The 144179-nt window shown below is 39.9% G+C and overlaps 3 protein-coding genes across 6 annotated transcripts in view; 2 read left to right on the top strand and 1 right to left on the bottom strand.

Moving 5' to 3' along the window:
- The window catches only part of LOC124270792, a 23472-nt gene extending 4977 nt beyond the window's left edge, over window positions 1-18495 (top strand). Inside the window, exons 2-4 of the mRNA XM_046705832.1 lie at window positions 8273-8420; window positions 9685-9744; window positions 16773-18495. Coding sequence (XP_046561788.1) covers window positions 8273-8420; window positions 9685-9744; window positions 16773-17215 — 651 coding nt within the window. The 3' untranslated portion in view covers window positions 17216-18495. The remainder of the gene's footprint in view (window positions 1-8272; window positions 8421-9684; window positions 9745-16772) is intronic.
- Window positions 18496-36016: 17521 nt separating this feature from the next.
- Window positions 36017-125480, bottom strand: LOC124270825 (protein diaphanous homolog 2-like). The gene is given in 26 exon segments (XM_046705887.1): window positions 36017-39350; window positions 46221-46337; window positions 46792-46927; window positions 47162-47326; window positions 47566-47690; window positions 49000-49129; window positions 50463-50615; window positions 51690-51776; window positions 53676-53872; window positions 54244-54336; window positions 54502-54616; window positions 56597-56873; window positions 56875-56975; window positions 57711-57880; window positions 58765-58883; window positions 59483-59599; window positions 60180-60298; window positions 60609-60719; window positions 61348-61456; window positions 63068-63201; window positions 64659-64722; window positions 67197-67265; window positions 68576-68703; window positions 70375-70476; window positions 95734-95913; window positions 125144-125480. Coding segments are annotated over 26 exon segments (3534 nt in total). The 5' UTR covers window positions 125186-125480; the 3' UTR covers window positions 36017-38976.
- Window positions 125481-125785: 305 nt separating this feature from the next.
- Window positions 125786-143833, top strand: LOC124270823 (tudor domain-containing protein 3-like). Of its 4 annotated transcripts, none has more exons than XM_046705885.1 (14): window positions 125786-125830; window positions 127980-128061; window positions 128850-128897; window positions 128949-128964; window positions 132687-132849; window positions 133817-133958; window positions 135842-135950; window positions 137116-137261; window positions 137891-138089; window positions 138439-138558; window positions 139614-140248; window positions 141665-141766; window positions 142101-142226; window positions 143042-143833. In XM_046705885.1, exons 5-14 carry the CDS (start codon window positions 132716-132718, stop codon window positions 143315-143317), a joined length of 1989 nt encoding a protein of 662 aa, XP_046561841.1. In that variant the 5' UTR covers window positions 125786-125830; window positions 127980-128061; window positions 128850-128897; window positions 128949-128964; window positions 132687-132715; the 3' UTR covers window positions 143318-143833. The 4 variants fall into 4 exon arrangements, with proteins under 4 accessions (XP_046561841.1, XP_046561840.1, XP_046561842.1 ...); XM_046705884.1 differs by having other exon boundaries at window positions 137113-137261; XM_046705886.1 differs by having other exon boundaries at window positions 137110-137261; window positions 141671-141766.
- The last annotated feature ends 346 nt before the right edge of the window (window positions 143834-144179 follow it).

Below are 144179 nucleotides of genomic sequence, written 5' to 3'. Positions count from 1 at the left end.
GATGTGAGCTTTATGTAAGCATCTATTTGTTTGTTTGTTTGTTGACACCATTCATTAAAGATGCTAGGAAGTTCAGGTTGAACAGGCCTCTGGCATACGTTAGAGCCGTCTTTAATAAGGATCAGGTTATTAGTATTTTTTACTCTTCATGATCACTGACAAGCGACTTGGCTGTGAGGGGAAAGATGGGGTGGCCATTAGCAGAAGGATGTATGGGTTAAGACTTCTAGTCGGTGGGCAAAATACACATAACCCCGTCTTGAGATCGACCCAAAAGTGTTTCTAAATCTTATTTTATATAATAAATTAGCTTCTTTCGGTGATACTACTGAGGCAGAAAACAGACGTGATGCAAGTCGTAGACGTTTACGCCTTAAGTTTAACCCACGAGTAGATAATAGTGCAAATAAATACAGAAATATAGTCAGCGCGAACTTGACATTCGAAATGATTGGTTCCTGACATGCCAAGGGGAGGTAACCCGGTAAAGTGAATTGTCACGTGTTTTGTGAAACTCGACACAACCTGTACACAAAGTTAACTGTTGAACAATGCAAGACAATGAAATTTGTGGTACAGCAAACAGCATTGAACGTCTTTAATACCAATGCTATATAATTTCCTTATAGTTCGAGTTCCAGTCCAGATTCGACGTGTCCCATGCTCCGTAAATGGTAAATGCTATCAAAAACAGTGTTACAACGTCGCTGTGAACTTTTACATTTACATTTAGACCTAACGTTTACTGTAAACCTGTCCTTGTTTTATCAAGAAAGCTCTTCTTTAAGTCTGTATACTGCGGCGTAAAACACTACTCAGTCACCATGTTGTTATACATGACTCAGGCGATGCTGCAGTAGATCGTCAACTCACGTCGACTTGTGTTCCTTGATCAAATCTATATATTGCGTTCACGCGACAACATGTACTACTACATACAATAGAAAATTCTCGTATGTCAGCGTGAAATCTCGCACAGTCTCGTTCAATCAATGTTAAGGCGATGAGCTAGACAAGGATGTAGTGAGAAAGATTTGAAGTGTGCGCCATGTCTGTGAATATTCCTTGTTTGTTTTGCTCAATTATGGGAAGGTCCAACTTCATTTCAATTTTTTTCTTTCATGTACGCTTTATACTCTTTGTCAAGTTCATATGTTTACTGAAAAAGCTTGTCCATACGCAAGTCAGTCACACAATACAGAACTTTTATTATATATTTGAAATGTTATATATACATTTCCTTGGTCGGTATTACAGATTTTATCTTGATTCGACATCAGGAACCCTACACGTGAAGACCCGGGTTAGAATTGGTCTTCAGCAACCCATGCTTAGTCGGAATCGGGTGGTCAGGCTCACTGGCTTGGTTGACACATGTCATCGTATCCCAACTACATAGATCTATACTTATGCTGTTTATCACAGGATTGTCTGGTCCAGACTCGATTATGTACAAGCCGCCGCCATGTAGCTGGAATATTGCTGAGTGCGTCGTTAAACAAAAAACAAACAGACATCTGGGCCTAGATTTTCGAAGCTCTCTTAGCGCTAAGATAGTCGTAAGTTAATGTTAATGTATGGCACTTACGACTATCTTAGCGCTAAAAGAGCTTCGAAAAATTTAGGCACAGGGAAGTAACTATCAACAAATTGTAGCATTAATCGCTCTGCACATTTTAGACCCACTTTTACTTTTACTAACGTCCAAAGACCAAATCATGCAAGTGTAAAAAGTAAGAGAGCCTAATCATCTTTCATAAGAACACATCTGGTTCATATTCATCGAACCACCTCCGCGGTGTTGTGGTTAGAGCGTCCGACCGGAAAGCGGAAGGTCGCGTGTTCGATCCCCGACCGCGTCATACCAAAAGACCTTAAAATATGGTACTTGTTGGACCCTGACTGGCGCTCGGCATTAATGGGTACAACAAGGACTGGTCGGCTCGGAGTCAGTATAATGTGTCTGAGTGGGGTATTCATGCTTCACTGCGGCATGGTATCTCAGTGAGCTAGCACTATAAAACCAGCTGAAGTCTGGGCTAGTACAAGCAGCCGCACATACACATACATACGCATGCACGTCGTCATATAAGCGAAATATTCTCAGCACGACGTTAAACCCAATTTCACCTCACCTCACCTCACCTCACCTCACCTCACCTCACATTCATCGATAGGGTTTTATTGATTTCTGAAGATTTTGCAGTTTGTCTTAAATTATGAAAACCATTCGGGTCAAAAAGGGCAAATATACGCGTGTAATTTTTTTTTCTCATGTAGAGATATGATGTTTCGATTATACCCTTTGAGAACGGTAAATGGCTGCAAAAGTTACATAGAGGGATCAGAGTACGTTAGAGATGACACCAGGTGGTAGCTAAATGTGAGCATGACTTGTCCCCCTCGGGCCCCTCATCAGCACAGTTTGAATACATACAGAACAACCTAGGCCTGTGAAGATCCGGGTTAGAATTGGTCTCAGTAACTCATGCTTGTCGTAAATGTCGATTAACGGGATAGGGTGGTCAGGCTCGCTGACTTGGTTGGCACATGTCATTGTATCCCAATTGCGTATATCGATGCTCATGCTGTTGCTCACTGGAATGTCTGGTCCAGACTCGATTATTTGCAGACCGCCACCAAATAGCCAGAATATTGCTATGCGCGGGGTAAAACTAAACTCACATACCCACTCACATACAGAACACGTGCTCACATTCGCGACAGTGTCCACTGATTCGTTCATGATCTAACTCGAGACTTCCTTGCCTTGTGTTCTATGTCCTTTCCATCCTCAGTAGAACAAACACCTGAAGTCCTAGCCATATGCCTGATACATGAGAAATGACAATCAGCGAGATGAAATATGACCCTGTTCGGTCGTAGTTCTATATGACACCACCGACGACAATTACAGTGCACTGAAAAGGTTGTGACGTCGTTTGTTTCATCCATTACTGAAGTTGAGTCATTTCATTAATGAAAATCAATCCAAGAATACATTTCCATCATTGTGGTTGCTCAATACCAAGTCTATTTAAGCCCTACGTGTCTAAACATAGATCTAAATTAATCATATTTCTGCTTGTATTAGAAAATGAATGCTGTGTACATGATATATTGTTTTCATTTTGTCGACATAAGAAGTTGGTGCTGTCTCTTTCATTGTTTCCGTTTTAGTTGTTTTGTTTTAAACATATATATTGTATTCACTGAGAAAAGGATTAGGAACAAGTTCTCCAACTTAGAATACCCTCTGCTTGGTATGTACATAGGTAATTTAGATTTCCGCAAATAAAGATGACAGATAGTGGACAAGAAAGTAGAATAAGTAAAAAGAGATAGAGCTAAAACAGAATAATATCAATATGCTATACAAATCGTTTTGTCTCACTAATGAATGATTGCACTAACTTGAATACTTTTCCATTTTAACATGATGATAGGTCTGCACTTCTAACAAAAGTTTAAGGTCGACTGAAATACCTGCTGCTGAACAAATGCGCTTAACTGATAACATGAAGTTAAGTCTTTGTTGTTTGTACAATGGACATTCAAACAGATAATGATACGAGTTCTCAATAAAATCACCACATATTCAAATAGGATCAGTTTTCATTCCAGCTCTGTACAAATCAAAGTTCAAACAACTAACTGAATAACGCAACTTGGTATGAATAATATTTGATTTTCTTTTACCACACGAATAATACTGAGGTGCATATGCATGGTTATCAGTTATGCATGATTTAAGTTGATGGACTGTGCAGTCACTTGTTTAATATCTGTCAAGATCCTGGTTAGAATTGGTCATTAGCAGCTCATGCTTGTAAGATGAATCTAACGGGATCGGGTGGTCAGGCTCGCTGACTTGGTTGACACATGTCATCGTATCCCAATTGCATTGATAGATGCTCATGATGTTGATCACTGGATTGCCTGCTTATGTTTTAACGATGGAGTATGTGTATACAATGTATTTCGGATTCTGATGTGATCATTCTTATTCCAGTTATCATCTCGAGATAAGATAAGCTCTTAGTCTTTAAAGCTTTTTACTACAGTTATATACATGTTTCCATTAACTCCATGCTTGATTTTACTGCAAAATTACCATTTCAACACAAGACGCTAACCGCGAGTGAAATGTGAATGAAAATAAGTGAAACATGAGTGAAATATATGTGAAGCATAAGTGAAACACGAATGGACATAAGTGAAACAAGTGAGATATGAATGAGCATACGTGAAACATGAGTGAAATACAGTGAAGCACGAGTGAAATACATGTGAAGCATAAGTGAAACACGAATGAACATAAATGAAACAAGTGAGATATGAATGAACATAAGTGAAACATGTACAGTGAAGCATATATGTGAAACATAAGAAACACGAATGATAAAAATGAACAAGTGAGATATGAATGAACATAAGTGAAACATGAGTGAAATACAGTGAAGCACGAGTGAAATATATGTGAAGCATAAGTGAAACACGAATGAACATAAATGGAAAAAGTGAGATATGAATGAACATAAGTGAAACATGAGTGAAATACAGTGAAGCACGAGTGAAATATATGTGAAGCATAAGTGAAACACGAATGAACATAAATGGAACAAGTGAGATATGAATGAACATAAGTGAAACATGGGTGAAATACAGTGAAGCACGAGTGAAATATATGTGAAGCATAAGTGAAACACGAATGAACATAAATGGAAAAAGTGAGATATGAATGAACATGAGTGAAACATGGGTGAAATACAGTGAAGCACGAGTGAAATATATGTGAAGCATAAGTGAAACGCGATTGAACATAAATGGAAAAAGTGAGATATGAATGAACATAAGTGAAACATTGGTGAAGTAGATGTGAATCATGACTGAAATATAAGTGTAGCATAAATGAACATAAGTGAAACATAAGTGTTGATGACACATTCACTCATGAGTCAAGGATACACGTAGCAACTATCACAGATGCTTACATGTAGCTAGACTAACGTTTAGTCTCTGAAAAATATTTTGATGAAAACGAAAAACTCCATTAATCTAATTTGATGAGCCAGAGTGAGGAAGGAAATTCATATGAACCTGGGGAAAATCTAGACTTGCTTCATTTAGGACTGTCACATAACGGAAAGGACTGGATGAAAGGTCAAATGATATGGTTCAGGGACTGTGTGACAGACTGGGGTGTCAAGAGACACCGTTTCAAACATTCCCTTTCGACGATCCGGTGACACACTGCATTTGAATGGGTGATCTTTCTATTTCTTGGTCGTGACCGATCGACCTTATTCTGCCTGTTCATCAGCCTCCAGGGGATCTCATATCGTTAAAACGTCTTTCTTTTCCTCTGTACTGAACAAAAAGGGGCTAGAATTTGATTTTAAGTACCCTTGAAAGGTAACGCGGTGTAAAATACAATTTGTAAATCACTGAGTGATGTTGTTTATTTCATTAACATTTCTGAGAGTTTGATCTAAATTTAGCCATCTTGGAACATAAAAATGGAACCAGATGCTCGTTTGGATAACACGGTGAAAGTAATGAACACGATTGTTTTACTTTCGATGCTTAAGCAAGGTGATGACGTGGAATGATTGCCCAAGCCTACCACATATCTTCTCCCACGTTTTGCCTTATATTTCTTTGGTTACCTTATTTTCAGAACATCGTTATACTCCTACACATATACATACGTATATATCTGTATAACCTTTTGACATTGGAAGCACTGTAATGTCAGACTCTGTCCAAGATCGGTTACATCGTCTCTAAGTACCCCAAGCACCAAGCTAAAACCACGATTCATCATGAAACAGCCAGATGATGATACAACTACACCATGATACACAATGAACCAACTAAAAACGATTCAGCAACACGATATTCCAACCGCATAATGATACTCCGTCCTAATGCTACTACCACACCATGACACGACAACGAAATATTACTAGATCACAATACCACTAATCATGATACCAGAATATAATGGCATCATCACCATAATAGCATGTAGTAATACCACCCCGCCATGAAACCACCACAATATTAGACCTCCGTGGCATGAAACCACCACATATCATTGCCACCTCTCCATGAAACCACCATATAATATTGCCTCCTCTCCATGAAACCTCCATATGATGTTTCCATCGCCAGATGAAACCACCATATGATATTACCCCCAATCCATGAAACCACCATAAATATTGCCACTGCTCTATGAAACCACCATATATTATTGTCATCGATCCATGAAACCACCATATAATATTGTCATCGATCCATGAAACCACATATAATATTGTCATCGCTCCATGAAACCCCATATAATATTGCCTCCACTCCATGAAACCACCATATAATATTGCCTCCACGTGATGAAACCACCATATAATATTGCCATCGCCAGATGAAACCATCATATGATATTACCCCCAATCCACGAAACCACCATACAATATTGTCACCACTCCATGAAACCACCATATAATATTGCCACCGCTCCATGAAACCACCATATAATATTGCCACCATGCCATGAAACCATCATATAATATTGCCATCGCTCCATGAAACCACCATTTAGTAATTACCACCTCGCTATGATACCACAGCACTATCATTTCAACACATCATAGGTGACGAATGAACGCTTCAAGCCTCCATAGTCCGCTATACCATTATTGAAACTCTTTGATCAATTTCAGTATGGTGGCTCAGGGGAGTCATGACACACACGCCATACACGCAAGCAATACAGATAGCATAGACCATTAATTTTTCTTTTAAGCCCAAATCAATTACATCTTCACATGTTACTTCACAATTCGCCAAAGCCTTCTGTCTTATCAGGACAACCAGCATCAACAACGTTAGCCTACGTGCCTCTTCCTCTCCCTCTTCCTCTGTAATCACCGAACGTTATATAGGAAAGGAACGTCCTTCACGCTCTTCAACACGTCACACAACTACCCGGATGTAACTTCTATAAGTCGTCTGCCATTGTGTTGGTCACAAATCTCAGGGACGTTCACATGGAACGCAGTCCATCAAATCAAATTATAGAAATACAGTTATAGTTTTGGACATAGGGCACGGCCTCGAGCTGCAGGAAGGAAAGGTCTGGTTGGGTTTATTTCCTCAAAGTCCCTGGATATTTGAAGAAAGTAGAGTAGGTATTGACCCTCTCTCGCCTGTCTATTTGTATCAATAAAATGTCCTAGACGGCGTGATTCTTCAGATTGGCACCGACTCGCCGCAGCTTGTTAAGCTATTATTTATGGTTTCTTTGACTAGATTGTTTGGAGAACAGAGGTTTTCTTGTCATTATTTAAAGATTGAGACAATGAGTCGAACCATTAAGCGCTATGATCAGAGAACCGTTGTTAGGGCCCCGGGTAAGTTCACAGGCGAATATTATTTTCCTATGGTGTTTTCATTCGATTCCGATAGGCGTCCTTTCTGACATCAAATCAATCAATAACAGAATGAATAAATGGGTTTTCATTAACAGAATTGGTACTATATTAGGCTTTCTGCAGTACGCCATAAATATGCTTTGTGGAGTTGGTAAGAGTGTGAGTGAGTCCAACGTACAGTATGTTGTATGATGGTGTGTCAGTTCAAAAGAAGAGATGCAGGTTTTCTATGGACCAGTTGAAACCAGTTGGGACTAGTATAATGCTGACAGACCGATGCTCGTCTGCGTAAGCAGACCCTGGGGACAGACAAGGGGCGTAACTCTGCATTGCAAGTTGTGGCGTCCTTGACAACTGGGTAGACAGTATCCCATGGCAATAACATAGACTCAACAAGTTCGAACTTCAATGATATATCTTTTTGTCTTTTTTATCTCGAAAGCCGGATAGGTTCACATTGGAACCTTCGTTCGTTTTCGTGCGTATCTAAGGGGCGGCGGGGTAGCCCCGGGTTCGATTCCCCACATGGGTGCAATTAGACTAGTAACAACTAGTCTCTGAAATGAACATATTTTACAGAAAAAAAAACAGTTACAATACAATGAAAAGGAGCCCGGAAAATTTCTTCATTTTCAGAAACTATGGAAATCTAAACTTGGCACATAATGGGCTTTCATGGGCTTTCTTGGATGTATTTGTTTCAGGATCTGCATGGCAGACTAGCGTACAATATGTGAAGCCCATTTCTGGTGTCCCTGGCGTGATATTGCATGGATATTGCTAAAAGCGGAGTAAAACAATACTCACTCACACAATTAGTCTTTGTTTTGCAGTCTTTCAACGATGACCGACAGCTGTACGAGACCAATCTCGAGTGGGACGCCGCTCTTTCCAGCGCCCACTCCAGCCATGACGTCTGTCTACAACTACAGGAGGCTAACAAAGAGGCTGACGGGGCGTGCGACTTCGACTGCAGGGGCTGTTCGGTTATATGTAAAAGTAGTAAGTACAACCTTCTGATACTGTGAGTACCTTCGCTAACACGAGTGCCCTTGTTGTTCAGTGGAGTTGCTCTGAAAGGCCTGGCTGATTGTGCATTTTCTGTTGGGTAGCCTTGTGGTTTAAGGGTTCGCTCGTCACTATGAAAACCATGGTTTAATGCTCAATGCCTGTTTCTGGTCCCCCCCACTGGTATATACGCATATATGTCTCATATACGTAAAAAGACATTCTTCATATCCGTTAATCGTTCTCTAATAGGGGAAATACATGAAGTGTCGACCGGTGTGCTATTGTTGTACTTGAATGAATACTTCATAAGCTGTTAATGTTGTAGGGGCGGTGGGATAGCCTAGTGGTTAAAGCGTTGGCTCGTCACGCCGAAGACCCGGGTTCGATTCCCCACATGGGCACAATGTGTTAAGCCCATTTCTGGTGTCCCCCGCCGTGATATTGCTGGAATATTGCTAAAAGCGGCGTAAAACCAAACTCAGTCAGTCAGTTAATGTTGTAGAAGAAAAGTAGAAGAAAAGGTCGCACATATATGTCATACGTCGTAAGGTTCCGTTAGTGTCAAATAGAGAAAATGCATAGATCGCATCCTTCATAAGTTGTTGCTGCTGCTAATGATGATGATGGTGTTGATGATGATGATGATGATGATGATGATGATGATGATGACGATGATGAAATACTTAAATGGTTGAGATAATGTCGAGAATCATGTTGTTGTTTCTGCTGTTATTGCCGCTGCTGCTGTCGAGGATGATGTTTCAAAAACATTAAATATTATATGTCCCGTTTGTTTCTGTTCATGTTGTTGTCGTTGTTCTAATACAGAGAAAATACATAGTTTACATGAATACACAATGCCATTTAGAAAGTGTTCAGATATAACATATGTTATATTTAGGATTACACTTTCTCAGTAAAGTACAGATTCTAGTACTTTTGTTGGGTGGAAGCTTGTAGAAGTTGCGGTGGCTGAGCGGGTTAGGCGAGGGAATTTGTGTGCCGGCGATTAGGTGCCTGACTCTGAGGGTATGGGTTCGAATCCCGGATGGGACTCAACCCAACAGTACTAGAATCTGTGCTTTTCTGAGAATAATATATGATAAATACATACATGTCACAAACAACGGAATCGATTTATAATTATTCTTCAATATGCATGAATCATGAATGCAATCCCACCATTGTGCCAACAGGATTCATATACTACAGCTGTAACTTAATTACATTTCAGCTCTTGTGACCGGTATATTGGCGCTGTCTATGGTACTTCCTATTGTGATGTTATCAATGGGTAAGTTCACGACACTAAACATAAAGACCATTTATTGCTCTAAATTACTAGTATGCAACAACTACGTGAAACATGAGTGGCCCTGTTACTGCGTCGTCACAGTTTCCTGCAGAGAGTCGCGATTATTATTCGTACCAAGATCATTTGTATAATTTGTTTTCCCTTATGTAATATCCTGGGTCCCGATCTACAAAGCGTACGTAGCGCTACATCAGTCGTAAGCATATGGTAAAATGTAGAGTTACGACAGGTCGTAACAAGATCATTTGAATAATTTGTTTTCCCTTATGTAATATCCTGGGTCCCGATCTACAAAGCGTACGTAGCGCTACATCAGTCGTAAGCATATGGTAAAATGTAGAGTTACGACAGGTCGTAACAAGATCATTTGAATAATTTGTTTTCCTTTATGTAATATCCTGGGTCCCGATCTACAAAGCGTACGTAGCGCTACATCAGTCGTACACATATGGTAAAATGTAGAGTTACGACAGGTCGTAACGTTACGAATGCTTTGTGGATCGGGGCACTGATTTTGATTCTCGTTCGCCAGCAGCACATCTTGTTCGCTGGAGTCATCGAAGTTAGTGAGTGAGTGAGTTTAGTTTTACCTCCCTTGTACCAATATCCCAGCAACATCACGGCGGGGAACACTAGAAATGGGCTTCACACATTGTACCCACGTGGGGAATCGAACCCGGGTCTTCGGCGTGACGAGCGAACGCTTTAACCACTCGGCTACCCCACTGCTCCAATTCATCGAAGATCTACAGCTTCGGAGTTTCCTACGATGTTAAGCTAAAATACTGAAATACTGTCTTAAGCGGCGTAAAACGCAACTCACTTATCAAGCATGCAATGTGTTTCAAACAAGTTATTTCGGAGACGCACTGGACCCGGTACTCCCGGTAGTTAAAGTGACGCTTAGTCTACTGCTAGACCCATCAACGGATCTGTTTGTCTAACGTTAGGTGTCACGAGACATCGTGGCCCCACTCCACGCCTGGCGGTCACGACTGATTGTAATCGCTAGATTAGCAATGGATACGGAAAGCGAACGAAAACTCCTATTACACCGAGGTTCCGTTTCTCTGATCGGGAACTATCTGATACTGGATGACCACACGTCCGAACCAGACCTTCCTAAAGCTGTTGTGTGAATCGCTCTCAGGATAACGGCGAGTGGTTTCAACGGACCGGAAGTCTGGTAACATTTCAGCTGGCGAAGCCATATCCTTCACGAGACAATTTCCTGCCTCGAATGGTAATCCTATCCTTTGCCCCCCGTCACTCCCATGCAGTCGATATCTCCCCTGACCCCCCACTCACCTTCCTGTCTGTCACAGTGGGGACAAGGTGTTGGCCCCCCAGGTGCGGAGACAGCATCGAATCAAGCGGATAACGGTAAGATGCGTCAATCAGAAGTCTGGCACACCAGCTTGATGAGCAATACCAATGTGTTACGCCCGTCAAGCTGACATTTTCAAGCTGATCAAGGGGCGGTGGGGAAGCCTAATGGTTAAAGTGTCCGCTCGTCACGCTGAAGACCTCGGTTCGATTCCCCAATTGGGTACTATGTGTGAAGCCCATTTCTGGTGTCCTCCGCTGTGATATTGCTGGAATATTGCTAAAAGTGGCGTAAAACCAAACTCACTCACTCTATCAAGCTGATCATAATCAAGTTAAAACAGTTGCATAGACTATACCAATTAGACATCAATGCCTACAAATTCAAATAACCAAGTTTACTAAAAGTACTGTTTATTAATATTAAAGCTTTTGTTGAGATAGACTTCTGAATGTGTTAGACGTCTTTAAATTAAATTCTGTTGGAGTTTATTTTTCCTTATTTTAAACAAAATAGATTAGGATTGCTATTTGCAAAATCTCCAACGACCTTTTGACTTTTGGAATGTGAACAATCTACCAGTGAAATGGTCAGACGGCTTCTAGGCCAACAAACGTAAGCAGGGTAGTTTTATGACTGGGTCTCAACAGGACTGTATGACAAGAGACAAATGCAGACATGCAATCGAATATCCTGTTACAACGGAGAGTTCAAAGATCGTCATACAACTCCTGCTCAAAATTACTTTGATCAGGATTATAACATTGAAGGTCCCATTAGAGCTTTCAAAACGTATAATTGCTGACACATGGAGGACATTTCCAAATCTGGCGCAGCAGTGTTAACATTATGTCAGATACAATTCCCTATTTTGACTTGTACGCGTCTTTTGAAGGCGAACAATTGACTTGCCTTTGCATGTGTTAGTGACTTGTGAAACGATGGGGTAGGATAAGTCCACCTTCTCGCGAAGAACTGGTATCATAACTGTATTTGATAGTTGATTCATAGGCACATGCATGTGATATATTTACTGTTTTAATTGGAGTGCAAAAGAAATCGACTAAGGGTTGGCAAGAATACAGCGTTGGGTTGGAAGTGCAGCGATTGGGGTCTTAAAATATGTACCAGGTTAACAGTAACTGTGACGTCAGCACATCTTCTTTTGTTCAAGTGAGTGAGTGGTTTTAGCAACAATCCAGCAATATCACGGCGCGGGACACCAGAAATAGGCTTCAAACATTGTACCCATGTGGGAAATCGAACCCGTGACGAGCGAACGCTTTAACCACTAGACTACTCCACCGCTTTTGTTCAACATGCCAGCTACTGTATAATGAATAGTTCTGACTGCGGCCTTAAACAACTCTTCACGTTGTGTGACTGTTTTCAACTGTCCAAAATGGCCAATCGATTACAAAATGACCGCCATGCCTTGCCCGACAGTCTGAATCCAGTGAATTGTGCACCAATCTGTTCGCGAACCGTAATCACATATTCCTAGATCTTTCCGTTCCCGATCTGAGTGGCATTGACCTTTCTAGCCTGTAATCCAGTACAGGGGATTAGATGAAACACAAGAAACATTATAGCTCCCCTATCTGCTTTTAGTTTATTACCTTTGAAATTTCATATTGAACCGGTCTCTGGCCGTGGGAAAGGAACCACTTTGGCATTTGCCGAGAAATAATCAGCGAAGTTGGTAGCACAAAGTTGTCCAAGCGTTATATCATAACAAAGCCGAATGTACAAAATGAGTTCTAATACGTAGTGAGGTAAAACGAATTAATTGCTTGTTCGTTGGCATTTTGGACCTAAGTGAAAATCGTGTGAGCTAATGGATATTAAATGACAACATATTCTTCAGAAAGGGTTTTACTTGGCAGTGAATATTGATGACCATGAACAGTCGTTAGCATTCTCAGTGTAAAGGTCATTGGTTTTTTAATGTTTTCTGAACAATTTGGTAACTAAATTAAATGAAAGTTTTCTAAATAATAAATAAATGTTAAAAAATATTTTAAAGAACGGGTATTGTGTAGCCATTACGTATTTCATAATCAACCGATGGAACGTGTAATGTGCTCTCACCCGGGATAGAGTTAGTGGATAAATCTATTAGATTATTAATTATATTAACGATTTAACCGTGTCAGTAATGTCACTGCTATTTGTGGTGACAGTAACGTAGGATTCCTGTAATGGGTCTTATCACGGTGCCATAATTGTTCAAACTAAAGCAGCACTCAAGCTATTTGTTTGTACAATATAGACAAAATGTATGGATAACAACTTCATTTATTCGTGAGTGCGGCGTTTCGATACAGATCCTTCTACCAATGTCAAGCAGGAAAAGAAGTTGTCATCCATAAAGTTTGTCTATATTGTATTTCCCAACTTCTAAAATGCTACTGAAAGAAATAATGAATTATTTAAGTACAATAAATACATGAAATCTGCAACAACAAGAAACCACAATGACGTTTCAATGTGTTTGACGGTTGGATGTAAATGCTTACTGAAGTTATACCACGTGTAACTGATTGACACACATGTAGATACCAACTGAAGTTACTGAATCTATAACGCAATAATTATATTTGTTTGTTGTTTGCCGCTATGTACAGTCAGTAATATCCTTGCCATACTGTGGCGGTCTGTAAATAATCGCGTCCAGACCAGACCATCCAGTGACTGGCGTCACGTGCATCGATCCACTGAATTCGTTCTTATTTAACGCCACATTCTGCAGTATTCTAACCATGGCGGCTGTCTGTAAAAAATACGTCTAAAGCAAACAATCCAGTGAGTGATATCATGAGCATAGATCCACGGAACTGGGATACAATACCATACAATCAGCCACGTCATTAGACAACCGGATCTCTTCATGAATACTTTACCGAAATTCCCAACAGGGAACATTTATACAACAAGCATGGGTTCCAGGGGAAATTATGTACTCTGAGAAGGCTCCTTCCTGTTTTGTTTTTAAAATCCTAACTTCCTCCATCCGCCATGAAGTCACGACAACCAATGTAACACTCCGTTATCGTCACTCAGGGCTGTTGCCCTTTGTGCAGTGTTTCCTTCAGCGGGGATAGAACTGTTTGCTTTGCAAAGAGCAATATTTGATATCATAATACGTTAAGAGTCACGGACGCTAGCCATACAGGAAGTGCTTCATTTTCATCAAAAACCTGGCTTCTTTAAACAACAGAAAGCATTAGCTGGGAAAAGACTAATAGCGTTAAATAGGAGTGCATATTTGATGTTTCGAACAGTATCAGGCGGCCGAGCTGCACGATCTGATTGTGTCCTATCAAAAGACTTGCAGTGTGTACCGACGAAGTAATCGATTGAACATTTTTCTGAAAAGTGCATTGACATTTGCATCTTTTAGGTGCAGCTGTATGACATTGCATTCGTTCAAATGTCGTGTAGATTTGTAAAGGTATAAAGGACGTTTCGGTGGAGTATTTGCATTGTTACATATATAGATCATTAACAAGCGTGTAATCCGGCGATATGTGTGAAGAGCATGTGGTTAATGCTTCGATTCCATTACCTGAGACACATAGTTCATTATATTCCTAAGATTTTGACATGTTTACATAATTTCTAACCAAATGTCATGACTCATTAGAGTGTCTGCCTACCGGGAACTTGTATAATATTGATTGATTTCATTTTGATTTTGCAATATATTTTGGTACAGAACTTCTGGAACGATTTGAAGGGTTTCAGCTTTGCAATTTCATATTATTATGATGTTATGATTATTGGGATACATAATAGCCTTTTACATCTAGACCGTATGGCTTCCGTTGATGAGGACGGGGCTATAGCAGTAGGTGACCTGAATGGCGGTGCTTCATCTGTTAGCATGCTGTCAATCCTGTCTGCCCGGTCCATCAATGTTATAGATCGATATAGATGTGATAGTGTTATGGCGTTAGGCAGTACTTACTCGTTGACCAACTCACTCGTGCCATTACTTAAGATACACATGAAGACCCGGGTTAGAATTGGTCTTAGCACCCATGCTTGCCATAAGAGGCGACTAACGGAATCGGGTGGTCAGACTCTCTGACTTGGTTTACATATGTCATCGTGTATATAATTGGAATATTGTTGAGTGCGGCGTTCAACAACAAACTGAGATTAATTTCATTACTTCTGTATGACCGTATGGCTTCCGTTGATGAGGACGGGGCGATAGCAGTAGGTGACCTGAATGGCGGTGCCTCATCTTTTAGCATGCTGTCAATCCTGTCTGCCCGGTCCATCAATGTTATAGATCGATATAGATGTGATAGTGTTATGGCGTTAGGCAGTACTTACTCGTTGACCCACTCACTCGTGCCATTACTTAAGATACACATGAAGACCCGGGTTAGAATTGGTCTTAGCACCCATGCTTGCCATAAGAGGCGACTAACGGGATCGGGTGGTCAGACTCACCGACTTTGTTGACACACGTCATCGTATCCCAATTGAGTAGATCGATGCTCAATATGTTGATGACTGGATGGTCAGGTCCAGACTCGATTATCAACTCTAGCGCTGCCATATAGCTGGAATATTGCTGAATGCAGTGCTAAACAACAAACTAACAACACAAAAAGTTAACTTATTGTGTTGTTGTTTTTGTGTTGTTTGTTACCGCAACAGAAACATTACAGCTTCATGGCAAGCCTGGACCCGACAAACCAATGGTTGATATTATGCAGATTGCCCATCGATATAAGGAACTTTGGCATTTAACCAACCTTGGTCATCGAACGTGACTATCCGATTCAATATAGTCGCCTTGAATCATCTGCTCTGAACCCGTTCTTACCCCTATCTCATGGGGTATTGTACTGTGAAATTGATGTCGGGTTTAACGCAACATTGACTATTATCCCTGGATGTTGACTGTCATCTGGTCACGTAATACATTACCACTAACTGGAGCAATGAGGTGAGGTGAAATTGGGTTTAACGTCGTGCTTGAGAATATTTCGCTCATATGACGACGTGCATGCGTGTGTATGGGTATGTGCGGCTGCTTGTACTAGCCCAGACTGAAGCTGGTTTTATAGTGCTAGCCCACTGAGATACCATGCCGCAGTGAAGCATGAATAGTATTTTACCCCACTCAGACACATTATACTGACGCCGAGCCGACCAGTCCTTGTTGTACCCATTAATGTCGAGCGCCAGGCAGGGACCCAATAGTACCATATTTTAACGCATTTTGGTATGACGCGGTCAGGGATCGAACCCGCGACCTTCCACTCTCCGCGTGGAAGCTCTAACCATGACACCACGGAGGCGGTCCACTGGACCAATGAGGTAGCCTGTAGGTTAATTTGAGTGACATCATGAGCTTCGATCTACGCAACTGGGATACGATGACATGTGTCAACCAAGTCAGCGAGCCTGACCACACGATCCCGTTAGTCGCCTCTTACGACAAGCATGGATTGCTGAAGACCAGTTCTAACCCGGATCTTCACGGGACTTAATGAGTAAAATTGGGGTACAATTCACCACATGGCACAAGATGTGAAGCTCATTTACGGTGTCCACCGCCGTGATATTGTTGGAATATTGCTAAGAGCGGCATACATGTAGAACCGAACTCACAGACGCACTCACTCACTTATCACTAACTATTTTTGGTCTTCTTCAGGTGTGAAGTATCTTAACGACTGTCCATTGGAACCTCGGATTCCGGTCTACCTGTTAGTGGGCGGGTGTTTCGGCATGCTCAAGCTGACCATCAACCTATGGCGAGCGATTCAGTCTCGGAAAGCCGACAGTGCTGACACGTTCTATGACGTAGGTGACAGCGCCGCTCTGACGTCACGCACGTACCGCGTGATGAACTATCTGTTGAACACATTCCTCCTGGTGTGGCAAGTCCTCGGATCCTACTGGGTGTTCATGTTATGGGAGCCTAAATACTCGCCGCAGCTCCACCGCCCTAGCAACTGGTGCGACCGGACAGTGTACATGTTCACAGTTATACAAATCATTGGTCTCTACACATACCTGTGCCTTTGGATTCTGGGGGTGTGTTTCCTGACTTTTATCTATCGGTCTTCGTGTGTAGGACAGATAGACAATGTATAAATAACTATCTTAGATGCTCAATCACTGGTCAGATCAGCTTGGTCCTCGAGTGTGGAACAGACACACAGTGTATAAACGACACACAAAGTTGCTCAATCATTTGTCAGATCAGCTTGGTCTTCGTGTGTGGAACAGACACACAGTGTATAAACGACACCCAAAGGTGCTCATTAACTGGTTAGATCAGCTTGGTCCTCGTCTGAAAAGCAGGCAGACGACGTGTAGACGACACCAAAATATGATCAATCAATTGTCAGATCAGCTTGGTCCTCGAGTGTGGAACAGACACACAATGTATAAACGACACCCAAAGATGCTCAATCACAGGTCAGATCTGCTTGGTCCTCTTGTGAGGAGCAGACATAGGATGTGCAGACGACATCCTATGATGCTCAGTGACTGGTCATGACATCGGTTCTAGTGATTGAACTGACAATAATTTACAAATATTTAAGATGCTCATTTCCTTGTCATTTCAACTGGATTCCTCTTGTATGTAAGACGTACAATGTTCAATGTCAAAAGTAAATGCACAATTCATTTTCACTGGGTCCTTCTCTACTGGTGGCGTATGCTTATCAGACGGACAATGTATAAAAGGTTTCACTTCCTTGTAAGATCTGCTCGGTTTTGGTGTCTCGGTATTCCCGAGACTGCGGCAGAGCAGACGACATTAACAATCTAAAGCGGTGTGAAAATTAACTAATGCACAGATGATATCATTACGGTTTCGTTTAGTCTCGGTGCTAATGTGTGAAGTGCGACTACACTGGTAATGGACAGACAGCTTGCAAGTGTAATTAGAACATCTAAAGCGGTCCGCGTTGAGCTTTCTATAAAATACACGTACGTTTGTCTAACGCCATCAGACGATGCTTGAACGACTCGCTTGGTATCTGCTACTGGTGGATGTGAAACATCAAACATCACTATTACACCATCACCCGACGACCACCACAGCACCCCCTATGTCATCGACGACAGAAGCGACCTTGAGACAATGTTCAACAGGATGACTGCAACAGCAAGGATATAATATGAAAGTATTTTTGCGTGCAATATTCGGAAACAATTATGTTGCCTCAGGTTTTCCATTAAAAGTAAATTGTTTGCAGGTGATGCAGAATGTCGACGATATTGTTTTTGTTGGAAAAATGTTCGACTTCTGTTTCCTGAGCAAAAAGTGTTTGTCCTGAAGCAGTGATAGAAAGCATACTCTGTCATTGACGTGTAGCTAACAATGGCATTCCCTGCTGAAGCTTCAAACCACACTGCTAAACCTTTTTTTCTACACATCTATGAAAGGAACTAGCAACCTTCAAATAGGTTCGGTTTATACTTTTCGTTAGTTCTGATTGTGTTTGAGGGAATTCTTTGAATACTAATCAACAAACACATTATTTATATCTATTTTGTGTCAGGATCAAGTTGGTTTTTTGTGTCAATGTTGTTTCATGTGCCACGGACGTGGTGAATACAAAATAACCAGGACAAGGTGGTTTATTAGCCACGCAAGCACAAGGTCAATACCATATACCTGTGTCAAGGATAAAATGTGAAGCATGCGTCCAGGAAAATGTGATTACTTAGTGTCGGCTGTCAAACACAAAATGTGAAGCATGTGTCAAGGGCAAAGTGAATTAATACGTATCGGATATCAAGGGCAAGATGTGAAGCATGTGTCAAGGAAAATGTCATTACCTAGTATCGGACGTCTTGGACAATATGTGGAACATGTGCCAAGAATAATACGAGTGTCAACGATCAGCTCAATATTGCCATTTTTGTGTCTCTCCATTGAGTACAAGCAGATGATTCCATTTACATCTTGTGTATAATGAACTACCATGTACCGTCTGTCATCCGTCTTTCTGATACCAAAGGCAAGCTTGAACTAGCGCACCTTCCACCAAGGTAAGATGTGATTACTCTGTCTCAAGTATGGTCTGACGTAACTTTAAACTGACTACTAACCATATCTCAAGGATAAGTTTACAACTACGCAGCTGTTAACAAGGCTTAAATGTGGTTTATTCATCAAAGGAGATGTGGATTATATTTCAAGGCGAGATCTGGACTATGTATCAAGGATAATCTGGTGTAAAATACAATCTGACTATTATCAATCTAGTGTCAAGGACACGTTTGCTAAAAACGATCAAGGACAAGCTGATTATAACAATATGGTATCAATGACAAGCAAGAATATTAACAATCTGATATTAAGGACAAGATGACTTTTGGCAATGATGTCAATGAAAAGCTAACAATCAACAATGCAGTATCGATGACAGTCTGACTATTAACAATGTTATATAAAGGACAAGATGCCTATTAATAATCGGGTATCAAGGACAAGCTATATTTTGACAATCTGGTGTCAAGGACAAGCTATATTTTCACAATCTGGTGTCAAGGACAAGCTGATTCATTTCCAAAAGCTGGTGTCAAGGAAAATCTAAATTTTCACAATCTGGTATCAAGGACAAGCTATATTTTCACAATCTGGTGTCAAGGACAAGCTGATTATTAAACAATTGGGTATCAAGGACAAGCTATAATATTTTAACAGTCTGGTATCAAGGACAAGCTGATTCATTTCCAAAAGCTGGTGTCAAGGAAAATCTAAATTTTCACAATCTGGTATCAAGGACAAGCTATATTTTCACAATCTTGTGTCAAGGACAAGCTGAATGTTAACAATCTCACGTCAAGAACAAGCTGAATTTTCATTATATGGTATCAAGGACAAGCTAAATTTTCACATTCTGGTATCAAGGACACTCTATATTTTCACAATCTTGAGTCAAGGACAAGCTAAATGTTAACAATCTTGTTTCAAGGACAAGCCGATTCGTTTTCACAATCTTGTGTCAAGGACAAGCTGAATTTTCAAAATCTGGTATTATGCAAAGACAAGCTGAATTTTCCCAACCTTGTGTCAAGGATAAGCTGAATATTAAAAATCTTGTGTCAAGGACAAGCTGATTCATTTTCAAAAGCTTGTGTCAAGGACAATCTGAATTTTCGCAATCTGGTATCAGGGACAAGCTGAATATTAACAATCTTGTGTTAGGGACAAGCTGATTCATTTTCAAAAGCTGGTGTCAAGGACAATCTGACTATGAAATATCTGGTGTCAATCTGTGCATCTATTGTCAAGTGCAAGATGCGCCAAGGACAAACCAATTTACCAGGAAAGCAAATAGGAACTTCAACAATGTGAGCAAGGACTATAACACAAGAGAGTGTGTTTGAGAAAAGGACATTTTGAATGTGTGCAGTGTGATAGTGTGATCGAAAGAAATGGACCATCGTTCTTAAAGCAAGCTGTGTGGTGATGAACTGAGGACAGTGTGGCTGTAAGAAGACACTCAGGGTAAGAAAACATACATGTGTAACCGTGATCAGAACAGACAGCAACCATTACTCCCCAATCATCCTAGAAACCTTTGGAAGTCAGTTTTAGGATATCCCTGAAGTCAAGCACGGCGCCACTCTCAACGACTATACCATAGAATCTTTTTACTCCTGTCCAGATGATATCTTGACAATCTACATTTTAGGCATTAAAAAGAGCAGCGTGTCAATCATGTTCAAATAATTTCAGCTTCACGTATTTTTTTAATTTCGGTACAAAAATGGACCAGACCAAGCAACGATGAGTTGGGAACTGGCTCTTCTGGAAATATGGTATGCCAAAGTGTACAACTCAAGTTACAGTCCGTACAAAGTTCGACTCCGAGAAGAAACTACGCATGTGATCTAATCCTAAAATGTTCACACAAGTTGCCAAAGAACAATTTTGTTCATATGTACCTCCATGTAATTGTGCTCATATGTAAGGTTGTCGCGTGGTGGTATATCACAACCCTCGCTTCTGTGGCAAACTCTGTTGTTGTTTGATGTGCTTTCATGGGACTTAAAGCATTCTGTTTGATGCAACACCCTGTAGAATTCAGCACAACAGCCGGCCATCGTTATAGATCAAATTACATTAATCGTATTGCAGCATCCCATTGTCATTAGATAAAGGCCTCAGATTCTTGCCAAACAATGGTATTTAAATTCAAATCTAGGTAGAGGCTACAGAAAGATATAGCTTGTTGTGGCCTTACTGAACGAGTGACTCCAACCTTTTTCACGAAGTCTATTTTGATGTGGATTTCTTTATATGCCATTCTTGTATTTTTCCTGTTTGGAAAGCACCTATCAAAATACATAAGATGTTATTTTTTTGCCTATTTCTACATAAAGTTGGTTGTGACCTCACGAAACATCATTATCACAATCATCATCATCATCATCATCATCATCATCATCATCATCATCTATATCATCATCACCTTCCCAATGTATAATTTGAGTTGTGTGTTGTAACACATTGTGTCCATTAACCCAACATTGTGTTTCCAGGTTTCCAAGCTTAATGTGGACTCTCTTCGACTTCTCAGATGTACAATATCTTTTACAAACTGTCCTTGTTTGATATGTATGTTACTTGTGAAACATTGTCGCTTCACTAGAAATAAACTAGCCCCATTCTAAGGGTCGGTACTTTATCTTCATCTAAGGTAGATGGTAACTGATGGATTTCGCGGGTAGGGGTGGGCTTAATTGCAAAAGTTGACAAAAACAAACAAAACTCACCTTCCGTATTTTGGACTGACTGGAGAAACACAAACTCTTCATGATACTTGTAAACTAATGATTATGAGAAATATCTCCCAACATACTAAACAGTTAACCGTTAACATCTTTCTTATGCTAAATATAGCTATTGGAATGCATTAATGCTATAAGGTGGAAAAGCTAGTACGTCTTTCTTCCGGCCTACCTTTAGAATACAGCACCACAAACTTTAAAAATACGTCATAATACCCTTTTACGTAATGTAATGTGATTTTGTTCGAAAGCACGTTCTCGAAACAATGCCTTATGACGCCTGCATGGCAACACGGTTGTCTGGCTCAGCGAGTGCGTATAAGCTCCGCTCACTGGTGTTTCATCTCTACGAGCTATGTCATTGCATGTCTTAATGACACGTGACCTACGGCAGAGATCGTCCTCACGAGAAGTTGTGGTGCTGTATTCTAAAGGTGCTCCAGCCTCGATCTCCTACTTGTCTATTTTCCTGTTTAACACCACACTCAGCAATATTCCAGATATATGGCGGCGGTCTGTAAATACTCGACTCTGGACAAGACAATCCAGTGATCAACATTATGCCTTAAAATTTAGATTCAGCAATATTCTGCGATACCGGATCAACGGCATGAGCTTCGATCTACGCAATTGGGATACGATGACATGTGTCAACCAAGTCAGCGAACCTCATCATCCGATCCCGTTAGTCGCCTCTTACGACAAGCTGAAGTTGGTTGCTGAAGACCAATTCTAACCCGGATGTTCACGTGTCCGAATGACCTAATTCACTTCCCAAGTAGGGGCGGTGGGGTAGCCTAGTGGTTAAAGGGTTCGGGTATGGGTACAATGTGTGAAGCCCATTTCTGGTGTCCTCCGCCGTGATATTGCTGGAATATTGCGAGGGCGGCGTAAATTACACTCGCTCACTCAGCGAAGCTCTCACGCGAGCATACCTAATATCTGTATTGCGTGGACGAATTAAACCAACAACTTCAGAAAGTACATCTATAACATGGCGCCATTATACTGTTGTGAATAACACCCTGCACCATTAAACGTGCCTGTATTCGTATCTGTATCTCTTATCATTCCATTATCAAGAACATCCATGTGTTTAACGATAATATTTCAACATTATATGTTTACATCCGCGTTGCCAAGGTTACAGTTGCCAAAAACAAACACATGCGCCACAGCGCATGCCAACAATGGTGCATCAAGAGGACTGGTTCAGTTTAAAAGCAATAACATGCTTTTTGAAAATGTTTCAGTCTGTTTTGCTTCTTGTTACTTTAAACACGGTCGTATTTTACATAGCTCTTGATTATCTACCCGCACAATTAAATCCACTTGTTTTTCTAGTGTTAATGTTATTTTGCCACCTCAACCTAAATACAATTAGTCTTTTACTGTTTGTCTAACACACATATTATGAAACTTCGTCTCAGTATCGTCTTAACTGAAGTATCAGAATGCGCAAATGGTGTATGGATTGTGTCTTTGAATTTGTATTTTTTTACCCAAAAATATATTCCGGATGACTTAATTTCCAGATTAACAGGATCCCCAGGTTGTACTGCAATCCTCTGAGGAAATGCAGTCAAACACTCCCGTGTCGAATTTTGTTGTTACTTTTGTCTAGAGTGAGTGAGTGAGTTTAGTTTTACGCCGCTTTCAGCAATATTCCAGCAACATCACGGCGGGGGACACCAGAAATGGGCTTCACACATTGTGCCCATGTGGGGATCGAACCCGGCGTGACGAGCCAACGCCTTAACCACTGGGCTACCCTACCGCCCACTTTTGTCTACAAGTACAAACTTGGTCCCTATGTATTCATTTTAGTCATCATTTTGCGTTCCTGTCGAATCTCGGATAACTCGAAGTTTCAACGTAGGTCCCATCAACTTCGACACAGTGCTGTTTGACTGTATTGGTTCACACAAAACTAGTTTCCCTGTGTGAAGCATATATAATGCTGCTAATTGTAGTGCAGAGTTGCCTCCCTTAGGCATGTCATGATCCTGTTACCGAGTGTTCGAATCCCGGAATCATTCTGATTGTTATTCAAGATTGTTAGTCTAATATCAGGGCCCGTCGGTTTCACCAAAGAAGTAAGGACTGATCGCTGACATCAGCCTCTGACACGCAGTGATATTGCAATATTACTATTTGAAACAGCGGTAAACTCAACTCAATCACTCAGGGGCGGTGGGTAGCCTAGTGGTTAAAGCGTTCGCTCGTCACGGCCGAAGACCCGGGTTCGATTCCCGACATGGGTACAATGTGTAACGCCCATTTCTGGTGTCCCCCGCCGTGATATTGCTGGAATATTGCTAAAAGCGGCGTAAAACCATACTCACTCACTCACTCTTGGATTTCATCATCTTGTAACATGTATGCCTTGTATTACTTCGGGATTTTATCCCACTTTAAGCTTACAAGAAGTTAACTAACTTATGTACTTACTGTTCCAAGCGGCGATAGCCCAAAGTCACTCACTCACTCGACACAAATACCTGTTTACTAATACTTGTCTATGTCTGTTATAAGAAATATTTAATTCTTGCTGCAATTGTATGTCGACTGATGGATGTATTTAGTTCCGTATATTTAGATATTACATTTTGTGAAACATTTACTTATCAAACACCCAAGCCTCGCCCATTTTTATACCACCATATGGCTACAACAGCAGTGTATTTCTTGAATAAAGATAGATAACAAAACTAAAGTATTTTCTGTTTTCGTGTATTTAAGAGTGTCATTTATTTTAGAATCATACAACAGTTTCACCGACTCTCCATATCCAGGATTATCCATGCAACGGGGGCCGTAGTGTCAGCGGGGGCCGTGACACCAAAACTGACTCCTAACGTGCTGTACAACACAATTTAATATATTTCCCAAACGTTTTTCTTTTTACTATAAACCGTCAATGGTGGATAATTATTATGTAGATGATCATTTAATGAAGCTACATAACAATAACTGAAGCACGAGTAAAATCAATTTAATGACAGTAACTATAAATAGATAATTCAACCCTACGTCTTCGTCGGCTCGGTGGCCGTGAGGTAGAGCGCCCGCTTATTAACTGACTGACTGACTGAGTTTAGTTTTACGCCGCTTTTAGCAATATTCCAGCAACATCACGGCGGGGGACACCAGAAATGGGCTTCACACATTGTAGCCATGTGGGCATTCGAACCCGGGTCTTCAGCGTGACGAGCCAACGCTTTAACCATTAGGCTACCCCACCGCCCCCCATGGAGAATGGGTGGTCAAGTAGGGTGGTACAGTTGACCAAAGTGTCGCTGTATTGAACTGTCAATATTACAAGGACACATTTGGGCGGCGTAAAATCATACTCACTCACTCACCCACAAGGACAAATTTCAACAGTTTACAACGAGTCGGTACTACACATAAAAGAAAAATGGAAAGAAAACACACAGATAATCAACGCCTTTAAACGTAAAAGGTTTTGTCATTCATTTTTATCCAAAACACACTACGTATGTAAAGACGTTATATTGGATTGTAGTGAAATGTCTTTCTTCCAGAATAGTGTACCGTGCCCAAGTAAATTGTCAGGGAAAACAGGTGTCTGGATTAACGAGTCTTGGAAATGGAGTCGTTTGGGGCAACCATTGGCTTTCTCAATTACATCGACACGAAAGAAGGGTTCCTGGATTATTGAAATTTCACTGAATTATTTAACAGCCTGGTATCCAAGGGGAGGACCAGGTGCAATAGAGAACTGTTGGTCGCAGAGAACAGATGGATCGGTGACTGTGTCCGTCAGTTTGATTTTTTAAGTGTTTCGCGTTAACCAATGATTGATCTAGCATGCCATTGTACAGACAGTGTTAATGGTGTTGTCAGATTGTCGAACACTCCTTTACGTATTCATTACACAGCTCTTATTACATTCCTGCAAACCCGTGAAAATCTGGGTTAGAATTGGTCTTCAGCAGTCCATGAGCGTCTCCCCCGAGAGGATGCAGTTTAGAATTGGTCTTCAGCAGTCCATGAGCGTCTCCCCCGAGAGGATGCAGTTTAGAATTGGTCTTCAGCAGCCCATGATTGTCTCCCCCGAGAGGATGCAGTTTAGAATTGGTCTTCAGCAGTCCATGAGCGTCTCCCCCGAGAGGATGCAGTTTAGAATTGGTCTTCAGCAGCCCATGATTGTCTCCCCCGAGAGGATCCAGTTTAGAATTGGTCTTCAGCAGCCCATGATTGTCTCCCCCGAGAGGATGCAGTTTAGAATTGGTCTTCAGCAGTCCATGAGCGTCTTCCCCGAGAGGATCCAGTTTAGAATTGGTCTTCAGCAGTCCATGAGCGTCTTCCCCGAGAGGATGCAGTTTAGAATTGGTCTTCAGCAGCCCATGATTGTCTCCCCCGAGAGGATGCAGTTTAGAATTGGTCTTCAGCAGCCCATGATTGTCTCCCCCGAGAGGATCCAGTTTAGAATTGGTCTTCAGCAGTCCATGAGCGTCTCCCCCGAGAGGATCCAGTTTAGAATTGGTCTTCAGCAGTCCATGATTGTCTTCCCCGAGAGGATCCAGTTTAGAATTGGTCTTCAGCAGTCCATGAGTGTCTCCCCCGAGGGGATGCAGTTTAGAATTGGTCTTCAGCAGCCCATGAGCGTCTCCCCCGAGAGGATGCAGTTTAGAATTGGTCTTCAGCAGTCCATGATTGTCTCCCCGAGAGGATCCAGTTTAGAATTGGTCTTCAGCAGTCCATGATTGTCTCCCCCGAGAGGATCCAGTTTAGAATTGGTCTTCAGCAGTCCATGAGCGTCTCCCCGAGAGGATCCAGTTTAGAATTGGTCTTCAGCAGTCCATGATTGTCTTCCCCGAGAGGATCCAGTTTAGAATTGGTCTTCAGCAGTCCATGAGCGTCTCCCCCGAGAGGATGCAGTTTAGAATTGGTCTTCAGCAGCCCATGATTGTCTCCCCCGAGAGGATGCAGTTTAGAATTGGTCTTCAGCAGTCCATGATTGTCTTCCCCGAGAGGATCCAGTTTAGAATTGGTCTTCAGCAGTCCATGAGCGTCTGCCCCGAGAGGATGCAGTTTAGAATTGGTCTTCAGCAGCCCATGATTGTCTCCCCCGAGAGGATCCAGTTTAGAATTGGTCTTCAGCAGTCCATGATTGTCTTCCCCGAGAGGATCCAGTTTAGAATTGGTCTTCAGCAGCCCATGATTGTCTCCCCCGAGAGGATGCAGTTTAGAATTGGTCTTCAGCAGTCCATGATTGTCTTCCCCGAGAGGATCCAGTTTAGAATTGGTCTTCAGCAGTCCATGAGCGTCTCCCCCGAGAGGATGCAGTTTAGAATTGGTCTTCAGCAGCCCATGATTGTCTCCCCCGAGAGGATGCAGTTTAGAATTGGTCTTCAGCAGCCCATGATTGTCTCCCCCGAGAGGATGCAGTTTAGAATTGGTCTTCAGCAGCCCATGATTGTCTCCCCCGAGAGGATCCAGTTTAGAATTGGTCTTCAGCAGTCCATGATTGTCTTCCCCGAGAGGATCCAGTTTAGAATTGGTCTTCAGCAGCCCATGATTGTCTCCCCCGAGAGGATGCAGTTTAGAATTGGTCTTCAGCAACCCATGCTTGTCTCCCCCGTGAAGATCCACCTTAGAATTGGTCTTCAGCAACCCATGCTTGCCGTAAGAGGCGACTAATGGGATCAGGTGGTCAGGCTCGCTGACTTGGTTGATATGTCATCGTATCCCAGTTCGGTAGATTGATGATCATGCTATTGGGTCACCCGAGAGTCGGGAATAGACTCCATTATTTACAGACCGCCGCCATATACCGGTAGCTGGAATATTGCGGAGTGCGGCGTAAAACTAAACTCACTCACTTAACACCCTGCTGTCAGACAGCACGATTCGAAAAATAGCCGTCGAAATCAAATCACTCTCGGAAACATGCACCGATTAAAGTGACCTCGCTTCCAAATCTAAGGGCATTGGGTAGTCTAGTGGTGAAAGCGTTCGCTCGTCACGCCGAAGACACGGGTTCGATTCCCCACATGGGTACAATGTTTCAAGCCCATACAATGTTTCAGCCGTAATATTGCTGAAATATGCTAAAAGCTACATAAAACCATACTCACTCACTCCAAATCTAAGCTGAGGAAGCGACTAGGTCCAGGATCGTTATAATGCAACGGAGACATAAAACCCCACATCATCGAGGATGTGTCCAGCAGGAATCTATTGAATTATATCCATTAATCATGCGTCGGTGACTTCGTCTGAAGGCATTTATTCCTTAATTCTAAATAGACCAATAGGCCTATGCGTATAAACATTGTCTCAAAGTGTATACAGACAGTAGCCCAGTCCCACGTCACACTCAGTTGCGCCGGCAAATCGGCATGCAGCTAATGAGACCGAGGTGGCAGTCTTAGATTGTCGGGTTTAAGCCAGAGAGCAGTGCCCCTTTAACACCACTCTGAGATAATCACAACTGCTTGTCACTTAACGTTGAAATGAAGACGCTTGAAACGATTTCTCGTCAGGCGTGACTTCTTAACGCTCATCCTCATTCCAAATTCAATATTTTCACTTTTAAAAAATACTCTTACAATAGAAATCCACGTTACGGATTACATTTACAGAATAAAAGAACAACTTTGTTTGTGACGACTGTCGTGACATTGATGTGCCCAGAGTAACGACCACCAGATGGCGCTGACAGCAAGTGGCACGTGCTTGTCGAGGTTAACGTAGGTCATCTCCAAAGAGACAGCTTTCCATCAATCATACCGCTCTGTTGTAATTGATTTCGTAATACCCTTGTCTCTCAACGACAAGGAATATGCATGTTTTTTCTTACGTAAAAGTCTGGTTGTTAATAAGTGTCAACTTGGGCGTTTCTTTACTGTCCATTGGGATTTCAATATTAAATGTACACACCAAAAGCATGGCTTCGAGCAGCAAAAGGATGCTACATAAAAGACGGATTTGAAGTTCTCCTGTTGTAAGACAGAGGCGTCGCAGTCTATTTTCAAGCACGTTGCTTTCAGCCAGAGGGGGACATGAAAGGCAGATTTTACATTTCAATCGGACAGCGTCTAAATCTCTTCTTCAAGGGGGCCCGTTGACTGAGGGAAATTTAGATTTGTCTCATTTAGTACCAGAATCCGCTAACGTTGAGTTCGAACCCTTGATTTACTCTGACAATGAGTATGATTATTATTGTAATTATATATTTTGGAGGAAGGGGTTAGGAGCCTTCCCTGATGTCACTAGGGGCGATGGGGTAGCCTAGCTATAGTAGTTAACACGATCGCTCGTCACGCCGAAGGCCTGGGTTCGATTCCCATGGGTACAATGGGTACAATGTGTGAAGTCCATTTCTGGTGCCCCCCGCCGTGATATTGCTGGAATATTGCTAAAAGCGGCGTAAACCCTCACTCACACTCGCTCACTCTGTGCTCGCTGGTTTTGAGCATCTTAGACTTGCATTACTTTGGGATATCCTCTGTCACGCCGGTATGTCACTTTCAAAGCGGCGTGGGCGGTGGGGTAGCCTAGTGGTTAAAGCGTTGGCTCGTCACGCCGAAAAGCCGAGTTCGAATCCCCACATAGGTACAATGTGTGAAGCCCATTTCTGGTGCCCCCCGCAGTGATATTGCTGGAATATTGCTAAAAGCTGCGTAAAACCAAACTCAGTCAGTCAGTCAAAGCGGCGTTAAACCAAACTCACTCACACTAAATTTTAGAGTTAACCAGGAGCAGTACTGCAGTAAATAGGGTTTTACGAAATTGTGGACTGTTTATCCCAGTTCTGGTCGTATCCCAGTTCTGGTCGCTACAGGCGTCTCGTACCCCTCTCGTGGCCATGTTTACGACTGGGCCCAGTTTAAGCGCAAACGGCCATGGAGATGAAAATAGTCTTGTACTATTACCAAGGAAAGATAACTCTGAATTTCCAAACGCGGCTACTCCTTGAATATCCTATATCCCGTGGGCAATATAGGCAAACAGCAACCCAGTCATTCCCTTTGTATATATGTTGGAAGTTGCTGATCCTTTAGCTCAAAGTTTATGTTTAAATTGTGCTTTGCATAGTTTAGCGAAGTTTCAAAGTTTGACAGTGCCGCCATTTCTATGCTTCGAAATGCGTTTTACTACGCACGATTTGATATGTTTGCCACGACTCTTGGCAATAATGGCGTACGATAGGGGTACGATGTCTTCTTGTAGGTCACGGAAAGAGGCGAGTAGTTACGAATGTCACTCACACGTGTCCTCACATCCCGCGTTGTGTTAATTTGGACTTATTTCATGGATTGTACTCTGTAATGATCATAGTAAATGAGACCGCCTCCGTGGTGTAGTGGTTAGAGCGTCCGCCCGGAGAGCGGAAGGTAGCGGGTTCGATCCCCGACCAAGTCATACCAAAAGACGTTAAAATATGGTACTTGTTGGTCCCTGCCTGGCGCTCGGCATTAATGGGTACAACAAGGACTGGTCGGCTCGGAGTCAGTATAATGTGTCTGAGTGGGATATTCATGCTTCACTGCGGCATGGTATCTCAGTGGGCTAGCACTATAAAACCAGCTTCAGTCTGGGCTAGTACAAGCAGCCGCACATACCCATACACACGCATGCACGTCGCCATATGAGCGAAATATTCTCAAGCACGACGTTAAACCCAATTTCACCTCACCTCATAGTAAATGATGCGATATGGCAAAAGGTAGACTTTACCTACACCATCAACGTCACCATGTAGTTTGTGTAACGTCGCTTAAAAGCAGGGTCTCTTTATCCTTGTTCTATTTTCGATAAACTGTAAAAGAGCTATATTGAAACGTTTTCATTCTTACATACATAAGTGGACTCATGAGTGTTCAGGAAAACGGTGGAGCGAAGAACCATTGGATTATCCACTTGTCATATATGACAGCAGGGCACACGTGGCCGTCTTCTGTAAACACTCCTCCGGCTTCAACGAGACCTTTAAAGAGACACTGTGTACAGATACGGGTTTTTCAGGGCCACTCGTGTTTAAGAGGAGAGTGAAATTTATAGAGAGTCAAAAGTACATGAAAGTCAAAAGTAATATCAATATCTAATTAATCCAAACTAAACCTTAAAAGGGTGTTCCACTTATCCTTTACTTGTTGCATAACCACAGTTCATACCATAATGGATGAAGGGGTACAAGAAAAAAGTTAAAGGTACACATGACTATTGAGGTAACATTGTCTGCAATAGGACTGGAATGGCGCAAGAAAGACACACGCTCTAGGATCATCTGTGCAAATTTTCGCTTATGTTTGCAAAGAAGATGAACCAACGGACGGAGAGAAAGACATGCTTTCACTATATGTTAAGGTAAGCTATTGAATTCTTGTGATGGTTGTTTGACAAATATTTTCGGGATAAAAATCTTAAAATAAGCTTCAAAACAATGATACTTTTAAACAATTCAATACTATATTTTCATTTCGATTGAGTAAGAAGAGAAAATGACTACGAACAGAAGCAAACAATTCAGCAATATCACGACGAGAGATAATAGAAATAGGCTTCAAACATTGTACCATTGTGGAGAATCGAACCATGACCCTCGACGCAATGAAAGAACGCTTTAACCACTAGACTACCCCATCGCCCCAAACTGGTGTAATACTAAACAGGAACCGATCCGCGGCCACAGATTTCCTAAAACCCGTGAAGATACAGGTTAGAATTGATCTCCAGCAACCCATGCTAGTCGTAAGAGGCGACTAACGGGATCGGGTGGTCAGGCTCGATGACTTGGTTGACACATTTTGTTGTATAGCAGTTACGTAGATTGATATCATGTTGATCACTGGATTGTCTGGTCCAGGCTCGATTATTTACAGACTGCTGCCACACAACTGGAATATTGCTGAGTGCGGCGTTAAACAACCAACAAACAAGTACTTCCTAAGTTCTATCAGCAAGGTGACTGTGGACTCTGGATGTATTACATGGCTGGTCCACTGAAAGCTTTTGTTCCAACCATCAAAGACAAGTTGTCGGTGTTTATGATTTGTTTCATTCTCAATATCAAAGACAGCTCAGTAAAATAATGTTTACATTCAAACGATCACTCTGTCAAAGTTCCTTTTTATATAGTTTCCTTTGAAAAATACATTTTGCGAACTTTGCATTTTCTTTGAGAAACATGCTGTGTCAACTAACTTCCGAACAAAGCATGTTAAGTAAGGCAGCTGACGTCAGAGGACTGCTAACTGATGAAGAAAGATCCTAGACAGACATCTTAACGTACGGGAAGCCACATGAGCTTCAATGACAAAAACAACGTCTGATGACATGGAGTGGAGTAAAACCTTTTTAGCTTTTCGATATTTTACGGATTCGCACTACCAAAGCCAAAAACCCATAATAAAAAAAAGTAATCAAAAATTGATTGAAGAACCAGGAACCAGTTCCACAAAGCGTTTTAGCGTTAAGGTAACCGTGCCTCCAATAGGTTGACATAGACTTACGACTGGCGTAGCGATACGGTTGCTTTGTGGAACGGCACCCTGGGACCCGTTCCTCAAAGCAATCTTGGCGTTAAGGTAATCGTAACTCCAGTACGTTAACATGGACTTACGATCATCGTAGAGCTAAAATCGCTTTGTGGAACGGGGCCCAGGTAGGACGAGGGAGTTCTTTGGCCAATTTGATTTAGCAAATATCAAAGTTACTTGAAACTTTAATATTATTGTAAATAATTATTTTTTGACAAACGACTAATAACTTGTCCTTTTTTTCACTTACATTAGTTTTCCACGTTTTGGACGACTCACTGCAGAAAGGTGGCTAAAAAAGCGAATGTTTTTCAAATAAAAATCTAAGTACAAGTAAAACCTTGAGCCGCAATATATTTTGCTATAGTACTGTCGGAAATAGAAAAAAACTGTATTTTCTCATTTATCTCTACAATTTATGTAGTTGATATGTGAAAGTGTGAAATATCTGTTAAACTAAGTTCGGCCTAACTACAGTCTCAGTGGTAGAGAGATAGGAAACGGAGAAAAAGGACTTTACTGAGGGGAAATTAGTGCAGAAATGAGCAATGCGGGTTTTTTCTAAGTCCAAAAAGACTTATTTGGAACAGACCATGGCTTTATGCAAATTAGTGTGCGACGATATTGTATTACAAAGGACACTTTTTAAATGCCCAATTTGAAATTAGACGTAGATTCATTATAAACGATAGCTGACGTAAAAAATAATAACTTTTATGCCGAAACTATTAAGGATGTAGCTACCATGCAGTCTCACTGTCACTATAAAAAGAAACAGATAGGAGGGGTCGCCTCAAAAGCAAAACCTGGGGTCGGGCTTGGGGATAGAGATATCAGCTAAGATAAGATAATCCTTTAGGGCAATTATACTGGGGAGGTACACGGCACGTCATAACAATTTACAAATAATATCCAGTCCTGTCGATCTTCGGGTGGTCATGCCACCTATATACTACGATGCGTTTCTATGGTTTTCGGGTATCATACTCTCTTACATATCTCAACATAAACTTTATGAAAGAAAGACACGTAAGATGTTAATCAGTAGATGAGACATAGTCAACACACATGAAAAAGCACAAAATATCTTTGAGATGACCCCTTGTGCCTGTAGGCAGCACGTGCATTTCATGCCAGGTGAGTCGACGGTCCGTCGTCATACCTGGCTGAGCGACCTAATTGCCATCTATAGTCTGATCTATTGTTTTCAGCAGCTATTCGTATTTTTTCTAAGTTTTGCCCGATTTTACGAGTAAACATGCTTTTCTGGATATCGTATTACGCATCCCACTGAACGCCCAGTTAGGCCGAAGTGGGTTATTTCGACATATGCTATTTGCAATTGTGTCAATTTTAGGGATACAGAGTAACAGCCTAAAAACAGTTTTTTTCTATTTCCGACAGTACTATAATATGGAACGAACAGGCTGAATAGAACAAAATTCAACTAAGTTTAAACATCTGTAAAAGTGACAAAATTTAGAAATTGCATAAAAAATTATGAAATGCACACCTTTAGAGTCCCAACGAAAGACATAAGGCATGTACAAGTTCATTCAATTCTGTTGAGCAGTTTTTGTGGAGAAGTGGATAGACTTCATCCCCTATTACACTATCATCATAGAGAAATTCAGCAAAATGTACTTAAGTTCAAATGTCTCTACACTTACAAAAAAACAACAACAATAAAATACATAAACAAAATATGAGATGCACACCATTAGAGTCCCAAGAAAGCCCATGTACAATTACATTGAATTCCACAGAGCTTTTTTGTGGAAAAGTGGATAGAGTACATTCCCTGTTTCGTACGGACGGACGCACGTACGGACGGACACGGAGGGTAACCCTATATACCCCAGCCATATATGGCCGGGGCATAAAAATCCGACTCCGGAACACTTTGTTGTCCATATTCCAACAGCGCATTAGTATATACAATCTAGAGGTTACGAAAACGAAATGAATAAAGTCGAACACCATGAGTGAGTGAGTTAGTTATAAGCCGCTTTTAGCAATAATCCAGCAATATCACGGCGGGGGACACCAGATGGGCTTCACACATTGTGCCCATGTGGGGAATCGAACCCGGGTCTTCAGCGCGAAGAACTAACGCCTTAACCACTAGGCTACCCCACCGCCCCTCAAACACCATGGAATTATAAACAAAATGATAATGCATGCAATGCAGCAAACATTTCTTCAGCTTTAAATTAAATCCAAACAGAAGTAAGGTTTACCACAGAGCAATATTTATACAAAAACGGTTTGAAAAGTTTGAAGAGTTTTCTAAAGGAAAAACTAAACATATCACAAACAGTCGTAAATGTCAATCACATTGAGTTAACTTCAATTATTATTTTTTAAAAGATGCAATACTGGAATAAACAGGGACATAACTTTTGAAATATTTCTGCAAGGACCTCTCATCTGCACGTCCACTTTGCAGTAAAACTGCAAACATTCCATCCACAGAATGATAGTCATAATGTTATGCTTTTTATTAATCTCCCATGGCAAACATTTGCCTTTGTGTTCACTGCCAATGGGCAATTTAAACAAATACTCAGAAATACATAATGTCAAGTTTTCGGGCATCGCGTTCATCAGATACTTTTTTGAATTAACCAAAAGCATGATATTTCGAGTGTACAGTATTCAAGTACACTGATCATTAAAGAGCTCTCAACTCTCGTTTCCAATAAGCCGCATCCATGGTCGTTTCCAACACACCGCATCACTGGTCTTGTGAATCTGCCCGGCGTCTACTCACTCTTCAAACGTCCTAGTTGCGTACAAAGAATGGGTGTTTTTATTCTCGCAGTACACCTATGTAGGGTAGGGCGAACAGTCTGACAGAGTCCGACAGAGACTAGCGGGGGAAGGCGGCGAAGTCGGATCGACACTTGGGCAGTAGATGAGCTGGATTGGTTGGTCAGTGTTCGTTCCTCCTTGTTCCTGGCTTGCTGGTCTACCCGTGCTCTTCCCGCTGTCTGCCGGCTCTCACTGCCTTGCCTGGCCTATCTGCTTTTAGATGAACGACACAGCCTGCTCAGGTACGCAATTTCTCAAGGCACCTAATCTGCATAGATGATGGAATTTTCACGAGCTTGACAAATAACCCTGACAAGTGTACACGACAAATTGTGTTACTCCGGAGGGAAGGTCAATCTCCGACAGGACTAGTAGAACCAGTCACATTGCATGTATTTTGCTATATAAACTTGTACAATCTTCAGAATAACCTTGACCTTCATTTAACCTCACTGTCAATTCTAGGAATCTATTATTATTAAGTACCGCCTGCGCAACATCCGCACCCTTTGAACCTGGCCTGTCTGCAGACCCATAGTAAACGTTGAGCACGATGAAATTGCGTCAGAAAAGGTCCTGTGTATGGGCCACCAGCTTGGAAATGTTTCTTTAGCTATATTTCCTAAATACAATACACAGTATTTGATTTTCATCTTCAATCTCAACAAAGCTAATTTCATAAACAAATACCATTTTTCTTCCCACCATGAAATGTCTAACTGGACTGAAAAACATCCAAACCTAATTAGGAAGAGAACTAACACCAGAAGTCAGCTCTGAATTTCTTTACCATAATCTACCATCTTTTCAATAATTGTTTCCTGAGCAAAAGCAGAAACCATTTCTTTCTCCTTGTTATGCTCCGTGTAGATCAGAATATGATTGGGTTCTGGCAAAGTATCCTGACAGTCTGAGACGGCAATTATACCTTCTCAACAATCAATGATTTCGTGTCAAATAATAAAGAACAAAAACTTAACAGAACATAATGCTGCATGCTACAAAACAAGGGAGATAACTGAGGGGGTGAGAACATAATGTAACACAGGGGAGATAACCTGGGTCCTGTGTTTTTGGCCTGGTTCTACACAGACAACAGGAGAATAATGATCTGCAAACTGTAAACGCTTGAAGTCATGCAACTGATTTTTTCACATAATTTCATTCTGTCATTAATCAAATTGAACAGTCTATTACAATGAATTATTTAACAGAATTGAACCAGTGTTTCAGATACTAACCTAAATTTTGGTCTAAATAAATTGTGGATTAAAAGGGTCCAATTATTTTTAAGAACACAGAAAGCTATGGCACAAAGTGGCACAAGTAACTAATTAGCATAATCTGAGGAATGAACTTAATGTCTTCTTTTGTAAAAATAAATAATGTCCAATAAACATCAGATCAACAAATAGACGAACAGCTCAACCCTTATTTGAATTTGTCTGTGTAGCGACCAATGAACAACAGGCCTCAGTTAACAGATGAACATGTGGCTATAGTCACATACATGCTGTATGAGATGAAACAAGCGACTACTTGCGATGAAGGGTGATAGAAATATACACATTTACAGTCTCTCCGCCAGCCAATATTCTATATGTACATTATCATACGGCTGGGGAGGTTATATGCATTTTAAAGCCATAACTCAAGCAAAATGTACAGATATTTAGAGATTATCTACAAATTCGTTTAAATAAGCCTTCAGGAAAGTATAATATACAGATGCCAAGAAAATACAAGAGAATAATCTTGTTCCTTGAACCGAATCGCTGTGTCATGAAGAGTACCAATAATGCACCATGATTTTCATGAGTATTCTCTTAACAGCTAACATCTTGCTGAGAACAGGGTGGATACATGTATAGATATTAGGATCTTGAACTGGGTTTAATACTCTAGATAATGTCCTTATTTCCAGTAAGCTGGATGGCTGTCAAATAAACTGAGTCAAAATGTAAATGCATCTGTAAGTCCATGGAATCTTATCAACAGGTGTCACTTTTTCGCTAGACTAGTGGAACTTCCTTTACTGTCAAGGAAACTGATAAGATTTATACCTCTTGGGCACAGTTCCAGCGATCTTAGCGTAACTTCTGTATATGTTAAGGTATGGAGTTACGATTACTTTAGATCTAAGATTACCTGTACAACAACAGTTCCAGTGACGTTACCATTACAGCTGTCGTAAGTCTATGTTGAAGTATCTGAAATGGGTCATAGCACTGAGATCTTTTTGTTAAATGGGCCCCAGATGACAGTGGGTTCAAAAACAGAACTTCCAATAATGGCTTTGTGATTGTCTGGAATAAGGCAAGGAGACACTGTCTGTTGCTTCTTTTCTTTGACCAGCCCAAACTTCCTGTTAACACCCAGACTCTTGACATCCATAAACCAGTGTACAGATCAAACCGTTTTGTACATTTCTAAATCAGTCACCTCCAGTTTCCAAGGCAGTGGTCACTCATACCTAGTGATCTCAACCATAGCAATCTTCTTGAAGTTCACCTGCGGACCAATCCACTCTGACAGAAGTCCTCCTAAATACAATCCTAAACTTCAAGAATCAAACTGTTCATTAGGAGAAACTTACCTGCAAAAAGTATTTAAGTGCTAGTGGAATGTAAGGTAAAGTAGCCACACAGGTCTTTAAGTCGAGAAGAAAACCAGCATTCACCTGAGTTTTAGAAGGAGTGTCTTCAGTTCTTTCAAGTCCTTCGTGATTCACCACAGAATATTTCATGATTACATTTCAAAATCAGCATATAAACTTACCTCCCCTTAACGAAAGACAATTTTCAACTGTGTGTGCGAGCTGGCATATCTCCCATTGTACTCAAATATTATTCCAAGAGTTCCAGGAACATTTCGGTCAGTGACATGTCTAATATCTTTGTCTTAGCATCAGCATACTGCCTTGCGCACTGCTTCCTGTTACTTGGATGCAATTAGATGGACAAGCGTAACATCAGAATCAAGCATAATGATTGGATGGTAGAAGACATGGTCAACAACAAAGGCAAGGCGTCAGCTGCCAATTGAAACATTATCAATAGAATCAAAACAACTCCCGTCTGTTGTTTCACATGGTCCCAATTACAACAACATTAACAACATTAGCTGATGGTATGATGAAAATGATTTCTGTCATAAACTAGAAAGCAACCTAGAGACAGAAGAGAGTGTTTCAGCTCCTGGCCACAAGCTCAGATTCAAACCTCACTTGACTGCAACATGCAGTCTGCGCCTTTCACCACAAGCCCAAAGACTGTGTCTACAAACACTTCAGTGTACAATTGCAATACAACTTACATGTCTTAAACTGAACAATATTCAAGCTGAAAAATATGTCCAGGTTATTCAGAAACTTTCTCAGGCACAGACTGAATATTGAATCTGAAGACTCAAACAATTACAAAATTACAAATGTGAGCAATGATGTGAAAGATCTGTAACAGAGCACACCTGGAACAAATTCGTTAAAATATGTCACAGCTACAGAACAGGTATAAAAGCTACGTCTGCCCTGGCTTGTGAGATTCTCACGTCTGCTGTAACTTCCAGCACTACTCTACCCACAGCAACTGCTCAAACTGAATGAATTGTATCACAGTTGCCCAATTTCCGAAGAAAGGCATATATCCGAGAACACTTTCTATTTCTTGACAATGTGAGGTGTCTAGAATGACACTAATAGGCCCTTGCAAGACACAGCAGAATATCCTACGTTTTGAATACTCAATGACATATCCCAGCATGCACTTGTTAAGTGTAGTACGACCAGTGACAGCAAGCATCTTCAATCCATAGGAAGCTATCATTACATGATGTAACATATCCCAGCATGCACTTGGTTAGGTCACATGACAAGAACAGCAACCATTTTGAATCCAGAATGAGGCTATCATAATTCTTTAAGTCGAGCCAGCAACTTTTCCGCCTCGGATTCCTCTTTTGTTTTCTCGCGTCTCCTATGCTGTCTCCTCTCCTCCTTTCAGGTTCTTGCGTCTGCTCGGGTGGTTGATTCTGAATCTCATTAGCGTGTGATTCGTCAAAGTTTATTTCTTTCACCGTGGAACTGTCTAACTGTAGGAGGTTCTGTCGAGACCGTGATCGCTCAAGTTGAGCTCTCCTTTCCGCTGTTGAGAAAAAGGAAAAGTATTAGTGTGACCAAAATTTGGCTGGTATCTAAGATCATTTGACGACAGGCATTAAAACAAATCATAAAGGTGGCTTAACAAGGAAACATCACAATAGAATAATACCAAGAGACATACTCCCCACTCAAAGTCATACATATGGTAGAAAATGTCATATGTTTATTTTCAATGCATAACGAAGTATGTTTGAAGTCTTGATTCCATACTTCTGAAGAATTTATTCATCATCCTATGATAGTATCCTTCTCATACAAATCCTATAACTGCAACTTTTCCGCCTTTCAAAATATATTTGTAACATGTGGAAGTGATTTTCGCTTCTTTGTTATACAGACAGCATCCTCTCATTTTCAGGACAGTTACACTTTTGTGGAATTTTGGATTTCAGAACAGTAAACTGGAACAAATATACCAAAAAGAGTCCAAAAGAAATAAACATATTTCACATCACTGGTGAGGGGTGATACTTGGATCACCATCAAAGACTGTCCTGAACACATTTTAGAAGCAAAATTTGACTAAAGATATAATGTCTGTGAATTTAGTGTGTAAATGAAAACTTTAATTCATATTGATAACTGTCGATAATTCTCCCCACTGACGATATTTCCAATTATTTTCAGTTTAGCAACCCTACCTCTCAGTAGCATTCTTTTAAGAGCAGATATCAAACCCAACTACTCACACAATTTAAAATTCATTCATATACTCTGATAAACATATTCTGCTATAAATTATAATCTTATCAAAAACTTGTAAACAGCACTATGAAGCAACTGACGAAACACTGAAAAGGTAAAACATCATGTAACATTCTAAAAATCAAATCACACAAAACATCCTGAAGAAGCAATGAAAGTAAATCCCAATAGCAAAAGGTTTCTAACAATCTGAAAAGATCTACAGAATAGAAATCATGCAGATGTCACAATCAGCTGTACATGCAAGAATTGGATCAAACGGTTTCAATAAACAAGACCCAAACAGTAGACAATCCAAACTCAAAGGAGTTCTAAACAAGACACTGGAACAAGTGTCTGTGAGGTTCCAGCAGGGAAACAAACCAAGCATCTGGTCAAGTCTTCCCAAGGGCAGGTTCCACGATATATCTGCTTCTAGAAAGAAGTCAAAGCCTAAAATATGTATGGTTCCACAAAAGGAGGACCAAAATCACCACATATCTGTTTCTACAATGAGTCATGTCCCAAATATACTGAGGGAAACAAATATGGGAACACATGAAATAATATGTGCACTTGTTACGAGTTTCTTCGCCAACTTTGTATTGAACTTTGGTTGAAAATCTGACACTAAATAAGGGAACACTGTGATAAATTGTGTTCCCCTATTTGTTTCCCTCAGTATATATCTGTGCTGTGAAACACCAAGGATTTTCAAAGCCCCAAATATTTATGGTTGTAAAAAAGAGTTTCAAATCCAAATAAAAACTGGTTCCATAATAAAAATCAAAGCCAAAGATATGTCTGGTTCAAAAAAGTATAAACACCAACATATTTTTGTTTCTACTGTGATGGGTTGAGAATGAAGTGAAAATGAAATCACTAGACACTTACCTGCAGATGCAAACCAACAACAGCATGTCCTTAGTCTATCTTGTCTTTTTTCATTAATTTTTATCCCCGTTTTTTCAACTGACAGTCTTTAATTGACTGATTATTCTCCTAATTAAAACTGCCGATAAGATTTTGCAGGTGTCATGTGAGTTATGAACAACTGATTTATACAGTTGTTTATCCTTTGACTGACTGAGTTTGGTTTTGCGCCGCTTTTAGCAATATTCCAGCAACATCACGGTGGGGACACCAGAAATGGGCTTCACATATTGTGCCAATGTGGGGATTCGAACTCGGGTCTTCGGCGTGACGAGCCAACGCTTAAACCACTAGGCTACCCCACCGCCCCGTTCATCCTTCGAATGAAGGATAAATAATAAACATACTACTCACACTTTATCAAATGATCCTACTAAACTACAATAGCTGCAGATAAGTCCAACAACCCTGAAAGACAGTGAAGAACCTACAAAGACATCTATAGGAGAATCCAGCCACCACAGTTATCTGCCCATTGCAAGGTGAAGGTCAAGGTCAAATCAGACAAAAAGTCAAAACCTGTTTAAGTCTTAGTCCTGCCAATCCTGAGCAGCAGAAGAGAAGGAAGTGACAAATTCAATCTAAACTGTTCTGTTAAAAATTGTATATTAATTGTAAAATTATTTTTCTCTCGAAAAATCCGCACCAAGTGAACATAATATGCTCAATGCCACTGGCTGCCGTGGCCTAATAGAAAATATAAGAATCATGCCATTAGGTATAAAAGTGTTATTAATACAGGTCCATGCATATCATGTTAGAATACAGCAGAACGTAGTTATTTTATAAGTACAGAGCAATAGTAGACATTTCCAATAAACCCAAGAGTATTAAGTTGGGTTAACAATACACGTTTATTAAAATCCTTGGAGTATTATGACTGGTTATCACAGTGGTACAGGCTCCTATCAAATAATGGTTTGCTTCAAGTATAAAAGTGTGTTGAAAGCCTATGCTTTGGCAAATTAAGAAGAACCCTGCGAAATACAACTGTAAAATACACTTGTACATTTCTTATCAGTTTTACCGTAAAAATACTTAAAGAGTAACAAACCAACTTTTCAGGAAGACTCAACAGATGTGATAGCCCTCTGTTACCATGGCAACAGTAGTTTAGCAACAACCCTGAAATGTCAGGCCATGGGGATGACAACTGCCCCAAAATGGTTCAGTTGACCGGCTAAAGTTTTGGAAACATAGGTCAAATCTGCGACCAAGGTGTCAAGGTCAAGTCTGTGGCAGACTGTCATCCCTGGATTCACGTAATGAGTACAACATACACTATAGGCCCTCTCAAAACAACACACATTATACAAAAACAACAACAAAAATCTTTCAAAACAAAATGAATTCCCCCTCAATCACATTTTTTTCAATTGTGAAAGATCATGGTGATTCCATAATGATAAGCTATAAGCACATGTTCCTTTTCCCTTTACGACAGTCATCAAACAATGGATTGTGACTGAAGTGATGTCAAAAATATACATTTTGTGTGTTCTTCCGAGAGGCTAATAAATATCGATGAGGACAGCAACATAAAATAATGATGACAAAACTCAAAGTAAAACAGCAGATGATCATCACATGCAAAGCTCGATGAGTCACAATAATCAAGTTGAGGTTACAATCCAAGGATCTAACTGGTCATGCACAGGTCACATGATTGCACCACATGATCATGCTAAGATATGATATGTCACCTCAGGTTTAATAGGACTATCTTTCCATACCCGCGACCTTGACAGGTTCGATATACGGTCTGTGGGAGAAGACATTCAACATAAACACACATTCAGCAAGATATATGGGAGTATGATTGACGGGGGAGAGAAAGGGAAGCAACAGCTACAGGCTTATCACGGGTCATACAGGAGTTCTGAGGAGTCTGTGGACTATCTGGGAGGGTCAGGGAAGTCTGTGGTGGATCAAGCGAGTCCACAGAGGGTTCAGGGGAAACCCTGGGTAGTTGAAAGGAGCCTGTACTTTTTGGTTCAGGGTTCCATGAAAAATCCTGGGGTTTCAGGAGTCCATGGAGATGTTCAGGAGAATCCATGGGATGTTCACTGGAGGCCATGGGTTTAGGTGATTCCATGGAAGGTAATGCACAGGGAAATCTAGGGAGGTTTGGGGGAATCTGAAGAGGGATGCAGAGGAATCCATGGAAAATCTTGGGAGGATTGGGAAATCCATGGAACTGTTCAGGGGAATCCATGGAAAACCTAGGATCAGAGGAGTCCATAGGGGATTAGGACTCTAACGATTCAGTTTGATTCATCGTTTCGGTTTGACACCTTAGTTTTGATTTTCGATAACCATTATCACTATTTCGATTTGATATTTGAATACCTATTTAAATTATTTCCACATAGCCAGAACGTAACTTTGACTCCAACTCGAGCAGTTTGGAGTGCTGAAATAAGGCGAAACATGATGGGTTGACGCCGGGCTAATTATCCAATGAGAATTGTTATTAGTAGACATCGCCAAGTTGAAGATGGATTTCACACTAAAAAAGCAGACTGAGAGTTAAACGAAATCTGATGTTTTTACTTGTATGGCAAATCGAATCGAAAATGATCGAATCGGGGGTCCAATATCGAAAATCGAACTGAATCGAGGTCTAGGTGAATCGTATAGCCCTATTGGAGATACATGGGAGTCTATGTGAAGTACAGGGACAGTCCATGGAGAGTTCACAGATGTCCAAGTTTATTTATCAAATTTTTGGCATAAAGTTCTTTGGGCATAACTTTTATTACATGGCTGATAATGTACAAACATTATCTCATGCAGACACCAGTCCAGCAGCAAAAGCACCAAGCAAGATATGTAACTAAAAACACTTTTGTACCGTTGAATTTGTCCCTCCCAACAAATGCTTGTAGCCTCTCACATCTACTACTTCATAACATGAGAACATTCTTTTCTCACAATGACATGTTCTGACTGTAAAATGGATTTCTTATCAAATAACTGTTTTCAAACTTGTCCTGTTTTCAAAGACAAAAAATCATTCTATTAAGTTTCTATTTCCAGCATTCATCACATCTATCCTCTAGTATCATTATTTTATTGATTAATGTTGACAAAAAAGTGAAAAAGTGTCCTAGCATGTTCTCAGATACACTTGAGTAACAGAATTTTCAGGCAAGGGGTTATTCTATTTGGTACCAAATAAATGTAAAGAAAATTAGAAAATTTTCCCAAACCCATCAACCAATAAATGAATCTGCACAAAAATGTAAAAAAATAGACAGAGTAATTATCAAAGTTAGATTAACACCCAGTGTGTTAAGTACCAAAATTGATTATTTAATTCTTATCGAAAGTAAATTTAGCACGCAATATATTTTTCTTGTTAGGAAGTTAGAATTGGAGTACGATATCCTGTAGTATGCGGAGAGAGCTGCCGGAGGTTCCAATAAGTGCTGTCAATCACCACTGGAAGCAATATTTTGGGGAATCGCAAAGGGATGTAAATTATTCAGTCTTTAATACTTAATACTTCACAAAGCAATATTCCAGTTTGTGATGGAGGTCTAGAAATCAGGGAGTCAACGAAAACAACCAAGTCCCTTGGTCATCTGATCCGCTGTTGCTTCTTACAAACAGCATTGGTTGATGGGGTCTATATTTCCCCCCCCCACCACCCCCAAATCCACATGGACCAGGAAAATCAGTGACAGACATCATGAACATCCACCTGACGAAATGGAATAAAATTCCATGCAATCAACCCCAGTCACCTGATCATCTGATCCACTGTTGCCTCTTGTGACAAGCATAGATTCAACATGGACCAAGCAATCCAGCAATCCAGATGGATTCTGGACAAGAACTTCAGGAGCTGCTTGAGCACTGTTCAACAGCATCAGGTTGTGAATCAGACAGCTCTGACATTGTGACCACCCAATACTCAGTGTAGTCAGCTCCAAGGACCAACATTGGTTACTCACTCTGAAAGTCTATTGGGATCATCATAGTTGGTGCTGGAGATCTCATCAATTTTCCTCATGATCTTATGAGTATTCACTGGACTCTACAGGGTATAATCCTGAACACCTGGTGTTAGTAGGGTGTCATAGTGAGAAAGCTGAAGGGGAGGGTGTATATGTGGGAGGGGCTACCTAAGGGTGATTGTGGCTATTGAGGGTGGGTGAGGAGACTATTGAGGGTGGGTGAGGTGAGGTGTAATGATAATGTACTTCACATCAAGGCAGTATTGGACTACACTCATCAGATGCAATGTCCATATACAAATACTGAGCAATCATAATAATAATATGGAGATCTAGCATAGACTGCTTGGTATTAGTTCATTCATAACAACTGCATACATTGCATCAGTCTTGCTAACTACGATAGTGACAGTCTAGCATACTATAATAGTGTTAAATAGACTAAGATTTATTCTACACAGAAGTAAATTGCAAAATTTTGATAGTGACTTGTGCTTGCCCCAGCACTGTTTCAGTCATAACTATGACAATATCCCCATCAGTCTGTACAAAACAGAACATGGACCACAAAAACTATTAGTTGACAGTATCAACATCCATAAGAATGGTTAGGGTAAGAATGGTTACCTCCCCCTGGTCTTCTCAATACTCAGTAACCATGGTGTTTATCTGTTCTTTACTGATAGTACCAAAGTAGTTTCCAACCTAACTGAGGCCAGCAAACACTTAGGTCTGGACCAGGTGATCCAGTGATTGATATAATGAGCAACGATCCACATCTTTGTTCCGCTTATGACTGGCATAAGCAAAGAAGTTAACTTTAAAATATTACTTTGAAGCAAAATTGACATACATCATCTGTGTTCGAAATTAAGGAAGTATTGGGCGTTTGCTAGTACGGTAACCCAGCATTGTGGGGTTTTCGGACGCATATCAACATCTGATTTTCAATTGTAAAACATATCACTGACTTGTCAAGGACAACTTTATCATAAGAAAAAGAGCCAAAATCCAAATATTTAAAATGTCTGTGTGTACCACCATGTTATAGTGAGAATAAATACTGAAATTCGAAAATATATGACATCTGGAAACATATAATCCGACGATAAGTAACTCTGGGGACCATCTAAATGTTTAACTTTTACCACTAGGGTTAAGATAGGGACCCATTCAGATTCATGCTACTTTTGAACACCGAGTCATCATCTTGGCCAATGTACACAACAATGTTTTACATCCATGTTTATGAAGTCTGTAGGAAGTCTACGTACCCCCTGCTGCCCGAGGTGTCCTGCGCTTGCCATCTCGCTTCTCCCGGTTGACGCTGAAGGCCGACCCTGTCTTGAGCGCCTCCAGCAGGTTGTCCATAACACCCTCTTGGTCATCATCTGAAGCAGCACAATACACCCCAACTGTTGACTACAACACCATTCTCTGCCTCTCAATCATCAACTCTACTTTTGTTATTTTGTTATTAATGAACTCTTTGCTCAATTAGTATCAACACTCGGAACATATCCAATTCTGGTATCTACTTAGCATGGAAATTAAGTATATAGGATTTACCTAAGTTTGTTCAGTTTACTGCTCGTCTGCAGTTTTGTCATCTGCCTACCTGTGGTAATATCTATTACACATACTGCTTGAGATCATTTTGCATCTCACACACAGTTATGCAATGTAAATAACTGCTGAAAATATGTATCATCATTTTTTGATGTTATAACTATGATAAATTACTGATTATGTCCGTGTCACTATCTGCCTAACTGTGGTCAAGTACTGATCACACAAAGTCTCGCAATTTGCCTGTGTTCACATTCAGTTTGGTTGTGTACAAACCTGTGGTCATGTCCAGTATTGCAATCTGCCTGGCTTTCTTCTCCTTCTTCTCCCTCTCTGCCTTCTCCTTGGCTTCCTTGGCACGTCGTATCTTCTCCTGTGTCTCGCGCATTTTTGCATTCTCTTTCATTGCTTTCTATAACAACAAAACAAAAACACATAAAAAAAGGACCAAATATCATACATCTCTGTTCAGCCTCACACCAGTGTTCTCCCTAACAAAACCCTGTTCCCACTGAAGGAGGCGAGATGAAATGGAAACCATGAAGGAAATCTTCAAAAAAGTAACAGAGACATCTCAGAGTTAATATTCTAAAACCTCTTCAAAATTTAAACTCCCTTGCAGTTCCAAAATCAAAAGCCTACTTACATTAAATGCTTCTTTGAAATTTTTTAAGTCTCCAAAGAAATCTTCAATTGAGTATTTCTTGGTGTCGAAGCACAGATACTTGGCCAGGTCCTTAAACAGGGAGTCCAACTTCTTGTACATCGTACTTAGGACATCATGCTGCTCACTGGCACTTTTGAGGAACACGTGAAGGAGTCAAGGAAAAAGAACATCAGCCACATACATACATATTTCTTCTGTGAAAGTCTAATTTGTTGTTAAACCAAAATAAACTCTACTTATGTGAAAAACAGGAAATAGGGAAAACATGGGTAAACAAGGCATCACTTTAACACTAAAACATATCTTGAAATGTTTGTAGATCTGGAACAAACATCCCTGGCCGAACTCAATCAGCAGATTCAGCTGTAGTATGGAAAGGATATCTCCATGACCTCTGCGAACCGGTCACCCTCGTTGCTGGCCTTGCTGATGTTCTTGATGTCGATTTCCAGCTGCTTCAGCTGCTTCTCCATCTGTTTCAGGTTCTTCTGCAACGTCTCGTCCGACACTGAAACAATAGACCAGAGTCATGGAGTTATATGAGTTATACCAGTCTTTCTCTGACTTTCGCCACTAGTACATAACCCTTGTCTAGTAACACTTCTGTCGGTCTTGACTTTTACCAAATAAATATAGAAATCGACTTTGATAGACAGGTTTATGTAGACTCAGAAATTCACAGCAAACGTTGAGCTTTATGTGTCAATAGCAGGGTGTAGCCCCATGTACCTACTCCAAGCTGCCTTCTCTGTGTAAGGTTGCTCCTACAGAAAGCTGGCCAGTTACTCTCTAGCCCCATGTACCTACCTCGAGCTGCCTTCTGTGTACGTCTGCTCCCAAAAGAAGCTAACCAGTTACTCTCTAGCCCCATGTACCTACCTCAAGCTGCCTTCTGTGTACGTCTGCTCCTACAGGAAGCTAACTAGATACTCTCTAGCCCCATGTACCTATCTCAAGCTGCCTTCTGTGTACGTCTGCTTCTACAGGAAGCTAACTAGATACTCTCTAGCCCCATGTACCTACCTCAAGCTGCCTTCTGTGTACGTCTGCTCCTACAGGAAGCTAACCAGTTACTCTCTAGCCCCATGTACCTACCACGAGCTGCCTTCTGTGTACCTCTGCTCCTACAGGAAGCTAACCAGTTGCTCTCTAGCCCCATGTACCTATCTCAAGCTGCCTTCTGTGTATGTCTGCTTCTACAGGAAGCTAACCAGTTACTCTCTAGCCCCATGTACCTACCTCAAGCTGCCTTCTGTGTATGTCTGCTTCTACAGGAAGCTAACTAGATACTCTCTAGCCCCATGTACCTACCTCAAGGTGCCTTCTGTGTATGTCTGCTCCTACAGGAAGCTGACCAGTTACTCTCTAGCCCCATGTACCTACCTCTAGCTGCCTTCTGTGTACGTCTGCTCCTACAGGAAGCTAACCAGTTACTCTCTAGCCCCATGTACCTACCTCAAGCTGCCTTCTGTGTACCTCTGCTCCTACAGGAAGCTAACCAGTTACTCTCTAGCCCCATGTACCTACCTCAAGGTGCCTTCTGTGTATGTCTGCTCCTACAGGAAGCTAACCAGTTACTCTCTAGCCCCATGTACCTACCTCAAGCTGCCTTCTGTGTACGTCTGCTCCTACAGGAAGCTAACTAGATACTCTCTAGCCCCATGTACCTACCTCGAGCTGCCTTCTCTGTGTGTGTCAGCTCCCAAAAGAAGCTAACCAGTTACTCTCTAGCCCCATGTACCAACCTCAAGCTGCCTTCTGTGTACGTCTGCTCCTACAGGAAGCTAACTAGATACTCTCTAGCCCCATGTACCTACCTCGAGCTGCCTTCTCTGTGTGTGTCAGCTCCTCTATGTAGCCAATTAGGTCTGGGTGTTTCTCTTCAACTGTCTGTGCCATGAAGTGCATCAAAGTTGTCTTCCCATCCTGAGACTTGGTGTTTTCCAACTAGGGGAACGTGTGACAGTCAGTGGCAGATATTTTGTACATTTGAGAAGTTTCCAGCAATTTAGAACTACCCTCTTTTCACTTTCAAGAATTTTTCATCTATGCTAAAAAACCTAGAAACATTGGGGGCAACTTGGTACAGTAAATCATGGTGCCTTAGACAACTTGGTCACACCTGAGATAAACAGTGAATGAATTTTGTGTAAAAACATTCTGAAGTGTGTCACCTTAATTTCACCCCAGACGCAACATTTACCACTTTTCTTACACCCATCAGCACAAGTTTGGTGGTGGTGCGATCAAAGATTTATGGCAGGCCTAAGGAACGTTTTAGCAATTGCAGCATCTCAGACATCAAAGACATAACATGATAGAATATCACATTAAATCCAAGCGATCCAATATTTCAGCTACATCAGCAATCTGCACTACCCATTTCTTGTTTCAGTAAATCTATACAGGGATAGAAATGAATTTTTTTGAGTGAGTGAGTGAGTTTAGTTTTACGCCGCACTCAGCAATATTCCAGCTACTTGGCGGTAGTCTGTAAATAATCGAGTCTGGATCAGACAATCCAGTGATCGACAGCATGAGCATCGATCTGCGCAATTGGGAACCGATGACATGTGTCAACCAAGTCAGCGAGCCTGACCACCCGATCCTGTTAGTCGCCTCTTACGACAAGCATAGTCACCTTTTGTGGAAAGCATGGGTTGCTGAAGACCTATTCTACCCCGGATCTTCACGGGTCAATTTTTTCAGCATGCCATAGGGCACCAGATAAATAATTTAGGTGTGCCTTTGAAAAATAAGTGATATATCTTCTGATGTTCCAATTAAGCTCAAAAGATCACAACAATTATGTCATTCCAATTTATTGTAATAATCTGTAAACAACATGCAAACTTAAAAGCTGGATTTTCTAAACACTATCAAGGATGCAAGAATTTGTGCTGGACCCATAATCTAGTCTACAAACTTTGTTATCATTCAAAATTTCCTATTATGTGAAATCGCATTCAAAATGGCCATGCCCATGTTAAGCTACTAATAAACAGTTCTACACGGTGCAAAAACAGATTTCGAATCATTTGATTTTGTCAAATTTATTTCTTTTAATATTAAGTGAATCTTGGTAATTTTTCTATAATTTTAGTTGTGTCGCCAGGGCATATTGAAAATATTTCATGGACGCCATTTATATATTTAATGTCAAGAAAGCTATTTCTCACACGTTGCAGCCACCCAATCTTCCATTTCACTTCATGCTAACGAGCACGAAATACTGTTAAACAACTCTGCTCTGTGAATATAAACCATTTAAGCTACATACCTTGCTGAGGAAACTGATCTCGAAGCCAAGTGACTGTGCATTCCGAGAGCCAGCATTGAGGTAGTTGCCTATAACGAGGATGAACTCCATCAGACGGGCGAACTTCTTGCTGTTCTTCACTTCTTCACATGCCTCTGTTGCTGCCACTAAGTCCTGGAACCAGGGACAGATTTGCATGAGTCTAACGCCATTTGTAGTAGTAGCTTGTCAACATACCAGAGGTGAGGTGAAATTGGGTTTAACGTCGTGCTTGAGAATATTTCGCTCATATGACGACGTGCATGCATGTGTATGTGTATGTACGGCTGATGGTACTAGCCCAGACTTAAGCTGGTTTTATAGTGCTAGCCCACTGAGATACCATGCCGCAGTGAAGCATGAATACTCCACTCAGACACATTATACTGACTCCGAGCCGACCAGTCCTTGTTGTACCCATTAATGCCGAACGCCAGGTAGGGACCAACAAGTACCATATTTTAAGGTCTTTTGGTATGACGCGGTCAGGGATCGAACCTGCGACCTTCCGCTCTCCGGGCGGACGCTCTAACCACTACACCACGGAGGCAGTCTCAACATACCAGAAGGATAATATTAACCTATTTCCTAAGACAGCAACATACTTTCTTCATTAATGTTTGGCAAAGCTATCATAAATGGCGGCAAGAAAGAAGGAAACAAAATGGTTCCAAAGAGATTAAATTCAGTAAAGCAAGGATTTACGTGGAGTCCTGTATTTGAGTGTCCCTGTGACTCATACTCTTAATTTTCAGGGGTCCTGGACAACAAAATGGGGGTCCCAGACACCTAAATATTATTACTAATACTGAAATTGTATTGTGTATCATGATCATCACATTAATTTTTACAGTAATCAAATTGCAAAAGATACCAGCTAGTAGCAAACTCAGTGATAACTTATTGTTACTTAACTGGAAATTTTACAAAAAGGATTTGGACTTTTTTCTGCGTCCCTCTGGATGCGCTAATAAATTTTGTTGCGTCCATTATTGTCAATTTTTATGCGTAGAGGACGCAGGAATTTGTGTCCTGTAAATCCCTGGTAAAGCTTCAAGAATTTTAGAACATTTTCATAACTAAGAGAATACAAAATGTGATACCCTCAGCATTATCAATGCACAGCCAATACATGTTAATATTTGACTAATTTGAAGCACTAGTAAATATTGGAGTGCTGATTGTAGAACATCTTTGAAGTCAACTCACAGGCTTAATGTCTGCCACATTCTCAGAAAATCTCATCTTGAACAGCATGGAGTTGAGACGAGGAGTGATTCGCTTGATGGACGACATCTGTGAAAAAGATTAATGATGGTTAATGATTTTGTTTGCTCAATGTTTAATGCTGCACTCAACAGTCTTACTGCAATGTGAGGGGCTCTTCACACCGGAGATCCGGGTTCGATTCCCCAACTGGGTACAATGTGTGAAGCCCATTACTGGTGCTCCCCACTGTGATGTTGCTGGAATATTGCCAAAAGCGGCATAAAACCAAACACACTTACTCACTCCTGCAACATGACAGTAGCATATTAATAATCAGACTGGGACCAGACAATCTGGTGATTGATACTAAATCAGTCTCCAACAGCAACTGTCTAAGATGACATTCAATCACCAAAGTCATCAAAACCCAGTCACCCGGGAATCTTCTCTAACATCGCAGTGGGGAGCCTAGTGGTTAAAGCGTTCGCTCATCATGCCTGGGTTTGATTCCCCACTTGGGTACAATGTGTTAAGTCCATTTTATCTGCTGTGATATTGCTGGAATAAAAGCAGCGTAAAACCAAATTCATTCACCCACTCACTCTTATCTAACACTGGGATCTCCATGGGAGTGACACTAATTTGGTCCTGTATGCTGCTTCAGTCTATGCTAGTTGCAACACTGTCCCCATCGCAGGGGTACGGCTACAGGACTGTCACCACCAGAGATGTCACAATTGTACATTCCCCAAAATGATCAATGACAACTTAAAAATATCATCCATTACACTGTCAATAGTATTACTTCTTTAAGTGGCATTTACATGCTGGCGTGATGAAGAGGAACAATATTTATGAATAAAATAAAGAAGTTGTCTATCCAGAAAAATTGTTCCTCTTTAGAAATAGTATTGATAGACCAAACAAAACTTCTAAAATGGTCTCCTTAAATTTTCCATTTGTTTGTATTTAAGAAACATCTTGTGAACATGTTCCAGATGAACAAAGCCCAGACATTGAGTCTCATGAAGAACAGGCAAATTGTAGCGCAAATAGGCTTGCGCAACAAAGATAACATGACCAGTCTCCCCATATGCGGCGAAGCGAAAGGTTAATAACGTGCTTCCCTCGCTTCGGTTTGAAAAATATTTTTAATATCAAAATAAAATATCGCCATCATCAAAGGTAGACACCCATTTCCTCACAGAGTTGTGCTCTCAGATTTCCAACCTCATATTTAATAATTACTCAGGGACAATATATTTAATTCAACATTTTAAGCGCAACTTGTGGCATGTCAAATCGTTCTTCGCCTCCATTACCCCTGCCATTTTTCGAACTAAAGCGAGGGAAGCACGTTGCCAACCTTTGCTCGCATATGGGAAGACTGGTCATTTTCTCTTTGTTGCGCAACCCTATTTGCGCTACAATTTGCCTGTGCTTGAAGCAATGTTTCAGATAACCACAATCTGGACAAGCATGGCAGTAGATGGAAAACATGCATCAATCACAGGGCAGTGGTTGGTTGGTTTGTTGCTTAACGCCACACTCAGACATATTCCAGCTATATCGCATTGGTCTTTAAATAAATAAGTCCGGACCAGACAATCCAGTGATCAACATCATGAGCACTGATACAATGACATGTGTCAACCAAGTCAGCGAGTCTGATCACACTATCCAGTTACTGAACTCGTACAAGCATGGTTTGCTGAAAACCAATTCTAACATGTCTACACAGGTTATCTCAAAGTTTCTGTATTGTCTAAACAGTGCATAGTATTCCTGTAGTATTGCTGATCCACAACCAGCAATAACTGAGTCAAGGAACACCACTCTTAATGTACGTCTATATTTATATCAAAGGTATCTTCCACTGTCAGAAACAAACTGAATGTATCATGACACCTTGGTATGATTCAACAAAACACATGACACATGATACGTGATATCACTCGGATAAAGGACAGTGAAACTGCCACCTACCTCCACTGCAAACTGTTCTGGTTCTGCGAGATCATTATACTGGTCCTTCAAGCTAGCGATCTGGTTCATCTGCTCCGGTGTTGGCATATACTTCAGCAGTTGTTCCAACATGGCCTCCGACAAGTTCTCATCATCTATCGCCAGGATGCGTCGCTTTATTTCCTTATATGGCACCTTGATCGACCCCAGGAGGATAGCTGTAACACAAATAACAATGTACAGGGGTCCTCAGCCTTGGCAAGGAGAGCTAGAATTATACCTACATGTCCATGAACTTCACTTGTAAATAATAATTCAGACTGGAAGCACTCCGTTATTACTACAGTGAACAATAGATCAGGGTTTATGGAACTCGATTTTCTATTCTCAGTTGTTAGAGTGAGTGATTATTTTTTTACATCGCTTTCAGCAATATTCCAGCAATATCACTGCAGGGGACACCAGAAATGGGCTTCACACATTGTACCCATGTCAGGAATCGAACATGGGTCTTCGAGCCAACGCTTGAACCACTAGGCTACCTCACCACCCATTACAAATATGAGTAAGAGCAATAAAGTGAACTTACACAGATTCTGTCCTGCTTTTGGATCTAGCACCCGTAATTCTTTCGACTTCTTCTTTGGCTTGATGTCCATATTTTCACTTGTCTCTTTCTTTGCTGCAAGAAAAGTAATAATCTAACTGTCAAACAAAGAAAGAACTGAACAAAGGGTGACATAAATGAAAGCTGATAAGGTTTCACCACTTAGGTCACCTGGTATCTGACATATGGATGACTTAGAGATACGATAGCTTTTGTGGTATAAAAGACAAGCATATTTACCTGGAGCTTTCACAGCAAAGCATTCCTCTAGACCCTTGAACAAGACATCGCTTTCAAATGTTTCTGACGATGCCTTCACCCAGAGAGAATCTTTGTCCAAAACACGTGCATTCACCTTTGCAAGAAAATAGAGAAATAGCATAATTCTCAGAATACCTTCAAGTCATTTCCTGTACATCATCAAGGATGTTGGTTCCCCAGCAACAACTGTAGCAACAACATCGCTTTGTGGAAAACACAGGTCTAGTCAGTTGTTCAAGTGAGTGTGTGAGTGAGTATCGTTTTACGCCACTTTTAGCAATATTCCAGCAATATCACGGCGAGGGACACCAGAAATTGGCTTCACACTCTGCACCCAAGTGGGGAATTGAACCCGGGTCTTCGGCGTGACGAGCGGACGCTTTAACCACTAGGCTACCACAGTTGGTCAAGAGTATCCGGAGCAGGACAAGCCAAACATGTGGTTGATGTCATGAGCAATAATAACGGCATGTGGGTATGACACATCAAGACTAACAACACAAAAGATGGCCACCCAAAAACTACCAATACCTCATTAGCAATGAGTGAGCGAGTTGGGGTTTATGCCACTTTCAGCAATATTCCAGCAATATCACGACAAGGGACACCAGGAATGGGCTTCACACATAGTACCCATGTGGGGAATCGAACCCTGGTCTTCGGGCGTGACGAGCTAACGCTTTAACCACTAGGCTACCCTTGGTTCCCAGCAACAACTGGAGCAACAACATCGCTTGTGGAAAAACACAGGTCTAGTCAGTTGTTCAAGTGAGTGAGTGAGTGAGTATGGTTTGACGCCACTTTAGCAATATTCCAGCAATATCACGGGCGAGGGACACCAGAAATGGCTTCACACACTGCACCCATGTGGGGAATTGAACCCGGTCTTCGGCGCGGACGAAATGGACGCTTTAACCACTAGGCTACTCCAATCACTCTGTAGTTGTTCAAGAGTATCCGAGCAGGACAAGCCAAACATGTGGTTGATGTCATGAGCAATAATAACGGCATGTGGGTATGACACATCAAGACTAACAACACAAAAGATGGCCACCCAAAAACTACCAATACCTCATTAGCAATGAGTGAGCGAGTTGGGGTTTATGCCACTTTCAGCAATATTCCAGCAATATCACGACAAGGGACACCAGGAATGGGCTTCACACATAGTACCCATGTGGGGAATCGTGACGAGCTAACGCTTTAACCACTAGGCTACCCCAGCACGCCCATTAGCAATGAGAAACCTTTGTGAATATTGTTTGTTGGGCTATGCTGCTTTCAGAAATATTCCAGCTATATCACATTCAACACAGCCAGACAAACCAGGGGTTAATGTTATGAGCACCCACAAGGTATGACAAAATGCTCTCAATGAAGACACTGTGCCTAACCAGTGGATAAACATACGACAGTTATGAAACATAATTATAAGAAATTAATAATATCAAATACAATTCCTCAAAACTATGCCAGCCCTATGACTATTCTGTAACAGTAAGACAGCTGAGATAGCTTCATAAACAGGGGACACTTGCACAAACCAATGGTAACTTAACCTAGACTTATGACAGTTATAGCGATAAGTTCAGTTTGTGCAGGTGGGCCCTTGTCCCTAGTTACACCGTGTAACTTTCAAATGAATAACTGAATCACACTAGTCTGTTATTGTAACTGGACACCGGTAGGACACGGGTAGCGCGTGAAGAGCACGTGCATTGGGCGTCCAAGGCAAGGTGTTGGCTGCCATTCGCATCCCAGTTGATTTCAACAGTAAATACCAAATATCAAAATTACATCTAAAATATATCTTCGGTTGGTTCATAAGTTGGATCAAAACCTCCTCCTCAGTTTTGTTTGAAAAAGTAGGCCCTTGGCCTCGGGAAATCGGGTCGGGCCTGTCGTCCCTCCCCATTTTCCCTCTGCCATGGGCTTACTGTTTCAAACAAAACCTCGGAGTTGGTTTTGATCCTTTACAAGAAACATCTTCTCGGGACCAAATCTACTTTAAGAGCTCCAGACAAATACAGATTTTACAAGAAGTTTGGGTCATAAACTTTCAAGTTTGACTCACCTTGTTCCAGTTTAACCTCTTGGTCTGTGTATTTGTCGTGTATTTTTTCTTGGGCTGCATACCAAATGGAAGTACATTTGTTGGGGGAGAGGGGGCACCTGGGGGACTCCAAAGCTCCTGGGGGTCGGGGTGCCCCAGGAGGGGGTGGGGAGGAGGAGGCCCCACCTGGAGAGGAGGAGGTGGTGGAGGTGGACCACCTCCTGGTGGTGGAGGAGGAGGAGGTGGTGGTGGTGCACCTCCACCAGGTGGTGGAGGGGGTGGTGGTGGTGGCGGCGGGGCCTCCACCTGGGGGCGGGGGAGGTGGAGGAGGAGGTGGAGGGCCACCACCAGGCCCCTTATTCAGTGCACTGCTCACAACTGTCCCTATTCCCTGAGATATCTGTGAAACAGAAATTAAAATATACAATCACATTGTCAGTGTCACTTTAATTTTTTCGAAATATTTACAGTTGTGTTTTGTTTTGTTTGTTTTGTTTAATGCCGCACTCAGCAATATTCCAGCTATATGATGGCAGTCTGTAAATAATCGAGCCTCGACCGGACAATCCAGTGATCATGAGACTTGATCTATGCAATTCAGACATGATGAGATGACATGAGTCAACCAAGTGTGACCCTCCAATACTGTTAGTGGTCTCTTCCGACAAGAATGAATTACTGAAGACCAATTCTAACCCAGATCTTCACGGGTAGGTCTGTTAAGTAAATGAAGTTCAAGGAATGATAAGTCTTTGACCCTCCAATACTGTTAGTGGTCTCTTACGACAAGAATGAATTACTGAAGACCAATTCTAACCCAGATCTTCACGGGTAGATCTGTTAAGTAAATGAAGTTCAAGGAATGACAAGTCTCTATAGATGATCACTTCTTTACACCGTTTTTCAAGCAGGAAGGGGTGAATGGATACAGCAGTATATCCATTCACCACCCCAAGCTTGAAAACGGTAATAAGCATCTGTACAGCAACGTCGCCATTGTACAATAAAGAAGTGATCGTCGTTAAAGACTTGTGATTCCCATTAATTACAACTTCTAGAATGCCTCTCAAACAGTTCAATGAAGTTCAAGTTTCTCAAGGAAATTGCAACGTTCACAATAAGATAACACTGGTACCTTTTCCTTCAGTTGTGTTAGCTCCTGCTCATATGCTTTGATCTTCTCATCCATACTTGTGGCCTTGGCTTCAGACTCCTGCTTGGCTGTCAGTGCTGCCTCTAGCTTTGTATTCATCTCACCGATATTCACATTCGAGTCCTCAAACTTAGACTTTTCTGATAAACTACCTGCAAATTAAAGCACCAGTGTTGAAGTTCAAAAAGATCAAAGTCTCTTTGTAACTGTGATGAATGGTGTATGAGATTATGACATCATTACATGTCCTTGACCTTTCTTCAACTTTAAAGTGTTTATGATGAGTTGTACGCCGGCTTGTCATCAAGTTGGGCCGCAAATATAATTATCTTACCTTCATCTAAAATACCTTAATTTCATTGGTCAAAGACACTTTAACAAGTTTCCGTGTCACCCCTCCGCCGAGAAGATGTATCGCTAGTAATCATATGATGTCATATTATGACGCAGGTGCCCGGAGTTTGAAAACCGTTTGATTAGCTGTTTTTTACTTCACTATGTACAGATTTAGACTTTCACTGCTTTATTTAAACTATTTTATACATTGAATCGTTTGCACAGTCAACTTAAGCATAATTAACCATTTTTATAGCGGCTCAGGTCACACTGCTACAAAGAGGCGTACATCAGACCGTATATCCATCGAGAGAAGCATACAACAATATTACCACATTTCTGAATGTTGGCAAATGTTCCATTTTCACAAAAAATATTAAAAAAATAACTAATGCAGCCATATAAATATGTTTATGCTGGTATACTTGTATTTGAATCTGTACGAGTGTTCTACAGACCCAGCTGATTTGACAAGTACAAAACCTGTCTTTAATCGTGTGTCTTCTTATCAATAAGCTCAGTCTTAGCACTACGGTCACTTTCAGATTCATCACAAAATGTTTTCAACCTTTTGCTTCCTCATAAATATGATCCATTAAGTTTCCCCTTATGAAAAACAAAGGTACTTGGGACAGAACCTAACCCTGACCCTTTGTGTTAGGGATTTGCAGAAAGAACATTCCTATATTTGACAACTTACTAAGCAGAGGCTCCACATCTATCTCAAATCTCTTGGTGTGCCGGAAGTCGGGATCCACGCCACTCTTATGCAGCACGATCTGGGTGACACACTCTTCTATGAGTTTGTAATACTGGGGTCTGTCACAAGGAAAACAAAATGACTGAGGAACAAACCATTTTGGCAATCATGATACAAAGATGTCTATATTGTCTAGCCAAATAACACATACATTTAATCTAGTTACCTGACAAAGCGTCTGTCTTCATTGAGAGAATAGAAATGAGTGAAAAGCCACATTAGGTAAGTCAAGCGATAAGATACAGATCATTTCACACGAAAAGACAATCCATCCACTCACCCACCCATCCATCCACTCACCCACCCATCCACTCACTCACCCATCCATCCACTCACCCACAAACCCACCCATCCACACATACATCTACCCATCCATCCATCCACCCACCCACCATCCAAATCCACACCCACCCACCCATCCATCCATACACCCACCCACCCACCATCCAAACCACCCACCCACCCATATATCTACCCATCCATCCATCACACCCACCCATCCATCCATACACCCACCCACCCACCATCCAAATCACCCACCCATCCACACATACATCCATCACCCATCCATCCATCTATCTATCCATCCATCCAACAAACAATATGCATGACATCTCCATAAATATATACTTCCTGTCCTCAATGTTGCGCAACTCACCTCGAGTACAAGTCATCTCTGATCGTTAGCAGATGCTGCAAGATTGACAGGAAGTAGGGTTCCGACACAGTGTCCTTGATGGAAGCAGAAATCAGCTCGAAGCACTGGGCGGAATCGGTAAGACGGTTAAGGAACACAGTAAGAAAGTGAGTGGCTGTATGCATGTGTAGCAGTCACCTAATCTTAAGATAACAGGCACTGTCCTCACTTATCAAATGGTGTGTAACCAAGAACATCAACTGTGGATTCCAATCCATCATTCAAGAAACAGTCATTTAAGAAATATATTAGAGTGACTGGGGCGGTATTATGCAGCCTTGTGCACCATATACGTAATGAACATGTTTGAATTATCTCCCCTTGATCAGTACCTCATGCAGCATGGTCTTTTGTTCATACTCATTGGTTTACTTTGGGATTTTTGGACAGAGGAAGAAGAGGTGACATTGAGAAGAATTTGAGACAGAGACTAATAATAGGAAACGTTATACAAAATTGTCATTGTTTTCTTCAAAGAATCATTCCAAGTATGGGACCGCAATGTGTCACCCTAACACAGCCCTGTATCTTCCAGTAACATTTTTGGTAACATTTTTCACTTCACATTTATTTCTATCAGCAAAGTTCACTGGACCCAAATCAGAATAAGCTTGGGTTCAGTGACTAGTGCTTCAAGTTGCTAACTGATCAAGGATATTCTATCTCCATATGGACGTTGTCGTATCTGTGAGAGAACTCTTCAGCATCTTCATCTTTGTGTTCATGGAAGATCTGAACCTGTGTTTTCACCTCATCGTCCGTCTGGCCATCTAGCGTCTGAAACATACAAACAGTGAGTGATGAAGATGGAGGCTGATCCAACCTGATCAACATGGCAATGATACAAGCAATGTGACTGATTGACTGATTCCATCAATGATTTATTCCTTAAATAATTGATTGAAACAATAATAAAACACGAATATATTCATACTGGCATTATAGGAATGGTGACTGTCTATCTCCTCTGAGCTCTGTTCCACAATAACTAAGACAATCGTAGTTCCCTTACCTTAACATAAGACTAATAAATCACAGAGATTAGATCACTTTGGAATGGAATGGAGCCCTAGACAAGAACACTTACCGGCATCAGGTCGATCATGCCCGTCCTCATGATCTCATTCCGTAAGTGTAATCGGAAATCCAGATCGTCCGGTGTACTCACAAGCGCATTCACCAGCTGTATGCAGGCAAGCTGGAAGTACAGATGAAAACAGTGAGACATCAACGCTGATGAAGAGTGTGACTTGTATAATGCCACATGAACAGTGAACGTCAGTCCCATCAGTTGCTTCTTACAATTCTTATCAGGATCTTTATGGGATTTGAACCTTGGGACTCACTTTCACCTAACGTTTTAAGAACAGTGTTGCTGCACTAAGCCTGTATTTTTTGTTCTGAGTTTCAAAGACTGCCACGTCACTCTATCATTATGACCACCTAGGTGAGGTGAAGGTGGTAAAATGGGGTTTAATGTTGTGCTTAAGAATATTTTTCTCATATGACGACGTGCATGCAAGTTTATGTGTGGCTGCTTGTACTAAGCTGGTTTTATAGTGCTAGTTCACTGAGATTCAATGCCGCAGTGAAGCATGCATACCCAACTCAGACACATTATACTGACTCTGAGCAAATCAGTCCTTGTTGTATTCATTAATGCCGAGCGCCAGACAGGGACCAACAAGTTAGTAGCATATTATAACGTCTCTTGGTATAATGCGGACGGGGATCAAACCCGTGACCTTACGCTCTCCAGGCGGACGCTCTAACCACTACACCATGGAGGCAGCCTACTACCTAGGTAAGAGTGACGTATTGCTCACCTGCATGGGGAGGTTGTCCCTCATCCCCATCCCCATGATGATCGGGATGAAGCGCTCCTGACTCCGGATCTCCCCGCACACTGTGATGCCCTCTAGAGCCTTCTCGTGTCTGTACAACAATAGTCAGTTATACATCATTGGAAGAATCCTTTCGTAATTATTACAAATTAGGCATGTAATTGTTGGTATCTGATGCTAAGTACAAACTATAAGGGTAATAACGAGGTGACCTGAACCTGAAGGGCTGTGAGGCTGAATACTGTTTGGTTTAATGCCACTTTGAGGAATATTTCAGATATATCGCAGCATATCAGCTACATGTCTCCAGTGATGCAGATCTTAAACATTTACCACGTTGGTGATGACCACAAGCATGGGTATGCTGCTAACAAACCAACGATTAGAAGATTATGGAACTCCAAAGGGGTACAACTCTGCATTGTAGCTCCTTGGATTCAACCATGCTCTCTGCCGTCTCCTGAATGATTATTGCCCAACTTTGTATGCATTTCATCTCTCAGGACCCTAATTATATCGTCCTCGTGGCTTGGTAGACTGTCAGTTTTACCTGAAGTCAAGCTGATCCATACTATAGAAATGATCCTTAAAAGTAATAGTGAGTGAGTGAGTAAAATTTTACGCTGCTTTTAGCAATATTCTAGCAATATCACCAGGGACACCAGAAATGGGCTTCACACATTGTACCAATGTGGGGAAATGAACCCAAGTCTTCAGAGTGATGTGTGAACGCTTTAACCACTAGGCTACCCCATGATCTACACATAGAGACATATATGATAGTACACATTTGTCTGGGATGAGCAAAAGCATAAAATGCAAAATCTACCCTAATAATGAAAGAATGTTGGTGGTATCTCATCCACTCACTGAGTCTCGGACTAGTTTTTATAAGTTTGACACAGGCAAAAACAAGTCATGCACTGGGCAGCTGGTCAACACAGCCCATAACTGACACTGATGTCTAACTAACTGACAAGTGCTGTGTATTATAACAAACATTTCTATCTTGTTAGTAAAGTGAAAGAGCACCAAAGATGTTCAATTTCCAGAAACGTTCATTTGGCATATCAGTTCTTCTGCCCTGTTATTGCTACAAATCACACATGGTGTAGGGAGTGGCTTTTTCAGATATATTCCTGTAAAATCATGTCAAGGAACCAGAAATGCACTTCTAACATTGTGCCCATGTCTGAAAATTTTTATCTTGAGCTTTGGCATGAGAAGTAAATGCTTCGTGCAATTCCATTCACTAAGTCATTGTACTACACTGTACTACTTCGTGGTGTTTTTGGATTAGTGTGCATTCAAATCTCATTCTGAGCTTCCTGGGAAGTATGAAACCTAACCTATTGTATGAGGTGCTAGAAGGTTTAGGGTCACATTACCATCCACCAGGTACCCATTTACTACTGAGTGACCAGAACATTATTCAAAACACATCCCTTAAAATACCACATAGTGGGCAGGACATGATCTATGAATTAATTACACAACAACATCAAACTCTCCTTCAGTCAAAACACATACATGACTCCAACACTGATGATCAGCTTACTGATTTATACCACTGAAATAAACGTTCAAAAAGTCTTACCAAGTCACATAACTGAAATACATCTCCTGATTGGTTAACTATGTCACATGACTGAAATAAATCTCCTGATTGGTTAACTATGTCACATGACTGAAGTAAACCTACCCATTGGGTGGAACAAGACATATGGCAGCAAGGAGACGAACAGCTTCAAGCATGGTTTGTGGGTCGGATGGGTCGACTGTCCGAGAAAGGATGGTTAAAGCTTCCTCATGATTTAATATTTCCATCAAACCAAACTGAAATCAAGTACAACATGCATGGCGGTCACTGGTTAGACATAGAAAGCAGGTGTGTCTGAGGGTTGGTCAGAAGCCTGTACAACACAACATAAATTGTTTACACAGCTTTATAACAAACGATGGAATACTGCTTCAAGCATCGTCCTCTGGGTCTGTAAACAAAATCTCTCGAAGACAAACCAGTGGTCGATAGCATGAGCTACTACGAATACTGATCTTGTATATTGAGACACTACCCTGGCTTAGGTGACAGTGAGTGAATGGACTTTTATGCCAAAACAAGAAATATTAGTTTTCATCCTTTAAATAATCACAAATGTAGGGATCGAAAGAAGAGCAACTATCCACATTTTTATTTTATGATTTACAGTTCGCTTTCAGATTTAGTATGGAGATGTTGGAGTGCAAAATCTTCATCGATTTGAGCATAAAATTGTTAGAGTCTGTCAGTTCATTAGGAAAAAATATAATCTATTTGATTCGATGATTAACATGTTGGATGTTTACTATTGCTGTCAAGCTTACAGCAACAGATACAATATAAACCTCCACCACCGGTATACCTCTCTAGGATGTTTGTACCTCAGACTTCAGTAGGATGTTTGTAGAAGCCTCAGACTTCAGAGCTAAGATCGCATGGGCATAGATCGCTTTATGCAAATAGGCCCAGGTATCTACTTCCCCAGAATCAGTACAGCAAGATGGATGGGATGTGTGTGCTTAAATTGTGGTCTTTCAAATATCAGGACATTCGACCACTTGTGTAACTCAATATATAAATTCAACATAATTTGTGCAATTTTTCCAATTTGGTAATTTGAAATAGGTGACCTCCCCTCGTAGCTGTGGTGGGAAGTGAAGCTTCTGGTATCTAGCTACCTGAGACAAGGCAGTGCTGTGCGAGTTGCAAGATATGTGACGTCTTGGACAGGAACTAGGTGCCACAATATGCCATGTTAGTCTGTGTTGAAACATATCAGTCTACAAGCCACTTTCAGTACATCTGGTACTCAGTCCTCGCCACATCAGCTCCAAAAGGCTTAATTTCCCAACCAAATGTTGTACAGCCCCAAAATGACATATTTTTTCAAGAAAATTCCAGTTTTAGTCCAAGCATATATTACAGATTATGAAAGAATCCAAGTGTTACAATCAAGTACTGAATATTTCTGTAACACCATGATGGAATTATACTTGTTACTCCCACAAGTTAGTCACACCACCAACAATAACACACTGTCTGTCCCTTAACAGTAAAACCACAAATATCAAAATTAGTACTTAAGTAAGGTACCTAATTTGGACTGCAAACTTTCAAAGCATTCTAAAATCTTATTAATAAGCAAATAACAGGTATGAACATTCAAAAATTCAAAAGATTAAAAAAATAATTAAATTCTAACGAGATGTAATCCAGGTAAATGTTAGACGTGTGCAGGCATGCTATCTCTTACCTTGTTGTTCATGTATGCCTTCAGGCATCGCACACACTCGTAGGTGCTTCTCCTTTCAGACTTCCTGGAAGAAATATTTCACACAGTGAGAAAACAGTTGTTTTTCTTGAATGTAAATGTCATTTTTCATAAATACACGACCTATATCAATGCAGAATGTCAAACTGTATCTAGGCCTGACAAATCCATATCTGGCCAACAGCCAATGAAATCGAGTTATGACATGCAATCAACAAATATCACAGGTTTTGACCAACCAATCCACTTGAGTGACATCTTATGATAAGCTCTTGGGTTCTGTTCTGACCTAAGTTTCCATGGTAGGTGAGCAGTTACTCAATGAATTCAAATAGTCATCAATCTTATGCTAATAATTAAACTAGATTTTTGGCACCCATGAAGATACGGGTTAGAATTGGTCTTCAGCAACCCATACTTATGGTAAGAGGTGACAAACAGGATAGGGAGCTTAACACAATGTCATCGTATCCCAATTGCGTAGATCGATGCTCATGCAGTTGATCACTGGATTGTCTGGTCCAAACTTGACTTAATTACAGACCGCTGCCATAAAGCTTGAATATTGCTGAGTGCAGCGAAAACACAAAAAACAAAATATTAGATTTCTTGCAGATTTCTCTTCCAGATCTGTCCAGATTAATGTATGTAAATGATTATTAGATATATTCACTTTTTAAACTGACTTGAGCTACAAATAGTACAATATGCATGCAAGTGAGTGAATTGGGTTAAGGTTGCTTTTGAATGGTATTCAAGTTGTCAGCTTGTTGTAATAATAATAATAATCATAATAATAATAATGCATATTTATGTGTGCGCCCAATCCGACTCGACAGACATGCTCAAGGCGCTAAAGAGTCAAGAATGTACATATGTACATAAGTAATACTAGAGCACATTAAGGGAGATACTGCTGGAAGAAGTAGGTTTTAAGTTTGGACTTGAACAAGTCAAAATTGTAAATAGTTTTGAGGTCATAAGGAAGTGAGTTCCAGAGAGTAGGGGCTGCATAGGTGAAAGAGCGCTGTCCAAAAGTTTTTTTTCAGTCTGAAGTTGGGCACAGTGAGCACATCCTGGCTGTTGGAACGAAGATTGCGTTAACTGGAGTATGATGACAACATGTTAGACAAGTACTGGGGAGCAAGACCATGCTTGGCTTTGTAGGTCAGACACAGTATCTTATGCTCGATGCTGGCTTTGATGGGCAACCAGGGAAGCTCCTTCAGTACTGGCTTGATATGGCAGCGTTAGGGAGACGATAAATGATGCGGGCAGAAGTGTTTTGGACTTTTGTGTAGGAAGAAATTCTGAAGTAATGCAAGTCTCATCCTCGATAATATCCAGGGTGTATGTTCTGATAAATCCTCACTATACCCTGGATGCATCTACGGCACAGCCCCATGATTTTATTATCCCCTTGGCTGGCTTTTTATCCAATCAGGTGTCTATGCTGGGAAGTTGAGCATACCTCACTTTTGCTTCTTTTATCTAACCGATTAAACTTTGTAACATAATTGTTGCAGAGGTACTCTGAAAGAGGTAGGAGGAGTTCTCGCACATATTTTTTTAAGGTTTCAGACCTGTCATTTTAAGGTTTCAGACCTGTCAATTTGTCTGTATGATTTTCCCCCTAAATCTGAGTCGCACTGTGAACAAACCTTCGTGTCTGTGACCGCTATCTTTATTGACACTGGCAAGCTCGGTTGTAACAGCTTTTCTGACTGGCTACTGTGAGATGGTGGAGCCAGCAAAGGGAAGTAATAAAAGCATCGGGCCGAGCCGTAGATGCATCCAGGGTACTTGCGGAGGTTTATCGGAACGTATACCCAGGAGATTATTGAGGATGTGCAAGTCTCAGACATTGACCTCTTTGGTGAAACCCACAAGGACATGGTGCTGACAAACCTGGCAACATCGGGGCGGACCATGATTTGAACCCACAATCACAGGTTTCATTACCAAGGAACACAACCCTGTACAGAGAATTGAGGCACCTTAAACAACTGGGTCATCATGCCTTAATAGAGACAGGGAATGTTGCAGCCAGCTCCATCACGATAAACAAGTTTTCCCAGAAACACCAATGACTGTCAGAATTACTGGACCAAGAATCACACACCAAGAGGAACAATTAGTACGGCTTTACAACTTCTTTACTGCATTAAATGTGACGTTTAGATGTATGATAACACCATAGAATCTATTGCAATAAAGACTGACTGACTGAGTGAGTTTGGTTTTACGCCACTTTTAGCAATATTCCAGCAATATCATGGCAGGGGACACCAGAAATGGGCTTCACTCATTGTAACCATGTGGGGATTCGAACCCGGATCTTCGGCGTGACGAGCCAACGCTTTAACCACTAGACTACCCCACCGCCCCTGCAATAAAGAAGTTGTCCATCCATAAACATTGTTTCTCTTCATCATACCATCTCCTAAAGAAGTAATCACAAACCGGATTTTTTAAATACCAATGTCTGAAAATATTTTGTTCCAATACACCAAAACTTACGAATCACAGCAGTATGTCAAATTACGCAGGACAGCATTGAGTCCTTGTTCTCCAAAGCCCTGGACCCAACTGGAACGAAATGGTGAAACACATATTCATTATCCTGCTACTGAAGTTACTGAAAACAAAATATTATCTTTTGATAATATTTGTACATCATAAAATTACATAACTGTCAATCCAATAAACATGAAATGAGGTGATCTTGCATGAACCACTTTGATTAAACACTCGGGTAGTTACACTGATTTAAAAAAAATATAACCTGAAAAAGTAAACAAACTTAAATTCATTGTGAATCCCCCGGGGGGTTCACTCACATATTGTATTCCTACACTATTTCCAAAGCTGGTATCATTCATGAAATGTCTTTCACTTTATATTTTTAGAATTATTATAAGGATAAAGAGACTATTTCTCTCATATTTTGATATAGCCAAAAGGCTCAACAATACAATTCAAATACCTCATATATATATTTGAAACTTGGCTAATAACCACTTTATCTGTACACCCTATACCCTAATATGGTAGGAATAGACTAATCGGTATATTCCCCCAGGCTAGACAATAAATAAGTGTGCCAAGTATCCCGTTGCTAGGCAACTACAGATTATGATGCATATGATGCCACCATTTAGCCTTGTCCCAGATGATTGCGATTGTTGTAGATTCACTGTATCCTGATGGAGAGAGTTTAGGTTATGAGTTGTGGTCTCAAGTTGCACATACAGAGATGCATCGCCTCAAAAAATGAGCTTTTCCTCACAACTATCAGATATGTGAGCAATGTTGGAAACTGACATAATTTTACTGAGATTTTCTGCTTTCTGCCAAAACAGGAATTTAAGTCAATGACCTGATAGAGCAAGTGAGTATGGTTTTACGTCGCTTTTAGCAATATTCCAGCAATATCAGCGGGGGACACCAGAAATGGGCTTCACACATTGTACCCATGTGGGTAATCAAACCCGGGTCTCCAGTGTGACGATGTGATATAGGTAAGGTACATGAAGGAAGAAGTAATTAGCCGTGGACATGTCTCAGGTAAGGCAGATGATGTGATGTCCCATCTGGCCTACCAACCCGTATTATTGGATCACACTCTCGGTACATCCCATCATACACCTCCAGGGACCGCATAACAAAAACTTCATCAAACCAGCAGAATTTTTGCCTAGCTGTGTAAAATGTCTGGTTCCGTATGGCAATAATTACGAGTTGGCTTAAATATGGGAAATCCCAGTATATAATCCTTCCAATATCATTGTGATATATTTTTGCAACCCAACCTCCCTCCTTTTTTCCTGTCAATTATTATGATATAAATATTGAGAAGCTTGATTCTAAAAGATATCAATCTTTGATCAGTCATATACCTGACAGGGTTACTAGTCAGCGACACTCGTAGAGACTCCAACACACTGAGCCGCTTTGCTCCTTTGAGATCTGCATTCTTTAACTGAATGATGAAATCTTGTGCCCCATCCGGCTCTCCTTTCCGAGGCTGAAACAAGGCAGTGGGTTTGATAATAAAGTCAGTGTGCATGATAAATTGAACTGATCTGTAATCTCAAATGTTCCATTTGTAGACTTATTGTTTATTGTTTAAGTTTGAAATGGTTGGTTGGTTTGTTGTTCAACACCCCACTAAACAATATTATGGCTATATGGCGGCGGTCGGTAAATAATCGAGTATAGAACAGACAATCCAGTGATCAACAGCATGAGCATCGATCTACGCAACTGTGATACGATGACATGTATCAAACAAGTCAGCGAGCCTGACCACCCGATCCCGTTAGTCGCCTCTCACAGCAAGCATGGGTTGATAAACACAAATCCTAAATCTGCACGTGTAAATTTGAAAAGGAAATAGAAGACTTGACTTATCATAACAAGTAAGTCATGAGTAAGTCAGTATGGTTTAACACCGTTTTTAGCAATATCCCAGCAAGGGGGACACCAGAAATGGGCTTTCACACATTGTACCCATGCAGGAATCGAACCTGGGTCTTGTATGTGACGTATAAATGCTTCAACCACTTAGCAACCCCACCGCCCCTTGTTAAAGTCATGAAAAATTCTGATGACAAAACCTTGGTATGCATATTCGCAGTTTGGACGTAACTATTTGCACGTGAGGCAGACAAAATCCCTCTGGTTACTGCCCAGAAGATTTGAACAGATTTATCCTTCTTGAATTTATTTGTAGAAGAGGAAGGCAATGTTCAGGCTATTTTCTTGATAGGTCATGTAAGGAAGGTGTTTTCAAGGCACATTGTCCATTTTCAATACCTTCATCAGAACAGTATCTACATGCAAGGCACTTCCAGGAAGACCTGAAGATGGGACCATTAGGCTCTGAAGCTCATATGCAATACTGTGAGCACTTTTCAGAGTGACAGAGCGAGGATCACATAAAGTTACATAGTAAATTCAAATCAAATTCCATCATGCTTCAAGTCGAATGGCCAAAAATGACATTTTCAACATAGACACCATTGTGGTGATGCTCTTTATCAGATCCGCACTGAGAGTCTTTCTTGAGATCCGCACTGAGAGTCTTTCTTGAGATCCGCACTGAGTGTCTTTATTGAGACCCGATGGTTCTGAATATTCATGCAAATGTTCAGCTCCATAGGCCTTGTAGTTTAAGGGACCTGGCTCCGATTTCTCATAAGTCTGAGTTTTGACTTATGTTACAGTTTTATTCAAATTTGAGAAAATTCATTTCCCAGAATGAACTAAAATCAATAATAAACTCAAACATAGTGGACAATTTGAGTTTGGTGGATAGATTACTTAAGATGTTTGGGCTCTTTTATTTAAAAAATGCAGTTGAGTTCAAAATTCAGCTGTTTCAAATTGTCAAACTCAGTTTGAAATTTGAGTAAAAACTTAAGTTTGTTTCGAGAAATCGGGGCCTGATGGCAGGACAACTGGACAGCCCATACCACCAGCTGAACTCAAGTCCTTTCCAAGCACGTGGAAACCCCAGAATAATCACAGAGAAAAAAGACAAAGACTAAAGCTCTTCTGCCAAGTACGCCAAATAAGAACACTTTCAGTAAACCTAATAGTAAGTGAGTGAGTGAGTTTAAGCTTTGACGCCACTGTTTATAACTGAACATTTGTCTTTGTTGTCTGACTGTGACTCTGGCTGTTGATTGGTTACCTTAGCCTTGCCCTTGTAATGCATGATTAGCATAGACCTCTTGAAGTTCTCATCGCGGGATCGTAATGGAGCCTTCTTCTCTTCGGTCAGGTTCATGTCATCCTGGAACAAATGAGGTCAAGGTCAAAATGTGTGAAGGTGAAGGTCAGAAAAATACCCTTATTTTTTTAGTGCAATGATACAGTAATACAGATTCACATGATAAATTGTAACAATGACTTTCATTGCCGATACAATGGCGTTGTGAAGGAACTTCTCAATCTAAAATGGAGACAATTGTAGGCACATAACATGAACTTGAACAAGTGGACTCCAAATACAGGTCACATAACAAATCTGAGTATGAGCTAAAATAATCAATCATAACACTGGTAGAACTGATGTTGCTACAAGTTGCAGGACATATTCTGTGTCATCAGGGATTCCCTGATGCTGCAGATGAGGAAAAGACAATCTTCTGTAAAACAGTCTCAACACTTTACATCGGAAAAGAACTGACCTTCAAAACAAAACATCACCAACCTACTTGACTAAACATCCATGAATAGATTCATCAGACCTAATTCGTTTGCATGAGTATACACCATCGAAGGTCAAGGTCTAGGCCAAGGTCAAGGTCGACCACTATTATTCTTGCAGTGACTATAGGAATCACCCTACTCTGGTTATAAGGGAACCACAATGTTTGGGATAGTCAGGCTCTTTTGTGACGTCGATGGCAACCCGGCATCCTACTCTGAAGGCATTAATAATGCTGATGTCAGTCTATTAATAATCAACTCTGGCTCAGAAAACACAGTTATGGTAGGAAGAGACACAATGAACTCAAAAGAAGTTAAAAAAGCACATTCATTCTATGACATACTGACGACAGTGAATAGTACACATTAACTGGGAATATTACAGTTTTTTAAGAGTTATCAGCAGATTTGTTTCTGTATTTTATCACAAAATAAGTAGAGGTGTGACGATACAGAAATTTCACGATACGATACGTATCGCGATATCTTGGAACGATACGATTCGATTCGATGCATATCACGATATGCTTTCTTTAGTTATTTTCCTTAAAAAATCCTATTTTAATAGCAAGAAATTTTGACTTAACCATCGATATCTAATGAAAATTAACAATGTCAAAGTCAACGATACATATCACGATACGAAAAAATGTATCAATATATTTATCGTCAGATAAAGTATCACGATTATCGATACTAAGATATATCGTCACAGCTCTAAAAATAAGTCACTAATTCAAAAACAAAGCCTACAGTAATACAACATGAACTCATGTTGTGGCAGAACAATTTTACATTTTGTTTGAAAATTTAACCCATATAACTGAATAAAATATTCAATTTGTAGGTCATGTCAACCTGCTAAATTCAGAAACAATACCTTAAAAAAGAAAATGCAAAACAATAATGGACCTGATGTTTCGTACTGAGACATCTTGATAAAACATATTTACATTTAAAATTTCAAAACCCAGTCGAGTCTATAATGTATGCCCAACTGACATAAGCCAGTATTAACCATATTTACACATTAAAAGAAATTCATCCAGAAGCACTTTAAAAAAGATGGTTCTATAAATGTCCCTATATAACTTTCATTTCAGACTTTACAGAAAAAGGGTCAATTCAGTGCAATTATGTTTGAACTTCTCAAATATGCAGCACTTAAAATATTTACCCTGTCTTGACATTAGAGTGATAATTACTTTAGCTAAGACACAAATAATCAAATATTTCTCCTCAAATATTCTTTTCAAGGGCAAACCTTCTCACAAATATTGAGCCATTACATTAGGAGATATTTATTAACTGTAACTTTTTAATTTATAAAATCGGGGGTTTATTTTTACATTTTCTTTTTTTAGACTGACTGACTGATTGAGTTTTAGTTTTACGCCGCTTTTAGCAATATTCCAGCAATATCACGTCGGGGGGACACCAGAAATGGGCTTAACACATTGTGCCCATGTGGGGAATCAAACCCGGGTCTTCGGCGTGACGAGCCAACGCTTTAACCACTAGGCTACCCCACCGCCCCTCTCTTTTTTTTAGAAGTAGAGTACGAACTAATAACACATTTATCAATGTGTAATTGTTTATTCAATCAAGCTTGTGGCCATCATGTCGACTTTCTTTATCAGAATGACCAATGTCCGTTGGTGCCAGGAAAAAAAACAATGGTATCTGAAAGCTTATTTTATTCATACCTGTAAAAAACTAGGTTCGGCACCAGAATTCAAGGGTCGGCCGGTTAATCGGAACCACAACATTTATTTTTTTTTAGGCCTAAAATAAAATGCAAGTTACTAACAGCAGCCATTACTGATGGCCATCTATCACACACATGACACAAATGTAACGTTCTTGTAAAATAGTGAAATTAGAGTGTGACAGTGAAATCGACACCCATCAACAGTTGACATTTACCATTGTTACCATTAGTAGTTTCATCATCTGGCAAAAACAACTGAAACAGACAAGTGTCCTGTGTCATTCCTACACACTCGACACTGATATACACGGGAGATTTACACTGGGAGTCCTACACAGAGGTAATCAATGCCACTTTCCTTGAAAACAATGCAGTGTCATGTGATCTAGACTACCAGTCGTCAGACTTCCATTTTGTGGAAGCCGCAGTGCTTGAGTGGGTTATAGTACTGACTTTGTGTGCTGGTGAATAGGTGTCTGACTCTCAGTGTGGGTTCGAATCCCAGATGGGACTCAACCAAATTAAGTACTAGAATCTGTACCTTACTGAGAAAGTGTAATCCAAATATAACACATTTTATATTCAACCTGATCTGTTCACAGTTATGGATTCCAGGTAAATACAGATGTTCCGCGCAACCTGAACTAGATCAGTGGAACAAGCAAAGGCTGACTTGGTTGACTGCATGTCACTTACAGAGTGAGTGAGTGAGTGAGTGAGTGAGTGAGTGAGTGAGTGAGTGAGTGAGTGAGTGAGTGAGTGAGTGAGTGAGTAGAGAGTGAGTGAGTGAGTGAGTGAGTGAGTGAGTGAGTGAGTGAGTGAGTGAGTGAGTGAGTGAGTGAGTGTACTTTTACACCGCACTCAGCAATATCCCAGCTATATCCACTAACACAGATCAAGGCCAAATTGTCTGGTCCAGACTCGATTATTTACAGACTGCCATTATATACAGGTGGAATAGGATGATAAAACTTGAGTGAGTGAGTTTAGTTTTACGCTGCAGAAAGCAATATTCCAGCTATATGGCGGCTGTCTGTAAATAATCGAGTCTGGACCACACAAACCAGTGATCAACAGCATGAACATCGATCTACGCAACTGGAAACAGATGACATGTGTCAACCCAGTCAGCGAGCCTGACCACCCGATCCCATTAGTCACCTCTTACGACATGCAAGGGTTACTGAAGATCAATTCTAACCCGGATCTTCACGGGTTGATGAAACTTGACGATAAGAGAGGTTGAGGGCAAAAACTTAGGAGAAGTTTATCAACTTGTGATGCATCGCATGAAGAAACTGGTTGCAATGGTTACAATGGTAAATGTCAATGATACATTGTAGGGGAGAAACATATAAGATTAGCTAAATCGGAAAAATTCAAGAGAATCTGCATAAACTTGTTCTTGAGCAGTTTCTGTCATTATTCATTATTTTACATCAGTAGAAACTACAATGAATGCCGTACTGCAACTGATGTACTGTATGGTGAGCATCGTATCAGAGTACAACACTGTATAATAAATACATGAATTATTATAATAATTATATAATTACAACACTACAACACACAGTTTTATGAGAGTTGATCCAACAAACAACACACCCACTCAGGGCCTTTAGATTCAATACCTGATTTCCAATGGGAAATCTAAGCTATTCCACTCAATCTGATTTGCATCTGCACAGCCGAATCAGCAAAAAGCAAGGACAACACTTTCAAAACTGTCGAAAAGTCATCAGGCTGTGTATAGGAGTGGCACAGATGATGCTGTTGATTGGATTCATGGTGCTATCAGGTGATTCCACCTGATTCCCTAGTCGCCTCCTACGACAAACATGGGTTTGCTGAAAACCAGTTCCCAGATCCAGGATTCCCTAACCCAGATCTTCTTGGGTATCAACTGGTTTGAAAAGAGAACTGATCACGCTTGGTATTGAAACAATCATACAATGAGATCGTTCATCATCAGTTCCCTTTGTGAGTGAGCAAGTCAGCGAGTTTAGTTTTAAGCCGCTTTTAGCAATATTCCAGCAATATCAGGGCAGGGGACACCAGAAATGGGCTTCACACATTGTACCCATGTGGCGAATCGAACCCAGGCCTTCGACATGACGAGCATACTCTTTAACCAAGATGCAACCCTACTGCCCCAGTTTCCTTTGTGAACATGATAAACATGTTATCATGGTTTTGAAATGATTGAGTCAGGTTTTACGCTGCTTTTACCAATATTCCAGCAATATCAGGGTGGGGAACACCAGAAATGGGCTTCACACATTGTACCCATGTGGCGAATCGAACCCGGGCCTTCGACATGAAGATGCTAACTGCTGACATGAAAGGTTTTACGCTGCTTTACCAATATTCCAGCAATATTCCAGCAAAGAAAATATTCCAGCAAAGAAACAGCACAGAACAGCAGAAAAGGGCTTCACACATTGTTATTTATCACAATTATCATAAAATAATCTGTAACAGATGTTTTGAAATGCCATGAAAGATCAACTGTAATTTTTTTTAAGTTGTAATCTTGAAATCCTAGACAAATCATTTTTGACAGATTAACTATAGTATCAATAGAGGATCAGCTGTTCTTAGTTCTTCTGAGTGGTATACATTCAGCATTTGCTCACAAAGTATTTAATCCTCACAATCTAACAAAACAAAGATGCAATCAACAGAAATACAGAATGGGGACAGGGAGCTGTAAAGATTTAATAAGAAAGGTAGACAAAATACTTCTAAATCAGCAATTTTGATCTACTTAAAACCCATGTCAACATGTTGGGTCAAGTAAGTGATTAAACCCACACCTTTGACCTGCTAATCATGTGCTAATCCCATTACCATGGACAGAGGTATTACAGTCCTCTAACGTGAGGCCCCAGCGTCCTTAAGTTTTGACCTACATGGCCCTAAATACTGTAACACGACAGAAATACCCCCTGGAAGTGGTTACATGACATTACTGAACGACACAGGTGATTCTTTAATCACCATCTAACCCAGAAAGCCATCATGTGAAATCACCATCCACTGCTTAAGATCATTAGGCAAGAAAACAATTTACTTAGTCTTTAACGAAATCAAGTCAAATTTCAAGTCCTTATAAAACCATGTGAGCGAATTTTTAACCCAGAATGAGCATCGAAAGTCCAGCCATAGAATGGTGCACTGTACATATTCAAGTCTCAGCCAGAACCAGTGGATGATATTATGAGCAACATGGTATACAGTCAGGGTAGAACAGGGTCTACTGGACATAAAATATTGCATACTTATTCATAAAATCTAAGAGTGGAGTGAGTGAGTTTAGTTTTACACCACTTTTAGCAATATTCCAGCAATATCACCATGAGGGACACTAGAAATGGGCTTCACACACTGCACCTACATGGGGAATCAAACCCAGGTCTTCGGCATGACGAGCGAATGCTGTAACCACTAGGCTACCCCACTGCCCCTCTAAGAATGGAGCCTGATTAAGGTGATATTTGTTCAGATAAGAAATACAATTGATTATTTGACAATCTTTTAAGATTTTCCTCACCCAGTTGCTAACTTTCAATTCAAGGAAGGAAATCACTTTCTAAAGTTAAGATAAGGCACCATACAAATTCAGTGGTCCACTGGCTATTGGAACAGTTGTCATCTCAGAACCCCCATTTGAAAGCTAAGTACCCCCAAAATTCATTAGAGTGTCCTGCACTCACAACACAACTCAACGCGATCTTGATCCATGAAGATCCGGGTTAGAATTTGTCTTCAGTAACCCATGCTTGTCGTAAGAGGCGACTAACAGTATCTGGGGGTCAGACTCGCTGACTAGGTTGACACATGTCATCGTATCCCAATTGTGTAGATTGATGCTAATACTGTTGATCACTGGATTGCCTGGTCCAGACTCAATTATTTACAGACTACTGCCATTAGCTGGAATATTGCTGAGTGCGGCGTTAAACATCCAACCAACCCATCAAAGCAATCTTGGTAATTCCTGACACACTGACCATCCATTTGTTGCCTTCCACATACATAGGTTATTGATGACCAGAGTGGCCTGTAGACCTGACAATGTGGCCTATATCAAATCCTAGAACAAATCAAGAACAAAGATCCAGGTGGTCCTAATGGCTTTGTTACACTGAGGATGGATCGATCATGACTGCAATAACTAACCACTGACAGTCACAACACACAGTTAGCAGTAATTGATGGCAGTCAATGTATTCAATGGGATAGACAAATGCTTAGTCTCTGAATACATATAATTTTGATAGACTGACTGACTGAGTTTGGTTTTATACTGCTTTTAGCAATATTCCAGCAACATCACGGCGGGGAACACCAGAAATGGGCTTCACACATTGTACCCTTGTGGGGATTCGAACCCGGGTCTTTGACGGAGCCAAAGCTTTAACCACTTTTAGGCTACCCCACTACCCCAATTTTTCCAGAAATACAATTTCTTTTCAAATTGAAAAGGAGACCCATTGAGAACCACTAGACCAGATTCAGAACCTGAGGAAATCTAAATTTGCCTCATTTAGGGTTTTAGCATTATAAAAAGGGCTGGGTTGATGGGAAAATAATATGGTTCAGGGACTGTGCGATACACTATCAATGTGAGTGTGTGGTTTTATGCCCTTTAAAGCAATAATCCAGCAATATCATGATGGCGGACACGAGAAATGGGTGTCACACATTGTACCCATGTGGGGAACTGAACCCAGGTCTTCAGCATAACAAATAACACTTTCACCACTTGGCTTCCCCTTATCCATCATTATCCCAATGTCATCAGTTTACCTGTGTTGTGTGTCATGATTAGAAATGAGCATTTATTCCATTTTTTCCCAAATGTAAAAGCTCAGTCACAAATACAAAAATTCCTGCCCTTTGACTCCATGTGACCTCATTGACCTGGTCGACTATTATCAGGGAAGCCCAAGATAGTCACAGCCATCAGTAATGACCTGACACGAGGACAGTGTTCATGTTTACATTGGGTGAACTTCACCTGGAGGCCAGCTGATGATGAGACAGATCTGTGTCACATTCCATCCCACAGGTGTGGCAGGTAGATTGTCTGTGTAGATAGTTAGACATCGGTGTATATATATATAGATGATGTGGACACAGGATGGCCTATATACACATCCTAGCCCAGCCTCTGTACATACTCATACCGCCTTCATACTCATCAATGACTTGAATAAAGAACTCCAATCTGGTCCAGTAATAAATGATGACCCACACAAGGAAGCTGTGATTAACATATCAAACACTCATGTTCACCTAATAAACGACTTGATGTAGAATTTGGGCTGAAGTTTGCATTTTCAACATTTTTACTGGATCTGGTCATTGCCAGGGTATGAAACTCCCAAACATTTCAGCCAGACCACAGGGCTGGTAAGATGTAAAACTTGCCAGTCCTGACCAAAACTTACCTGCCCACAAAAATTACTGACATACAGGTCTAAATTTTAAACCGACCGTCGGGCAGGGGAATTTGAGAATCTGGCAGTCCGTGTTGAAAATACCCTGTCCCTGGCGGTCGGGCAGGCAGGTATTTCGAACGCTGACATTGCCCTTAATCCTGAGCATCTAGTTTTCAAATAATCCGAAGAATACACTGTCCATTAAATAAAATGGTTGACATCTGACATTTTAAAGGGATGAATTCAATGGAAGCTTTTGAGCATATCCCTGTGACGTGGAAAGGCCCTATATAAATGGCCTATTATTATTATTTATTATAATGTGTGTCCAGTTGCATTTGTTTGTATACTTGGTGTGGAAAAAAAGACAAAAGATTCTTCTTGCATCACTTTTAATGCAAAAAAACAATAACAAAAAGAAAGCCCTAAGACAGTACTTTCTTTCAACAAGAATCCTACTGAGAGACATCTAAAAAATGATGCACCTTAACATGTAAGTACAATTATTTGAAAAAATCCCAAGGGATGCAGTCATCAACACTTACTACTCTGGTTTACCCATGATGATTATTATTTGTGGTATATATGGTAAGAACTTAGAAATATATGTCCTGGTATAAAAACTGATGCAAGACAACAATGCTGAAGACATGTAACCTAAACAACCTTGCCCAAACTCAGTGTTCTATACATGACCAGTGTGGGTGTACAATGTTCCCTGTAATATACATGTTCGGTGTGTTTATGTGCAGTGTTTTGTGTAATGCCTTATGTCACAGGGAGCAGGTGTTCGGCTAGTAGAGGCTTAATTTCCACCACTGAGCACCCACACACGTTACACCCACGGCACATGTGCTTCAGACTTTCACTGCTGAACCTGGAAGCACCGATTGTGAAGAAAGAACTACTTCATGGCTTGGCGGTCTTCGTCTTTAAGTGTTATCTTCTATGAAAATTAAATACACTTTGCAATTTCAATTTGAGATACTATAATATAATTTAGTGATTTTAAATTAATTCAATTTAATCAAATTAATTTGAATTAATTAAATCAATATCTAATCAGCACTCATGTGATTGATTTCTTAAACTCAGTGTAGACGTTAACCAATACATAAGTCAGTAGGTACAAATGGTTGATGAAATTAACAACAATGTGGTCAAAAACACCCTTCCAGCAAATTACTATGATTTCACTTATCCCTGACTACAGATTTTGTGCCATATCTAAGTTCTAACTCTGAAGAGCAGTTTTGCTTGGGAAAAAAAATACAACAAAAATAAGAAATGTGCATTCCAATAAATGTTTTGCAACAACAATCAAAGCAGTCATTTGACTGTTTCACCATTAGATAAGTGTAATTTTCCACTGATTAGTGTTCAGGATGAAGGAGTGACATTTGACATAATAATCTCAGAACTATCCTTGGGAAAACTGCCCTAGCTCTGATAGATCATGTATCTATTTAGTTACTAGTTTATCATTAAACTTCCTTTCTTGTTACAAGAAAGACGAATAATCCTTCATCTATTCACAACATTTGTCTGCAGTTCAATGCCCCAGTCAACATATTTATACCATATTACAGTGGCTAAACTGTGAGGTAAGAGGACTGTCACAGATTGACTGTCACAGATTGACACATTTCTTATGCACCTGCATTCTGAATTTCAATCTCAACACAGGAAAACCACACAGAAAACAACATACCCTTAATTGTTATAACTTTTTGGTGCAGATACAATGGCACTCAGAAATGACAGGAGGTATAAAATATCAACAGCAACATAAAAGCATGAATAATTTTGCAAATGCTTTGTATGAATGCTCTGTTCCCTCACATAGAGATCGATTAGCTGATCAAAAAAGTTCATCTGACATGACATCCTGTTGACCGATACTGAGGCCTTCTGGCATAGAGGGTCAGTGGGGTAGTCTAGTGGATAAAGCGTTCACTTGTCAACCCAAACACTAGGGTTCAAAAATTCCCCAAATGGGTACAAGGTGTTGAACTGATTTCTGCTGTCCACGCCATGATATTGCTGGAGTATTGCTAAAAAACGGCGCAAAACCATACTCACTCACTGACCTCTGCATTATTCTATCACATCAGAGTGAAAAATCTCATCTTCATCAAATTTCCTCATAATGGCCGCTTAAATTGGGCAAGGAAAGATAACTCCCCACTATAGGTTCAACAAACATGACTGATGTTTAAGGAATTAATAATAAATCAGGGCTTAACCTAACAGACAAAATTATTAAATTACAGGTGACCTTGAAATAAATGTTATTTAAAATCACAAATACTCAGAACAACAATCAGTAACCTTTTAGTAACAAGTGATGGCTTCATCAATACCATGAAACCTGAACCACGCCTGTCTAAAACTTCAAAATGAATGTCCAATTCCTGTCAGTATCCTTTCCTAAAAGCCACTCCCCTTATCAGCTTGTTACAAACACAATACAGGCACTGCTATCTCCTCATCAACAAGTTTATGTGTACGCGAGATCACACAGTGATAAGCATTCCAACCAGTTAACAAACAAATCAGGTAATACCCGCCATAAACAACCTCCACTGTGTTATTGTGTGTTTGTCGCATGTAATGGATCATGTGTCATTGTAATGCATGGTATTGCTTTTCTCCCTAAAGAAATCAGGTCAGCTCATTTAACACACTAGGTGTAGGCAGGTTGCCTACAGACATGTGGGCCTATCTGTTGTGACGGAACCTGGGGTGCATACAATCGTATTGCCGTGTGGTTACGAGGGCGAGGGAGGAAGTGTTCACTTAGAGAAGGAAGTACATGGCCTCCTTATGACAATGTATTGCCACTCAATTGTTTGACACAGCCTGCGTAACACTGGCGTACTACTCTCACAATGTGAATCATAACCTGTCGATACTATATACATGTACATTGTAAGTCTAACAGCCCCATTGACCTTGTCTGCACCATTGTAAAGATACTATATCACTAGTCAATGCTATGTACCATTCATTACAAGTCTACAAGCCCCATTAAGCATGTTTAATGTGTCTGCAGGCTGATAGTATCACTAGTCTTTCAGTTTCTTCAACTAGCATGACCAGGGTCATCATGGGGACACAGGGGGATGAAGGCATGGAGATGATACAGGGAAGTCTCATTGGAGACTAGGGCCCACTTGCACAAAGTGTTTTAAGCCGCTTTAGAGTCACGAGTATGGTTTTACGAACCACTTTTAGCAATATTCCAGCAATATCACAGCAGGGGACACCAGAAATGGGTGTTACACATTGTACCCATGTGGTGAACTGAACCCGGGTCTTCTGCTTGATGAGCAGACACTTTAACCATTAGGCTACCCCACTGCTCCAGTGATCTTAAAGCTGCAGATGGTTGTGACTTCTACACCCTAACATATACTTGAGGTAGTCATAGCGCCAAGATATATTTGTGGAAGTAGGACTAGAGTGAGTGAGTGAGCTTAGTTTTACGCCGCACTCAGCAATATTCCAGCTATATGGCGGTAGTCTGTAAATAATCGAGTCTGGACCAGACAATCCAGTGATCAACAGCATGAGCATCGATCTGAGCAATTGGGAACCGATGACATGTGTCAACCAAGTCAGCGAGCCTGACCACCCGATCCTGTTAGTTGCCTCTTAGTCTTACGACAAGAATAGTCGCAAGTGGGACTAGTAGTGAAAGGATGGGGAAATTATACATGTCAATGAATTCCATTCAAACATTGAAATCATATCTGAATTTGTCTTTGAAAATATTCATTATTGACAGCTGTCTTTTTATCTTGAATGATAACCCAAAAATTCATGGTTTAAAATTGGTTAAATGAGGTACTGGTGTAATATCAAAGATATTGTTCCTGGCAAAATCTTCTCAGTTAAATGAGGTTTTGAACCCCTACTCGAGACTTCTTAAAAGTTTATCTTCTTCAAGTTCTCTAATGAATTCAAGTAGCAGCACTTATTTACACATTCTGTGATTTTAAAACAAGAACTACTTTCTCTTGGAGTCAGCGACACTGACACCTGACACAGACAGATATCGCAGACGACAACACAAGGAGACCACTGTCACCCCTAGTTATTTACAGACAACATCTGGTATTACCCGAAGTCCAAACCCTCTACAAGAATAAACCCATGTTTATAAACACAGCCTGATATATTCATTTAGAAAGTCACATTATGGTAAGGGTTTTACTCAACACCATTTTTCGTCCAAACTGAGGGTGGATGAAAATAGTGTCATAGTGTAAGGTAAAACACAAATATTATGGATGACAACTTCTTCTTTATTGTATATCACAATGTTTCTGGGCTATTCCTTGCCCCTTCGTCAGATGAATTGTAACAAACAAGATACATCAATGAGTATATATACTAAGTGTATATACAATAAATTGGATAAGGTATTTCACAGTTGATAATATAATATGATAACCTTCCCATTCCAAATTCCATTCAAGTATTCCAATCCAAACTCCAGTCTAAAATCCATTCCATACCTACACTTTGCCCAAAATAGTTAACATTATGAGGCACTTCAGATGCAGAAAACATGGCTGTCAAAATCACAAATGATCACAACATTGTGCTCTGCATTTTACTCCACTGATGTTACTATTCTGAAAGAATGAACTTAGATTAACAGTGACTGTTTTTCATTAATTAACATTGAAATCCCCATCTGATACATCAGCAAAATTCTTTGCAATCATGTCTTGGGTCACATGTTGCCAACACAGGAATCCATGGTTATTTCTTGCATCCCAAAACATTATGTCTGAGAGTCTTCAGGTCAAGATCCAGGTCAATCCATGTGTGGTAGCTCCAGCTAGTGAGAAATGGGACAGGGTGAAGTCTCTACTTGATCAAGTTTGAAAACAAACTGTAGCTGTTTACAGAAGTCCTGGGGAAGTCACACACAAGCAGACGGACTGGGAGCTTCATCTTGTCTCAGCATCCTTCTTGCAATTATCAGCTGCAGATGGCATTTGTGGTGGAATGCCACCATTTGTTGACTGACACCGTTTGGTTTTATGTTGTGTGGGTCTAAAACTCACCTTATGGTAAGCTGGTGAGTCGAGGTATAATGATGCATGAGTGAATGAGTGAGTGAGTGAGTGAGTGAGTGAGTGAGTGAGTGAGTGAGTGAGTGAGTGAGTGAGTGAGTGATTCCAGCAATGAGTGAGTGAGCAATAGCGGGGACACCAGTGATGACGTGAGAAATGAGTTTTAACAATGCTGCATGAGACCACGATACAAGATGTATCTTGATAGTATGGATGTGATACAATTTGTATCAGGATACAGTACTTTTGTTTCACATGTTCATATTCCCGCCCTTTTTGTAGGTGAATCACAACACTGAATCATTGTTTTCAAATTTCACATAACAAAGATGGGATATTGTAGGGCAGGAGAAATACGTAAACTTTCAAGGCAATATGCAGAATCTGGTATTCATAGCCAACCAGGAAGTGAATGTGTTTAGTGTTACGTCACATTCAGCAATATTCCAGCTATATGGCAGCATTGAACCAGACAATCCAGTGATCAACAGCATATAGTTGGAATATCGCTGAGTGCAGCATTAAACAACAAACAAAACTCACAGACAGACTTGAGCAACCACTTGGCGATTCGATATTAGGTGTATTATTTATAAAACTTCAAGGAACATCCACTTCTTTCTATATCTATACTAGTTCTATAGTTATTGTCATTCGTTTTGACCTGCATATCATGGAGGGGTGGATATACAAGAATGGGCAATAACCTGGAGCTAAAAGCGGTAAAAAACTTCCAGCTCAAATAATGATAACACACTGAAACATCCCCAAAAATCACTCTCACTCACTCATTCAAATTGTTCCACTAGCCAATAGGTTGCCTTAAACATAATTTTGTGAAACTGAGTCTAAGCTAAATTTTTCTCCTCAATTAATATTTAAAAGTAATAACTTTCTCCGTCAGAATAATTTGCAGGGTTATTTGTTGGGCTACGTTGTACAGAACAACTTTTGTTGTATGTCAATGATTAAAGGTATGGGTGTAACAATGCCCTTATCGCTGAGATCACTTTGAACACAAGTAGCCAGGTAGGTCACATACAGGAATGCTGTAGCCTGATCTACCGGTGATCCCTATGAACTTTCAGCTGGAGGGTATGTCTTACGATAACACTCTTACCTTCTTGTATTCATAACTCACATAATCTCACGAGGAGAGCTTATCTCAAGAAACATACATTTACCCTTCAATCAACAAGGAATACAATAAAATATGTTTAGTATCAGGGTTTTACCTCGACTTACAAACATGGACTCCTAATTATTAGTTTTTAGGGTCCTTGCAGGCATTACGAAGATAGTCTGTAAGTAATGGTGTAGAGAACTGAAGGTTTTGATGATTTCTTCAGAGCCTGTAATGAATCATTGATCATGTGGCCTGATAGGTGAAATGATGCATGTAACTGCTCTGAAAGAAACCAAACACTTGGCAGAGTCATAGATGTGTTGTGGGAACAGTGAATGATATTGTGCATCCGTCTGGATGCAGTGAATTTTTTCTGCGTCCATTCTCTACATTTGTGCATACTGGACGCACATTTGCGGGTCGCGTAAAACCCTGACACATGGAGACTTTGTTACATCACATCTATTAGTTTAGGGGTGGTAGGGTAGTCTTGTGGTTTAAGCGTTCACTCATCACACGAGGGCCCAGGTTGGATTCCCCATATGGATACAATGTGTGAAGCCCATTTCTGGTGCCCTCTACCATGATAATGCTGAAATATTTGCCTAACAGCTGCGTAAAACTAAACTCACTCACTCACTCTATTAGTTTTTATTCAATTCAACTGAAACATAAAATCTGCTAGGATTACCAAATGAAGCAGGTTCAAGTAGGGAATATATATTATTATGTCCCGTGTATCATTAATCACATGATGCAACAACAAGGTGAAAGATAATAACACTGGCCAGATGCACTGTCATTTAGGTGACGGTATAATTGCTACATAAACCAGAGCTTCACACTAGCTTCAACATCAGAGAGTCAAGTGACACTGAACCTGACAAAATTATGTGTCTGGCTTCATAAATCTGGAACCAGAGAATTATTATTACTCAAATGGCAGTTACATTTTCAGGGATCAACGACTGACCCCATCTGCTGACAACAGATATGTACTATTAAAATCTGAGGCATAAGGACCCCGTTCAACAAATGATAGTAGTAGTTCACCTATTCTGTCTCACAGTCTCTGAAGCACATTATTTTCACTACAACCTAGACCTCCCTGCAATGCTAAAGCCCTAAATGAAGCAAGTCTAGATTTCCCCAGGTTCTGAATCTCCCATCTCAGTAGGTCTCCCTTTCAATTTTGATGGGTTTTTTGTTACTATCAAAATTATTTATATTCAGAGACTAAGCGTTAGTTTACATTTCGACCATCATAAGTCTTTGTTAATGAATAGAAGTTTTGATCACCACTGAGCTACAATCCCTTTGAGGAACAGATGCCTGAACTATTTCCACCAATTCAAGGTTGTGTACTGTGGTAAAAGATCATCTGTATCGTGATAATACAGGATAATTTACCAAGCTCCTCTTGAACATAATCAGAACAGATGCTTATTATGACGTTTATTTTCTGATTTCAAAATTAAGCAACAATAGTTAACAAAATCGGTATCATAATAATCCAGACACTTGTAGGCCTGAACAGTTGGGGGGTATTTCTAACATTACCTAGTCTATCGTACAGACCCTGAAGAAAAAAGCAACAATAGTTAACAAAATCGGTATCATAATATCCAAGAAAACAGCCCATTACCTAGTCTCGTACAGTCTAGAAACCCATGCAAGTCTAGATTTCCACAGCTTCAGGATGAAGAAAGTCCCTGGGCTCCTTTTAATTGTATTTACAATTTTAATTTAAAAACTTTTATTTTCTGTATTATATGTTCATTTGAGAGACGAGCTGTTAGTCTAAACTTTACCTAACATACCCCAAATTACGGCTATATCAGCAGTATTTCAGACACATTTTTGCCCAGGAAATTACTCATTTCTACTTACTACCACTATAACACAAACACAGCAGTAAAAAATATATTACTCGAAATAAATAAGAGAAAGTAACAAATACCATCCAGTCTTTTACTGCCTGAAAACTCATCAGTTTGTGTAACTCATTTCGTATTCTACACATTCGAGTGGAAAAACAAACGACCTCAACAGCTAAATAAACAATCTGGAATGTATTACTGCCGGACATCAACCCGTAGTTTTCAGCATCAGAGGACAATTCATTCACTCTTTCAGGTCCGATTACTAAGTGAATGTCTGATGTTAAATGCAAGTCAGCAATATTCCATCTACACCACACCTGTCTGTAAGATATCACAAATTTCCAGTAAATATTCATGCCTACCGTATTTTCCATATTAAGCATCCTGCTTCAATAATTTCCCCTAAAACTTCTTGACCTATATAGGTTATCTTTACAAATCTGAAAATGTAGAGATTGTTTCACAAAATATAGCAGAGCTGAATTTCATATAGTTGCCTAGTAACTATTGCAGGAAATGTTACTTCCATTACTGTGACTACGGTAACACAAAAAGAGAACAATAACAATGCCCGGAATGCCCATGTAAACAAATTGATAAATCAGTGAATGTCCTCTACTGCAGGCTTCACTGAGGTCTGTCAAGAAGATCAGTCACGGCCAATCTACTTTAGTCATATCTGTGATGCCTGGAGACTCATGGTCATAAATATTTGGGGTTCTTGGTATGATGATTTGTGAGCCAGCTTGACCACTGTACTGCAGTAAATAAAGTACAAAGTATGTGTCCTGCCTACTGCTGACAACAGATGGGGATGGCCTTCAGTGAATCTGGACTTAAGACTTAGAATCTGATTAGACAAATTATTCTGTCCAAACATTTGCTGTATTTCAGAACAGAATATCATAAAAATCATGTGCCTCTATCAAATTAGTTTTAAACAGTCCACCATCCATAGTGGGACCAACAGCGGATATTATCCGCAACCATTTCATTATAATTAGTTTTCATGAAAATAGGAACAAACATTTTGCATCCAGTAAGACCCTGCTTCAGCTGAAACACCACAGAGATTCGTGCTGTAACGCACACAATCCACTTCTCTCTGATAGCGTACCAGACAATCAATTATTGATAAGAGTGATGTAATTAATTGTGTCCTCATCACGGCTAAGCCTGATAAAGCCAGCTCCGTACTTAGTACATACACACAGCTGTCACGTAATATACTGCCAGCAGAAGCGGGTACGATTCAATGTTCTGTGTGACTGTGTCAAGGACAAATAGACCGAGTACTGCTCTTGAATGTATAAATCAATATACTCCACCTACTATACAAGCACAGGCTATATGAGAATGTTACTTTAACAGATAACATTCCAAGACCCTCCAATAATCCCATAATGTACCATAATCCAATCAAACATAGTCTGGGAGGGAGAGTTGGTGCTTCAAGATGAACGTGTTTTCAGGACATCCAGCCTGTGGTGATGAAGAAGAGGTAGGAGTAGAGGTTTTGGCAATGTATCCATGTCACAGTGAGTGAGTTTATTTTTATGCCGCTTTTAGCAATATTCCAGCAATATCACGGTGGGGACACCAGAAATGGGCTTCACGCATTGTGCCCATGTCGGGAATCGAACCCGGGACTTCGCTGTAAGAGCAAACACTCTAACCACTATTCTACCCCATCGCCCTCCATGTCACAGTATGTAAACCAACAAGAGGCATGTCTGAGAATGGCAACAGACATACTCAGATACATACATGCACAGAAGTTGGTCTAGACATATAGTGGCCAACACAGATGGAGCTGGATGACCAAAGTCAACCTTCAAAGGAAAACAGAAACAAGGAGAGAAAGAGATAGGAAGAAGATAGGCCCCTGTCTACAGAGGAAGACAGATGGAAGAAGACAGATCTTCAATGGATGACATAAATGGGACATGGACCCCAAGTTGATTGACAGGAGACCCTTTGCAATGTACTCAAGTAGACATACCATCAAAAGAAGATACAAATGAGACCCTTAGCCATATACTCAAGTAGACAGATGGAAGACACAAAGGAAACTGATAGAAAGTAGACAACTCATTGAGAGACAGGAGTCCCTGAAAGAGAAGAAGTCACAAAGTCTCAGATCTGTCTGATGGAGACCACGAGAGAGACCCAGGCTGGAAGAAGTCACATGACAACAATGCAGGGACAGGACGGATGTAGAATCAGGATGTCTTCATCTTGTCAAAGGTCAAGTTTATGAAGAATGATGACACTAGATTAGAGCTGTGAGGAAGACAAGTCTTACACCCAGACAACAAACCATAAGCTTGACAACAGATGTCAAGCTGATATAAATCACTTCATACAAAGCAAATCTTTAAATGATTGAAAGGTGCACACATCAGATCCTGTTTGCTACCAGAGTTGAACTAGAGTCTAGAATTCAGTGTAATTCAAAGACTGATCCTGGGTTTAAAAAGAGATCAACTGCATGTACTTCTTGTTATTATAAACACAACAAGAAACTCTGGACAGCCAGCTTCCTTATGGTATATTACGACATTGCATCCACAAAAGATGTTTGTGACCTTGAAACCTAAATATACTTCCTTTCACACCATATAAGTAACACAATTCTGTAATTCTATGCGTCGTCGATGCACTGCTGTTCTCAATGCCGATGGTGGATATACCTGTTATTGAGCTTGTGACATGGTCGTTTGACCCTTGTCCCGCTTGTGGACTCGTGACGTCATTGTGATTGACTTTTCAATTGAAATTCTCCCGACTTGTTATGGTCTCATGATCCCTCCATTAAAGTTTATATGTACCTTTGACATTGTTATCATACTTATCAACTGGGATAATATTTTGACAATGCACAGTTTCTTTATATGGCTAGTATACATTAGTGGATATCTCGGCAAATATGGTAATATTTCTTATAAGAATAGACAAACAGTCAAACAACACTGTCCAACTTTGATGTGTCAAACGGATGTTTCAAAGAAAAAGGTCAGTCCCCAAATATAACTACAATATTCCCTGTTGTGTGGTGGTATGAATAACTCTCAGTATTTACATAAATTCGTTCAACCTAGACACATTATTTGTATGATTCTTTTTTTCCTTATGCATATCGGATACAATACTTTGCATAAAGAAATCCATCCAATTCTCCATCCCACTTATTTCATTTACATCTTGCATATCATCTGCTCGACTCAGGTCAACCAACAGTTTCGGTGATAATGAGTTAATAATAACATATTATTTCTCTATTAGCAATCGTCAGCCTATTTATGTTGTACAGTTCCCAGTGAGATATTGCTTACACAAGTATTCGTTTCTTCAATAGCAAACAATGCTTCAACTGTTTATCTAGTGTAACTGCAGCATTATATATCCATTCTATCTGTCATCTACAAACAGAGGGTTGTGTTTCCAGTGATCCAAGTACTTTATAAACAAAGCAACAAGATAAGCATGTTTAGACAGATATATATATAAATATTGTATACAATGGCAAGACCAGATTGTTTTTCTCGTTTACAGTCAAGCCATCCATAATTCATTCATATCTTTTAATACAAATAAAACTGTCTTTCCTTGAAAATGTATTTTATTTATATATCTTTTTTAATTGGTGCAGAAAACATAAGTTTATATGAAGTGTTTGATATATTTCTTCTTGCATTTATATGTGTTTACTTCTTGCTTCTTCGCACATGGACTACAAAAATACCATAAAGTTAAAAAATAACTTCCAATGGCTTATTGACAAAATGTCATGGTGTCTTTACAAAGAAGATTAGTGAGTGAGTGAGTAAGTTTAGTTTAGGCCATACTCAGAAACATTCCAGCTCTATGGCAGTGGTCTGTAAATAATCAAGTCTGGACCAGACAATCCAGGGATCAACAGCATGAGCATCGATCTACGGGATTGGGATATGATGACATACATGTCATCAACACATGTGTCAACCCAGTCAGAGAGCCTGACCACCCGAACCCGTTAGTCGCCTCTTGCGACAAGCATGAGTTAACTGAAAATCAGTTCAAACACGGACCTTCACGATCACAAAGGAGATTACTGTAGTATGATATATTGAAGATATACTGAACATATACAATGTGCTGACACATGACGTAATCATCCAACACTTGCAGATATCCAGGGACAGTCACTCCAGCATCATCAAAGCGCCATGCCAGCTCAAAGTTCCATTGATCAATAGCAACCATATACAGTAGTACTACAGCAGGTAATTCCACTATGACGTCAACAGTGGCAACTCTAGGAGCAAAGCTATAAATCACTGGTAGGAAGATATCACAAAACACTGAACCTAGAAATAATGATACCCTGAATTCTATTACAGTTGACCATTGATTTGGTGTTACTTTTCCTATCTGCGTAATCAGGTTCATTTACACAGTTTTTAAATACGTTGTCATTAAAACCTTTCATATATGATGTGTACACAGGGTTTCAGTTTCTGTTGAGGTATACCTGAGCTTGTAGAATTTCATTCTATTTATGGTCTGGGTAGCATGTCCTTGTAACACTGCTTGGGATGGAGAAGTTGAGGCTGATTTTACACTGATAAATATCATGTTTAAGATTTTCATTCAACAAGAAATATGCGTGATCAATTGCGTTTGAAAATGAGCAATTTCACCCCAAAATCTAAAACACCAATACAGTGACTGTTTCGATAAAAATATATGAACCCTGCATATTTTATCAACCAACTCGCTCCTCATGATGAGATGAAAGAAGCCTTTATTATTTGAATGTTAATTGTAAACATTTGTAAAATATTTCACTTAATTACATCGGTGAAATCTGGCTTTTGAAAGGCATTTAGAAGTTGGACGAACATGTATACATGAAACATTTGTGTGGATAACACCTGGAACACCTGATGAAGGAGCAAGAATTAGCTCTGAAACACCTGATGAAGGAGCAAGAATTAGCTCTGAAACACCTGATGAAGGAGCAAGAATTAGCTCTGAAACACCTGATGAAGGAGCAAGAATTAGCTCTGAAACACCTGATGAAGGAGCAAGAATTAGCTCTGAAACACCTGATGAAGGAGCAAGAATTAGCTCTGAAACACCTGATGAAGGAGCAAGAATTAGCTCTGAAACACCTGATGAAGGAGCAAGAATTAGCTCTGAAATGTTGTGCAAAGAATAAAATGAAGTTGCTATCCATAAAACCGTGTCATGTATTCATGGTGAAATCTGGATCAAACGATCGCAATTTCGCCAAAATCCTTACAGTTGGGACGTGTGTATCTTATACAGGTGATTGTTGGACCATGCAGAGCCTATATTCGAACACCAGGGCAGCACAATGTCAACATGGAGGTTAGTGTGACACGAGGAACAGATAGTACAGGTATGCTGGTGACAGGAGATCAGGTGTTACATCTCACACCCAACTCAGCCTCAAGGCTCTGTAATAGTCCCTCTACATTACTGTTTATTTAGCCCGGTGTTGATCCAGGTAAGGGAATTATCAGGGAAATACATCTAGAGTTATGATCAACCTGGGATCTTCACTCGGGGGGAAATATTGGGGTAAGTGTTAGGCCACAAGGGATCTTTAGTTTAGTTTGTCTGTATCATACAATATAACATTCAGGAGAATATGTATAGTAACTTGTGAACTTTGTACGTGTGGATGTAAGAGTGATTGAGTTTGGTTTTACGTCGCTTTAAGCAATATTCCAGCAACATGACGGCAGGAGATACCAGAAATGGGCTTTACACATTATACCCATGTGGGGAATCGAACCCAGGTCTCTGGCCTCGCGAGCAAACGCGTTAATGTGGATATAAGACGTACATGATGATAAATAACAAATTATTACATCATTCAAACAGTGTAAAAGTGAATCCAGCTCCTAGATTACTGCGCTTGTTCCACAAAAGGTCTTTGTGGTAAGATGATTGTAATTCCTATACTTCAATATAAGCCAACACGGCTCCAAGGCGGCTTGATAAAAGAAGCCCTTTACACTCAGTGCTGATACATGTAAGTCATACGCCCAACCCACCTCAACCCTGCACAACACGTGCCCACAGGAGCAACAGAACATCCAGCATCATGCAGAACAACTTGTAAATCAAACAGACTGCTAATCACAAAAATTCAGAGCCTAATGAGGCATTCGGCAAAAGCTGCATAACTTTAAGGAAACAAGCATTGTCACTAAGGTGACATAATCCCCCGCCACAAATTATCAAATCAAACTTAAAAAGTAATGAAAGTTTAAGATGAAGTTAAATGTCAACAAAAACATGACCAGTCAACCTCTCTTGATATCTGGCTCTTTAGTTGTTCAAACACACATATTTTCAAGACTGACTTTGACCTTGACATGAATGTCATAGTGTATGAAATATGCAAAACTAGTACTCAAGCAATTGCTTATTGAAAAACATTCAAGGGAAGTCTTGAAAGTCTATGAAGAAAATCAAGTGAACTGTTCTTAAAATATCTTGCTGACAATTCAGGTTAACATGCAATCTTAAAAGTGTCGTCGTGACCCTAAACATTATGTGAAGGTCACCAAAATTGACTGGGCCCTGCGCCTTCCCTAGATGAAGCTTGGAGTCAAATATGAAGAAAATCCACTGAATATGTTTTGCGATATCTTGCTGACTATCTTAACATGCAATTTAACATGCTGAAATCTTCAAAGTGTCTCTGTGACCTTGAAAATTAAGTGAAGGTCACCAAAATCGACTGGGCCCTGCGCCTTTCCCTGGATGAAGCTTGGTGTCAAATATGAAGAAACTCCAGTGAATGGTTCTTGAGGTATCTCGCTGACAAGCATAACATGTAGGTTAATATGCTGAAATCTTCAAAGTGTCTCTGTGACCTTGAAAATTAAGTGAAGGTCACCAAAATTGACTGGGCCCTGCGCCTTCCCTAAATAAAACTTGGTGTTAAATATGAAGAAAATCCAGTCAACGGTTCTTGAGATAGCTTAACATGCAGGTTTACATGCTGAAATCTTCAAAGTGTCGCCATGACCTTGAAAATTATGTGAAGGTCACCAAAATCGACTGGGCCCTGTGCTTTCCCTAGATAAAGCTTGGTATTGAATATGAAGAAAATCCAGAGAACGGTTCTTGAGATAGCTTAACATGCAGGTAAACCGTTAATGTCCCCTTGTGACATTGAAATGAAGGTCAAGGTCACCAAACTTGACTTGGGCCTTTCTTATACTATGATGAACCTAGGTACCAAATATGAAAAGAATCTAGAGAACGGTTCTTAAGATATTCCAATTCGTACGTATGGACGGAGCCTAATATTACTAAATGCGCGGCGGGGGATAATAAGCCCTTTACACTCACTGCTGATACGTGTCAAACATCCCCCACTTATACCCTGCACAGGGGCGTTGGGGTAGCCTAGTGGTTAAAGCGTTCGTCACGCCGAAGACCCAGGTTCGATTCCCCACATGGGTACAACGTATGAAGCTCATTTCTGGTGTCCCCTGCCATGATATTGCTGGAATATTGATAAAAGCTGCGTAAAACCTAACTCACTCACTCACACCCTAACCTGCACAACACAAGAACACAGGAGCATCAAAACATCTATCGTCCATGCACAACAACTTGTAAATCAAACAAACTGCTAATCACAACGATTCAGAGTCTAATGAGCCATTCGGCAACAGCTGCAAGACTCTGGTGAAAGAAGCCCTATACACTAACCCACGGAAGCCATACACCCAACCCACCTCTAACCTGCACAACACAAGCACACACGAGCATCAGAGCATCCATCGTCCATGCACAACAACATGTAAATCAAACAAACTGCTAATCACAACGATTCAGAGCCTAATGAGGCTTTCTGCACAAGCTGCATCCTCATCAAATACAAGTTACCAGCCTTGTTTATTGAGAAAGGTCAGGTGCATTATTGTGACATATCCCTGAGTATAGAAGCGACATGTACTCCACACAGTTGTAACCACACTAACAACCGACTGGTGAACCATCCCCAAACACCGCTACAGAAAGGCCAAAGTGTCAACGGCCTGATATCCATGGCAGAATTTTCTGCTCTGGTAATCTTTTTGTCCAGGGGGGCATTATCGGAAGTTCACGACAATAAATACCTTCTGGCTGAGCTACTTGAGATTTCCCTGTGGTTTACCCAAAGAAATATTGCTTATTCACTAAGGCAAAGGTTGAGAACTCAGTCGTGTTTGTGATACAGTATATACAACTATGTATACAGTAGAAAGTGATTCCTTAAGAGTGCAAGATAAGAGTGTATGAGAGAGTTTAGTTTTACGCTGCTTTTAGCAATATTCCAGCAACATCACGGCGGGGGGCATAAGAAATGGGCTTCACACATTGTACCCATGTGGGGAATCGAACCCAGGTCTTCGGCATGACAAGCAAACACTTTAACCATGAGGCTACCCCATCGCCACCATGCCGTTATAAATGTAGGACTGTTTTAGCAGTGTTCAGTGGTTGTTAATGAAAGTCAACTAAAATTGCGCCTTTTCCCATATTATGTTTCTTTTCAAGAAGATCTTCGTTGAAAACTCGCAATGAAAGAACCGTCTCAGTCCATTTGATGCTAACAGTGTAAAACAATGCGTAAAAACATTTCACTATTGGTGAGTAGTATTTGATTGGATTAGTGATACATACGTCAGATGAGACATTGTGAATGTGGGGTAGCCTAGTGGTTAAAGCGTTCGCTCGTCACGCTGAAGACCCGGGTTCGATTCCCCACATGGGTACAATGTGTGAAGCCCATTTCTGGTGTCCCCCCTCGTGATATTGCTGGAATATTGCTAAAAGCGGTGTAAAACCATACTCACTCACTCATTGTGAATGCTGGTTTGCACAGTATTCGGGTCATATCAGCATGTCAGTTTAATGTGACAGAAAATCCCAAACTCAACTCAGCCGTTTACTACTTTGATAACCTACCAGTTTGGGTATGGTGCTGACATAGTCAGGGTGAACCAGAATTTGAACCAATAATCAGTTTCACTACACGGTCCCAAATCTCGGAAAACCATGGGTATTTAGAAAGTTGATAAGAGACGGCACTTACCAAAACCCTGAACAATCAAACCTTGTTGCACATAGAGTACTAGTGACCACAAAATAGATCAGAAGTTGAAATAAAATGGCGTTTTTTATAAGAGTTACATTGCAAGTATTTTAACTCTGGTGCTATTTTTTGTAAAAGAAATCTGTAATATACAAAAGCAGATTCTTACTTGGGGTCACTTGTAAATATTACCTACAAACTGTTCTAGAAGTTGGTCAGAGGCCATTTTTGGAACAGGTTGCTCAATACAGCGAATACACACCAAGGAGAGGACGATTGATCAATACATCAACACATCAAGACACATCATTACGATATGACTGATATTAATGTGTGACTTGCTACTAATCCAAACGATATGTTGCATATTCCTCAGTACACTGCCCATGTGGCTGTGAAGTCCTGATTGTTATTTTTCTCAAATTCCTTTACATTCAATAGCAATTCAAAACAAAGGGAGACAACTCACCAAAATGACTTCCAACCTAGCGTTGACCTCGTCAGTGGAGTATCCTTTGACTGTGGTCTCCCACGACGGCTCAGCTTGACTGCCATTCTGATCCTCAATGTACTGTTTGGGATAGCTGGATACACTCTTCTGTTTGTTCCGATCCTTTCCCAGACGAAAAGTTCCACCAACCTTGTCCAGCTGTAAAAGAACAAAAAAGGTCAGTTTTAGACACTTGCTTAAGAGAATAATATTCATCCAAATCAAATCCTTCAACTACTGTGACACACCGCTGACCTTATTCCTGGGACCACACGAACTGACATTACTGTGGAAAGATTTACACCATATTCATTAGCAAAGAAGTCATTCAACAGAAACCAAATCAGGTCTCATGATTTTCTGTACGGACTTGAGCTAAAAATAGAATTGGGATTCCCCAAACTGAACCAATGTCCAATGTCTCAGATCTATGAAACTCTACCATCATTGTACATAACATAGATCAACATGGTTAATATGCTTTTGTCTCTTATTGCATATTAAAACAATTATACACTTAAAATTAGGTAAACATGGACGATACAAGGTTTATGAAAGGATTACAAGTAATTAATGTCACCATTCATTTACTCTTTCAGGTTTCTATTGTACGAATCAATGATACAGAACCAAATTTAGCAAAAAACTGAATGATCTGCTGCTGTTTTGTTTAATGTTTACCATCACACTGTGCAGTGTTCCACCTAGTTGACATCAGGGCCTCCTTGCACACAGCACTAAGATCTTAAGTCACTAAGGTAACCTTAGTGCAAAGTTAAAGAATGGGAGTTAAGGTTAACCTTAGTAAAGGTTGCCTCGAGAAAGTAGGCTGATGTGATTTCATTCTGACAAAACAAACCAATGATTGATATTATGAGCAAATTCTCCACCATTGGGCTACAGTGACATGCAACAGGCCTGACCAGTCAATCCACTCACTTTTTTTAATACTGGCCCTGTTATGATTCCCTTGCTTATTCAGTAAATCGAACCGTATTCCGTCATAATTTCCATTCACTGTTAGTGGTCACTAGAATCTTTTTAAAGGAAGTGTTTATACACGGAACTAGTCTGTTGTTTATCTGAGTGAGATACACAAAATGGAATATATCCACGCAATGCAGTAGCATAACCTGTGGTTGTCTGCAAAATTACTGATGATAATAACATAAGGTATTACTTAAGCAAATACACACTGAAAAACAGTTCTAAAGATCACATATACTCTAGGGGGGTACAAATACATAAATCACTAATTGGCATCATTATAAATGAAACCCCGTAATTAAAACTGCTCATTTCGATCTTTAATTAACTTAAATCGACCTTTTTGACAACAGTGCACAATTCTCTCCCGCAACGAAATTTCAACCAATCAGAGCGACGCATCTCTGTGACGTCATATGAGGAATAGATATGAGGGCCGATGCAGAATTCATGTACATTTCAGGGGGTAAATTATCTTGTTTACAGGTTTTTATAAACCTGAAATCGTGACAACTGTTGTGAAAAATGAAAGCTATATGCTCTCACAATCTACTGTCTTTTAATTTTGTCTCCTGCTTTGCCTAGTTTCCGAGTTACAACTTGTTTTCATAGATGATTCTATCAAAATCGCTTGGTGTCGCTAGGCCTTATTTGTTCGAGCCAGGCGCTAGTGATAGCGAAAACGATGATCAGACTGGCTCATCACGATTACGGTTAATTTCTTCAACCTCAACAGTGCAACATTAAGAAGGGTGGATGCCCATCAGATGCAGTTATTTGAAAATATCCCCTGTAGTTCTTTTCTGATTGTAATAAAGTATCAAAGCAGTGTGGGATTTTTCAGGTTTTCTAATGCCTGGATGGTATAATGACTGATCCAAATTGATCCCATTTCTGTGTTTTTTTACCTCGATATTTAATCATGTCATGTAAAAATATGACGTCTATTATGTATGGCATTAAAAATTGACATTTGATTTATTTGAATCCGTAAACTAAACAACCCTACTTTGCCATTGCTAGAGGAATCTGAAAATTTACCTAGGAGCAATAGACGACAACGCAACGATTTGGCATGCCTTCGTTGATGTCGAGAAATCATCATAAAGACAAGCCTGCTACACACTTTATATACAACTAACTGAAAATCCTTCCTCATATGACGTCAATGCAGTGCTCTGGCCACAGAGTTACGTAACCTGTCTGTGGTTTCGTTGGCGGTCGAGAGTGAAGCAGGTGACTTTTTGGCAACTTTTAATCGCTCGGTATTAATTAACCACAAGTTTTTTAAGAATGAATTTGGTGTTCCACATAAGACTAACCACAAATCTTTCATATGTAATAGTTAAAAGAGTACAAAAAAGAAGTTTATTTGTTCTTTAAGACTGTATTCAATCCAAGTGCTACTGTTATTGACAAATGATGATGTGCTACGTCAAACAAACAGATGATACACAATTAACAGATCTATGCAGTTCTTGTAATGTAGCAAAAATAACTTGTGCATTAAAAGCCATAATCATGGTCACAATAACCATGGTAACCAAATACCATGTCTCCAATATAAGATCTGATCGAGATTGATTACCGTTTCAAGCATTATTCCTGTTAAATAAACCAAACCTGAAGAAAAATATTTTATGAGAAAATTGGAAATCAAAGAGAATATTCTGAAATTTCTCCCCAAAGGTCTTTACAGGTAAAATTACACTTCAAAAGTCTAAATTTAAACACATATGACAATTTCATGAAAAGAACTGACTCAATGGCTTAACCATATCATTTTGGAATCAAATTATGAATACAGCTGATCAAGTGACCCATTTTGAAAACTGATGTATTAGATTCTGTATGTATACTATATATAACCTTGTCCTTTTCAATACATACGACTTTAAAAATAAATGTCAAAGAGGATCAGATGTTCCTGGCAACTAATTCTTGACAAATCAGACAGCATGTGGCTGACTAAACTTTCACTAATCCATGCTGTGTAAGTCCCAGCCACAAGTATTACATGTAAAGAGCGGACTATGTAACGTTGCTGGTGCAGTTCACATGTATATATCCATGGAGGGGTGATGAAGAACAATGGACATTCCTAATACAACTGCAGCGCCCTCTATGTCCAGCTGGAGGTCATTACTACAGTCGCGATGGTGTAAACCAGACCTTTGGCAAACACTCCCAATTGAGAGGCGTTCCCCACCTACACTCAGGAGCATTCCGTAACCTGAGGCTAGATCATCATGAACCTGTCATGAGGATGAGAGGACACAAGGATGAAGGCAACGATGAAGAAGATGATGATGATGATGATGTTCATGATGATGGTGATGATGGTGGTGATCATCATCAGCAACATCATCATCATGGAAGGAAATTGGAACTGATCCTCTATATCCAACAAATGTCACAGTATTTTTAGTTCCATCCCGTGGAAGGTGAATACTGGATGAAAGCCAAACTGCAGGCCTACAACCTCACTACAACCAACTGTTACATATATGCAAGAACACATACAACTTTAAGGAACACTTGTAAACTGCATTTGATGATGTTTCAATATAGATTCTGATGTCACAATGCTCCAGTGACTTCAAGTAATGAGGAGTATATACAGAATATGGTTTGTTTTGATTTGTTTGTTTATTTGTTGTTTACATTGGACTCAGCACTATCCCTGCTACATGGCTGTCGTCTGTAAATAACTGAGTCTGGAGCAGACAATCCAGTGATCAAAACCATGAACATCCATCTACCCAATTGCTGGGAAAGAAACCTTTCAAAATTTCCCACTAGACCAAACGACCAGTAAGTGGACAATAATTAGTGGTCCTCTCTGTACTTCACTGGTCCAAACTAACATTCAAAGATTTACATAACTATCATAACAAAATTCACTGGCCACCAGGACCACTGCAAACTTATCAGTTAATGGTCCTTATGATTTTTTACTAGCCAGGGACCACAGGACCAGCGTAAATCAAATGCTTGTTACATGTATGGTACAGAGAAACTGGTATAGAGTGTACCATCTGTGCACCAATGAATGAATGAATGAATGAATGAATGAATGAATGAATGAATGAATGAATGAATGAATGAATGAATGAATGAATGAATGAATGAATGAATGAATGAATGAATCTCTCTCAACACATTTAAAATGAAAATTAACCAACAAAACATAAACCTAATAATTCACTGCAAAACAAAACAAACAAACTTAAACATGTGACCAAATTTGAAACTTGAAATTGGCATATAGCATTGAAAAACATTAAAGTTGGGTTAATGAAATTGCTGATGGTATTTTACATGAAACAAAACTCGAATATTTTCACGTACGAACTGTGCACTCCTTTCCCTATGTTACACTTACCGCAGCAGCCCATTTTAATTTCACAGTTGGAATCCTAGACATCCTTGACACCAAGAAAACAAATAAAAGCCTTGCAGCTCTGAAGACGAGGACCTTTTACTTAGCAAGGTGTAAATCAGTAAATCCCATTTCGAATCACAACACATATGGCCATGGTTTCATCACAAAGAGTTGCACGATGCCGACAAGGTATATCCCTTCAGAAAGCTTGCAGTCAAAGCCCACGTCAGAAAATTGGACGCAATATAAAAACAGAGCAAGAGTCTACAATCCAGTGTTATCACAAACATTTTGTTTTAAACATTAACCAAACATCCCGACTTGACTTCAAACAGCCTGATCAAACATGGCCGACTAACGGAGTATCCGAGTCGGAAGCATCTCCCAACAGTTCTCGACATCGTCGTATCACAGCGGTTAGGAGGACGTACATCTTTTATAATTCATGTCCTCATAATTACCAACGAGAACGCAGTGAATTCAGTTCATGCATAGCTGTGTCAACACTTCCTGAAGTTTTTACATTTCTTACACCTGTAGCTCAAAACATGATAACAAACACACCTGTGATTACAAATAAATTATCAATACCCAGTAACTCCAGGTAACACAACAACAATAGGTGGATATTTCAAACACACTCGCCATAATCTGCCGTTACTAATTATGACCACAGGAGAACATTATGTCACTGAGCTCATGATCGTTGTAGCTATTTGTCACAGAGTGGGACTAAACATTATGCAAATCATTCATGCATGTTTGACTGGTTGAGTGAGTTCCCTGTATGTACTCATTCTGCACTTGCCTTCATAACTATAGACTATGTACATACAATACAACCTGGCTATAATGTTGTTTTCTGTATGTTGGAAAATACTGTATAATAGCCAGGTTGGAAATGTAACTAGGGAGAAAAAACAGAACCGATGACCAAAACACTTTTAAATCATGTATGTATTTATTCAAAACTAATTCATAGTTCTGATTATATGTACAATTATGAATATTCAATTAACAAATTGGCTTGGAAAGTCTTTGACTGAAATTTGTGAAATGCCTTCATATTGGTAAGGGTATCAATAAAGTTCAAAAACTGGTTCATGAGTGATTAAGTATGACTGAGTGATTAAGCATGACTGAGTTATTAAACTTTCCTCGTCAGTAATTTCCGCAAAATCCCACCAGCCATAACATGTGATTACACAACGTAATAATATAGGCTTCACCTATTAATGATTTTACCATGCAATAGAAGCAGGCTTTTGACATGACGAGTGAACACTTTAACCACTTCGTAATAGCACCCCACCCTCTTAGTTCGAGTGGTTTTACACCAATTTAAGTCATATAATTTGTTTGTTTAGTTTGTTGTTTAATCAGAATTATACCCACTGCACAACGGTGAATTGTAAATAATCAAGTCCAAACAGACAATAAAGTGTTTTACATTGCTTTCAGCAATATTCCTGGTTGGAGACACCAATAATATTGTGCCCATGTGGGGAATCAAACCTGGGTCTTCAGCGCGATGAGAAAACACTTTAACCACTTAGCTATCTCACTGCACCATTAAATATTAGAAAGTGTACAACTTCACATTGTATTCAGTGAGTATGGTACATTAATATGATAAACAATTCTAAACCCAACATAGGTGAAATAACAAAATATTTCAGCATGTGATATTGTCATCAATACATAGCCAATGAACCTGAAGCCTGTCTTGTATCTTTTTGCAAGTAGCTGTCATTGCAAAATTCAATTTCAAGGATTTTTAAGGAGCAGCTGAAAACAAGGTTTTTCAAGGAACCATTGAATTCAAGTGACTTTCAAGAAGATTTTTCAAGTCGTATGTAATGTAAGTCTTGCCTGGCGCCAAGTTGTATTTCTGCCTAGTTCTTCCATTGGGACGATGGCATAGCCGAGTAGATAAAGCGTTCGCACACCATGCTGAAGACCTAGGTTTGAATCCCCTCATGTTTACAACATGTGAAACCCTTTCCTGGTGGTGATATTGCTGCAGTAAGTATTCCATTGACAAATGAAATCCAAAAGGACAAATGCCATATATTAACTGAATATGCCAGTTTCAATCTATGGAAACCGTAATTCACCAACTACTGCAAACATTTAAGTGGTTAGTGTCGCTCCACAAACTTCATTTATCAACTGAAAATGCATGAAACCACTCAATGCGAACATGAACACAACTGAACACTATGAACACCTGTAACAGGCATTATTAGAAAATTATTATATTCATATTTCATATCTATGCCATTGGCATTTACACGGCTCTCATAAACCAATCCAGCCACTCACACTTCCCCAGGAGACAGAGGAATTCACTGAACATATACTGAACTTCCAGCAGGTAACATAATACATTCCATTATTTAAACAGCCTTGTGGGTTTTCTAAAAAGATACACCAGGCTACAGTGAAGTTGATATGAAACTGAAACCACAATCAGTTAGATATCACTCCCTTTTCATGTCTTACTCTATCTGGACGTGTTCAGAAAACAGGTTAAATTTAATACTGTCACACACGCCTATTCTGCAATGATAAGTTTCTGTGAGCTGAATCCCATAATGATGGAGTGAAACTGAAACCAGGATCCTTCTCTCAAATTTCACAGAAGCAGAGTTATGCTGTAGCAACATACATCATTCATGATAGCAAAACCTTGATGTTAACTAATCATGACATTGAGGCCATTATGACTTAATGATTACATTTCAATCTACCCTAAATAATTTTCAATATGGAGAAAAATCGCTGTGTATGAATCATCAGGGGCGGTGGGGTAGCCTAGTGGTTAAAGCGTTGGCTCGTCACGCCGAAGACCCGGGTTCGATTCCCCGCATGGGTACAATGTGTGAAGCCCATTTCTGGTGTCCCCCGCCATGATGTTGCTGGAATATTGCTAAAAGCGGCGTAAAACCAAACTCAGTCGGTCAGTCAGTCAGTGTATGAATGAATGAATTCTGTGATGAACCCTGCCCACATGTAGTCCTATCAAACTTTAACATGTTTAATGTTTTATGTGATTCTGATTTGTTGACAGTTTATCTGGCCAAAATGTTACAGTTTATCATTTCTGAAACTGATTATAATACATGAAACTTTTTGTCCTGATAACCATGTATATCTCAAGGCCCTGATAACCACAGGTATTCAAGGCCCTGATAACCACGGATATCTCAAGACCCTGATGACCACAGGTATTTCAAGGCCCTGATAACCACGGGTATTTCAAGGCCCTGATAACCACGGGTATCTCAGGCCCTGATAACAATGGGTATCTCCAGGTCCTGATGACCACGGGTATCCAAAGGCCTGATACAGATTGTCACACACACATATTCACCAATGATAAGTTTCTGTAAACAAGATATTACAGGCACAATATTGTGTACATGACATATCCTTTGATCAAGGTGTCCAAATCCATTCAGACATAAGGAAATCATGATACAACACCCTATCATTTAAACCAGTACCATGATATCACACCATGTACATGATTCTTAGCGAGGAATTCACTGTCCATTCTGAACAAAATACAAACACAAGGAAGAGAAATAATGTATCAACAATAACATGGCTGAAGTTAGAAAAATCACGCCAAGCTGTTGCTCCAGAATTCAATGAACAGCCTCCATAGAAGCTCATTGATTCCACTTCCTGGGGCAACAGATTATTTTGATTTTTCCATTACAGAACAATGCATCACAATACATCAACCCCAAATGGATTATTCAGTCCTCGAACATCAGTTGTTTCATCCAATACTTGTTTGAAATTAAGCAGGAAAGTTGGGGAAAATATCTAACGCTGTCTCTATAAATGTTACTGTACTTTCTGAATGAAGCCATGATCTTCTAAAAGCAAGGTGTACATTTGGACATGATTTCTTCCAATTTTAATATCTGTCGATAGGATTGACAGTGTAACACTGATTATATATCAATATCTTCATTCATATCACTGATGTTCTGCCGTTCAAATGAATCCCGAGTTCAATCAATCAGACCCCTTCACAAGCACGCTCTGAAGCACAATTTCACCACAAACATCACGCCAAGTACCCAGTCAAGGAGTTCTACCTATTGGTGGTGGTCCACACATAAAAATATCATTGCTATAGAGACCATGCCATGATTGGTGTGAAAGCTGGTGACTTTAAAAGCTTGATGTGCAATTAAACATCGGAGCCAACATATCAGATATACACAAAAACCGCACAAAACATTTACAGCCACCATAACCCCAGCCATAAGAGCATGTGTACAAGGAATGGGCTCATTCAAACACTGACACATTAACACCCAAAATCACCAAAGTCCACAATGCTGTCTAGATTTGTTTCCGTTTGTTTGTTTTTCTCTGAAAATGGAGAAATTATCTGGACATCTTTCTATATATATATCAAAAATGACTACTAAGGCCAAAACAAAATATAAAGAATATATATGAAGTGCTTTCTTATCGTTTACACCATGTTCACAGACCATGGAATTAAGAAATTTACCATCTCTTTTCAGTAAACCACACAATTCTCATTTGAAAAGTTGCATATGTTTTGTTATATCCTTACTAAAGCTCAGTTTATAAGTTACATTAGGCATAAAACATTTGGTTTGATGCATTATCTGTTTCTTTCAGGTCCAGTGGTTCAATTTGTAAACCAAAACAGAACTGTTAATCCTCCAGTTTTGGCCACTTGTCCAAAGCCCAAGTCCAGTAAAATTCTATTTGGTCCAGTAATATTTACTACTTAACTATCATATAACAACACTGAAATGTACTTAATGGATGTTATGAGCCAAGTTGAGGGAACTCACTCAACTTATCAACAGTTTCTTCACAGATTCTTTTCTGGAGGTCTTTTGATCACAATCCCTCGTGCATTTTCTGATAATACATCTGGTAAGTTTCTAAACTACAGTATCCTGATTCCCCAACAAAAAATACATCACACTGACATTTCACCAACAAGACACTGATTGATTGATTGATTGATTGATTGATTGATTGATTGATTGAATGAGAGAGTTAAGACAAAACAATTCGGCTCTGCAGCCATACCATGGTGTTACAAATGATGGTAGACCCTTGAGACCTTGTTGGTAGACCCTTGAGACCTTCTTGGTAGACCCTTGAGACCTTCTTGGTAGACCCTTGAGACCTTCTTGGTGTATTTAAATCCAAGTTTCTCAACAATAGTAGTCATCAAAACAGTGAAATGTTTTTGGCATCATTTACACTGGTAGAGTTTATGTATCTGTGAAGCTCCTGGTCATAATGCCAAACAAAGAACTTGTCCGCCTTGTACTCCCTGAAACCATAGTGATCGGTCACTGGAACCAGGAGTTGAAAATTCCACTATGAAAATTCATCTTGAGACTTGACCAACCTGATTTGTCTGATTGTCACACAAGAAGTTTACATTACTGTTGTGAAAGAACAAAAATAGTACTCGCTTGAAGCATTCATTTTGTTCAGTGTAACAGATTGGGTGTCTTGAGCCTTATATAAGAAAGTGTTGGATTTGGTCCAAAAATTGATCAGTTTCTGATACAAAGGGTGTCATGACCTCAAGTCAAAATCTAAATTTGAAACAAGATGTTTTGTGCATAACATTCCTATTTCTTTGCCAATTAATTAACACTGCCCTCCAGCTATAGATGGCAGCACATGACTTATCACCCCTGGATCAGACAAACCGGTTGATATTTGATGATATTTGAGCAATGATCTATGCAATGATCTATGCGTTGTGACACATTTACACACAATCAAAGTAACCAATCCCTTCCATCTGATCCATTCCATTGACTCTTACAACCAGCATGGTAGACCTAGACCAATCCAGATTCCAATGGGTGTATATTTACCAGCAGCTTTGACTCAGAACAAGTAGATCATCACAGTTAGTATAAATGCAAGCAAACAATTTCTGCACCGACACAACACTGTGAACCTTCATGAACTGTACAACAAGCTGGTAAAACAAGGTAAAAAGCATAATCTCTCCGTGAGAATTTAGCCAACCCTGCCAATCAATGCTGGGTTAATCAGTGAGTGAGCGAGCGAGTTTGGTTATACGCCGCTTTTAGCAATATTCCAGCAACATCACGGCGGGGAACACCTGAAATGGGCTTCACACATTGTACCCATGTGGGACATCGAACCCGGGTCTTCGGTGTGATGAGCAAAGGCTTTAACCACTAGGCTACCCCATCGCCCCCTGGGTTAATCGGAGTTCTGTCCATGGCCTGATGATACCATAGATCTAGAGATCATGATTGGTGCCTTCTGTGAAAGTTGTCCCCTTGTAATTAGTCAAATTGTTAATTGTCTGATGAAGGAAGAACATGAAAGGTGGGCTTATATATGAATAAATGTCAAATGCTTGAATTGATTTAAACTTGTAGCAACTCCATAACTATGAGTGTCTTCGAGCCAAGGACAGAAAATGGCCACTAGACTGTTAGTCGGAGACTAGTTAAAATCAAGGACAAGTACCAGGTAGGGTTTTTTTTTAAATCCTAGTTATTTAACATAAACGACTGGTCAGGACAGAGCTTAGGACATGTTGCATTTGATCAATAGTGTATTTATCAAAGGTTGTCCACAAAAAGGGACATCCATCAAGCCTGAAACACAAAAACAGGAGCGAAATTCTTTCCACGGTACTGACCAATCTAAAACATCCACAAAAGTCATCACAATTCATGAAATTTGCATTAGAGACTCATTGATCAATGACCTGATATGGCTGCACAAAACTACAGCCTGTTGAAAGCAAGTTCGATTGTAATGCAAAAAAGAACCTGTCAGCAAACAGAATGACAAACAGAATCCAACAATTAATGATAACTGAAATTACATTAAGACAATGTCTCAAGTTCACACAAGCACTAACTGAGTAATTCTAGTGTCCTGACCTTGACTATGAATGGACACCAAAATTGAACAGTCTTTGTTCAGTTCGAACATATTCGCCAACAAAACAGATTCAGGCCCCCATAAACTAACCCATTCCATATCGGCATTACCTGTTGGTATCCCTTCCCAGCCATCCAATACCTAAAGTTGTTCATCATTACTCCATGGCTGCAGGTTGTAAATGTCCTTTGTAAATGCGTCGTCTGCTTGCCCCGAGTGAGGTGCAATGATTGTTCTGCAGCAGCAGGTATGATTCCGGTCCACGACAGGTGTTACCTATGCTCTAAACACAGCATCTGAGGCTCTCTCTGAAGGGACACCATCTCACCTCTCGACAAATTCCCTATTGGCTGAGTTTGCAGCTTGTACATACTGGATGTGTGAAAAGACGCTGCCGATCAAACTAATATCAATACCAGTAAAGAGGGTCTTGAAAAAACACCAGAAGTAACAATTTACTGACATGTTCTTTGTTGTTTCAAGTTTGCCGATAGTTGCAGAGGTTATAAAAATGATAAATCAGTGAATATTCCGATACTGACTTTAAAATGGGTACTATAAATATGGGCATTGTTATACACATATCAAGCTTTTGTCAGTTTAACACTGCACTCTGCAAATCTTCTCACCACAGAGGTCTTGAAATAATCGTGTCTGGACCAATCATCAGATGACTGACATAATAAACATTCATCTTTCATACATTGGCAGTGTTCACGAATAGTGCCTGACCCTCTGACAAATCCGGCAGATTCACCAACGGTCAGATAGAACTGTACACCCGCCGGTCCCAGTGTGTGACTGTATTATATTTCACAATGACTTTGACTGAAGTTGTTATATTTGACAAGTGACACTTGTTTGCTGTTTATAAATCTTTGTTTGTTAATAATTTCAATGCCAATTATAAGAAATGTTAAATCTGCAATGTGTGTTTAATTTTATTCTATGGGTCCTGTGAATTTTCAATGGGTCAGACAGACATCTGAAACTACAGGACCCAATGTCCTGTTACTTTGAAACACCATTCGTGAACACTGCATTGGAATACACAATCCTTGTTTCAAAACTAAGTGATCATGGTGATTTGATCACCTGCTACAATCAGCATAGGTTGCTCGGGACTTATTCTTACACAGACTTCCAAAATTAAATATGGACATACTGATACTTCAGTCACATTACAATGTGTATCATGGTTATTACTAAAAGATTTCTCTCAACCTGTTTGTGTGAATTCTTGATTTATTGAATAAAACACATTGAAAAAGTCAAATGGATTGGACAAGAGTGACACTTTTGTTTGTTTGTTGTTTAATGCCTCACTCAGCAATATTTCAGCTACATGGCAGTAGTCTGTAAATAATCAAGTCTGGACCAGACAATCGTCAGCTGATAAACATCATGAGCATCTGTCTACACATTTGGGATACGATGGCATTTGTCAACCAAGTCAGCGAGCCTGACCACCCGATCCCTTTATTAGTTAATGCCTCTTCTTACAAATGATAATGCGCACAAGCATGGGTTGCTTCCGACCAATTCTAATCCGGATCTGCAAGGATACAAGAAGTGGCCTTCTTCTTACATGATTTCTTTAAGTCACAAATTCATTGGAAGGGTTACCACCCTAATTAACAGATTTTCAATTGACAAGTTCATAACTATGCCATTAGTTGTTCAGTTACACACATGAAAGAAAATTACAAAATCTAAAGTCATTAATCTATGCGAGAGGCAATTACAATAATTACTGATAGTACTGCAGCACACGGAAGCGAATGAGTACAAAGTTCACTAAAGTTTATGTCAGGTCATTTTGGAAATTACATAGATTGATTAGAAAACATCAGAAGTTGATCCTACCAACCAATATACTCAATCAAGTCCCTACATCCTTGATCCTATGTGTAATTACTACCTTATTTTTCATGTATCTCAACCAACCCACGCTTTTGCATAAAAACTGAAAGTGAAAGTCTTTTATGCCTGACCGGTCTTTCAACCTACAAGTTTCCTTCATGCCAAACAAATTCAATGGGTAGACATAGTAGTCACAAATATCAGCGACAGTTTCCATTTCCTCGTAAAACAATAGTCCATTACTTTGAAGCATGTATTGTCTCAAAGCCTGTGTTATCTCAAACGCTGTTTTTGTTAACGCTGCACTCTGCAATTTTCCAGCTATATAGTGGTGGTCTGAAAACAATCGAGTCGGGACCGGCCAATCAAGTGATTGACATCATGAGCATCAATGTATGTGATTGGGATTTGATGACAAGTGTCAACCAAGTCAGCAAACCTGAATACCCTATCCCATTAGTTGCCTCTTACGACAAGCATGGTTTGAAGAAGACCAATTCTAACCCGATCTTTACAGGTTATCTCAAACAAAGTTTCTGTATGGTCTAAACACTACATAGTGTTCCTGTAGTATTGCAGATCCACAACCAGCAATAACTGAGTCAAGGAACACCACTCTTAATGTACGTCTTTACTTATATTAAGGAAACCTGCTACTTTCAGCAAATAAGCAGAATATAATGACACCTTGGTATTTCACAATACATGACACATGATACGTGATACACGAGGATACACTAGCTGACAATTAGCAGTCTACTCAAGGCTTTCACGGGATGAAGCACTCCTACATTTGATGACTGCTTCTTGCAAACTGCTTCTTGCAAACTGCTTCTTGCAAACTGCTTCTAACACTCAATGTGACGATTCATATTTGATGCAACATGTAAAGTCAGTCAGTTTAAACTTTTACCATAACATCAAAGGGACTGTTAAAGACTCAGTTTATGTATTCCATTAGAGTCAGTGCCAATCACTTTTGAATCAAATACCTGTCACTCAACATAAATTTCCATGGTTGTTGGTGTTAATATGGTGACTTTTATTACCGAAACTTGCTAGACCGAAAGAAATTTGACTAGACGCTGGCTACAGACCAGTGGTTTTAGTCACAGACGGCCATTTCCATGATAATGCTCATGCAAAATCTTATAAAAACAGTAGTCAAAATATAAACAGTTGTATCTTAATATACAACCTGCTAAATATACAACCTGCTAATAGACAAATGGCTTCCTGGTCGTTCAAATGCTGACAAATCTTACAAAAGACTGTTACGACCCAACAAAATCTGAATGACCCATAATACACCTGAGACAATCTCAAGCTTGAGTTAATATCAGTGACTGGCAGACGGAAGATGCACTCATACAACTGTTGTTCAAAAAGCAAATAAACACTCAAACAAAACATGTTTGTTTCAGAATTTTTGAGGCTGATATTTTTCACAATGACAGGTTGTTTTTGTATCATACAGACAATGTAAACAGAGGCTTGCTTGACATGGTGAGCCATGTTCCTATGTCATTGCATCGTCTTAGAAATAGAGTTATCTGTCCATGCTGTGTACATAAATTCAAGAGGAAAGACCTGATGATGTGATGTGGATGGTGCCAAGAACTGAACCACTGCTTAGTTTTGTCTCAATCCCAAACATTCTTCGCGTGATTATGTGTCAAATTCAGATACCTTTTCATAACACCTGGCTTCAACTCCACAAGATTGATCTGACATTTGTGTCTGTTCTGAAAATCCTTGCTAAACCTCTCTTATCCAATGCAGGAAATAAATACCTGTATATTCCAATACCTTGAGCTGGATGGATAATAAATGCAGCTGAATAGAAAGGCCTATCGACTGTATTTGAAACCATACAGATTCTACTGAGCATGCTAAACTTAAGCCATGACCTAGACCTTGGATTTCATATTCCTTCACCTTATAGTCATGGCACAACAAAAATGTCTGATCTAGTGAATAATTCAGTTAAAAAATTACTTTTCAACACACTTCGCCATCTGTCATCAGTTTCTTTGAGAAACATGAAGTAACAGTAACACTAACAGCTTGTGCATCTTTGGTTTGAGTTACAGTACATGTACTATTTAAAAAGAACTGAAGGACAATTTTATTTTCAATATTACTACAGAATTAGGTGGTTTTAACATCACAGTGAAGTACTTCCATGACATATATTGCGTCCTGTGAAGATCCAGGTTAGAATTGGTCTTCAGTAACCAATGGTTGTCACAAGAGGCAACTAGTGGTATTGGGAGGTCAGGCTCCCTGACTTGGTTGACACATGTATGTATGTCATCATATCCCAATTGCGTAGATCAATGCTCATGATGTTGATCACTGGATCATCTAGTATATACTCGATTATTTACAGACCACCATATAGCTGGAATAAAGCTGAGTCCGGCAAAATAAGTAACTCACTCACTCACTCTATATTGCATCCTATACATATACACATCAAGACCAATGGGAAGCAAAAATGCAACTGCATGAATCATTAATACTAATTTACTTGTAACATGCTCTAAACTGAACTGAACTCTTCTGATGGACAAACAATCCAACTCCAGACTAATCTGTTTCTGATTACGTCCACTTAGTCTTTAAGTTTCGCTTCAAGCACATCCTAATGGATTCAGAACATTGACATGTGATGACATTAAAATTCTTGGAAGAGAAGTGCGTCACATGATACCAAAGGAAGACATCAAGTAGGTCATGCTCATCAGGGGAATCCCCCAACATGCGTGTTTCAAAGTCCCTGTCCACCATCATTAAGCTGGAATACTGCTCACTACAGCGTTAAAAACAATCGCAGTCACTGAATCTCATTACTTTCACTTCCGTCAAGCTCTTCATGTAATGTGAAATCTCTAAATGAAGCAAGTCTAGATTCCCCAGGTTCAGAATCTGTCTCTTTTTCAGGTGAAATGGAGTTAATGTTTGTATCAAAATAAGGCCAATACAAAAAATGTTACAGTTCCGATTACACCTCTTTAAAATTTAGGGTAGGTAGGATTTTATCATTTTTTTATACATTTTTTTAAGAAGTATAGTACAAACTAATAACATTTATAATTGTGTAACTGTTTATTTTATCAAGCTTGCAGCCATCATGTCAACTTTCTCTATCAGAATGACCGATGTCCATCGGTGCCGAAAAAAACATGGTATCTGAAAGCTTATTTTATGCAAACCACTTTTAAAAAATTGGGTCATCACCAGAATTCAAGGGTCGGTCGGGTAATCGGAACCACAACATTGTTTTTTTAGGCCTTATATACATTTAGAGACCGAGTGTTAGTCTATCCCAACATTATCACCACTGTTCTTCTATATCACTTGGACTTGCAAGTAGATTGACCCACGTGAAACATTTGGTACCTATATCCTGCAAATCATGCCAAATGAGGATGGTGTTGTGCTACACTTCTGCATCGTTTTTCATAAATATCATTCAGAAGATTGAGTTTCCAATAATAACCCTTAGCAGTTTAGAAGTGTAATACAAAAATGATGCACCTTAATGTCTTAAAATGTTTACTATGTTCCAACATTTGTTTAATATAACTGAAGGAATGATATACACTTCAACATTAAAACAGCATCTGGCAAACAGTAAAATGACCTATTAGATCATTTAGTTTCATAAATTAGATTTAACAATACATAATGAGGAAAAGTGGTGAACAGGTTGGATAGCTCTCTTTTGATAGTATTGAAGGAAGTTAATCACAAGGCAGGCCCAATATCAAAGGCTTGTAAGAGCAGTATGCATAGTGAATAGGATCATCATGATCATCATAAGAAGAGACACTTGAGTCCAATGCGTCATTGTCACCAGCTGGTTTCACAAACTGGCTTCACGATCTTGCTTTACGAACTGGCTCATCCAACCACCTGGGAGTGGACTGTGTAACAAGTATAGGGCACTCCAGTGTTTGTTCATGTCAATGGTTTGTTTTGGGAGATACATTCCATAAGGATGTTGTGTCAAGTATAAACCAATCGTGTCATCCAGCAAACAATGGTTTTGACAAACTCTAAAGAACCACTTACTTCACGATAACCAAAGTTCATTATACACGCATTTAAAATACACAAGAGGATCAAACAACTTTAATACACTGACTGACTGACTGAGTTTGGTTTCACCGCTTTTAGCAATATTCCAGCAATCACGGCAACACAGAAATGGCTACCCATGTGGGGATTCAACCCGTAGGCTACCCCACCTCCCCTTTAATACACAGCAAGAGGACCAAACAACTACTTTGTTGCATATGCCAGTTTGTTATAACTTAAATGTATGCCTGTTTCTTGATACTTGATTGTTATTTGAATTGTCCCGAAAGTTTGATCGAGGAGTGATAAATACTTTAATATGGGAAGGAAACTGTCTGTTCTGATCTGTGCACAATCAATATTACTGTTCCACTTCTACTCTCATGATTAATGATCATGTTATTTACTGTAGGCTGAAGGATGACTCTTACAGTCCCTGGTCCCAAACAGTCTCAAACCTGAAAGTCTTGTATAGCTGCCTTCAGATGTCATGTCTAGCATCTGACTTCTCCATCCCGCGAAATCTTCAAACAGTGTTCCACTTCCAACCACTTCAACATAGCTAATAATTCACAGGCATTTTGTAACAGATATTTGAGGCCCATTGTTGTGACATCAAGACTTAATAGGTCCAATAGCTGTGATATCAGGATAGGGTAGATCCCCGTTTTGAGATATTGAGTGTTGAGGTGTCGGGGCAGGGTAGGTGCTTGTTTGAATCATGAATGAGTGAGTTTTGTTTTACGCTGCTTATAGCAATATTCCAGCAATATTACCACGGGGATACCAGAAATGGGCATCACACATTGTACCCATGTGGGGAATCGAACCCGGGTCTTTGGCGTGATGAGCGAACGCTTTAACCACTAGGCTAACCCACCCGTTTAGAGATAATGGGGCAGGGTAGATCCCAGTGTAGTGACACCAGGGCAGAGAAGGTCATGTGATAGGTTTTGCGATATTGGAGCAGAGATGATCTCTCTCTGCTGCCTCAGAGCATTGGTATCATGATGCAACAATATGTCAGTGTATCGTCCCACCAGGGCAAGATACATCCAAGTAACTCATGCTTGAAGAGGATGTTGATACCTCCTTCCGCAGCCAACCAAAACAATTCACAATTCAACAAACAGACCCTCCAGTAGAAATCCCAGTGAACATTGACCAAGATGGCCACATTCCTGACCGAAGCTTCTGACAACAGAGGCAATATGGGAACACATTACAGTGACATCGGCAAACAGAGTCAACTACAGAATTAGACCAGGACCGCACACAATGTGACCAAGAAATAACACAACTAGTTTGCGGATCATTACACTGACATTTAGTCACATATAAAAATCTCTTATTTACAGAAAATATTCACAAAAATAACCAAAATCAAAATGGGACTAAATTATTCCAGACTTGATTTGGACGACGGTTTCAGTATATCCCCTTGGGTCTGGGAGATAGACTAGTGGACCACAAAGGGGCACATTTTGCCCTTGTGACTACACATCGCCATGCTGCTACCAGGGTTTATAGACACCAAGATGTCAGTTTTACACACATAAAGAGCCTTCTTCGATTCAATCAGACTAGACTATCGCTTATGTATTCTTATTGATATGTTTGGGGGGTTTGGGTTAACCTGACAAATGGCTTAGTAAACAAACCCTTTTATAATATTGATTGAGGCTATCTCGTTTACAAAAATACAATAGTGAATGAATGAAATTATATGCCATTTATATTTCCTATCAATATCAGAGGCACCAGAAATGTGTTTCATGTGATTGAAAATGGACCTTTGAAAGGTAATAATAATGACAATGTTAATTTTTGTGCCTAGAATCCAACCCGACGCTGTTCTCTGGCGTTACATTATTACCCTGACGGAAATGTACTTTCAAAACCACTACTAGGTCCGTACATCCGCTTCCCAGGTACCCATTTTGAACAGCTGGGTGGAGTGAGTGCAATGTGGACGAAGTGCCTTGCCCAGGGACACAACACAGTATGAGACCCGGGTCATAAATTTTAGTGTCTCCACCGGGAATCGAACCAAGGCCTTTGGCGTGAGAGGCCAGCATGCTAACCACTACACCACGGTGCTCCACAAGGTCAACACTTTGATTACAAAAACATACATACATGATATAGATGTTATAGAAAATGCTTATTCACAGCTTAAAAACTAACATTAACATGAAATTGGCCACAGATTTAAAAACATACCAATAAACTGAATCCTACAACAAATCTGAAAACATCAAAATCTTAAAAAGTTTTTTTCATGAAACTCCCCCCTATCAGGACCCTCCTCATCAATAATGCCCAATAAACCAATACAAATTTGATGCAATGACTACACATGGCTGGGTCCTCATACAGCCCCTTCCACAACAGATGTCCCCATCAACAGGCTCTCCACAAAACATAAGCATCAATTCACAAGATTCAATAGCTGAGGATTTCAATTTGGACACTGGTACGTCTACAGTGAAGGTGTCATCACACAACTCGTCATTGTGCCTTGTCACACAGCTGAGGTAAGTTTCAGGATGATGTACATACAACCACGTGGTGCTGTTAATGTTATCGTGTGTAACAAAAGATAAAACACCTAAGTGGAGTAATCGATAACAACTCTTTGTGGAGCGACAGATGCTTATGTAGACTATACTATGAATTATTGATTGGTGGGATATTTTCACAATCATTTTTCCATTTATTAATAAGATTTAACTCAAATGGCTACAACAATGATTTACCCATGTTTTGTATCCTGACAGAACATTTGTATCATGGCTGGGTTTAGACTTGCAGAAGTCTCTAAGGTTATAAATAGTTTAAATGATAATTTTTAATAAACATAAATATCCCTCTTACAGACTGCTGTCCTTAGACTGTGCTGTCCGCTTATCTAGATTTGCCACTTTGAAAGAATTACTGTACATCAGTACATCCGGGGCAGTGGAGTAGGCTAGTGGTTAAAGCGTTAAAACTGGTCACAAGGCCGAGTTGGCTCAAGTTTGATTCCCCACATGGGTACAATGTGTGAAGCCCATTTCTGGTGTCAACTGCCGTAATATTGCTGGAATATTGCTAAAAGTGGCATAAAACCTCACTCACTCACTCACTCAGTACAGCCCTGGAGCAAGGCTAGGCTGGGTTCAACTCACCCACTAGTCAGTTGGTTCAAGACAAGTGAAAATGTAACAGGAAATTTATTTTACATAAACCAATCATCCATTATGAGCATCAGATTAGTTGTATGTGGTTTCTTTCCCTGCATATTCCTGTACCGAAAATACATAATACACATACACTATTTTCGAAATTAAGAATAGTCACGAATTGTTAACTTTTTACGAACTGGTTGAGGAAAACCCAGGTAAATCTACATCAGTTGAAACCTCATTATACTCAGGCTGTCATCATATATTTATAATATCATATATTTACAATATTGCTGAATGCTGTATAAATCAACATAAAATGAGCACATATTCTTGCAAATTTGTCATGGAAATCAATAACCTTGACTTTTCGTGAAAGAATCATACAAAATGATATCTTGTTCAAAACTAAGGATGATGGTCCATTGGTCCTAAATTTAATGTAAACAACATATTTTAGGTCCTCTCATTAAAATACATAATCCATAATCGATTATCAATAATCGATAACTGAATACTGATTGATTATTGATAAATATCTGAAAACGAACTTTGAGTAAAACTGCCAAAATATTCTGAGAGAAATCAAATTATAAAACATCACTGCAAAGGGTTGACATATTTAGCCTTGAATCACTAACAACTCTCCATCCTGAAGATAATTTAGAAGCAGCCCATGACTAAAGACCTAACTTTCTGTATTGTATGAGCAAACTAAAATGTTATTTCATCACAAAAGTTTATGAATGATATTATAGATGACACAATTTTCATATCGATATTCATTAAGAATTCTTTCCATCAATGACATTTCTGAATATCAATGTTCTAAGACAGGCTATAACGCACTAAAAGCCCCTAGGCAAGGCATCAAATATCATTTCACAACCTCAATATCAAGGTTCATACTAAATCAGGACAACATGAATTGTTGCAGGCCTAATTGCATTCCATTTCAAGCAGCACTAAAGGCTGAACAGCCTGAATTGCACGACTATATTAACAAGGTTGATAATCATGTTGGTTTAACACAGCTTACGACAGCTTTCCAGTTATAGGCGAAAGGGCAAAATAATTACAGGTATTTGCAGACATGTTTAAATGACTGAACTTACAAAAGAGAGATTGGAGACTCAACAGATTTTTTGACAGCATTAAACTGTCAGGGGAAAGAACAGTCCATGTAAAATTAAAATCTGAAGGGTTTAAAATTCCTATTGCAAGGATACACTTAAAACATTAATTGCACAGTTAAAATGTTTCCAGGGCCTTTTCACTTCAAAAATACCTTCATCTTATGGTGAGTGAGGGAGTTTCACGCCACTTTTAGCAATATTCCAGCACTATCACGACAGGGGACACCAGAAATGTGCCTTACACATTGTACCCATGTGGGGAATCGAACCCGGGTCTGCGGCATGACGAGCGAACGCTTTAACTACTAGGCTACCACACATTGTGGACATGTGGCAGAAAAGATTTTTGATTATCACTGTTACATGAAGCTCAATTTCTTTCTGCAATAAATACAATCCTCATTCAGTTATTACCTATTCAGTTATCATTGAACCTTGGATAACATGAAGCATCTGTGTATGTCCCTTCAACTTCCACACAACAGTGTTTGACTATCTCCCAAAAGGAACACTGGTAGGGCTGCAACGATTCGGTTTGATTCATCGAAAATCAAATCTGACACCTTAGTTTCAATATTCGATAACCATTACCACTATTTCCATTCGATACTTGAATACCTATTTAAATTATTTCGATACAGCCTGAACGTAATTTTGACTCCAATATGAGCAGTTTCGAACGCTGAAATAAGGCGCGACGTGATTGGTTGACGCCGGGCTAATTATCCAATGAGAATTGTTGTTAGTAGACATAACCAAGTTGACGATGGATTTCACGCTAAAAAAGCCACCTCGGAGAGTTAAAATAAATTAAATCTGATGTTTTACTTGTATGAAGAATCGAATCGAAAATGATCGAATCGAGGGTCCAGTATCGATTATCGAATCGAGGTCTGGGTGAATCGTTGCAGACCTAAACCCTGGTTCATCACTTGAGGGACCTGTGGCATAGTTTCTGTTCCTGTACTAGAACTTGTTAAGAGAAGTTTTAGGCACACGGTGCATTGTTGTACTCTTCCTTGTTTACACACTTCAAATAATTTTCATCCACAAAACACCCGGCAGTTGAAACCACCAGTTGGCATAAGTGACACTGACAGGGACTTTATGATGTAATATTATGTTGTATAAGCGATGAAAAAGAAATATGTGAATACTGGTCAATAGTGGGATCAGTCTTGCTAGGGCATGATGACACACAGCCAGGTTACAACCAGAGGTCAATAGTGGGATCAGTCTGGCTAGGGCATGATGACACACAGCTAGGTTACAACCAGAGGTCAATAGTGGGATCAGTCTGGCTAAGGCATGATGACACACAGCTAGGTTACAACCAGGTTACAACCAGTGGTCGATAGTCGGATCAGTCTGGCTAGGGCATGATGACACACAGCTAGGTTACAACCAGTGGTCGATAGTGGGATCAGTCTGGCTAGGGCATGATGACACACAGCTAGGTTACAACCAGTGGTCGATAGTGGGATCAGTCTGGCTAGGGCATGATGACACACAGCTAGGTTACAACCAGTGGTCGATAGTGGGATCAGTCTGGCTAGGGCATGATGACACACAGCTAGGTTACAACCAGTGGTCGATAGTGGGATCAGTCTGGCTACGGCATGATGACACACAGCTAGGTTACAACCAGTGGTCGATAGTGGGATCAGTCTGGCTACGGCATGATGACACACAGCTAGGTTACAACCAGTGGTCGATAGTCGGATCAGTCTGGCTAGGGCATGATGGCTAGGGCATTTTCAGGGGTCAACGACTGACACCATCTGCTGACAACAGATATGTACTATTAAAATCTGTGGCTTAAAGGTCACATGCAACGTAAAACACAACTTTACAGATTCTGATACCTTTCGGTATGGATTTACCGAAACAAATCGTCAAAAATGCAAATTCAACTTATAAAGTTGAAAAATAACGCGATGAAAAAAAACACGCGAAATCGGAGTTCAAACGTTTCACTAATTTTCCCCAGACTTTTCTGGGGAAAACGGGTTTCAACAGCTGGGCTGCGCTCATAGCACGTGCGCAGTGAAATAGGTTCGCGCAGCTTGGAAGCGGGTTGTCCGGTGAATACTCGGTGAAGGCTTTGGTGTGAGCTATTTTTCTAATGTTTTGTTGATATCTCACAGGCGCTGAGCTTTTATATGTTATGACAGTAAATAAACTGTTTATATAATTTCATTTGTCTATTTCACCACACGTTCTTCTTACCGAGTCACTTTCTCAGTTCGATATTTAAAAGCAATGTCATTATTTAGCGTTGACACAATTTCTAACTGTGATATAGATATGTCGTTGTCACAGACAAAACTCAATGTCTTGTTTTATTGACACCTGTGTGTCTGCCTGCCTGTCTGCTAATGACAATATTCAATACACAACTGCGATCACTGACCACATGCAATTTGAACTTAACACCAATCAGGCTATACACCATAAACAAAATGCATTGACTTATGGCCTGAGTTCGTTCTCTGTCACATTATGTAATTACACAGACAGGTAGGTGTGATACTTGAACACATGACATGTTATGATGTCTGTTGATTGTAAAATGTTATATACAAAAAATGAGCATGTATTTACAAAACCCAACATCTCTATATATACACACACAATAGCCGTGAGGGCATCTGCAAATGAACCAGCCGTTACACTTGAGTGCACACCCACCCGCTCTGACCGGGTTCGGTATCCCGCCTGCTTCGTTTCTTGGGAAGTAAACCGAAGTACACAATATTGCACTTTTGATTTGCGATTGTACGCTTATAATTTTGATTATATGTTTTTTCATAACCAACAATGTATATTATATGTCATGAATAAGTGATAATTGTGTTTTAATTATGTTTGATTTTTTGGTTGCTTGTGACCTTTAAGGACCCTGTTCCACAAATGATTGTGGCAATTCACCTAGTCTAGCAGTCCCTGAACCACATTATTTTCCCTACTGCCTAGCCCTCCCTGCAATACTAAAGCCCTTACATTAAGCAAGTCCAGATTCCCTCAGGTTCTGAATTTCCCAACTGGGCTCCTTTTCAATTTAAATGGGTCTATTTGTTCCTGCCAGAACTATATACATTCAGAGACTAAGCGTTAGTCAAATGATGTGACTTTTTTCATGCATAAAGTGACAAAATTTCAAATTATTTGTCAAGACGTTACCAGATAAAATAAGGACAATGTGAAAAGGAGATGTATTGTAAATATATTCCAGATCATGAAACATCTTTCAAATGCACTGTAGCATGTCATACGTTGTATCTAAACATTATTTAAATGTAGCATATTGTACACAGTTTCCTCTTTATGTACTCAACAACAGGAAGTAGTCCTACCAAAAACAGTGTGGCTGCTTCATATCAATCACAATCATCAAAATTAATATGACAGATGTCATGAATAGTTTGTTCAAAAAATACAAAATAATATAAAATATAAGTTGTATATTTTAAAAACAAATGCCAATATTTTAGCTCTTATGACTTTATGCCCGGTTGAGCATAGCATTCATAAAATAGGAACTCAATTCTCATGCTATTGGCAGAGACACTGGTAATTGAGACTATTAATAAAGTAATAACTGTTAGTTGATATAACTGCTTTACTTGCTAATTACCCATTCCAAGCTTAAGTATGTGCACAGCTCAATGCGGTCTCTACATAATAACATTCACACAATCAAACAGTCACATATTCATAGTTAATGAGTCGAGATGACCCATTCAGCACAAAACTATGGAAGTAAAGTTCATACTATGAAACAGAGATCTGCATCAGCTTGTAGTCAGTTTGTGTATTGTGAGTGAGTTAGTGAGTTTGTTATTACGCTGCTTTTAGCAATATTCCAGCAACATCACGGTACGGGACACCAGATATGGGATTCATACATTGTACCCATGTGGGGAATCGAACTCAGGCCTTCGGTGTGACGAGCAAAAGCTTTAACCACTAGGCTACCCCACCACCCCATTGAACCACTGACAAGTTAGGGTCACTGACATCAGCATGTACATGATCAAGTCTGAACCAAGTGTGAATGATACCTATGGGCAACAAGCCTTGCCATTTGGATACCAGGGATCGATTTAGTGCCTTGTTACTTGCACTGGTGCAACCCAATGTTACAAAATACAACCTAGCTATGAGTCTATCTTGCACAAGGTGCAAGTGAATTGTTGATAAATAAATCAACAATAAATCTAACATATGCATTGATATGCCAGCCCATTTTTCTTCTAAACTTTGAATAGCTATGGCAATATAACATTGCTATTCATAAACACGTCTCGGCTATGACAGCTCTTGTAAACAGGGATCAGCTGTGTCTCAGTGTTGCTATGGTTTCATGGGTACTACATCACTGATTAAGGTTTATGTGCACCGAAACATTTTAACACACTACGTTGCAACTGGAATTTGGCTGGTGCAACTAGGTCTTTATCTTAGGTTGCACCTGGTGCAAGTAGGTTAACATCTCTTAAATCGAGCCTTGGATACATTGATACAACCAACCAAGCCACAGACTCCAACCACATATTCCATCACTCAATACAACCAGAGGAAGCCGCTGGGACCAATTCCACCCTGGACACCCCATGGCGTCTGTCCAGGAAGTATACAACATTAGTTATGTGTTAACTGAGCGATCTGATTACAAATCATGAAAACGCAATAACAAGGCATGTGACGTCGCACGGTTCAGGAAGTGCAAGGTATAAGTTATAGATAACCCGTAATGGCGACAGCAGGTAGTTCTGCTTGACTGCACACCTTGCAGTCGCCATAACAATAACATAATTTACCACCATCTGCACATAAATTTCTTCCACTGCACGCAAGTTGAGGTTCTTTCAAAACCAGTTCAATACATATAAGTATATTTCAATACCAATATGATCAACAGATAAATGCCTTTGATCTTGTAGGTGATTATTGACTATGAAAGGTTTTCACCTTACACTTTAGATGTGTGTCATTCTGTGCAATGTTTGACAACGAAACTGATTTTCTTCATACACAGATACAAGCCATATATTCATGTCTGCTTAATCATTTTCTTTCACAGCCTGACTACTGGAACTCTTCTATAAGGAAGTTACATTGTTTTGACTTGTTTGCTTGTTGTTCAAAGCCGCATACACTAATGATGCAGCATTATTCCAGCTATATGACGGCGGTCAGTAAATAATCGAATCTGGACCAGACAATACAGTAATCTACATCATGATAATTCAGTTTTGTATTATTTTTATGCAAAAAAATCTCAAAATACAATCAAAATAAACATCTGAATTTAAAAATAAATTTGAAGGAAAAAATAGAAAAAAATATTTTCCCCAGTGAATATCCAAAGAAATCCTTAAATCTAATAATGCAAGTTGGAATTTTTTAACACATTATGTGTTTCCAACAAAATCTATTCCACATCATAAAGTGTACTCCTCAAGTTTCAATCAGACACTGAGACAGACATAACTATGTCAGATAAATAATATATCAATCCCTTTCGCTCATCTTCTTCAAACTGTTTATAGGCAATACAACCCTTTGCTTTGCTGTTATAAATTTCAGCTCTACCCTTTAGATCCACTGGCTTTTGTTTTAATCCTTGGAAAAGTTGCCAACACATGACTTAAATCTTACATTCCTCCTAATCCTTGCTCCAATATCTAATTCTCCGATCATTCAACTCCACAATACTCCCCACAGATGTGGGTGTGAACCTCTGTTGATTTAATACTGCAGCCATGAATATAATGGCTTGTGTTTACACAAGTGATCCACACCTGTAAAGATGATCTACAATAACCTTTCTGTAAATGAAATCATATATACAGGCTACACCTCCAGTAGACTGTTACAGACAGATTTCACGGAGCAATATTCTTCAACCACACTATACTACTCACACTTTGCTAAGGATCACAAAAATTCCCAACTTTAAACATAGATTTATAATTTGAAATTGTATCCATTTAAAACTGGATAATAATAATATGGTAACCCTTCTTTAGGCAAACAGCCACTTTAATCTAACCTTATGTACTTGATATATGAGTAACCATAAAAATGGTTTTCGTGGCACCAATCAAACAATTTGGAAATCATGGAACGAGTCATTGACTAGTACACAACACCTGTCAATAGCAGGTATGGGATCCACAAGATGCAGTGACACACTGAACCCTAGGATCCATGATTACAATAAGCTTAGATATTTAAACCAAATAGTTTTCTGCCGAATCAATGATTTGATCCTTAGCAAAGTGTGAATACTATGTGTAATCACTCTATTCAGATCACTAAGAGGCAAAACTGCCAAGGTCACACTAGAGATGGATGCTGTTTTTTTCATAGATACTTGTGTATCTACTTCAGTATAATCAATCAGTGTATAACTGAAGAAATGGTTAGTGAATTTAGCAAAAACGTTTGTTCTGTTCACACTAAAGTAAGAGGTATCCATTTGTTAGGTCAAAACAAAGGCTATTCTTCAAAACAATTTACATAATTCAGTTATCGATCTCATAAATATATCTTATTGTGATAATATTCTACTTTCTCAAAGGAAAAAACCTTCAATCAATTTTTCCTTTATCGGGAATGTCACTGTCAGGATTATCAACATGAGCATGGTTGTGTTATGCCATTTGTCACTAGCTCGAGTCTGGTGAGGTTAGATATAGGCCAGTTGCAAAACAGCTATTATACTTTATCTTTATCTAAACGGTATTCAACCTTCCAGACAACGGCGTTCAACGCCCTAGAAATAGATCCTGCTGAAAGCCTGCTGCTTAAGTAGCATGTCAGAAAAACAGGAAAGTCAGCACTTCCTGGTAATCATTCATACAACATCCCCCCATAGTGAGTGAGTGAGTGAGTGAGAATGAGTGACATAACAGAAATTTGAATGTCAGTTCAGTCCACTGCACCACTATCAACAAATCTACATTCTACATAACCAATACAGGAGCTGAAATAATTTGTTAACATGTCCCAGAGACACATGCATGAACTGCGTGTTGTAAGAGTTGACTAGCATATGTAAACATGTATAATTGTATAATGTGCATTAATGTAATTCTATAAGATGACTTGGATTCTCCATCATGCTATCAACCACTGGGTTTTTTCTGGTCATGATTCCAAATTACATGTCTCCATGTTACTGGGGATATTGCTTTGAAATTGCTGACTGGGGTAAAATATACAAAACAAGTTCACTCATATATTCACCATTGCAGGCAAGAATAATTGGCTTTACACACCCATGTTGGAATTAATATGTTAACTGAGTATCATCAGCTGGTCAACAAAATTTAAACAACAACCACAGGGCAGAATAGCCACTAAAATCATTACATGTCTGCACACACTTCATTTTTAGAAAACGCAGAACTTGTTTTGATGCTAAATATGAAAGAGTGGTTCATAAAAATATTGAAAGGCAAAGACTTCATGTATGTGTTTGTTAACGACAATGATACTTGACGATTTGTCAAAACAAACAATAAACACCATCGTAAATATCCGACATTTCTTCCAGCGCTGAATCCTATTAAACATTACTATAGAATTTGGATGATGTTAGCTGAAATTATATTGTTTGACTTCATGTTGGTTAAACTAAACATCTAAAGTCCGCAGACAAACGCGTTGACTTGAACAAAAACAATGACTAGGAACTTGGAAAGTCGTCCATGTCATTGTCACAATGACAGTTCAAATTAAGCAATGTCAACAATAAACAGATGTGTTGAAGCTCAAATATGTGGTCTACTTACAAAACTGTTTCTCTTATCCTTATCCTTTTCCTTCCTGTCCATCTTCAAAGTATAATAGCTCCAACCTATTCAGTAATGAAGTTTAGCAGACGCAGCTGCGCCAAATGTAGGTGTGACTACACCAGAAACCTCATCATAAGCAGCGTGTTTGGCCTTCAGTTTAATCAGTGCACATAACCGCTCATAGCAATTGCTAAAATCCTCTCAAACACTGCACACAGGTGTAGGATCGACTGGACAAATGCAATAATGCCGACTGCTGTCAGCTTAGTAAATGTCTCCTTTCACCAAAGAACAACGGTGGTTCAAAAACAGTTCACTTCCCAGTTAGTCATCCCTTTCCGCCATTTTCAGAAATTTACAAGTCTCAGGTCAGAGGTCACTTGTGTCCAATGAAAAGTAATCAACAAAAATAGTCATCCAATCAAAATATGTTTTACAACTGGGTGGGACACCTGCTATTGCTGCGGGAAAATATGTTCGGTTTTTCCTTCTTAAATGTTGTTAATGCACTGAAGGTATTAAAATGATATGAAACATCTCAATGAAAACTATCAGCTTCTAAAGTTTGTAAAATATTTTTTGCGATTGTTTGCTGCGGATCAATGCATTTAATTTTCACCAATGAAATTAAGCTTTACTTCGTGGAAGAAATATGGCGGGTGATGAATTGGCTCGTAGGGGATGGTAGGTGTACAGTATAAAAATTATAGGAAGAAAAGTACACGTGTGTATGACACATGGGCATGTGCATTCTTTCCATTTTCTTGTGTATATTTATGAAAAGCCACAGTCATTTTGCGTCCGTATGTAGTTAAACATGCCCAGAATAGGAATGTGTAGAATTTCTGACTTGGCAACTTTTACTTTAGGAGGGGCATGACAGAACGAATGAACTGTACTTTTTAGGCCATAGGACTGCAACTACCCATTTATTGAAGCAACAATGTCGTTTACGTCATGAAGCCAATGACCTGTATATTCAGACTTGGGTTGCCCACACACCTCAGTGATGCTTACTTCAGCCAGTTCACTTGACGCTGCACAATCAGTGAAAGAAAACCTAAATTTAATTTACATTCTCTAAATATTCTTATGGACATCTTCAGAAAATCCGTAAGAAAAATGCACCTGGAATGTGTTGTATTATGCTCCAGGTGATTCAGAATGCACATTTTTCTTTTTGCATTTTGTGCACAAGTTTTGACAACCAGCATATTTATGACAGCGAAGTTTCCCACTTGCATCAGTTTTGTCTGTTTCCTACAGATTTAAGATCAGACATTTTGTACAATATCAGCAGAAAGAAATATTTTCGAATTCCAAAATATATTCTGAGAACGGTTACAAACTTTCTAAAGCTCCACTTGATAGCACGCGCCTCTGTGATATTGCTGGAATTTTGCTAAAAGTGGCGTAAAACTATACTCACTCACTCACTTAATGGCACACTCACTCTGTTGGTAAATTGTTGTGATATTTGTATATAGATCATATCGCATAAAAAGCACAATGTCACTGCAGTAAAATTATCTGAATCTATGTAAAACATTTGAAATAAAGTGCATTAATGATATCAAGTGGGTTGTTATATTGTGTTTTATTCAAATTTAAACAGTATTTTACTGTACATTTGACACTTATTAATACAATTCTCAGTGTGAAACCGACCGCCTCCATGGTGTAGTGGTTAGAGCGTCCCCCAGAGAGCGGAAGGTCGCGGGTTCGATCCCCGACTGCGTCATACCAAAAGACGTTAAAATATGGTACTTGTTGGTCCCTGCCTGGCACTCGGCATTAATGGGTACAACAAGGACTGGTCGGCTCGGAGTCAGTATAATGTGTCTGAGTGGGGTATCCATGCTTCACTGCGGCATGGTATCTCAGTGGGCTAGCACTATAAAACCAGCTTAAGTCTGGGCTAGTACAAGCAGCCGCACATACACACACACACACACACACGCACGTCGTCATATGAGCGAAATATTCCCAAGCATGACGTTAAATCCAATTTCACCTCACCTCACCTCAGCTCACCCCAGTGTGTTAGGGATTTTCAACATGTTATGGATGACAAGTAGCCTAAAAAAATTGCAACAAATCTGTCACCTCTTGATAGTGATATTTATGATGATAACAAGGATTAATGTGTCAACCACAATCATGACCAAATTTCATAATAACTTGGTATATGTCATCCTCGATAATCTCCATACATATGACTCCCCAATAAATGGATGTCTCTCCACTCGCCCGATACCCTGGTTGGCTTTTAATCCAACCAGGTGTCTCACTGGGAAGTTGAGCGCACCAATCGAACTCATATTATTTAAATTATCTAACCGGTTGGCTTTTCATCCAAATAATATATTGTCAGACACTCTGAAAGAAGGAGTTCTTGCACAATCACAACCTGTCACTTTCGTATTTTTAAATTATCTAACCGATTAAACTTGTCAACACAATAATATTATGTTGCAAGATACTGAAAGAAGGAGTTCTTGCATATATATTTTTGAAGGTTTCAGACCTGTCAATTTGTCTGTATGTTTTCTGATTGGCTACTGTGAGAATGCGGGGCCAGCAAAGGGAGGTAATAAAATCATCGGGCCGTGCTGTAGATGCATCCAGGGTATAGTGGAGAGTTATCGTAACGTATACCTTGGAGATTATCGAGGATGGGTATATGTAGGACTCTGAGACTTTACTGCAGTTTGGAAACTATTCCTGTAATTCACGCCAAAAGTACCAGTGCCAATAATTAGATAATTTGCTTATTGTAACCAACCTTCAGTAATGACTCCACACTCGTTGATTCCACTGTATATTTTCACAGGCATCTGACAGCAGAAGGCATCGCAGAGCTGGAACAAAATGGGAAAAGAGGAGTGGATCAACTTATCAAAACAGCCATTGATGTATGTCGTTCCTCTCTATGTCATTTACGATGTGTCAGGGCATGAATGTTTCCTATGTTATCTTTCTGATGGGAAAATGTATTAAAGGCCTCTCCACGTTCTTTGGTTTTATAGAAAGATCGTTCATAATTTCAGAGATTTAAAACAAATTATTTGAAAATGTTTGTTTTCTGAAGAATGTTTTTAGTTTGTTTCAAGGAAATTAAGATCATAGTAACTATGACATTTCTGTTTGGCTAAACTTTTATCATTAACACAACGCAAGAAATATATTGATCTGTTACAGTCTTGTAAATGTTATATTCCATTTTGAGGGGCGGTGGGGTAGCCTAGTGGTTAAAGCGTTGGCCCGTCACGCCGAAGACCCGGGTTCGATTCCCCACATGGGTACAATGTGTGAGGCCCATTTCTGGTGTCCCCCGCCGTGATATTGCTGGAATATTGCTAAAAGCGGCGTAAAACTAAACTCAGTCAGTCAGAATATTCCATTTTGTATTGATATTTTGGAGATGATACTGTCAGGGTATTTCATAAGAATTGCTTCGTGTTTTATTGTCAGTCCACATCAAAACATCCATGAAATATGTTACAGCAACTCCCCCAGGAACATAGCTGTCTGAACACCAGCAGCAAATAAATAAAACATAATGTGTTGCATATTTGTTTGTCTGTTTGTTAATGTTTTCCACGAAGCACATCAGACAGATAAAGTGAAACAGACACAAAATACAAAAAGGAAATATCACTGATGAAGGCCCAGAACATAAATCGGTATCACTTGTTTGCAGACTGACTTGCGGGATGTTGGAGATAAATGGCTGCCCGAGGAACTTCACATAGATAGATCTGGCGGTGTACTGGTGCCTTGGTAGTTTTGGAATTCTGACAAGGGCAGACTGGACTTTTTGGTATTTTTGGAATTCTGAAAAAAATGTAAGTCTTCCATCACATTTACATAATGTAGTTAGCTGAATTTAAAAACCTTTCAATATTTATTTTCTATATACACACCTAAATATTTGACATAATCATAACTTGTAAGACATAATCATGAAGAGTATTTTGCCATTGATGACTTTGTTTTTTGTTTAATTTGTTTGTTTTTTTTCTATTTGTTCTTTTTTGTGTAGGGGTGGGTGTGTGTGTGCATTTTGTGTGCATATTGGTTAATCTAGTGGGTTAAACTGGTCCGCCTTGATCTGCTCAGAAGTCAGTGTTGGCTGCAAATGTCACTATTAATTCACCAATCATGTTCTAGCTATAACTATCTGGCTTTGGCTTTGTTGATATGAATTTTTTCATTAATATTTCAGTAATTCCAATATGAACGAGGATGATGTTTTTTGTCATTGAATTTGATGTTGAATTAAATTGTTTAATACCTATGAATTTTGGAAAATTAGACAATTTGATATTGATATTTTAGGTTATTCCTGACGGTTGATACAGGGCTCGAAAATTCCACTTGTCCACTCCTATTGGAGAGTAAAATTTGTTTCGGGCAAGTGAAAAACATAATTTGCTCGTCCTAAAGGACGAGTACAATTTCTGATCCAAAAGTAACATGTTTCTTTTTACTTGAAGTTCAGCTACCTTAAATGGTGAACGAATTCAATTTTGTCAAAGATTTTGTACAGAAGACAAAGTTAGTAATGTTTATTGAAGTTTTATTCCAAGCAAACATTTTGAAAAAAATAATATAAATTTATAGTCGTTGTGATGTATTATCTATAGGGAAAGTACAATTTTAGAAGTAGAAGTAGAAAGTTCATATTGCTCACCCTACAGGGCGAGTGCAGATTTTAAAATGTTTCGAGCCCTGTTGATAGGTGTTTAATGAAAAGAAATAATTGCATCTGAAGTATGTCATTATGGCCTCAAAAGGATGTCGTACACTGGAATGATGAACGAGGCCTAGGATATTTTGGTCATTAAATTTAAAAAAATACCTAAATTAAATTTCTTAAAGGAGAATACGAACGAAAACAAAACTGTTGATATGTTGTAAAGGATGTTCTAAAAGTCACCTTCCGTGATTAAAAGTGAACAAAAAGTTTGTAAAATAGCAATAAAAATACCAAAAAACGTACTCGTATTTCCGCCTATTACGGAAGCACCCGACAGTTAATGAGCAGAGGGGGTATCACGTGACATGACGTCATATGTGCCTGTTGCTGATGGCTTCCTCTTTGATTTTACCTCACAACTTAACAGTGTCCATGGATTCTGAAGCAGTAAAAGATGTTCCTGATGTCATTTCTGAAATGGATGTTAGACCGTATCAATACGATCCGATTTTACATCTTTCAAGACAATGTTTCAGTGAAGATGAAGAAGAACCAAGCAAAACAGAGGCACCGGTTGAGGTCAAAATAAATTTTAAAATAGACCATATCATTTAACAAGAATACTATTTGTCAGCAAAATGTGATACAGTTCCAACCAGCAAACTCACCCCTACAAATATATGACCAGTCCCTAAGAATTAAGTTTTTTTTAAATGTAATTGCAGTTCCTTTTGTGTCAAATGGGTGACTGTAGGGTGTCTGGGATTTAAAAACAAAATAATTATGCTTCAGACGGGGGAAAATAGATATTATCTGCTACAAAATTACAATGGAATTATTTTGTTGCAAAAAAATTAGGATCCTAGTTCTCATTAATAACGTATCAAGTCTCCATACAAGATCCCAGCCTGGTCGAGCAGAGATAATATTCGCGACGCAGATAAGTTATTCCCCGCAAACTGCTGAATTATTAAATACTTGTCAGGACAATGTATGTTTCCCTAGTGTTTGGTTATGGAAATAGTTATGGTACTCGGTCATAGCCTTAGAATGGCATCTTGTCAGCCAATGACAATACAGAACAACTTTCACGGCACACACTACTGACAAATAGCGAGTCTGATGCCAATGTGCGTAATTGGATGAAATAGAAAACAATGAAAGCAACAAGTACTTCATGATTTGCCATTGTATTCGGCACTGTTTCGGGTAGACTGCAGCATTTAGGGCTCCAAACTGAAAAGAATGTTATAGCGAAACATGTTCAAGCTTATAAGAAATCTCTCACTGATTTTGATAATATATATCTCATGGGTACCAGTCGAACTGCCCCAGCTACAAAATGACCCAGCAAACTTGGTCATTCATTCTAATTTGGTCAAATTTATTTAAAATGATTAAATATATGCTGTAAATGCATAGTTTTTGTCAACTTTGATATTAGGTTCTTCACATAACAGTAATATTTCTGATAAAGGTTCCATTAGTAAACTCATAACTATGTATATACTTTTATATAAAGAACATAATATCAAAGTTGACAAAACTATGCATTTATGGCCTATATTTAATCATTTTAAATAAATTGGGGCATTTGGACTACCCCATGGGGCAATTTGAACAAAACTCTGGGGCAAGTTTACAAAATTTGCTGGGGCAATTTGTAGCGGGGGCAATTCGACTGGCAATCGGACTTTAATCTTATGTTAAAAGTACCACTGACAGTAAGTTGTAACAGGGAATGATGGAGTATAAATGAATCTTGTGGGTACTTCTTCCTTCTTCAGTCTTGCTTTTAGATTTTCATACTCCATGTGTGCATGTCTCTTTCATATGCGTCCGACTCCGAATGATCGGAACATTTCTCCTGCCTAAATCTGTCTCTTTACTTGGAAAACGGAAGAAATGGTGGCTCTTTCCATTGTTCGATGATTCCGTGCACCCCAGGCAACGGAATACACCATCGTACCATTTACAGAAACAACACGATTTGTATTACTTTAGCGCTTGTTCTTTAGCAATATGGCGGATGCTTGTCACAAGCGGCGTCATGAGCAGAAAGGTCACATGAGTTCCAGTGGAATATGCATAATGGCCGAAGCTCAGATAACAGAAAACTGTTTTCGTGATAAAAACATAATAAACAATATATTTTAAATAAACATTGGGGTACATGTTTCTGATGACTTTATTTTTCACCCAGCAAATTCTTGCAATTGCCTAGTATTCTCCTTTAAATCAAAACATATTTAATTGATCCAAAATCACACTAAAAGCTGACTTGCTAATGTGTTCACATTATCTCATTTATGCCTAACAACATGTGTATTAATGTTAATTGGTAATGTATTCATATCAATAATTGCCAATCGCTATTATATTCAGTCAGATTGACAGGTGATCACATGTGTATTCTAGGTAATCAAGGGGCGGTGGGGTAGCCTAGTGGTTAAAGCGTTGGCTCGTCCATCCGAAGACCCGGGTTCGAATCCCCACATGGGAACAATGTGTGAAGCCCATTTCTGGTGTCCCCCGCCGTGATATTGCTGGAATATTGCTAAAAGTGGGATAAAACTAAACAGTTTGTTCAGTATTCAATCGCCACAAAGTCACAATGCAGTGGTTGGACTGTGTCAGGAGACATTAACTGTAGGGGTGTAGTCATTTATCCTTAGTTGTCAATTCAATTTCAGAGCGTCACAAGCAGAGTGAGACATGGAGTATATTACGTGTCCATGACAAAGCAATGTCGTTTTCTTGAAATGTTATTGGAAGGCATTGTTTGGAAGAATGTGTAATGTGGACATTGTTCTGTTGGTCTAATGTTGTTTTACTTCCAGATTCAGGGTCCAGCAGTGCTGCAGTTGATGAAGCTACGGAACATCTCGGCCCCAAAAGAAAATGAGGAATCTCAAACAGCTCCTCGTCTTCTCCGTCTCTCTTTGACTGATGGTCACATCAACTGCACAGCCATTGAAATTGAAAATCTCAAAAACATCAAGTAAGAAATCTCACATGTAATAGTTTCAACAAGTGTGCACCAATATACAGGGATATGTAAGCAAGGGTGCCAGAATTTTACTTTATTTAACGAATTAGTACTATTTTTAAGTGGGTACTGGTGACCCAGTTGTCCTAGGCGCTGCATTTGGCTTTGCAGAGTTATGTCCCTTGGACATGACTGATACCTATAATGGTGGGTCAGAAGCCAAGTTCATCGCAATAATGTTACTTTATTTGTCTTCATCATACATGTGTTTTGTTGGTTTCACTGAAGTGGTTAACCTGTGAAGATCTGGGTTAGAATTGGTCTTCACTAACCCATGTTGTCATATGAGGTGACTAACAAAATCTGTTGGTCAGGCTTGCTGACTTGGTTGACACATGCCATTATCTAGCCTCATGTTAGAATGTCAAGTTTTGATTGGTTCATGTGACTCCGATAAAATACCATGTACACCCGTCACGATCCGCGAGCAGGGAGTACAAAAGTCATATTATCCCGCCACGCCTCGGTGACCACGCGAAGTGAGAAAAGCGTGCATCGCCAAGCCTTTAGTAACATGCGCTGCATTGAGGTCAATCGATCAGCTGTTGTCAACATGGCATCTCACATAAATAAAAACAAGTCGATTCGATGTGTATTGTTTTCTTTTGATTTAGTAAAAACATTCGGCTAGATAAATGCGTTGTCACATCGTGTCGAGGGAAATACGGGGTTTTATCAGTCCCTCGTATTTCCCTCGACACGATGTGATAACATATATTGTATCCCAGTGGCGTAAGTCGATGCTCATGCTGTTGATCACTTGATTTTCTTGTCCAGACTCAATTATTTACAGACCGACGCCATATACCTGTAATACTGTGATTTAATTGAAATTGGAATGGGTCATACAGTTGAGAAACGTTTTAACAATGTTACTGCATGCAGTTGGATAGGTTGACATTCGTCACTTCTGTTACAGCCTTGGTACTCCTCCTGGCACAAAGGTGATGCTAGAGGGTGCTGTCGATGTCGAGAACAACTTCCTCTTACTGACCAACAAAAACTTCCGATGTCTTGGAGGGAAAGTAGAGAAGTTGGTGGAGACCTGGGAACTGAAGAGAGTGAGTTGTGCTTATATCTGGAACCCTTTTCCGATCCCAGGTTAGGACAGCTACCTGAAAACCAATGATGGTCATAAATGGCCACAAAATGCATGGGATGGTCCAATTTGGTGGCTTGTCTGATTGTCACTGGATTTTGAAAGCCTTGATAGCGACTCATATTACCATTCACTGGATTGTATTTAACCCTAATATTGCCATTTATACATGCTATTCTCTTTTGTCTCCTGACCCGTGAAGATCCGGGGTAGAATAGGTCTTCAGCAACCCATGTGCTTGCCATAAAAGGCGACTATGCTTGTCGTAAGAGGCGACTAACGGGATCGGGTGGTCAGTTTCGCTGACTTGGTTGACACATGTCATCGGTTCCCAATTGCACAGATCGATGCTCATGCTGTTGATCACTGGATTGTCTGGTCGAGACTCGATTATTTACAGACCGCTGCCATATACTGTAAACGTACTTATTTTCGCGTGGTGCAATTTTCGCGGAATTGACAGTTTAGACTACATCGCGCGGTCAATTATTCGCGCAATCAGTAATTGCCGGAACTGCCAGCTGTCTCTTTGGCCGCCACTAATAGCAGTGAAAACAAACAGAGTGGCTTAACCTGTCAGGCGGCGTTTATTGCTTACTCACAGGAAATCCCTATCTGTGCGATATACTAGTACACAGTAATCCGTTTACTCACGGAAGAGATGAAAAACACATCAGTCTTGACGATCTGACGAATTAACTTCTTCTGTATATGAAGCTCTTTGTGATTTCAAACAAGCCGGGTTGTTGTGAATGAGATGATTGAGTGTTAAGTGACTATTCGCTTCATGATGTACTGGTAAATAAAATCTTAATGAATAAATAAAATACTGCTGTATTATTTCTTTCCGAGTCGTTTCATGGTAATCTGTTTTGTATCAAACCATCTGTCATGTGACCAATTTCCATGGCGGCCACAACACACATTGCTGTTTTTCGCTAATTCGGCGATGGGATTTGGCTCATTATTTAATTATGTTTTGGGAAATCCATTACAGCAACAGTTAAGTAAGATTCTTTATGCTACTATCAGTCGTCATTTTAAGATTCCCGTAGATTTCTGTCTTCAAACTTGATGTGTTATGGTAACAACTCAGGGGCGAGCGTGGCTAGACTGAATGAATGACAGGTTTATTCGCGGTGTATAAATTTTCGCACTAAAATGTTTTGCGCCAAAAGCGTGAAAATAAAACCTGCGCGAAATATAATACGTTTACAGTAGCTGGGGTATTACTGAGTGCAGCGTAAAACTAAACTCACTCACTCACTCTTTTGTCTCCTATATATCTCCATTCGGGGCAGTGGGGTAGCCATGTGGTTAAAGCGTTGTCTCGTCACGCGGAAGACCCCGGTTCGATTCCCCGCATGGGTACAATGTGTGAAACTCATTTCTGGTGTCACTTGCCGTGATGTTGCTGGAATATTGCTAAAAGCGGCGTAAAACCAAACTCACCCACTATATCTCCATTCCATGACAATAAAACCCATGGAGCCATACACAACCATAGTTTTAGGTTCAATCAGATTTGAGGGTAGGATGCTGAAAGTAAGTGTCCAAGTTGTATGTGATTCTGTGGAATGTTCCTGGAAAGAGATGAAGATGTCAACATCCCTTCCCAAGCAAAGCATTCATTGTCAAATTGGTCCGTAATATTTATCACAATAGAATTAAGTGTTACCCCAGGATGATCAAGGATCATGGTTGAAATTGATCACAGATTGATTTTATGCAGATTTATGGTCTAATGTTTGGATTCTTGTAATCTTGAATATTTTTCATGAAGAAAATGGTGTTAGATGCAGAAATACATTTCAAGGTGTATAGTAATGTCCTTTTCAATGACAGAAACTGGCCAAGCAATCAAGATCCGGTGTACAGACTGAAGGCGGCCCACCATTGTTTGTTCCGTTTGGAAAGAAGTTGCCCACTAATGATTACAATCCCAATCACAGAGGTAAGACCAAAATGACGTTCCTCGAGCCTAAAGGGCACATATGGAAATGATATTTCTTTGAAATAAATGCTGATGAGTTTTATTATGTGAAGCCAGCTACACATTTTACTTTAAACAGTGCAGTTACATTAAAAATAATAAAGATATACTGAAAATAGAGAATTTCAAATGTCTGTGTGTCTGTGTGTTCAAATATGGTCTCATGCTTTTATTTAGACTGGTCAATGACCAGTTTCTGTCCCAAGGACTCAAGCAGTTGACAGTTTGTCTGGCTTTCAACATTCCCAGTTCATATTAATATGTTCAATACTTATGATATGGCTTTGTACATATTGTCTTAGAGGACAGGAGGATAAACATAGAGAAAGCGCTCCATAAATTTCGTTTTACATTATCATATTGCCTCCAGTTTACAATGTTAAAATGCTGCCATATATAAGAAAATCTAGACTTACCAAGCCCCAAGTTTGATAATAATATTCACAATATAGCTGCCAAGGTCAATTAGGACTCACTGATTTTTTTCGTCATTACTTTCAAAGTAAACGTGTAAATGTGAAAGTGTGGTGGGGCACAGGTGCATGAATCAACATTTCTGTCCCTGCATTCTTAGACAAAGGTAAACTGTACATTATTTTGTTTTGGTGATGAGAATAAGAGGACTGCAGTTCCCTGCAGCCTCCATCACTCCCATGTCAGCATCCTAGTGGTGGTCCTATTGATTGAAATAATCCAAGATTGGTCGCAGTGACTAAACGACCACGCAATCGTTCATGTTTTCTCATAATCGAACACAAACAATTCTGGAACACTTTTCATCAACAATATTTTTCACAAGGTTAGTTTTGTCTGTTACATATCATAAGCACTACAAGCTCGTTCCAAGTCATGATTGAATTTATCTAAAGACACCAAGAAATTTATGTTCCTAACATACTAGTCATCCTTTAAAGATGTGAAATTTTGCCAAAAAACCCCAAAATAACTACGTTTTTATCCTTATTTTTTTGTGCATTAACAAATTTCATAATGATGCTAACCAATTATTTTCGATGATTGATCGGATCTCAGTTATGAGATTTTAACCAATTCCCAACACTACAGCATCTTGTTAATGGGATGTAGTTGTGAAGGTACATTGTATATCATTTGTATCCAGCAGCAGCAGTGAAGAAGGAGGGTTTCAAGAGCTTGGAGTCTGGAAAGAAGGATAAGACGGAAGAGAGTGAGTTCGAACAGCAGAGACAGGCAACTATAGCTGAGGCTCTACAGGAGGGGAAGACAAAGACATTTGGTGGGGGAATGAAACAGGTGAGGCTCTACAGGAGGGGAAGACAAATACATTTGGTGGGGGAATGAAACAGGTGAGGCTCTACAGGAAGGGAAAACAAAGACATTTGGTGGGGGATTGAAACAGGTGAGGCTCTACAGGAGGGGAAGACAAAGACATTTGGTGGGGGAATGAAACAGGTGAGGCTCTACAGGAGGGGAAAACAAAGACATTTGGTGGGGGAATGAAACAGGTGAGGCTCTACAGGAGGGGAAAACAGACATTTGGTGGGGGAATGAAACAGGTGAGGCTCTACAGGAGGGGAAGACAAAGACATTTGGGGGGTATGAAACAGGCGAGGCTCTACCAGACAATCGATACAGAGGTGGGATGGGTGAAAATGAGGCTGTACAGGAGGTGAAGAAAGAGATATGGAGGTGGTATGGGCGTTACTTGTGAGGCCTTACAGTAGGGGAGACAACTTGTGTGGGTGACACTGGTGAGGCAGAAGGGAAGACAGCATGAGACATTCAGAGGGGAATAAGACAGGTTTACAAAATATGTTTATGGATTAAAGTGTTTTGGTTCTAAGACGATAAAAATTGCAGTTTTATTACTGCTTGTATGCAAACAGACCAAATGAGGTAAAGTACAATATGTCTGTTGGCAGCATGTGAGTGACAAAGATGTTGCTCAGATTGTGGAGATGGGCTTCACGTCAGATCAGGCAAGCACAGCACTACGGCAAACCAGTGGCAACGTGAGCGACGCCATCAGCTCCCTCATCTCCAGGGGTGGTAGGGGTGGTGGTCGTGGAGGAGATCGAGGTGACAGGTTTGAACGAAGACAGCCAATGGAATCAAGACAAGGTGTGGATTTGTTCATGGCCTTTATACTGTTTTAAAGGATTTATGGTTAAGAATTAATCGACAGTGAGAAAAGAACTCTTGCTTCTTGCTGATCTTTTACTGATGATGATGAATAAAAGATTATTTGATATTATTGCAACACTGGTTATCACAACACCCATACAATAGTGCGGACTACTATTATAATATGATCACTGAACTGACAAAAGCACCCATGTCACCACTACATTGAGCCTATTATCTAATTTGTTGGTGAAAGGTTGCTGTTTCTTTCAATAAATTTAGAAAGTTTTTGACACCAAAATTTGAGCCATCTGTCTTGTAAACTAAACCAATGTTGATTGTGTAGGTGGGCGTGGGCGTCGTGGGAGAGATCGGGATGACGATGAAGAGGGCGGAGTATCAGCCAGACCGAGTGGTCCAGCCACACTCTTCGATTTTCTCGAAACTAAGATACCAGTCAAGGAAGGTAGTGTGATCCTCTTGATATTTGTCTGAGCTTTCTATTTATTCTTCACTTAAAAACTAATGGTATCTTTTGAGAGTTGAGAATTTTGTTAAATCAAGTTCGATATTTTTCTAAGTCACATACTTGCCTATCCATTCAACCACACACCCATTAATCAATCCGTGCACCCACTGACCAGTCAACTCTTGAAGATACAGTTTAGAATTGATCTTCAGTGACCCACGCTTGTTGTATGAGATCATGTGGTCTTCCTCGTTCACATGGTTGATGCATGTAATCACATGCCTGTTCCAAAGATCAAGGGGCGGTGGGGTAGCCTAGTGGTTAAAGCGTTGGCTCGTCACGCCGAAGACCCAGGTTCGAATCCCCACAAGGGTACAATGTGTGAAGCCTATTTCTGGTGTTCCCCGCCGTGATGTTGCTGGAATATTGCTAAAAGCGGCGTAAAACCAAACTCAGTCAGTCAGTACACAGATTGATGCTCATGATTTCAGTCATAGGATTGTCTGGTCCAAACCTGATTATTTGGAGACCACTGTCATATAGCTGGAAAATCGCTGTGTGCGAGAGGTTAAACGAGAAACAAACTCACTGACATGTATTTCAGTTTACCAGATTACACACTACACAATCCATCACTTAATTTCTCCCCTTCACCAAATCTTCATAATTAATCCATTTGTGTCGGACTAACTCTACAATGCATGCTCACAGCACATAAAAATGAGATAAGTCTATGAGAGTTAGTTGAGATAGAAAATGTTGATAAGACACATATTTCCATCCTCTCAACTCTGTCACTAACTTACCCCTTCATCGGTCCCTTCATCAATCGTTCTAGTCATTTATCCCCCAATTTTCTCTTCGGTCCATCTGTCAACCTCTCCTTTTAAACTACTTAAGTATCTAATTATGACATGCCTTCATCCATTACTAACCTGTCCATCTCACGAACAGCCCTTGCCTCGTCTATCCGAACTGTCCATAGAAAAGTATCTTCTTTTTCGTCTCCACAAATTAACCACATCAGGTTAAACAGTCAGTTTATGTTCTAGAGTCAAAGTCATCCAGTGCCTCAGGTCGTCCCACCTACAACAACAACAAGTCATCAACAGACAGCAGCTCAAGTCGCAGCAACTCAGGGCCCAGTGGGCGGCCTCACTATGAAAATAACTCCAGGTCCGGAGGCTACAAGTCCACACCCAACCATCACCAACAACAGTCTCAACAGCAAGACTTCTCAGGGCAAAACTTTCAGAATCGCAAACAAAATCTTCCACCAAGGTTAGCGGGGAGGCACGGCCAGGATGGGCAGAACTACCACCAACAGAAACCTTCTAGTCAACAGTTTTCTAATTTTGATTCTGATAGGACTCAAAGGGGAGAGGATTCTCAACGGAGAACAGACAATCAAAGCCGGTCCAACCAGTCAGGCTATAATGCATACGAACGTGGTCAGAAAGATTTTAACCAGTCCCGTCCAAAGTCTGGATCATACAATTACAGTGATCAGCAAGAATACAAGGAAAATAGATATAATAGTCGGCAAGATTCACAACACAGTTCAAAGAACAATGGCCACCAAGAGGACAGACGTGATAACCGTTTTGACAACCAAAGAGGCAATCGCCAAGCTCAAGGTCAGAGGAGTTCAAGGTCACAGCAAGATGGGTCAAGAAAACCATATGAGGTAAGAAATAACAAATATGAAAAGGCAGTCACAGTAATTACTCATTGCACTTCTGTGGGAATTCCGAAATAGAGGGAATTGCGAAATAGAGCAAACTGCAACGAGCAACCATATGGATCATGTTGGGCTAGATGATGTGAGGCGGATCTCATGCTGTTGACTACTGGATTGTTGTCCAGACTTGATTATTTACAGACCACTGCCATATAGCTGGAATATTGCTGAGTGCGGCATAAAACGAAACTCATTCACACCCTGATGTGAGGCATTGCTCCATTCTAGTGTTGTATGTCTATTATACATTGCAATACAAGGATCAGGACACAATACATCTATTTACAACTCCCGCATCGCAAAATATATGATTCATTACATTACAGCTTATATTAATGGAAATGTGAATAATAACAGGAACTGTTCAAGAACCAATTTATGCAGATTCTCTAGTATTTTCAGATTGGCTATTAATAGCAGAATCTGCACAGTGCCCCCAAGCTTATATGTATCTCTGAAACAAATTCCCATTTTCATTGTCTTAAATTTAATCTCAAATTATTCATGGTTGTGATTTCCCCAGAAAGGGAAAGAATATGAATGTATGAATTGAAAGTACTGTACAGGTTACAAATCATACCACACACTATTATGAGGAGTCATATGGCAGCCTCAGCATGTTGTTACACCCCCTCCTCTGTACGTCAGTCTCTGGATTGCCTGCTCTGAGCTCTATTATATAATTTGTAGGATCTGACAAATGGGGATTTGTTGTTTGAAGTATGTGAAGCCTCCATTGTTATACATTCTTTCCACCACCACTATTTACAATCACCTGTATTATACTGAAGTGTGGCAGAAAGAACATGAACTTTCTTTCTATAGTTCATGATGATTGCCTAGTTACTTAGTTACCTGCATTACATGCCGGGGGATATAGTCGACACCTCATCCATCTGTCCGTCCGTAATCATTTTGTTTCTGGAGAATAACTCAAAAACCGTTCAATATTTTTCAACAAAAATTGGTACATATATCAAACAGAACCTAAGGTGGTGCCTTTTGCTACTTACAGATTTTTGTCATTTTTATTTTTCTTGGTTTCCATGGAAACGTTTTGGACTTAGTCTCAAAAGGGAGGGGTGGGCTTCCTCAAATGGTTTCCAGAGCACAACTCCAAACCTTTTCAATATCTTTCAGCAAAACTTGGCAGATATATGAGGCAGATCCCATAGTGGTGCCTTTTGCTACTTGCAGTTTTTTGTCATTATTTTTTTTTCATGATTTCCATGGAAATGATTTGGACTTAGTCCAAAAAGAATCAAGTTGGACTTAAGTAACTGTCAGATGATTTGTTCTTTCAAATATGTGGGGTCCGAGGGAATATGTCGTCTTCTGATGACTCACGTTCATAATTCACAGCAACAGCAACAACAACATCGTCATGAAGGTCCCCCACAAGGTGAAGGTCATTCATGGAGGAAGGGAGATCAGTGCATGGCCAAGTACTGGGAGGACAGTCGGGTAAGTGCTGGGCGGGGGAGATTTGCTTTGTCACAAATTATCAGATTGATAGCAGACTGAGCACCAGTGTTATCAAGGTATGCTGCTCAATTCTCTGACACTCATCATGGAATGAGGGGTAGCTTAGTGGTTACAGTGTGCGCCCATCATGCCGAATACCCGGATTCAAATCCCCCACATGGGTTCAATGTGTAGCCTGTTTCTGGTGTCCCCGCTGCCATGATCTTGCTGGAATATTGCTGAAACTGGCATAAAACTTAACTCACACACTTATTCCCCCATTATGGAATGCTGTGGTTGTATAGCTACAGTTCCTTGTTGTCTGTCGTTGCAGTTCTACATGGCACGGATCGAGGATTTTGCTGCCAATGGAGCCACATGTGTTGTGACGTTCTTGGAATATGGCAATATGGAGGAAGTGCTGTTGTCTGATATCGAAAACCTCTCACAGCAAACTTGGGTAAGTTGACCTCTCAGGATCTACACTGACTTGTGATTCTTGTGATCCTAATGTATGGTTGTTGTGATGTCAAATTGTTCGGGGCGACCTGTGAAGGTCAAGGTTAGAATTGATGTTCAGTAACCCATGCTTGTCATAAGAGTCGACTAACAGGATCGGGTGGTCAGGCTCGCTGACTTCGCTGACACATGTCATCGTATCGCACCTCCGTAGATCGATGCTCATGCTGTTGATCCCTGGATTGCCTGGTCCAGACTAGATAATTTTACAGACTGCCGCCATATAGCTGGAATATTGCTGAGTGTGGCGTAAAACTAAACTCACTCACTCACTCAATGTTCAGGGTACAAGTTAAATCAGGGCAAGTTAAGGGGCGTTGGTCATGGAGAAGAGTTTGTCTGGTACCTTGGCTTGTCTGCAGCTCAGACTTCTGAGGGTTTCTATGTCATCCTGTCCCACACTGAACACATGTAGCAAATGTGCTGTCATCTTAGGTTAGTGACGTTTGTAGAACGCTTCTGTTCACCCAGCAGTGAATGGGTACCTGGTTAGATGACTCACCTTCTGTCAACTCACAGGCCTCTAGGCTTGTATACTCCCCATGAAGCTGAGAGTGAAATCAAGAGTCATAGTTCTAGTTTACTTTTGTTATTTAGACAATGGTTTAAATTACTTTTCTGTCTTCTGAGATACATGCGGTAAAGTCTTTGTGAATCCATTTTGAAAATAAATTGCCATTGCAATTATCATGTTCATTTTCCAGTCTAAATATATTATAATTCACACCTAGTATATTTTCTGTTTCCCTTCAACAGCAACCTTCGAACAACTCGCGTAATTACCACAAGGGTCCCCCCAGTCAGCAACCCTACTACAACAACCCCCCACACAGTGCGGGGGCAATGGTCATGCAAGGCCCACCCCCTTTTCCCGGCCAGGGTGCATTCACTGGGCCAATCAACTCCATGGAGTTTCGACGCAGTGGTAATGGAGCCAGCTATCAAGGGGGACAAGGGGGACAACCCCGCCCTGACAAGCGCCGACCCACTCAACAATACTACCAACCCCAAGCCCGTCAGTTCCAGTCATGATGACTGCGGTGTTAATTTATCAGGATGTATTTCATTTAGTGCTGAAGACATTGTTTTACACAACTTTGACAGTGGAGTCCAGTTAGGTCCACCCATGAATTTTGAAATAACTTGGTCCAGATTGAATGGTACAGTGTCATTTTTCATCTAGAGATTCAGTCTTCTTCTTTGTTTTTCTGGGCAGAATATTACCTGTAGAGAGCTGAACATTTTGGAATAGCCTTTCCTGTTAGGTCCATATGTCTCTGTTTGTAGAAGACATTTTTAAAACTACCAGTACATATTGACCATCATTATGTATGTAGTATACAAGTGTTGATAATCTCTTGTGAACCAGGGGCGATGGCCTAAGTTTACTTAGACTGGGTATGTGTGAGACTTTACGACATGTCATTTACCAAACAATGATACTTAGTTCAAGCTTATTGACATCAGATGATTTACATCAATACAATACCTCTACATCAAGGTCTACAGCCATCTCCATTTGAAAGCACATCAAGTGAACCTTGTGCTTTGTCTTTGACTGCAAGTCTAAATAAATGGGGGGATGGGGTAGCCTAGTGGTTTAAGCATTCGCATGTCGCATCTAAGACCTGGGTTCAATTCCCCACTTGAGTACAATGTGTGAAGCCCATTTCTGGTGTCCCTGCCATCGATATTGCTGGGATATTGTTAAAAGAGTGTAAAACTAAACTCACTTACTCACTCAATAATGAACCACATTTTTGTTCATGGGAAGATTTGCTGATTTAGAGTAAGCGTGATCAAATGTTAAAAATATGTTGTTGTTTTTTGTTGTTAAAACCATACTAAGTAAGTATAGATGAATACTATTTCATTTTATTTTAAGTGACTATGT

This window comes from Haliotis rubra, unplaced genomic scaffold, assembly GCF_003918875.1.
Source record: "Haliotis rubra isolate DU_JTF1 unplaced genomic scaffold, ASM391887v1 Scf155, whole genome shotgun sequence".
NCBI lineage: Eukaryota > Metazoa > Mollusca > Gastropoda > Lepetellida > Haliotidae > Haliotis > Haliotis rubra.
Note: the sequence above shows the minus strand (reverse complement) of the source record. Positions and strands in the feature narration are given on the sequence as shown.

What these genes read in the sequence shown, in the direction of transcription:
- LOC124270823 (XM_046705883.1), top strand. Translation starts at nt 132,716, where the DNA reads ATGAAGCTACGGAACATCTCGGCCCCAAAAGAAAATGAGGAATCTCAA. An exon ending in TAAGATACCAGTCAAGGAAG is followed by an intron (nt 138,559 to 139,613) that starts GTAGTGTGATCC and finishes TTTATGTTCTAG; the next exon opens with AGTCAAAGTCATCCAGTGCC. An exon ending in GGTCAAGAAAACCATATGAG is followed by an intron (nt 140,249 to 141,664) that starts GTAAGAAATAAC and finishes CATAATTCACAG; the next exon opens with CAACAGCAACAACAACATCG.